The 144,179-nt window shown below is 44.0% G+C and overlaps 2 protein-coding genes across 3 annotated transcripts; one reads left to right on the forward strand and one right to left on the reverse strand.

The window, feature by feature from the left end:
* Positions 1-649: 649 nt before the first annotated feature.
* Positions 650-71,362, forward strand: PTPN21 (protein tyrosine phosphatase non-receptor type 21; the record flags this gene model as incomplete). Its single annotated transcript, XM_080684077.1, has 20 exons — positions 650-829; positions 25,111-25,280; positions 28,611-28,708; positions 29,910-29,977; positions 30,774-30,844; positions 33,057-33,144; positions 33,566-33,654; positions 34,816-34,903; positions 35,814-35,893; positions 43,811-43,871; positions 44,513-44,597; positions 49,903-51,353; positions 55,974-56,111; positions 57,204-57,425; positions 61,494-61,622; positions 61,826-62,060; positions 62,706-62,866; positions 64,397-68,442; positions 68,654-69,897; positions 70,142-71,362. The coding sequence occupies 18 exons, from the start codon at positions 650-652 to the stop codon at positions 64,523-64,525; spliced, it is 3,543 nt and encodes a 1,180-aa protein (XP_080540203.1). The 3' UTR covers positions 64,526-68,442; positions 68,654-69,897; positions 70,142-71,362.
* A 5,595-nt stretch (positions 71,363-76,957) lies between these two features.
* On the reverse strand, positions 76,958-103,609 carry SPATA7 (spermatogenesis associated 7). Of its 2 annotated transcripts, XM_080646190.1 has the most exons (12): positions 103,425-103,603; positions 98,838-98,912; positions 94,362-94,457; positions 91,505-91,552; positions 89,031-89,164; positions 84,057-84,526; positions 82,798-82,864; positions 81,642-81,757; positions 81,101-81,157; positions 79,513-79,590; positions 77,879-77,936; positions 76,958-77,654 (listed from the first exon to the last, which is right to left on the reverse strand). In XM_080646190.1, exons 1-12 carry the CDS (start codon positions 103,441-103,443, stop codon positions 77,085-77,087), a joined length of 1,788 nt encoding a protein of 595 aa, XP_080502316.1. In that variant the 5' UTR covers positions 103,444-103,603; the 3' UTR covers positions 76,958-77,084. The 2 variants fall into 2 exon arrangements, with proteins under 2 accessions (XP_080502316.1, XP_080502317.1); XM_080646191.1 differs by lacking the exon at positions 94,362-94,457 and having other exon boundaries at positions 103,425-103,609.
* Between the last annotated feature and the right edge of the window lie 40,570 nt (positions 103,610-144,179).

Raw genomic sequence — 144,179 nt, forward strand, 5'->3', positions numbered from 1 at the left:
TGGAGGTGTTTTGTAGTTAACTCACCTAAAGACTACAGACCCTCATGTGTGGAGTATTGGGGAGCCAAAAAGAGTTAACTGTGAAAAAAAAACACCCCACCTTATCTAAAATGGAAACGGAACCACTAATGCTAGCTACGCTATTTGGGTTTATAGTAGTGCCAGCCAACTATCTCATTTAATCCTGAAACAGCCGCAGGTGGTTGTCACCCTTTGTAGGAGGGAGTGAGGGGTGGAGTCTGACCCAGGCGCTAACGCAGCTCTGATGTCAACTCCCCCACTGCCTCCCCAACCCTGCTAATGCCTTCCTTTTCCAGAGGAGAGAGGAAGCTTATTCTTTGGACATAGCTTTATTGGTGGTGATTTTAAAAAGCAAAGCCCAGAGTTGCCATTGCCCGTGTAACCAGTGTGTTCCTTTCCTCAGCACTGGCGTGGATGCCCCCTTCGCCTGGCCTGTGGAGACTCAGTTGCGTTTTAATGGCGGCAGCAGCAGCTGCTGGGTGAGCAGCGGTGACTGTGCGTACCCTCCCGGCAGGAGGGCAGGAGAGGAGAGGAGAGGAGAGAGATCGCCCTCCTCCTCGGGCACCACCACTGCATTGGTGGCCGTGCTTTCCCCTCTTGACCCCTCCACCCTTGAAGAGAGAAGAAGATGCCACTGCCATTCGGATTGAAACTAAAACGCACCCGGCGCTACACGGTGTCCAGCAAGAGCTGCCTGGTTGCGCGGATCCAGCTGCTCAATAATGAGTTTGTGGAGTTCACGCTGTCTGTGGAGAGCACTGGTCAGGAGAGCCTGGAGGCTGTGGCCCAAAGGCTGGAGCTTCGGGAGGTAAGCCACAAACAAGCCTGCTGGCTTCTCTCCTTACTTCCCAGCCACTTGAATGGATGCTGGCTGTACGTTCTCAAAAGCATGTCCCTGGCCATGATACCTGAATTAGTCTGCAAGCCCACAGTCCCATCAGGACTGAATAGGTACAGAACAAGAGGTCTTTCCTTCGGTGGTAAGAGAGAAAAGAGAATGCACAGTGCCTGAGGTTTTTTTGTTTTTTTATTTTATTTTATTTTAATATATTTTATTGATTTGTTACAGAGAGGAAGGAAGAGGGATAGAGAGTTAGAAACATTGATGGGAGAGAAATATCGATCAGCTGCCTCTTGCACACTCCCCACTGGGGATGTGCCCGCAACCAAGGTACATGCCCTTGACCGGAATCGAACCTGGGACCCTTGAGTTCGCAGGCCGACGCTCTATCCACTGAGCCAAACCGGTTAGGGCTATTTTATTTTAAATATTTTTATTGATTTCAGAGAGGAAGGAAGAGAAAGAGAGAGATGGAAACATCGATGATGAGAGGGAACCCTTGATTGGCTGCCTCCTGCACGTTGGACCGAGCCCTCAACCCATGCATGTGCCCCCGACCGGAATCAAACCCGGGACCCTTTAGTCCGCAGACTGATGCTCTATCCACTGAGACAAACTGGCCAGGGCTACAGTGCCTGAGTTTTTAAAAATGTTTATATGTTCCCCCGTATGTAATTAAAAATCAAATATGAATGCATTTTGGATGATCAAGTTTCTTTTTTCTAATATAATCCCAAATGGGGGTCATCTTGATCTATAAGTGTACTGACTTCATTCATTCAACATTCATTGTTTTCCCCGGGCCAGGCCAAGATTATTGCTTGAGTTTGAATTCTGGTTGTTTAACCTTGGGCAAGCTCTGTGATCTCTCTGGGTTCCTCATCTGAACCACGGGGATAACAAGGGTTATCCTCAGAGGGGTTGTGTGATTTGCTGTGCTGGTAAAGCCAAGCTCTAAACTAGTCTGCTATAGTAACCATAGGGAGGTTTGCCCTAGAAAACCCCTCATCTAGGCAATAGGAAATTGTAGAGTCCTCAAGTATCCACCTAGTGGCTTCAATTTAAAATGCTGTGTAAGGCCTTTGATGAAAAGGGCTCTGATTAAACCTAGGATCCTTCCACTCTTTGGCCACCTGGTTCTAGGATAAGAGAAAGATGGAGAAACTCGTTATTCCAGATAAACGTCTACCTTCCTAACTGGAAATCCCACTGATGTTGTACTTCATAAATAGCCAGCAATAGATAAACTGTGCACCTGGTGATCATCCAGTCATTTGATGATTCAGTATTGAAGACTTAAATGCCAAGCACACATGTGTTAGGCGCTTACCCTAGTGTTGATACCAGTAAGAAAACAGTCCTGGTCCATGCTATGACAGGAGGGTGCTATAGGCAATAGGGTTCGGCAGTAAAGGGAGAGTTTCCCAGGGCAAGGGATGTCTGAACTGGCACCTGAAGAATGGGGCAGGGTGGTCCTATCAGGGGCTGGGAAAGACTATTCCAACAAAGGAACTGGACAGGGCCAAAGACAGGAAGCAGGAGATCTACCTGGAACCTGAAGTGGGGAGAGGAGAGTGAGGAGAGGTAGGGGCCCTATAATACAGGGATTTTTGTTAAAGGGTTTGGGCTTATCCTGAAAGTAATAGGGAAGTTAGTGAAGGGTTTTTAAACAGGGGTGTGGGATGATTGGTTTTTTTCGAAGAGTGGGCCCTCCAGGGAATCATTAGAAAGGAGTAGTTGGGGTACAGATGGTGGTCCCTTGGATTTGGATGGGATGGACACAGTGGGTGGAATCTGGAGATATTCAGGACCCGCCTCCGGAATGTTGGGGAAGGTCTAGCCAGGGGTCCAGGTTGATACTTAGGTTTCCAGTAAATGGTGGGAGCTATAACTGAGAGAAGAACCATAAAAGTAAGAGTAGGTTTGGGGGGGGAAGGAGAGGTGTGGTGAGCTCACATCTGAAAGGATTGATGTTGAGATGCCAATTGAGATGTTGAGCAGGCAGAGGCAATTGTGGGTCTGGAGCTCTGGTGAGAATCCAGGCTGGAGAGAAGAGATTTTGGAATAATCAGCCAAGATCAGTTAATTAATCAAAGCTGTGAGAAGGTGGGAGGCTGTCCGGGAGGAAACAAGATGTAGCAGACCCTCAGGGCTGAATAGAGGAGGGGAGCCTTGGAAGGAAGTGGAGATGGAGCAGTCCTAGGAGGAGAGAGTAAACCAGAAGAGTTGGCCTTAGCGGCCACTCCTGTTTACTTGCATTTATTCCATCGTTTTTGCTTCCTTCACCCATTTTTCCCTATTTTGGTTTCTTTTTTCTGTAATTCTTTTTTTTTTTAAAATATATTTTATTGATTTTTTACAGAGAGGAAGGGAGAGGGATAGAGAGTTAGAAACATCAATCAGCTGCCTCCTGCACACCCCCAACCGGGGATGTGCCCGCAACCAAGGTACATGCCCTTGACCAGAATCGAACCTGGGACCCTTCAGTCCGCAGGCCGACGCTCTATCCACTGAGCCAAACCAGCCAGGGCTTTCTGTAATTCTTCCTCATGCACCAGATCTGCCTACAACCCCTACAGAGTGAATGTCTTGAGAAACTGTGGTTAATTTATTTTTGTGCCCAGAGTACCAGGCATGGAATGTGCTCAGTAAATACAGGTTGAACCGAACCCACAGGCCTTGCCTTCATTCTGTTAGCCAAGAAGTCCAGGGAGCTTGCTATCCCTTGTTTAAGGTGATCAAACTCAGGAACAAGCAACTTCATACAGCTGTGGGAATTTAGTGATTTTTTTTTTTAACAGAAGGGTGTAGAATGCTTTGAGAGGGAACAGATGTGATCCGTAGAAAATGTCTTGCCCCTGCACAGGCTGTCCCACCATTCCCAACATTTCATGGCAGTCATGGTTAGGAACTTAGTTTGTAGAGCAAATTTTTTTCTTACCAAGTTTCAGAAGCTTTCCTCTGTAGCATGTAAACAGATGGCTCAAGCCCCAGGCCTAATCATACTGAATGACTGCTCAGAAATAACCCGATTCAGCAACACCTGTTCTGAGTTTGTGTCCATACATCATTGATAACATTCATACCAAGTGATATTGGTAGGTTGTTGTCTCGCACTATTCGCCCATCAAGCAAACTCAGAATCATCGTAGTATATAGATTTGGCTGATAAACTTCGCTACTGCCCACATTTAAATTGGGGGAGAAAAAATTCTTTCCTTGTCTTGCCTAATTGCATACCATTTCACTATTATGACACAAGGGCTCCACAATAATATCGTTATAACGCTGTATCCAGGGGCTTCAACTAAATTGATAGTATTTTATTTCTTAAGCAGGATGTGTGGGTATATGATGTTTGCTTTTTGGTGTTGTTTTTTTTTGTCTGAGGTATTTTATAATACATTAAGAACCTAATAACAAAGGTTAATATACTTATATTCAATTTAGTTGACTTAGGGTTGTTAACTGTTTTCTAAATTCACCATATTTGAACTAGGGAAAGTGACTTTTAAAAAGGAGAAAACAATTATCCTCATAGGAAAATATTGCTGTTTATTATAGCAACAGCCTCTCAGAGCTGTTGGAATTCTCTGCCTATCATTCAGAGTTTCATAACACTTTCAAGAGAAGCTGTGAAAGGCTTTATAGAATTTAAGTGAATTAGGACATCTTGCCTCCAGTATTGAAACTAAATTATAGAGGTTTGATGGAGGTGGTAAGACCGGGGGGGGGGGGGCGGGGGTGGCACGGGGGGCGGGGAGGAAGGGAGGAGTGGGGGAACGGGTCATTTGGGCCCAGCCACTCCCATGGTAATCAGCACATTCTAGAGTGAAGTGGTCAGACTTAAAAGCCGAATCTCAGGGAGGAAGACCTGTGTCACCCCAGCCCACTGAGAAGGATATATAACCAGGACGCAAGTTCAGTAATTAACGCCCTGCTGCGGAACCACCAAGGGCCCGGAGTAAGTGTGCCGTGATCTTCCTGTAGACAGGCCACTTGGGAGCCAGAGCAACTTGGTGAGCAAGCAGTGAGAGAATGGAGGTTGCCCTGAAAACCTTACCTATCTTCACAATGGGCTGCCTCCCAGACCAGGCCAGTTCCTTTGAGTCTGGGTAGTTTTTCTGGGCAGTGCTGAGGGTGAGCGCTGGCTCGGTTTGCCTCTTGAGAAGACTGCTTCCCGGGGCGATGAACACATTTGCCAGCAGAATCCAAAACACTGAGTTTGGACCCCGGTGGTGCCACTGATTAGTTGTGTGAAATTACTTAATTTCCCAAGTCCACTGTTTCTTATCTCTAAATTGAGGATAACAGTATCTACTTGATGGTCATTGTGAGGATTCAATGTCAAATGTAAGACATTTAGCAGAGGACCTGGTATTTAGGGAACTCTGAGTAAGTGTTATTCTTCATTATGTTCTTATTTGTGACTCCCATTTCCATGTGGTGGTGACTGACCCACTCTGCTTCAAATTAACTCTTTCCTTTTGTAATATCTTTGTTTCTTCCATTTACGAAGAGAACACAAGCTTGTTTATAAAATGTTCTTATGGTACAAACAAGTAGAGCAGTCGCTGGTAATCACACTTCTTACATGACTGAAGGGCTAACTTTTTAGTAGATCACTGTAATTTAGCAGTCATATTTGAGCCTCTGTTTCATGCCAGCTGAAATTAATTTGTACAATCTCACTGCCTCATTGCCCTGAACAACTAGAGCTTCGGTAGGTTTTTACTTCTCTATTAGCCTATTTCTTCCCTGTTGCCCTCACTTAACTACTAGGATTAAAAAAAAGTTTTAAGGAAATTTTGGATTAAGATTTTTTTTCCTTCTTTCTAGTGGCCTGGTGCACAAATTCATGCACAGGGTGGATTAAGATTTATATTTTTTCTTTAATGTGTGTATTTCTCAAGAATTCTTTAAAAATCTTATGTTTGATAATCACATTTTTATCACACTGACCTGGGTTTTAATTAGATTCATTGCAATCTCTTATTTACAGGAGCCTTCCTGGGTCTTTTTTTTTAATATATTTTTTATTAAGGTATTATATGTGTACATATCTTACCATTGCCCCCCCACCCACCCACCCTTCCTGGGTCTTAAAGTCCTTATTCAGCTAGGATTTACATGCCGTTGGAATTTTTAAGTTTTTAAGTTTCTGGTTTGGAAATAGGAAAGTTATAAAACCCTGAAAGCCTTTTGAAGACAACTTTTTCATAATTTTTTGCTATGATTTTTATGTGTTAGTTTTAGAACTTAAATCTTAGAGGGCATTTTCTTTCAGCTATTTCTGAGTTTTGTGTCTGTAGAGGGTAAGTTTCCTCATTGTTGTCTACTTATATGGCATATATACATAACTACAATTTTGAAGTTGAGATCAATACTCAGTCATTCCTAAAATGACCTCCAAAGTGTTTTGTTGAATAAGGGGAAAAGTCTGGCAACATTTAGAAGTTCTTACTATGGCCTCTCATTTTAAAATTATAATGATAGGCTTTGATATTTGGTTATTGTGTTGTGGTTTATCACAGGCTTCAGAAAATGTTTTCAATTGTATTTGAAGTGCATCACACATAAGTCAGGGATTTTTTTTTTTTTTTCCGTTAGAACATAAGCTTCATCAGAGTAGGACTGTTCTGTCACCACTGTCTGGAATAGTGCCTTGTGCTTACAGTACATAGTTGCTGAATAAATGCCTACTTATTTTTAAACTAAGAGTCTTTTTTTTGAATTTAGATTGATAAGCATGGACAGCAATTCAGTTTAGTCAGCCTTTATTTTACTACATGATTTTATTTCCTGGAGAAAGTTGAACATTTACTACAAAGTTTTGAATACAACTTGAAAAGCACCTTTTTCTTTAGCCTTTTATTTTTCACTTTGGGGATTTTTTTTTTTGAAACACTTAGAAAATGATCTAGTTTTAACAGCCCCCTAAGATAAGATTGCTGTATCGAGGGAGTGTCCACTTGGCTGAACTTTGAACAAATGCGTCTCACAGTGTTTCCTGGCCGATGGGCACATTTTTGGCTAAGGGATTTGTTGGAAGGGAGAGGAATCAAGCATATAATGCAAGCCATTCCTCTCAAGTGCAACTTTAGAAAGTGCTCTTGGCCTCCACAGTGTTTTATTTTAAATTAGTGTCTCAGGTATTCCAAATATCCACTGACCTTATCTTGACTGTTACCTGAGTAGACCTCAAGAATTTCAAGCGCATTTCCTTCTGTACTAGCTGTTTTCATTTGGACTCTAAAAATAGCTGAAATATGTGTAAGGTGAAAGTATAATTACTTGCAAACTTTTTGAACTTTTGGGCTGGTAGTTATTAAATCAGCTATGTATGGTATGAAATCAATAAGACTGACAAATAGGCATGGGTCAGTAAATATTTTTAGTTAGATCTATTGAACCATATGAAGCAAATATAAATCTTAAATTGACCTCTTCTCTTAGATCAGGGGTGGGAACATCCAGTCCGTGGGCCGTATAAGGCCTGAGAAATCATTTGGTCTGGCCCTGCCAAGGCAGTAAGGGTGAGTTAATTAAATGTTTGACCAAGTATAGCAGGCTAATTTTTAAGTTGGTAATTTGGTATGGCCCATGGATGATATTATAAATATCCAAGTGACCCTTGGCAGGAAGAAGGTTCCCCACCCCTGCCCTATCAGATAAAGAAAGCTTTTCAAAGTCCAAAGCTGATTATAAGTGAGCAAGGATTTTTCCTGATTTTCAGATTATCTGTTACTTTTTTCATTGGGTCTAGATAATTATGAACCAGCCATGTAAATAAGTAGAGGAATTATACATACGGATATGGAGATAGTATGCACTTTAGAATAAGTAATATATTATCACACAAGTTAATACAGAATTAATTTGGAAATGTGTTTACTTAAAGAAATGGAGTATTATTCAACCTTTACCTCATTTCTTTTTTAAAAAAATCACCTTTCTAGTAAATGTAGAGGGTAACAGTCTGAGATGTTATTCTCTTATTATTCCTTGAGTCTCTCTCATCAACCATCTGTCACAATAATGTAGTCCCATGATCACATGGAATTAAGTGTGGTTATCTCCTGTGGGGAGGTTTGTAAATTGAGTTACAAAATGGCAGATGTGGGGAACTGATGACGTTTGGGGGGCTCCAAGTTCTGTCATTGTACTTTGTGTGTATGGTTTCAGATTTTATTTCTTATAATTGTAGAAGCTTTACTAGCTTTCTGCTATCCTTCCTGGTGGATGGACATTATTATGCTGGAAGCTTAACATGCCTTATCTGGTTTAATCCTCACAATGAGTTAGGCCTTGTCTTTTCTATTTTTAAAATGAAGAAAACGAAGCCCTGCCCTAGCCGGTTTGGCTCAGTGGATAGAGTGTCAGCCTGCGGACTCAAGGGTCCCAGGTTCGATTCCAGTCAAGGGCATGTACCTTGGTTGCGGGCACATCCCCAGTAGGGGGTCTGCAGGAGGCAGCTGATTGATGTTTCTCTCTCATCTATGTTTCTAACTCTCTCTCCCTCTCCCTTCCTCTCTATAAAAAATCAATAAAATATATTTTTAAAAAAGAAAAGAAAACGAAGCCCTGAAAAACTGGGTAATTTGTTCCACTAATCTGGGTGGGCTTATAGCTAATGAACAAAAGAACCAGAATTTGAGTGTACACCTGTAAGACTTCTGCTTGAGCTTTGTTAGAGGGGTCATGGACCCCTTGGAGAATGTGATGAAAATGCAGAAGTTTGCACACAGTTTCAGGTGGTTCATGGATGCCCCTCTCTCAGTCCATCTGTGAGCTCATATTTACTGTGAAGTAAATATGGAATGACTGGGGGTCTAGAAGCCTCTTGGATGAAGCAGTTTTCCCCCTTTTTTGATTTAACAGATTCTTCCCTAATCTTTCTCCAGAGTGAAAGTGCAGATAGGATAGAATCTTTGTGAACAATTCAAGACCTTCATAATTTTAAGAAAATAACTTGCCTCGGAAGTATACTCCTCACCCCCTTCTCCCACAAATGTTCTTTTTTGTTTGTGTTGTTTTTTAAAAATATATTTTTATTGATTTCAGAGAGGTAAGGAGAGAGAGAGAGAGAGATAGAAACATCAATGATGGGCTGCCTCTTGCATGCCCCACACTGGGAATCGAGCCCGCAACCCTGGCATGTGCCCTGACTGAGAATCAAATCACGACCTCCTGGTCCGTAGGTTGATGCTCAGCCACTTAGCTATGCTGGCCAGGCTCAAATGCTCTTTTTATTTATTTATTTTTAAAAAATATATTTTATTTATTTTTTACAGAGAGGAAGGGAGAGGGATAGAGAGTTAGAAACATCAATGAGAGAGAAACATCGATCAGCTGCCTCCCTCACACCTCCCACTGGGGATGTGCCCGCAACCAAGGTACGTGCCCTTGACCGGAATCGAACCCGGGATCCTTGAGTCTGCAGGCCGACACTCTATCCACTGAGCCAAACCGGTTAGGGCTCAAATGCTCTTTTTGAATGGCCTTCATATTCAGATCGCAGGAAAGGCCATTTGGGTTATTTTTTTCCTCCCTGGGACAACTTACTATTAATGGAAAAACAAAACTCCTTTCAAGAAGGAAAGGGAGGAGGCTGTGAGTGGGATTCCTTCATTGCAGTTCTGGCGGTCTTCCCTACCAGATAGCACCTTTGTGCCCACCAAGTAGTCAAGCAGTAGGTGTGTGATAATTCTTCAGTGAATGAATGGATGACTCATGCTTCCCTTATGCATTAACCAAATCCCAGGCCAGTTGTTGAGACGTACTTCATTCTTCTCGTCAGATACACACCTACCGTAACATGACACTTTCTTTCCTATGAACAAGGCCTTTGCTCATGTCACTATCTTCATAATATGCTGGTGTCTAGTTTAGGGAGGGGTGTGCAAAATTATGCTCCAAGACTGAGTTTGTCTTTGTTAGCAATTTATTTAACAGGTTCACTGCGGGAATGTCACAGGCTATAGTAGCATGTGGGATGATGCCTCTTAATAAGTCGATAAAGAAACACTGTAGCCCGCCTGGTATGGCTCAGTGGTTTAGCATTGACCTATGAACCAGGAGGTCATGGTTTGATTCGGGTCAGGACATATGCTTGGGTTTTAACCTCGACCCCCAGTGTGGGGTGTGCAGGAGGCAGCCAATCAATGATTCTCATCATTGATGTTTCTCTCTCTCTCTCTCTCCCCCTCTCCCTTCCTCTCTGAAATCAATAAAAAATATATTTTTTTAAAAAAATACTGTAACATACTCCAAAGGAGTGATAGATTAATTACACTATTGTTCAAGCAGGGGTCCTCAAACTTTTTAAACAGGGGGCCAGTTCACTGTCCCTCAGACGGTTGGAGGGCCGGACTATAGTTTAAAAAAAAAAACTATGAACAAATTCCTATGCACACTGCGGGCCCGGGACGAGTCGGCTGCTAAGCAGGACAGGCAGCGGCACCCGGCGGGCCAGATAAATGTCCTCGGCGGGCCGCATGTGGCCCGCGGGCCGTAGTTTGAGGACCCCTGCATCTAAGCAGTTTGTTCATAAGTAAATGCCACTTAGATTTAGCATTTAATAAACTGGTGGGATATCTAGAGTCAATTTAAAAATTTAAAGGTTTAGCTTAAAATGCTAATTTCACTAGGAGAAACTATGCATGTCACAAATTTTATATATGAGTAGTAGCAGCATGTAGTGGAAATAACTTTTCTATTGAGGGTTTGTGGTACTTTCTGTAAGCTTGCTAAAAGGTGTACAGTATTTAGATTTATGAATAGGACTCAGTAATTGTGCCATTTTGAGCAAGCTTAAACTGAGCGGGGTAGGAAAATATACATGTAACTTCGTGCTTGGTGGCAGCAACTCATTTTATTTGTGAATATAAAATAACTTGTCTTTGCTCAGTCCTGTTATAATTATTTAGATGGATCAGACTTTGGCTTGACAAATTACTTTTAATGTCAAGTGAATCGTCAGCAGATTGAATTCAACTGATTGACAAAGCGGGGTTTTGTAGGCAACAAGGTAGAGTTTGGGTGCCAGATGAACTTGGATTCAAATCCCTGCACTACCTGTGTGACCAAGGAAACCATGGATTTTGTTTCTTTCGTATGTGATATGGTTACATGTGGTAGTCAGAGTGATAGCTAATTATTGGGTACTGACCATATGCCAAGCACTGGACCTGATGCTTTGCTAGATGTTTAATTTAACCCTGAGTGTGATCGACTTCCTTCCTCCTCCCTCCATCTCAGTGATGAGTGGGCCAAAGGGGCAGTGTCCACCCCAAAGGGAGGTTCTGACGCAAGACACTTGTTAACTGTCAACTCTGTTTTTCGTATTTTTTTGGTGCAAAGTTATTTTTCTTTAGCTATTTCCATTTTCTTTTACATATGTACATTTGTTCTTTAGTTAGAATAATTTACTGAGAAAAAATGGATTGAAGAAAAGTGACTTGATGGTGTTATTATTTAAAAATTTTTATTACATTTATTGGGGTAACATTGGTTAATAACATTATATAAATTTCAGGTGTACAACTTTATAATACAACATCTGTGTACCACCCGAAGTCTAGTCTCCTTCAAAGGTGTTATTATTGTTAGCCAATTAAATCAGTTACACCACTGAGAATTAAGATATTCACTGTAACATCCCCTCTCTTTGTCCCAGAGTTTGGTATGAATTATCTAGAGAATACCCCCATCCACCCATATTTTGCACTTACACATAATATTTAGACAAGCGCATATTTGATTTGTCTGTATTTTTATTACTGGCACCTAATTTGAAGTCAAATTTATGTTTGAATGGTTACTTAATGAAAACAACATTTATAGATTCTACTAGAGGCCCGGTGCATGAAAATTCATGCACTGGAGGGGGGTCCCTCAGCCCAGCCTGCCCCCTCTCACAGTCCGGGAGCCCTCAGGGGCGGGAGGCGACCCGGCGATCAGGGGAAGGTGATGCCCCATCACACCTCTGCTGCTGCCACTGCCGGCAGTGCAAGCCTCCGCCGGCCCTGGTTATCTGAGCCTTGGGTGGCCCTGGGCAGCTCGGCAGCCGACATCTGAGGCTTGCCTGTGCCTCAGGCCGACCCTGGGCGGCTGGGGGGCTGAGCGGACTGGAGGACTCTGGAGGCAGGTGCTCCAGCAGGGCTGAGGGGACTGGGCGCCGCCATCTTGTGGCTGTGGGTGCTGCCATCTTTGAGGGCGGGGCAGTCAATTAGTATATTCCCTTCTTATTGGCTGTGGATGCCGCCATCTTTGTGATGGCGTGGGGGTCAATTAGCATATCCCCTTTTTATTAGATAGGATATTACAGCATGATAACAGGAAGAAATGAAGCGTGTTTAATAATAAAGACTATATCTAAAATTATGTATTATTATACTTTTCTACTGAGAGTTTGTGAATATAAAATAACTTGTCATAGTATAACATCTGTCACCCACTGTTGGAACATAGACTTTACAGTACACCACCGCGCCCCCTCTGCCTGGCTGTGCAAGTAGTCAGTGACAGCTCCCAACTAGGATTCAGGTCCTCCAGTTCCAGGTTTGGCATTTTTCCTCAACAGCACACTGCTTTTCCTTCGAGCCATTGCCGTTTTCCTTAAAAAAACAACCACCAACAATCCAAGTGTTGGTGTTTTCTAATAATTTATTTTAAAGGAAAAGTTACCAAAGACAGAACCCTGTTCCTAAAGGAAGTATTTAGGTGTAGAATTTCCTATATGAAAGAAGATGGAATATGAAATTTTATCCTGGTTAAGGGGATTTGAAAACTGTGACAGTGAGAGCTAATATTACTCGAGTACTTACCGTGCATGAGACACTCTTCCAAGTGCTTTAAATGTTTTCACTTATTGTGATCCTCAAGATTCCTGTGAGTGAGGCACTGTTACATTCTTCTCCATTTTACAGATGGGTAGACTGAGACTCAGAGGGGTTAAGTCACTTGCTCATGGTTTACATGGCAGGAATCACAACTGGAGGAGTGGTTCTGGCTCCTTGATGGGCATCTTTCTCCCTGACATGGAGCCCTGGGCAAGTGACAGGTGTTCTGCCGTGGAGCTGGTGCCTTAAGCACAGCCTGGCACCTTGCAGCCTCCCAAAGCTGATGGGGGTTGTTTGAAGTACACTTGAGATATTTGTTATTATTTATTTTAATTAGTACAATTTATTACCTTGCTTACAGTATTCCTTTAAAGTCACAACAGGCTAAGACTAGATTCTTTCTTAAAATGAATTAAGACCCATATTCATTTATAGTTCCCAAATCCTCTTTCTAAGTCCCTTCATCTCTTTATGGCCCTCCACGGTGACCACATCAGAACCATTTCTGAGAAGGGACATGAATCATGACTAGCCAGCAAGATGAGGTTGGGAATGAATGCCTGATGTGCTGGGGGCAGAGCTGGTTGGTAGGAAGCCTTTTTTTTAAAAATTAATTAATTAATTAATTAATTAATTATTTTAATTGTTTGAAGTATTAAAAATAGTAGTACATATGTCTCTTTTTTTCCCCCATTGACCTCCCCCCGGCCTCCCCTTCCCCCCAGTACATGCCTTTACCTGCCCCCGCCCAGTGTCTTTTATCCATTGGTTATGCTTATATGCATGCGTACAAGTCCTTCAGTTGATCTCTTACAGCCCCCCACCCCAAAACCTCCTCTGCCTTCCTGCTGTAGTTTGACAGTCTGTTCAATGTTTCTTTGCTTCTGTATCTATTTTTCCCCCTTTTCTTTCCTTTAGAAAATCTTGCCACTGCAGACTAGAAATAAACATATAATAACAAAAAATGTTTGAGTCCCAATTTCAATGTCCAACAGTTCTGATTCCCCGTTTCAATGTCAAACAGTTCCTTATGTGTACATGTCAGCAATGATATCTGGATGGTGGGCACATGGTGGCAATGCAGGTCCAACCCTCTCTGGTTTGGTCCTAGGCAACCTGCTGCGTCACACAGCTGCTGACTGCTAGCGTGGCAAGGCGTCGTCAGCGTCTTCCATCTCTGGACTGTTTCTCCTCTTGTCTTCGTGGTTGGAGCAGACCTGCCAATTCCTCTCTGTTGCAGGAATCCACATGGTCTTGGAGTTGTTTTCTGAAAATATACAAACATATTCTCGACCAAAAGTTAATAAAGGAATCTTTTCTATATAATTGATTTGGGATCCTTTTTATTTTTGCCCAAACGATTTTCCTTTGTCTTATTTTGTTCCCTGGTGGAGTCGAAGCATCGGGCTGATGAAATACACCCCAGGGGAGTTCCCTTCTGAGAGATTTTCCAAAGCAGTGTCTGGTTGCCCTGCTGTTGGATGGACTTGGGGGCTTCTAGGGCTTCAACGTGCATCCAAACAAGGAAACCTGGGAGAACTAGTGAGCCCATTGTGGTTCTTGCTGCGGCTCCTGATGAGCTGGGTCACTGGGATTCAGCTGCTGTGCCCACGGGTGTATTCCCACCTGTTACAGCAGTTCACACCAAAGAGTTTCCATGCTGCCACCTGGGAATTCCTGGCATGGGGACCAGGTGACTAGAAATTGTCCCATTTTTAATTCCTCTTTTGCAGGTCATGATTCTATCGTGTAACCTTTATTGTCTGTCTCTTCTCCCCCACTCCTCCCAGTAAGACTTTTATTATTCCTTGAATATAGGGTAGTTGGCTATAGGATAATGAATAGTGGGTAATTCGTATTATCCTTAATAGCAATACATTTTTATGGTCAGTTCAACTATTCTACTTTTAAATATAATGAAAATAGCTAGTCTTATGTATTTTTTTAAATAGCACCTCTTGGGATAAAATGTAACTGGTATTATGGTACTGAAACAATTAAAAAATATTGAGTGTGTATTTCTGAGTTATGTACCATCCATGCCTTATTCCTCAGTGAGGAACATAGTTTAAAAGGAAATTCATTAAAGCTGTAAGTGTGCCCTTTGTTAAATGGAACTTTATATCGTCAATAAAAGAGGGGATAATAGCCTTTTTGTATTAAAAAAGGAAGTAATTTTACTGTTTTCTTGGAACATTTGTGTACGTAGAAGAAGTGTTTACTGTAACTGGAAAACCACTTTGTAAATATGTGGAGAGAAGAGTTACTTCATGTACGATGAAACCATGATTTGCAAGCGTTGATTAATGAAAACAGCATAGCTTTTAGTAACAGAAATCTAGGAGTTTCTTCATGTGTATCTATCTGTTTAGTATTTTAACCAGAAAAATAATTTCCTTGATTTTATAATCTTTTTTTTTTTTCTGGGGATCAGGGACAGGCAGGAAATGCTGACGTCGTCACGGGGGAGGGGCCACCTGTAGAGGCTGAAGTGCTCAGGTGCTTGTGTTTGGGGCCATGGGACATGCTGGAAGTGCTGAGGACATTAAGGGGGAGGGGCCACATCGAGAGGCTGAAGTACTCAGGTGGTTATGGCTTTGGGGCTTGGGGAACCACTGGAATTGCTGACATCACTAGTGGGGAGGGGCCACATAGAGAGGCTGAAGTGGTCAGGTGGTTATGGGATTGGGGTTCATGTACCGGCTGGAAGTGCTGACGTCATGAAGGGGGAGGGGCCACGTGGAGATTTTATAATCTTGAGGTCTTTCATGGCAACACTAATTTAAGAACAGTGAAACGACTGTATTTTTTTTTTTTTTTTTTTTTTTAGGGCAATGGAAAATATGTTGGGTAATATTCTTTCAGGCAATAGAAATTAACTTTGACTGGATTCTTTCTTAAAATGAATTAAGGCCCATATTCATTTAACATGGATTTATCCTCTTTCTAATTCCCTTTATCTCTTTGTGGTCCTTCATGGTTACCACTTTCTGAGTCACATGAAACAGCTATAATTTTAACCTGACAAAAGTGAATGTCAGAAAAATAAGCAGCTATTACTAAATATACTAATTTCAGCTCTTCTTTTCATTTTTACATTGTGTAGTTACCACTTCTAAGCATACTGCTCACACTGTTCAATCAATACCTATGATAAGCCAAGATAAAAAGAATAACTAAGACTTGAATTCAGGAAAACACGAAACAAATTTTTCCTGTGAATCAATTGAAATTTTAAAACTGGAGTATGGGCCAAATTAGACTGAGATTATCTGTCTTCTCACTCTCTTATCAATAAAAAGAGAACAGTTATGAATGATCTAAAACATTGACGTTTGTGAATTAAGCTAATAAGCAAACCTGAAAAGGCCCAAGTTTAGAGATCTGAACAAAGAGAAACCTGTCTGATTCTGTTGGAATGGAATATAAGAAATGGCCCTGTAATATAACAAACTAAACAGCTAAAATAATTAAAGCACGGGAGGCTTGGCTTACCCTCAGGTATGTGGGTCCTAGACAAATTGACCTTTTATGTGGTTGGTACAAGATGGAGCATGTCGGCCTTTGTATGGAAACTGTGCAGGAACATCTCAGCTATTTCTGTCATTTTGGGGCAGTAAAATGTATGTAATAACATTTTGCATTTAATCCTAGCTTAGTCTTGAAAAACGTGTCAATATCATTTTAACTTCATAATTGAATATATTTCTGTGTAGTACTTATTGGTATCTGACCTCCCATATATTTTGCTTGTCTTTCTTTCCCTACTGGAATGTAAGTGACATGGGTTGTGTTCTTTTCCTCAGTGTTGTGTCCCTATCAGGGTTTGACACATAGTAGGTGTTCAACCAATATTCGTTGAATGAATAGATGAATTTTTCTAAGTCCATTTTTCTTAGGAAGTACAATATATATGTTTTGAAGGATGTTCGTACTGTGTTTTGGGGTCATCGGGTTCTTCATAGCATCTTACTGTTCAGGATAGTAAATAGAGAAGATATGAGCAGTCATCCATGTAGATAATGATCCCAATTCATGCCTCGGACTTTTTTTTTTTAATAAATCCCTGAAGTTGGCTTGTCATTGGACTCTTTTTTCCTGGAAGTGAAATGTTACAACAGCAACAAAATCTGGTTATTTTAGGCCATCAGTTACTTGGGCTTCAGTTTAATAAAAGTTTCAGTGTAATTAGAAGATGAAGATACACTTTTGATTGTTATATTTCCGAGTCCTCATATGTGCTAGGGCAGTGGTCGGCAAACTCATTAGTCAACAGAGCCAAATATCAACAGTACGATTGAAATTTCTTTTGAGAGCCAAATTTTTTAAACTTAAACTTCTAATGCCACTTCTTCAAAATAGACTCGCCCAGGCCGTGGTATTTTGTGGAAGAGCCACACTCAAGGGGCCAAAGAGCCGAATGTGGCTCGCGAGCCGCCGTTTGCCGACCACTGTGCTAGGGTATTGCATATTAATCACCTTGACTGTAAGACAGATAATATACTGCCTGACCGAGGACACAAGAAAATGGATTAAAATTAAACAGAAAAGGACAACATGTTGTCTGCTTTGAGGCAGTGTGGCCACCGTACTCACCGTTGAAAGGAAGAAGTGCAGTGCTCCATTATTTATGGCAGACTCTGTGTAGAGCTAAGAGCTGGGCTTGAATTAGGTTAATACTTGTTAACCACCCTTGTTAGATGATCTCTGCCTGGGAAAGGCTTTATCGGGTGCTATCTCCTCTCGTCTCGCTCCTGATGAAACGCCTGCTGACTTCTGCCTCCTCTAAGAAAAGCATCAGGATAAAATTATAGTTGCCATTTTATGTGGGATTAACCTGTATCAAACTCAGTGCATCAGTGGCTTAAAAAACCCTCCCGCTAATTTGTGTGTCCTGCTCTGCCTTAAAAATAGTACAACTAACAAGGCTCTTAAAATAATTAGACGAGAAATGACTTGGGGCTTAGGAAAGAGTTCACATTCTGGCAGGATTTTGGACCTGCTTATAACAATGGGTGTCTCTTTAGACGACTGTGATTTGGGACACATTCTTCAACCTGAGCTCAAAAATCTGTTGTAGCTATGTTTTCTTCTGAACCAAAAGCTTAGTTACCGAATCACTTTGTTCTCTGAGTAAATGTGGGTTCATTTAAACCCTGTTGTGCCTGTAAAGAAGCCAACTTTTTTAACTGCATAACTTTTGTTTTTACTGTTTGTTTACACAGCAGGCACAATTCTCCATACAATTTTAGGGGAGTAGCTAGTAAAATTTTATACAGCTTATGGAGAAATCCTTGAGCAACTTTAGTAAGACTACTGATATGTTTGTTTAGAACAAAATAGGAAAGAAACGGCGAAGGTGAAAGTATCCCACCGGGAAGAAATTTCACAAAAACCTTTGAATGATAATGGAGTGTTCTGAGGATGCTGGAAGATTCAGTTACTTAGAGGCTTCTCTTGGAGTGAGTTTCCCACAGGCCTAGTCAGCTTGCTTTGGTCATCGGTGAGAGCAGACAGGGCTGTGGGGCAAGGGAAGCCACGTGGATTCTTACTAGGAAAGGTCCTGGGAAGGAAAGAAGCAGTGACGGGAGACACCACCTGGAAGCCAGTGATTAAAGGCTGGTTCCTGGGAACATTTTAACTACAGCTAAACCAAGCCCATAAACTCTACAGGACACGCAGAGCCCAGAAGATTCGGATTCAAGGAAGAGAAGACACATGATTCTGGGAAACTATCCTAGACCAAGTCTGGGAAGAGTCAAAAATAAAAATGTAAGGCACATAGGGGGCCTGTCTGTAAACTTTAAATAAAGGAAGACCTAAGTATAGATATTAGGAAGCAGAAAATCCAATGAACTCATGGCTGGCCTCATCTATTTCTAGCTCATTTTTTTCCTTAGACTGTTTCAAACGCACTGAATTTGACCTATTTAAAAATTGAAAAAAGTCTGTACTTGATTTTAGTTATTTATTTTTTTTTTTTAGTTTTTTTTGAGTGTTTCTGTCCTTTAAAAAAATATTTTTTGAGATGAAATTCACATAAAAAATTAACGATTTAAAAATAAACCATGTAGCCGAAACCGGTTTGGCTCAGTGGATAGAGCGTCGGGCTGCGGACTGAAGGGTCCCGGGTTCGATTCCGGTCAAGGGTATGTACCTTGGTTGCGGGCACATCCCCAGTGGGAGGTGTGCAGGAGGCAGCTGATCGATGTTTCTCTCTCATCGATGTTTCCAGCTCTCTATCCCTCTCCCTTCCTCTCTGTAAAATATCAATAAAATATATTTAAAAAAAATAAAAAAAATAAAAATAAACCATGTAGTATATTCAGAATACCTCCTCTATCTAGTTTCAAGACATTTGTTACCCTGAATGGAAACCCTATACCGGTTAATCAATTACTCTCCTTTCTTCCATCCCACCTCTCAAACCATCAGTCTACTTTCTGTTTCTGTTGCTCAGGATTTATCTATTATGAATATTTTGTTTATATGGAATCATACAGCCCTAACCGGTTTGGCTCAGTGGATAGAATGTCAGCCTGCAGACTGAAGGGTCCCAGGTTCGATTCCAGTCAAGGGCATGTACCTTGGTTGTGGGCACATCCCCAGTGTGGGGTGTGCAGGAGGCAGCTGATCAGTGTTTCTCTCTCATTGATGTTTCTAACACTATATTCCTCTCCCTCTCTGTAAAAAAATCAAAAATATATTTAAAAAAATAAATGGAATCATACAATATATGACCTTTTGTATCTGGTTTCTTTCTCTTAGTATAATGTTTTTGCAAATCATCCATACTGTAGTATGTATCAGTGGTGCTTTTTTATGGCTGAATAATGTCCCATTGTATGTATATTCCAAAATCTATTGATCTTTTCTTCTGATAGACTTTTAAGTTGTTTCCATCTTCTGGCGATTGCAAATAGCCCTTCTGTGAGCATGCTTATACATGAATTTGAGTATCCGTTTTTAGTTCTTCTGGTTATATATCTAGGAGTGGAATTGCTAGTTCATATGATGATTAATATGTTTAACTTTTGAGGAACCACCAAGCTGTTTTCCATTGTGGCTGAACCATTTTACATTCCCACTGGCAGTGTGTAAAGTTTTCAGTTTCTTCACATCCTCATTGTGGTTCTGAGTTATATTTGCCTAATGACTAATGACGGGAAGCTTGTCTCATGTGCGCTTGGCCATTTGTATATGCTCTTTGGATAAATATCTACTCAAGTGCTTTGCCCTTTTTAAAACTGAGTTGTCTTTTTGTTGTTGTGTAAGAGTTCTTTATATGTTCTAGATACTAGATATGTGATTTACAGATATCTTCTCCCATTCTATATAGTTTGCCTTTTTTACTTTCTTGATTTGGTCCTTTGATGCACATAGTTTTTAATTTTGATGAAGTGAAATGTATCTGTTTTTTCCTTCGTTGCTTAAGCTTTTTGTGTCATTATCTAAGAATCTATTTTAAAGTCATTAAGATTTACCTCTATGTTTTCTGCTAAAGAGTTTATAGTTCTTATATTTAGGTTGTTGAACAAGTTTGAGTTATTTTTAATTCATGGTGAGAAGTGTAGGGGCCTGACTTCAGTTATTCCAGACTATTTGTTGAAGAGGCTGTTCTTTCTCTACTGAATGGTCTTGGCACTCTTGTCTAAAATCAGTTGACCATAGATGTGTGGCTTCATTTCTGGACTCCATTCTGTAATAAGTCTCTTCTTATACCAATACCTTACTGTTCTGATTAAGGTAGCTTTGTAGTAAGTTTTCAAATCAGAAAGTATGAGCCCTCCAACTTGGTTCTTTTTTAATATTGTTTTGGCTATTCCATATGCATTTGAGAATTGGCTTTTCCATTTCTGTGAAAATGGCTGTTGGCATTTTGATAGGGATTGCATTTGAATCTGTAGATCACTTTGGAGAGTCTTGCCATCTTAGCAATATTAAGTGTTCAATCCATTTACATGGTATGTCTTTCAATTTAATTTCTTTTAGCATTGTTTTGTATTGTTCAGTACAGAAGCCTTTTCACCTGCATGGTTAAATTTATTTTTAGATGTTTATACTTTCTTCATTTTCTTTTTGAATTTTTCACCCCTGGTGTATAGAATCTATATTGATCTTTGCTTGGAGATCTTATACCCTGTAATTTTACTGAATTTATTAGCTTTAGTAGTTTTGTTTTGGTGAGGGCATCTTTGGGATTTTTAAAAAAATAAATCTTTATTGTTCAGATTATTACAATTGTTCCTCTTTTTTCCACCCATAGCTCCTCTCCACCCGATTCCCCCCCGCCCCCATGCCCTTACCCCCCCCCCCGCCACTGTCCTCATCCATAGGTGTAAGATTTTTGTCCAATCTCTTCCCACACCCCTCACACCCCTTCCCCCCGAGAATTGTCAGTCCACTCCCTTTCTCTGCCCCTGATTCTATTATATTCACCAGTTTATTCTGTTCATCAGATTTTTTATTGACTTGATTTTTAGATTCACTTGTTGATAGATATGTATTTGTTGTCACTTGGTTGTTCATAATTTTTATCTTTACCTTTTTCTTCTTCTTCCTCTTCTTAAAGAATACCCTTCAGCATTTCATATAATCCTGGTTTGGTGGTGATGAACTCCTTTAGCTTTTTCTTGTCTGTGAAGCTCTTTATCTGACCTTCAATTCTAAATGATAGCTTTGCTGGGTAGAGTAATCTTGGTTGTAGGTTCTTGCTGTTCATCACTTTGACTATTTCTTGCCACTCCCTTCTGGCCTGCATAGTTTCTGTTGAGAAATAAGCTGACAGTTATATGGGAATATTTTGCTCTCTCTCTTCTTCTGGCACCCCCATAATTCAGATGTTGGTACGCTTGTAGTTGTCCCAGAGGCTCCTTACACTATCTTCATATTTTTGGATTATTTTTTCTTTTTGTTTTTCTGGTTGGGTGTTTTTTGCTTCCTCGTATTTCAGATCTTTGGTTTGATTCTTGGGGTCCTTTGGTCTGCTGTTGAATTTCTGTATATTATTCTTTATTTCAGACAGTGTATGCTTAATTTCTGACTGTTTGGTCCTTTTCCATTTTTTTTTCATTCTCATTAAGATCCTTAAAGGTCTCACTAAGTTCCTCGGAGGTTTCTAGAAGAATCTTGAATAACCTTATAACTGTGGTTTTGAACTCTATATCCAGTAGTTTGCTTTCCTCCATTTCTTCCATTCGTGACATGTTTCTTTGTCTCCGCATTTTGGCTGCTTCCCTGTGTTGATGGAGTGGCTCTGTGTGGTAGGTGACCTATAGGGCCCAGTGGTTCAGCCTCCCCAATCATATGAGGTGGACACTCTTGGCGCACCCCTTTGTGGGCTGGGTACACAGTCTTGTTGTAGTTAAGCCTTGATTGCTGTTGGTACACTGGGAGGAATTGACGTCCAGGCCAATTGGCTGTGAGGACCGGCTGTGTCTATAATGGAAGAACTGCTGTGCTGGAGACACCCTTATGGGGCAGGACTTGCTTCAGTGGGGCTTTGGTGCTCACTGAGTCTGCCTCTTGAGTGTGTCACTTATGGATGTGAGGAGTTGAAATCTGGTGTCATCTCACACTGACCACTAGGGACAGTGGCTCCTGGATCTCCAAGGAGGTGCAAGTCAGCTACTGTGTGAGGCCACCCAGCAGGAGCTACAGCGAGATCTGCAGATTTCTTCTCTTTGCTTGGGATTTGGAAGTTTTGGAGCTGTCTGACCCCAGCTGCAGTTTGTTAGGTTAAGCTGCGAAAGGGCACGCCATTTATATGCAAAAGCCGCTGTGCACAGTTTGGGTGGGTTTGTAAATTGGGTGGGGCAGGGTCTCAGGGAATCACCACGGTGTAGCAAACAGCGATGGCTGCCAGTCAGCCGTCTCTGTGTCCTCGTGTCTCCGTGTCTCTGTGTATCCGCGTCCCGTGCCTCAGAGCAGTAAACAAGGATTCCTGCACGCACCTCTGCAAGAAAGCCACCCTCACTTTCCGACCTGATGCCAGACAGTCCAGTTTCTCCCAGTAGGACTTTGGGTACCCAGAGTCTCGCCGGAAACTGGAGTTCTGAGCAGTTGGGAGCTTGTATCTCCCTTCCAATTAGAAAAAATAGTGCACCCATTCGCCAGCCCGATTCTTGCGCCTCCGTACCTCTGCTTTTCCGCGTCTCTGCACGTCCTACCCGGTCTCAATGTGCTTTTTTCTTTCCTTCTAGTTGTAGAACTTCTACTCAGCCAGCTTTCCTGTGGTTCTGGGTGATAGTCGTTTTGTCTTTTAGTTGTAGTTTTGGTGAGGTTGTGAGAGGCAGCACATACAGGTGTACACCTTATGCCACCATCTTGTTTTTTTGGGGATTTTTTTTTTTAAATATGTTTTTATTGATTTTTTTTTTTTTTTTTTTTTTTTTAGAGAAAGAGAAGGCAAATGGAGAGAGGGAAACATCGATTGGCTGCCTCCTGTATTGAACCCCCAATCCAGGCACCTGCCCTAACCAGGAATCGAACTGGCTACCACCAACTGAACCACACAGGCCAGGGTGATATATATATATATATATATATATATATATATATATATATATATATATATATTTAATAATACAGGAGCATGTCTCCAGTGTATAGAGATGGTTTTACTTCTTTCCAGTTTGGATGCCTTTATTTCATTTTCTTACCTGGAGAGAATTTCCAGTACAGTGTTGAATAGCAGTGGTGAACATAAGCATACTTGTCTTGTTCCTGATCTTAGGGGAAAGGTTTCAGTTTTTCACTATTGAGTATGATGCTAGATATGGGTTTTCTTAAATGCTCTTGAAAAATAAAATTTAATAAATTAACCTTTTGCATAAAAAATTAAATAGCATTAAAAAATTCAGTTCCTCAGCTGCATTAGCCACATTCCTAATGCTCAATAGCCACATGTGACTAGTAGCTGCTGTATTGGAGAGTGCAGGTAGAGAATATTTTCATCATCGTAGAAGGTTCTGTAGAGCTTAGGACAAAGCAGTGAGTTTTGTAATGACCTTGACCATAAATTGATTGGGAAGAGGTAAATATCAGCAGTGGCCAGAGCAGGGGTGGGCAAACTTTTTGACTCGAGGGCCACAATGGGTTCTTAAACTGGACCGGAGGGCCGGAACAAAAGCATGGATGGAGTGTTTGTGTGAACTAATATAAATTCAAAGTAAAGGAGCGGAGGGGAGAGCAAGAGAACCGGATAGAACAGCCGGATCCGGCCCGCGGGCCGTAGTTTGCCCACGGCTGGACAAAGCAGTGAGTTTTGTAATGACCTTGACCGTAAATTGATTGGGAAGAGGTAAATATTAGCAGTGGCCAGAGGCTGCCCTTTCAACCTTTAAGTGCATTAATGCCCTTTTAGGTTGACCATGCCCAGGGCTAGTATTGATTTACCTGAACAGTTTCGTTACATAGCAAGTGAGATCTAAATGTCTGGGCATTTAAAAAAAACCCAAACCTGTGGGTAACTTAAATAACTTAAAATTACAAGTTATTTTACTGCTTTAGGTATAACTTTTGTGTGTGTGTGTGTGTGTGTGTGTGTGTGTGTGTGTGTGAGAGAGAGAGAGAGAGAGAGAGAGAGAGAGAGAGGTAATGTACCTCCGTGGCCTACAGTTGCTTTAAGTTTGTATCTAATAAACTTTGGGAGGCAAAGAGGAGTTGCAGTTATGCAATTGCATTAGTATTACTAGAATTTAGAATATTTACACAGACTTATTTATTTATAGAAGTCAAATTTGAGAGTAGTGAAAGGTTGGATGAACATTATCTCTTCAGAATTCTACTAGGTAACCTAGCCGGTGTGTGGCTTTGTTGGTTGAGCATCATACCATGCACTACAAGGTTGTCAGTCTGATTCCCAGTCAGGGCACAAGCCCGGGTATCGATGTTTCTCTCTCTCTCTTCCTTTCCTTTCCTCTCTCTGAACTCAATAAAGAAATATATATATATATATATATATATATATATATATATATATATAAAGAATTCTACTAGGTAGAGCCCCAGTTATGTTTATTATAAAATGTTAATTATAATAAATTTAGTATTTCAATCTTTTTTCGCATATGGTTTTTGTTAAAAACTATATGTAAAATTTCATAGCACCCACTACCTTCTGCTGTCTAGGCCATGAAAGCACTCTTTTGGTGCAGGGTTCAAGAAATAGTCTGCAAGAGTAATTGACTCCTCACCTTTTTTCCCCTGAATACGAGTACCTAGCTATAGGTAGGTCCTGATTCTTTTTTTTTTCTCCCTTTAGGTTTTGCTATTGTCCCTTTCTGAGAAATGAAACAATAGGAGATTGCTGTCACTTGGTCCCAGGTCATGGGTTAGAGCAATTAAAGTATAGAGACCCTTTTGTACATTTCTGTCTCCTTCAGTGACCTTCCCTCTTTCCAGATCACGTACTTCAGCCTCTGGTACTACAACAAGCAGAATCAGCGCCGGTGGGTGGATTTGGAAAAGCCTCTGAAGAAGCAGCTGGATAAATACGCCTTGGAGCCCACCGTCTCCTTCGGCGTGGTGTTCTATGTGCCTTCCGTGTCCCAGCTGCAGCAGGAGGTCACCAGGTGAGAGATTCCACGCTCCGTTTTCAGGAAATGATCTGGTGGGATTGGAAAAGTGAAAGGAAGGTTGCAGTCAGGAGATCAGGCTGACCTTTGCCCTCCCGCCCCGCGGTTTCAGCCGCAGTGTTACTGTTACGTGGAGGTTCTGGTATGTGGTGTGTCAGAATGCCTTACTGCGTTTGCATGGGTTATGGCTTCACTGGGCACAAAGGAGTGATTAAGGGGAAAACATTTCTACCCTGGCTGTGAACTCTTCTCGTAGTGTGTTTGTTGATTTGTTTCCGACCTTTCCAACAACAAAAGGAGGGCGGGGAAAAAATTAGTCACAGAATCTGTGTTCCTTCTTCAAGAAAGTGTACAGCAGGCTTCTCACAATTCTTTGATCCCAGTGGCAGTGTGGGGTAGAGACGTGGGAGGGGGAGAGGGAGAGGCGGGAAGTGTTGAAGGTCCGAAAATGTTGGCTACTATGTGCCCTTTCCCCTCCCCATCTCCTCCCTTTCCCTCTCCTCTCTCCCTCTTTCTAAAGCAATAAACACATGTTAAAAAAAATAGGAGTATTTTAGTCATAAAATCATGGTACAATGAGGACAGACATTTTTTCATTTTAACAGGATGGAATGATGAAATTTGTATATTTCAAAGGTCACCCACCATAGAAGGTAGGTTAGAGGTGGTAAGACTGTAGGCAGGAGACCAGTTAGTAATGAACACGCCATAATCTGGGCATTAGTGTAGAATGTGGGCCTGAACAAAGGCATTCGCTGTGGGAAGGGATGGGAGAGAACAGGCCCTGTACATTCAGCCAGTATGATTACACATTGATCGAGTGTAGCAGAACCTGATAGATACTAGTAAGTTGCAGCAGTAAGGATTAAGTATGGCTATATATAACAAAAGCCCTTAATACCTTTGCCTTCTCCCGTGAAAGAAGTCCAGAGGTCAGCCCTGCAGAGCTCCTAGGACAGCTCCACCAAGTCTGAGGGACCCATGCTCTGTCTCTTACTGTCCACCATCCTCAGCGTGTTCATGTTCTTCCCATTCACTACGTAACCTCAGAGCCAGAGGATCCTGGAGACCACCGAGCCTTTGCATTCACATTCCAGGGAGCAGAAGCGTAAACCCGGCTCTCCTCTCAGCAAGTCATGCTGATTTAAAGGGGCCGTTCCCAGTTCCTCAGCCACACTCGCCACATTTTAAGTGTGGCCAATGGCTACCCTCTGGGACAGCACAGATCTATGCCATTTTCACCACCGCAGAAAGTCCTGTTAGACAACACTGCTCTCTCCATCTAGCAGTTAGTTCACAGGAGAAGAGATGAACGTATCACATGTCCCCATGAGAGTACAATCAGGCAAACCGAGAATGTGGAAAATTCTACACGATAAATCACATCATTTTGTCTATAAGTAACATGAAAATAAAGAGGAGGCATTTTTTTTTTCTAAAATTAAGAGAAATTTAGAAATAATCAAACGTAATTTGTGGACTTCGTTGGGATCCTGATTTAAAAAAACAACTGTAAAAAGACTATTGACGCAATCATAAAAATTGTACATGGACTGGGTATTGGCTAGTGTTAAGGCATTATTAGTCATTTATTTTGTTGGTTATGTTAAAAGTGTGTGGGTGTGTGTGTGTGTGTGTGTTGAAGCTGACCTTTTAAGGATATATACTGAAGTATTTGTAGTTGCGATGATACATCTGGGATTTGCTGTAAAACACTTGGGGTCAGGGAGGGGAGAGCATAGAGGAGACATGGCAGGCATAAAGTTGGTGATTGGTGAGGCTGCGTGGGAAGGCTATGGGAGTTTTTGTACTTATTGTCTGTATATCTTTCAAAATTTCTATAATAAAACTTAAATATATAAACATAAAATGTCTGTACATTAGCCTTCTATTACTAACCTAAGAAAAACAGGTGAAGACTACCTCGCATATTATTTAAAATTTCTGTTGTGCAAAATGAGGGACCTGATCTATTATAATTATTTAATGTAATATTTTTGTGTAAGAATATTTTATATTAGAAAGTTGACAAGTTGATAAGGGCTTTAGGTAATATTTTTATTTAATCAGCATATTTGGCGTTTGGGCAAGTTTATGGAATGCTTGCTTTAGAAGTAACATGTGCATTCTTTTTCATTGTTTGGTTTAAACAGTTTTGAATTCAGGTTTGCATGCTACATTTTATCAAGGCATTATTTCTCTAGACCGTATTGGCAGAGGTTGGTGGATCTTCATTTCACAGCATGTCCCCAGCATCTAGGACAGTGCGTGATGCAGAGTAGATCTTAGTAATCACCGGTTCAAGTGGATAAATCAACGGGAGGCAGGACAAATCTGCACTGTAGAGCTTTACCAAAATGGAGAAGTGATAACATGAACTATTGGTGACTGGCTTAAAGTAGATGGATTACTGATAACAATCATAATAGTTACGGTTTCTGGAGTGCCAGCTGTGTCCTAGTACTGTGCTAAAAGCTTTAAATTATATTCCTTGAATACATTCAACCTTGTGAAGGGATGATAGCATTCCCATTTTGCCAGTGACAATTTAACCCGTAGATTATGACTTGCTCAGATTCATGCAGAATGCTAGATCAGAGAGCTGGAATGCAGCCTAGGTCTGCATGACTAAAGCTTGCGCTGGCAACCAGTGCCCTGAATATGGAAAGTGTAATAATAAGTAAACTCATTTTACAAGAATATTAAGAAACCATGTAGCATCTGTGCTTTTAGGGATTTTATCCAAAAAAATTTCAATATAAACCTGGTCTGAAATATCAGGAATTGTTTTCTTCTGAGTTTATTTTCTAAGGCTAGGGAACTTCCACCAGAGTAAGCAAAGTCTTAATGTTACCAAGGGACTAGTCAGAGTTTTTAAAGTGAAGATTGCCTATGACGTCTCTCTCCAACTAACAAGGACAATAGGTAGGGACTGTCTTATGGGGCATAAGATAGATGACCAGTTGTCTTCTACATGGTTACAGCTTTGAAATAACTGTAGTTAAGGAGAAGTAACTCAATAAATTGATTACAGTGTGTGTGTGTGTGTGTGTGTGTGTGTGTGTGTGTGTGTGTAGGTATAGGTGTAGGGCAGTGGTCGGCAAACTGAGGCTCGCGAGCCACATGCGGCTCGCGAGCCGTGGTTTGCCGCTCTGTTGACTAATGAGTTTGCTGACCACTGGTGTAGGGTATGGTCAAGGATGTTTTTGTCTTTCTTTGAAACCACCCGGGTTAAGGTTTTAGTTGACTAATAAATTATGGTAAAATGTATTGTCTCAATTGGAGCTAATGTTGGTGTTAACTTTTTAAAATTGACATTTTTTGTAGGTATCAGTATTATCTGCAGCTGAAGAAAGATATCTTGGAAGGAAACATTCCGTGTACATTAGAACAAGCAATTCAACTAGCAGGCTTGGCTGTTCAAGGTAAATGATGACAACTGATACTGTACCTGACCTATCAGATTAAAACTGTTATAACGAAAACAGCAATGAATTCTTAAAGTAACAGACTTTCTATAGTGGTGTAAGTATGTTGGTGAAATGTTACTCTGTTAACGAAGGGGCTTCCTTGTGGGAAGAATGAATTTGGGTTCTCTAATGAAAGGAGACTTCTGGAAGGATAAACATGTTCTCATATATCAACAGAGAAACAGAGGAAAAAAATACACAGAGCATTTGCATGCTATGTATTCCTCTTGATTTGCTGCTAGCTAATATTTTAGGAAGAAAGATCAGCCAAACAGTGAGGTTGATGAGGTTATGACCACTTCTACTTTAGGCATACGTCACTTGTTTGGTTTCCTAAACAGTGTTCCTGGATTACAGAGCATCGTCAGTCATAACAGATCAAGTTTGCATTTCATGGGTAGTTTTTGGGATTGTTTAATTCTGTCATTTTTCCCATGCCCAATCGATATGCATTTACATGGATATACAGTATATACCTTCTGATGGGCCATTGTTTCATATAATAACTGGCATTTAATCTTGGGAATTGAAATTTAGTCAGAAGAATTATTAATAAAATTCTTCAGATATTAGCAGACGTGGAGACCTCATTATTTCTAGACAAACAGTTGTCTGACGCGTAGAACCACATTCCTTTTCAAGGTCCTTTGAATCTTCCTACATGTCATCTTTGGCTTTAAGAGCTGGTTTTTCCATAAACTTTTTGCCAAACTGATTTATTTTTAACAGCTAAAATTTTCTAAACCAATACGTCTTGCTGTAACATATTCAGATGATCTGATTCCATTCTCGAGAGGTATAATCACTACTATGAACACTTTGGTTTCTTCCTAACATTTTTCTGTGCATGAGTAAGCCCACATGATTATAAGGCAATTTTGTTTTTTAATTATAAAGATGAGATTACATTATATACAGTTTGTAATTTATTTTTCACTTTATTAATAGGCATTTTCCAAGTCAAGACACATGAGTCCACCTAACTAATGCTTTAAGAACAATATTTTTAAAATAACACTTTATAGCTGTAATGCAGATTTGACTTCTGAATCATAATAAGCACACCATCTATATACAACGTATCGAGTATAGTTGAGCATGCGTTGCTATGCAAATTAAACATAACTGACATGTGAATATTTGTCATTTTGTATAGCTGATTTTGGTGACTTCGATCAGTATGAATCCCAGGACTTCCTTCAGAAATTTGCCTTATTTCCTGTGGTAAGACTCCTTTTGACATTGGGCCTTTGTATGAACAGTTTATTTCCATGCCCTTAATACTCCCTGAAATGAAGTCCAGGAATAGTATTGAAAAATCAGTTCCCTCTGACGAACAACTCAAGTCTAAGTATTTTTCCTGTAACACCTTTCTTGGTTGTGGTAAAGCCACGGGAACGGGAGGGTCTGCAGTCACCGGGCCATCGCCAGAAACATCTGTTTTATGTTTGGATGTTGAGTCTAAAGAGAGGGATTTGTTTCCTGCTTCTGAGGCGTCACACAGAGGTTTGCTTTTAACCGAAGGCTTGAAACCTCACAAAATTATGTTGAAATAAATTTGGCTTCTCAGCAGCAGTTTAAAAAGTAGATGATGGGAGGACACTGCCTTCTGCTCTGTTACAGTCACTTCCGGTCGCCTTGGCAGGGAAACTGCACTGGAGCAACCCCGGGAGGGATGCTCTTCTGAGCGTCTGCACAGCCAGCGGGAGTGAGTGCACAGGTGTCCCAGTGCCGGGATAGCAGCTGGCCGGTGGATGTTACCAACCTGACCTAACCCAGTGGGAACTTCCTCTGAGGTTGAATGGAAAAGGCAGGGCGAGTGTTTGGCTCCTGAGCAGAGGCCACTAAATTCCTTAGGCAGACCACGATTACGTGCTGAAGCCAAGCTCCCTCCCTCGCATTCCTACCAGTCCTGCTTTTGCCTGATGGTGACGAGAGTTGGGTAGAGTCAGCCGCAATGCATCTTCCTGAGAAATTGGGGTGACTTGTGTACATACTTACTGCAGTGTGTTTTCTTCAGGGGTGGTTACAAGATGAAAAGGTATTGGAAGAAGCAACCCAAAAGGTGGCCTTACTGCATCAGAAATACAGGTAACGCTAAGAAAGTAAGACACGGCAATAGTATCGAACCAGTGCCTGTTTGAACTTGAAATGTGCATTGACACAGTGAAATTCGGCACTTCACGCTGCTGCTGCTGCTGCTACCACTCCCCCTTCTGAGAGTCCCAGCATTTTCAGAGCACTCACTCTGTGCCCAGTGCTGGTCCAAGCACTTACCATATTACCTCATCTATTATCCATGTTGTCCCCGTGAGCAGGCTGAGAACGCTGAAAGGGTGCCCATCCTCCACCCCGAGTATGAAAGGTTTTGGTGCTAACCGAGTCCTGTGTAGGTCAGTTCAAGGTTGGAGAGACTTCCTTTCCTATGTGATGCGGCAGGCACAGGGTTTTCTCCTCCGCTGCACCTTTGGAAGCTGTATCTCTGTCCTCCAAGGAAGCTGTGCTAAGAGCTACGGTGCTTACTGCGCTGACCTACCGTCCTGGGTAGACAATGAATTCTCCGATTGTGAACCTGTATGCGTTGTTGTAAGAAAATCCCTCACTGGAGAATGCTGGGTCTCCATTCTAAACCAAACACACAGTTCCAAGTATGTGATATATCATTACCTTCTTATAACCACTCTTTTAAGTAAATGTTATTATCTCCTTACAGATTGGGGAAGCCAAATAACTTGCCCAAAGTTACATGTGGTAGAGGTGGGATTTGGACCCAGGTCTGTCTAATTACAACCTATTGTTCATCCCCCCCCATTAAAAATAACTTTTTGCCTTTAGTCTCTCCTTACTCAAATACGTACAATTGCTCACAAAGGATTAATCTTCCTAAAACATCACTTCCCTCTCTCTTATTTCCCCCCACACCCTTTGTCAGATGCTCATGAATTTGTTCTCGCTCTTCGCTAGCCTGCGTTCATTGCCCCTGGGATTAAAGGCCTCCTATGAATTGGTTCTGATCGATGTTTCTCTCTCATCGATGTTTCTGACTCTATCCTTCTCCCTTCCTCTCTGTAAAAAAAATCAATAAAATATATTTAAAAAAAAAAAAAAGGATTAATCTTCCTAAAACATCACTTTCCTCTCTCTTATTTCCCCCCACGCCCTTTGTCAGATGCTCATGAATTTGTTCTCGCTCTTCACTAGCCTGAGTTCATTGCCCCTGGGATTAAAGGCCTCCTATGAATTGGTTAAATCCTGCCTTTCCAGCTTTACCTTCTGCTGTCCCAAATGAACCATGCCCCCCTCCCACCCCACCCCAGCATAATTAATCCCTCAGGCTTACATCGCCTTGTCTTTTGTTCCTTTCATTCATTCATTTGTGCATCTGCTTAAAGATGTAGTGGCACGGAGATAAGTTGAACAGTCCCCTGCCATCAGAGACTTGCAGTCTAAGGGGTAGGCAGGACAACCCACTGAGGAGGCAGTTAGAACAGTCAGAACGGAATATGGGAGCAGTGGGAAACGTGCACAGAATGTGGTGGGTTTGCGTAGAGCTGGGATGTCTGACCTGGACTCGGTGATCACAGCAGGTGACAGAGAAGGAGTGATGGATACATAGGCCAAGCCTTGAGGGATAGGTGCACAGGTGAGTGACAGGTATTCTAGGAAGAGGGATTAGTGTGTGCAAAGGCCCGGAGGCCTGAGGGAATGTGGTGTCTTCAAAGAAAGGCAGAGTTTGGGATGGCTGAGGTGTGGGGTGCCCTGTGGGTATGGGGGAGCAGCAAAGATGAGGCTGGAGAGGCAAGTTTCCATGCAGCTGAGCACTTTCTCTGTCCACACCACCTTCCTACCACCCCATCCTTGAAATGGAGTCACCGGAGCTAAGAAGGATTTCCATCCTCCTAACTCTTACTTTCCACACTTTTATCACTTGGCATTGAGCACGTGATGCTTGGTATCACCTGATCGTTTGGATAGTAAGCAGTTACTCAGTGGTTTGGAAAGAATGCTAGCTTTTTCCAAAGATGTCCCAGGGGTTGTCTTATTGCCTGCGTCCCCCTCGCCTGTCTGAAGCGCAGGGAGAGGATCTTCCATAACTAACCTCAGTGTGCAGCACCGTGCTCTGCATGTAGTCAATTTTCAGTAAATGTTGGATTGATATAACCGATGGCAGATGCTTAGAAACTTGAAATGTTTATAATGTTTTAGGCCAAATTCCTGTGTAGTGTTTTAGAAAAGCGTTGTGGTTTTGTTTTGTTTGTTTTTAGTTTTGTGGCTAATCTCACTGACATCGTTTGGGTTGCAGAGGGCTCGCAGCTCCTGAGGCGGAAATGCTGTACATGCAGGAGGTGGAGAGGATGGAAGGCTACGGAGAAGAGAGCTACCCTGCGAAGGTAAGTGGGACACGGAGGCCGGGGCTCTCCAAAATGAGTCTGAGCGATCCCTGGAGGATCGCGGGGAAGCCCAGGGTGCCCAGCTGTGCAAAGGCCGACCTCGTGCAAAGGCCGATGTCGTGCAAAGTTCTGGACATTTCAAAGCTGAGGTCCTTGTGGCCAAAGTGACGCAGCGAACATATTCCTGATTTGCAGTTTGTTCTCTGAATGCTCTTGAGAGAGTTCCTTAAGGGGTCCATCGCTTCTTATAGTCACACGTGCTTACAAGATGACGCATTAGTAACTTTCAGACTTTTTCCCCTTCAGAATAGTTATCCTGTGAGTCTTCCAAGCATTTCACGCCTGGGACACAGGTTCAGGGGATGGGGTGCAGTTGTGGTTGCTGTGCACCTGCCACCTGAGTGTGTCTTTCTCCTTTCAGGATAGCCAAGGCAGCGACATTTCCATCGGAGCCTGCCTGGAGGGCATCTTTGTGAAACACAAGAACGGAAGGCCTCCTGTGATATTTCGGTATTTTTCTTACATCTTTCCGTGCAGTTTCTGTGGCTCCTGTTGGTGCTACTTTTTAGTTTCCATGTTAGTTATATTGCCCATAAGTATCTCCCAAGGTCTCATTAGGGAATGGAAATACGCCCTTCCTAGGAAAAAATACCATCTCACTGCCGGCTTCTTTTCCTAAGCAAGCCGCTTTCTTCAAAACCAGATGTGCAGAAAATAGTGCTTGTGATGGGGGTCGACTTAGGACATACTTAAAAATGGGCCCCTTTTCTTCCCATATGGAGGTGTTCTTTCTTTTGATGTGAATTTTTCATATGAGCTCTGATTTCTAGGGCTATTTCTTTCTCTTTTTTAAAAAAAATATATTTTATTGATTTTTTACAGAGAGGAAGGGAGAGGGATAGAGAGTTAGAAACAGCTGCCTCCTGCACACCTCCTAATCAGCTGCCTCCTGCACACCTCCTACTGGGGATGTGCCCACAACCAAGGTACATGCCCTTGACTGGACCCTTCAGTCCGCAGGCCTACGCTCTATCCACTGAGCCAAACCAGTTAGGGCTCTTTCTTTTTTGTTAATCCTCACCTGAGGATATTTTTTCCATTGTGTTTCAGAGAGAGTGAAAGGAGGGAGGGAGTGGAGGAAGGGAGGGAAAGAGAGAGAGAAAGAAACATTGATGTGAGAGAGAGACATCTACTGGTTGCTTCCCGCGTGTGGAATGGGAAGCGAACCTGCAACCCAGGTGTGTGCCTTTCTAGGGAAGCACTGAGCCTCACTGACCTTGGTGTCCCTGGGACCTAACATAGTTTCTGACCTTGTCATAATGCATACCCTTTCGCACATCTTTGTAAGATGTTTGTTGAATGAAGGAAGGGGTCATTGGCAACCAGCTAATATAGGGATCTTTGATCTAACTAGTCTGACAAAAGGGGATAAATAGATTTTACATTTTCAAACATTCTTTGGCTTTGTTTAATATACATACACTTACTTTTTGCGGCTCTGTTATCACTTCAGTTAGAAAATGCATGCTAGAGGATTAAGACAACTGTTTTATTTCCAAGATAATCAAATATTGATTTATGTCTCAAGGTCAAACATGGAAATCATACGTTCCACCTCCTGGTGTACGCATGAGCACTCACATTGCCGTTTTCTGTTTGTTGTTCTCTTAGGTGGCACGATATTGCTAACATGTCCCACAATAAGTCGTTCTTTGCCTTAGAGCTGGCAAGTAAAGAGGAGACCATCCAGTTTCAAACGGTGAGTGGGCAGTAGGAAGAGCGTGGAATGTTTTTCCTGGAAGTTAACACGTTAGCATTTCTGTGTGTGTGTTTGTGGGGGGGGGTGGCATTAAAATGATAATATTTTACAGTTTTATAAAATTCTATAACATTTTACATAATGATAGTTTTGTCATAGTAGTGCACTTGACAAAAGTAATTGCTCAGTAAATGTTGTTGAATGAATCCTTAGATAACAACTAAATGTAAGCAACTAAATAGGGGAGAAAGTAAGCACTAATATATATATTTTTTAAAATATTTTTATTAATTTCAGAGAGGAAGGGAGAGGTAGAGAGAGATAGAAATCGAAACATCAATGATGAGAGAGAATCATTGATTGGCTGCCTCCTGCACGCCCCCCACTGGGGATCAAGCCCGCAAGCCCGGCATGTGCCCTTGACCGGAATCGAACCCGGGACCCCTTAGTCCTCAGGCCAACGCTCTTATCCACTGAGCCAAACCGGCTAGGGCAGCACTAATATCTTAATTTCCATGAAGTGAATGGCTCTGTAGAAAGATTTATTTCACAGTTATTTGCTTTTGCTCCCTTGACACATGGCAGTATTGAGTCACTGAGTCAAATGTTTTGTTTAAAAACGTCTCTGAGTTACCTATTTGTCAAGATGAAAGTGGATATTTTCATAATTTTTCAATTTCTAAGTCATTTTGAAGCTGTTTAATACAAGAATCACACTGTTCGAATAGATTTTTTTGTCTTCATAATTTAAATCCTAATTATAGCATTCCTGTGAAGACACAGTATTGGAAAATGAAAGAGTCCCAGTGTGTTAAAAGTGACTTGACATAATTATGCCTTGTCCCCAGATAAACTCTGTATCACGTTGTAAATGTGCTTTCATTTATTTTATGCATATTTTACTTACTAGGAAGACATGGAAACAGCAAAATACATGTGGAGACTCTGTGTTGCGAGGCACAAATTTTACAGACTAAATCAGTGCAGCCTGTAAGTATATCCTGCTCTTGGAAATTGAAGAAAAGAATAGGTTTAGACATTTTCAACTTGAGTTGTATTGTATCATCTAGAAAGGCCAGTTTTATGAAATATGATATTTCAAATGGCATTTTTATGATAAACTCTTGGCTTTTGCATGTTAAAATGATATTTCTCAAAATTTTTAAATGTATTTTGCTTTGGACCAACTTCTAATAACTACAGATATGCCTCTCAGATTTTTTTTTTTTTTTAATATATTTTATTGATATTTCACAGAGAGGAAGGGAGAGGGATAGAGAGCTAGAAACATCGATGAGAGAGTAACATCGATCAGCTGCCTCCTGCACACCCCCCACTGGGGATGTGCCCGCAACCAAGGTACATGCCCTTGACCGGAATCGAACCTGGGACCCTTCAGTCCGCAGGCCGATGCTCTATCCACTGAGCCAAACCGGTTTCGGCTCAGATTTCTTTTAACCATTTACTAGAATCATTCTAATTTTTGAAGTTAGAAAGTGAATATGTTTTATTTTTTTAATCAGCATTTTGTGTAAATAAGGATTATTGCTTTCCAGCCATGTGAAGAATTTATGGCCCTTCTTCCTAATGTAGTTTTCTTAACCTACATGCACTGCCCCCTACTGGATCATTGCCCTCAGCATATAAACATGATGTAGTATTTCACATCTTAAAACACTTTTCCTTTGTGCCACATGCTCCCTAGCCCTGGCATCGTGTCTCTGCTCTCCTTTATAGCAAATTTCTTTCTGTTTTTTTTGTTTTTTTTTTAATATAAAGATTTCATTGATTTCAGAGAGGAAAGGAGAGGGAGAGAGAGATGGAAACTTCAATGATGAGAGAGAATCATTGATGGCTGCCTCCTGCACGTCCCCTACGGGAATCGAACCCGCAATCCAGGCATGTGCCCTTGACCGGAATCGAACCTGGGACCCTTCAGTCCACAGGCCGACGCGCTATCCACTGAGCCAAACCGGCTAGGGCTATAGCAAGTTTCTTCGAAAGAGTTGTGTGCACCTGCTTTCTCTCCTTCCTTCCAGCCTGTTTCCACGAAGCCGCCGCACCACTGACTGCCTATCCCAGGGACAGTGACCCTCATCCACTGGGCATTTCTGTTGGTTCACTTGACCCTTCAGCAGCACTTGCCCTCTGACCACCCTTCCTTCCTGCACCTGCTCTTCCCTGGCTGCCAGGACCCCACCTCTCCTGCTTCTCCTCTCTCTAGGCTATTTCTTCTCACTCACCTTTGAGGTGTAATCCTCAGACCTCATCTCCATCTGCTCGTTTCCCCGGGGATTCACCATGCCTTGGGCTTAAAAACAGCATCTTTATGCTGAAAGTGCATCTGGTTTCCCATCCAGTCCCGTCTTCTCCCCAGCACCTGATTCACACATCCTACCACCTCGTGGACATCTCCACCTGCTACCGAAGAGGCAGCTCACATTTGACATGTCTAAAGCCAAACTCTTGATTTGCTCTTCTGCTTCCTGTCCCCAGGCCTGCCCTTCCCTCTTCCCTATGTTGGCAGATGGCAGCACCATATTCACCGGCCCCACACCTACCTGATTCCTGTTTCTCTCTCATCCGCATCCAATTCATTAGCAAGCTCTGCCTACTCTGCCTTCACAATGTACCTGAAATCTGACATTGTCATCACCTCCTCCGCTAACAACCGAGGTGCCAGCTGCCAGTCTCCCACCTGGAACACGGCAGTGGCCAGAATGACCTTAAAGTGAGTCAGATCCATCACTCTTCCGAAAACCCTGCACTGGCCTTCCGTCATTCACTGAAAAGTACAGGCTTGTGTCATCGGGCCTTTGTCCGGTTCCAGCCTTGTTTCCTTTACCCTCCCTCTTGCTCCCCCTGTCCCAGACACACTGGAAAGCTTTCTGGTCTGTGAACATGTTACACCCTTGGGGATGCTCTACTTGCCCCTTCTTCTCCCATGTCCGCACGTCATCATTGATCAGAGGTGGCCCTCTTCAGCCAGGCTGTCCCCTCCCACCCGTGTCCCTTCCCCCTACAACCTGTGCCTCTCTATCCCCGTGCAATTAGCACCACTTGAATATCTGTGTTTGTTTGTTTACCTGTTTACTATCTGCATCTCCTCCCAGCAGGTCAGCTCCCAGCCGTGCTCATGGCCAACACTCTCCCTGTCTTGTTAACCCCTGTATTCTCAGCGCTGAACAAGGGCCTGGCCCATGGCAGGTCTTGATGAATTTGTTGAATGAGTCTATGGAAACAGTTGTTAGTAGCTCTGATTTGGGGTGTGTGTGGTGCTGTAGGAGCCCCTAGGAGAAGGGTATCTAACCCAGAAGCCTCCAGTTAGGAAAGGCTTCCCAGCTGAGTGACGGCTAAACTGCGACCTGCTTTCACTCCATCCCTCCTCTGGCCCAGTGCAGCTGCCTCCCTCCTGACCTCACCGGCCCTATCCCTCCTGGCCTCACCGACCCCATCCCTCCTGGCCTCACCGACCCCATCCCTCCTGGCCTCACCGGCCCCATCCCTCCTGGCCTCACTGGCCCCATCCTTCCTGGCCTCACCGGCCCCATCCCTCCTGGCCTCACCTGCCCCATCCCTCCTGGCCTCACCTGCCCCATCCCTCCTGGCCTCACCGGCCCCATCCCTCCTGGCCTCACCTGCCCCATCCCTCCTGGCCTCACCGGCCCCATCCCTCCTGGCATCACCGGCCCCATCCCGCCTGGCCTCACCGGCCCCATCCCTCCTGGCCTCACCTGCCCCATCCCTCCTGGCCTCACCGGCCCCATCCCTCCTGGCATCACCGGCCCCATCCCGCCTGGCCTCACCGGCCCCATCCCTCCTGGCATCACCGGCCCCATCCCACCTGGCCTCACCAGCCCCATCCCTCCTGGCATCACCGGCCCCATCCCACCTGGCCTCACCGGCCCCATTGCACCTGGCTCCAGCCATGGTTCTGGTTGGATGAGCAAAAGACGTAGCACTGCTCTCAGAGTTACGAGTTACAGCCCAGGACCAAATCTGAGCCTGTCCCTCTCCACTCTTCCTCAGCTATGGGATTATGTGTAGATTCCAGTGTTCCTCCTCTGGGTTCCCCTGCCCCACTCACCCTTGATCCCAGCTCTGGAGCCCTCAGTCCTTCCAATGCAGATGCTCCTCACAGCCCCAGGCCTCGCTGGCATGCCCTTCCTCCTCTTCTCTCACAGATCCAGTTATTCTTCAAGATCTGGTTTACACGCAGCCGCCTTGAGACCACTATGCATTCAGTTTGTTAGTCCTCGGTTTCACTCTCCAAGTCCCGTTTTTTCTTATCACTTTCATAACAATAATTCTGATTCAGCAAATGCTTTCTCCATACCGAGCATTATGCTGAGAGCTTTTATCTCCTTTCATCTCACAGTCCCCTGTTTGGTAGTTACTATTGCCCTTTTGTGGGCGACGGCATGGAGACTTAGAGAAGTGTTGTTCCCCTGCTAAAGGGGAGCAGCGAGGCTGAGCCTGTGCTGTCAGCCCCTGTGCAGACTGTTGGAGTGTCTGAGTCTGCGTTGTGATGCGATTTGTCTGCCGTGTCTGCTGGGGCTCCCTGAGGGCAGGCTCCTCCCATCGGTCTTCGTGCCCTGGAGCCTGACAGGGGGCCTCGTGGGTAAGGCTTAGCACCTGGTGGGAGCCTGGGTGACGCGGTGATGGATCCATGGGGAGAAGAGCCCTTTTGCTCCTTGTTGCTTTCCTTTTACTACTGATTGTCAACTGGAAAAAAAAAAAAATGGGCCAGGAAGGAAGAGGAAAGGCTGCGGGAGTGCTTGTGTTTTATAGGGACCCGGGTGTGAAGAAAACCTCCGTCAGGAGCAAACGTGCAGAACCACCTGACAATTAGCACTTAGGTCCCCGTCCCCCGCTCCCTGCACCCCTGCATGCGTGTTTTTAGCCGAGTCCTCCTGCTGGTCTGGTGATGGGGTTTCCGAAAGCACCAGCTGGCGGGGAGGAGCACCCCTGCTTCCTTGTGGATGTGGGAGCCTCTGCTTGCTGCCTGGCTGGGACTTCAGGGTGCATTTGTGGATGGAAATGTTGTCCTGCTGCTAGATTCGGGGGTGCTGCTAGTCCAGGATAGTTGCATTTGGGGCTCCTCCGGGCTGGCCCGCCTACCCAGCCACGCGTGACGTTATTTTTATGCAGAAGTGTGTTCTGAGATTCAGGGAGTAGATATGCAGCCTTCTGGACCACAGCCTTTTCACAAGGTTAAAGCCTTTCATACATTTAAGAGTATCCATATGACTGACCCATCATTACCTCAGTTTATTCTTTTTCTGGAAAATAATGAAGAATCAATGGTTTTGAATAAGCCACCGATATAATTCCTTTTCCGCAGGCATCCGTATTAGTTGGTGCCACATTTTGTTTCTAATCCCTGTACATCCAGTAGATCGTGGAAGTCCATTTGCATGAGGTAGTCCTATGTAATTATTCATGAGAGTTGATATCCACGTCGCTCTGTGGAAAACGAGTATGTTTCATTGTGAGCACTTGTTCCCCAGGTGAAGTAAATGAACGTTTAGTTTTTTGGAGGTTAATAAAATGGAAAATAACTTTAATATTATGGCCATGTCTTCTAAGGCTCTAAACCTAGACTAAAGTATTGGTAGACTTGTTCTCACGGTCCAACTGGGTCAACTCAAGCGTGGTGAGCATTTTTTTTTTTTTAAATATATTTTATTGATTTTTTACAGAGAGGAAGGAAGAGGGATAGAGAGTTAGAAACATCGATCAGCTGCCTCTTGCACACCTCCTACTGGGGATGTGACCGCAACCAAGTTACGTGCCCTTGACCGGAATCGAACCTGGGACCTTTCAGTCCGCAGGCTGACGCTCTATCCACTGAGCCAAACCGGTTTTGGCGCGTGGTGAGCATTTAATGAGACTGCAGCGGGCCTAGAATTGGCCTCTCAGGATTCCTTTTCTCCCCCAGGCTTTTCCTGAGGTCATGGTTCGATTCCCAGTCAGGGCACATGCCGGGCTTGTGGGCTCGATCCCCAGTAGGGGGCGTGTAGGAGGCAATCAGTCAATGAGTCTCTCTCATTGATGTTTCTTTACCTCTCCCTTCCTCTCTGAAATCAATAAAAATATATTTTTTAAAAATATCATTCCTCTGCATTAGTCATAAATCTATAAGAAAGAAGCCGACAAAGCAAAATTCAGACAACTCTTAGAAGTACAGCTCAGCTGCCCACGCTTAGCTGTGAGCATCACTTCCCTCCTCACTCACTGTGTCTTTGGTTCAGCAAACATCGAGGGCTTCCTGTGTGCCAGGCCCCACGGTACCGTGGCGTGTGCTCCTGCCCCCATGGGCCTTACAAAGCAGGTGGGGTTGTGTGGGGGGGGGCAGGGGAGGGAGAAGGTTCTAGGCGTATAATCAATTATCAGGAGCCTGTGCCCAGGAAGCCGACAGACCTGCCTGTTCAAATGCCGGTTCTGCTACTTAATTTTCCATGTGACCAGCAGAAACTTACTTAATCTCAGTATCAGTTTCTTCATCTGTGAAATCAGGGTAACAGCCACCCTCCCGCTCGGGGTTGGTGTGGGCTCCACGGGGAGATCACGCTCAGTCTTCAGCCCTATTTCAACAAGTCCTGCCATTTGTTTTCCTCGGGGTTGGCAGCCTTTTCTTGTTTTGTCTTCCCCAGTGCACGCATTCCGGTGATTTTTTTTTCCTGAGTTCTTCACCGGCCCCATGTCAGCAGCACCCATCAGCATTGTAAACAGCCCCCAAAGTCTGGAAAACACAACCAACAGTTCCCCCACTTTATGTCGTGTACTGAGTGTGGGGTAGCTGGTCCCACAGTAAACTGCATTGACAAGGACATCGGCAGGAAGAAAGGGGAGGTTAGAAAATTAGAACGAGGGCGAGGCTGACTCCGCCAAACAGTGTGGCAGGAGAAGAGGTACTCGCTTGTGTGTGTTCAGCGGGAGCAATGTTTGTAGCGGGCAGTGTCGCCCGCGTGCTGGGTGCTGCCAGCCGGGGTGCAGCACAGATAGCGCGTGGGGGAGCTGCCGCCTGTGTCCTAGGCTCTGCATGCTGGGGTTTTGTGTTGAACACACGGTGGTTGACTTTTGCTGCAGGCTGGGCAACTCTGGACATGTCTTTGGAGGATTCTGTCAGCAATCCTTCCTCCCAAGTCTCAGTTTCAAATGTGTAGTGCTTTAAAGTTCAGTCCACTTCAGTGAGCCTCTGGGCTAAATAGAAACTTCCGAAGACCAGTTTGCCTAAACCTGCCTTGGAGAATGAGCAAAGGCAGAGTGAATTTCAAGGCTGCAAAGTGCAATGTCTTCAAATTCTGGACTCAGATTTTAGGGAGATATTAACACGCAGTTAAGGACTATTAAAAAAAAAAAAAGAATAACGCCCAGACACAGCCTTCTTACCTGCTTCACCAAGGAGGCCTCCTCCTCTGCCGGCATGTGTGGTATTTTCGTGGTCTAACGGAAGTCGAGTCCACTGTGTTGTTGAGTAACATAAATACTGGCAGAACGGAGCGTCCTTGGGAAAGAGACATCTGTTCATCCACAAGCTTATTACATTCCAAAGATAATGAAAGAAGTTACTAAAGCCTTTCATTTAAAAAGAAAATCATCTAGTAAAAGCGATGGCAGTCGCCTGGTGTGAAGCTAATGGACAGGGTTTGAACGTGATGGTCGTTGTTAGAGCGCTGGGAATGCCGAATGGGGAGACGCGAGGCTCGGAGTCATGGGGCCCGAGTGTCCACTCTGTGCTGTGGATCTGCAGTCATTAGTCCTTGGGGCAGTGCAACCAAAGGTCACAGCATGTTTCTGGAACCGGTAATTACGTGTCACGTAAGCCCACGAGCCGGGAACAGAGGGCGGAAGGTTTTTTTTAAAGTGCTTTGACAGAATTATGTAAGTCATCAACAAAGCCAAGAATCCTCAGTGCTTAGGTTCCTAGATCTTCCTTTCGACAAAACTGACCATACAAAAAAAACCCACAAAAAATGCCTGCCTCTTTTTAAAGACTATAGAATTACAAATGGGCTTTTCTGTTTCTCGTTTCTAACATTATTCAGAGATGGGGCTTGTCGTGACTAGTTTAAACTCTCAGATTACCTGGTCAATGTTAGTTGGCCCTCCTTAATGTTCTCATTGCTTTTTAAAGACATTTAATTTTCCCCATTCACCGTTTATCCCTTCTGTGCCCTCTCCCACCTCCACCCATTCTCATTCCTTTTTAAAAAGTACCTTTAAAACCAGAGAGAAGTTTCTTGAAAGAAAGGTAAATAAATGGGTTTACCACAGGCCCACTAAAACAATTTTCCTACTTTTTTTTTTTGCTTTCCCTAACTTAATTCCTTAGAAGAAATACAGATTCTTAAGTTACCAAAGTTACAAGCTTATCTCTTCATTCTGTTTGGAGTATGTGGTTAACAGACTTCAAACTAAAGGCAGTTGCTTCTGGCTTTGGGGCTGGCAGCCGAAGGCCACCCCTCAGGTGTGTTAGTGGGGTGGTCAGTGCTGAGCCAGGCCCAGGAGCCAACTATCTTGCTGCCTCTGGGGTGAGTTTGTGGGTGGCCTGGCCTCACCTCCTCCCCCCTCTGCTTTTCCTGGATGGACCAGGGAAGGTTCCCCCTGCCGGTCCCTCTGGTAGTCCGGGCTGCGGATGCTGCGGGAGGAGGCTCAGCCCCTGGCGTGGTCCGAGGGGCCTGGGCAGCGGGACGGGGCTGAGGCCATGCCAGGGACAGGGACCCTCCTTCCTTGTCTCAGATTTGAGATTGGATTACTTTGTCTTTTGCATGGGAATCTTTATCATGTTACTGTCTTATTAGTTTATTCTGGTAGAATTAGGAAGATGGCGTGTATGTATGAGAGAGCGATCGGGAGAGAGAACGTATGTTTGCTCTTCTAAGGACGTGCCTTATTTTGCAGGCAAACGCCGACCGTCACCGTGAACCTGATTAGGAGGAGGTCTTCTTCAAGGATGTCTCTGGTAAGAAAGAAGGAAAGCCACGCTGGCTGCGTTTCTCTTAGTGATGCCATCTTCCTTAATAGAGCAGGCTTACGGCAGTGCTGATTTTTAGTGTGAACGCAAAAGCGTGTCGATATTCTATTGTTTTTTGACCAAAGAAATGATGATTTTTTTTCCCCCAATAGGGTAAGCCCAGTATTGATATAACATTTATTATATTATACATTGAAATATTAGGTCAAATCTAATGTTTAAAATTTTGACTATTAGCCAAGAGTAATCAGGAGTTTGTAGATATTTAAAGTACTGGACAGTTTTGCCTACTAAAGTGAAATATACTCCATATAAGCCTCTTACATTCACACGTTTACATGAGAATTCAGGGCATTTTTGTCTGTCCCTCCTTGCCCTTAACTTTTCGGACGCAGCACGTTTTCTTGTGCTGTGTGATGTCTGCCCTCAGTGCACGGGGTTTGGCATCTCCACTCGGGGAAGCAGTGAGAATGGCAGATAAGAGCTACGGATTTTTACGTTCGCTTTTCATGTATGTTTGTGTCCTCTTTGGGAATGTTTTAGTGGAGAGAAAGAAGCCAGCAGATAACGCCTTTGCATGTTACCTAGGCAGTGTGTTTTAACCCCGCCTCCAACTTCCCATTTTTCAGCCTAAGCCTCAGCCCTATGTGATGCCCGCCCCACCCCCACTGCATTACAATGGACATTACACAGAACCCTACACTTCTTCTCAAGGTAAGGGGCACCGGCTCTGAGGGGCCTGACAGCATGGTTACAATTTGAATACATGATGAGATTTGGAAACCTTGAAGCCAGTATAAATTTGGACTGAAGTGACATGCAAAATTAGTGTGATGATTGTAGCCATGCTAGATTCATAGGATAGGCCGCCATTATAGTCTGTTTCTTGGACATGTGTAGAAAATATGCAGTGCATTAGTCCCCCCCTTATCCGCGGGCATATGTTCCAGGACCCCCAGTGGGTGCCTGAAACTGGGGTTAGTACCAAACCTTGTATGTATTATGCTTTTTCTTTTTTGAAAAAAGTGTTAATTTTGTATATTTCAGAGACTATTGATCTATCCTTTTTATTTTTTATATGTTTTTATTGATTTCACAGAGGAAAGGAAAGGGAGAGAGAGGTAGGAAACATCAATGATGAGAGAGAATCATTGATCGGCTGCCTCCTGCATGCCCCCCACTGGGAATCGAGCCTGTAGCCCGGGCATGTGCCCTTGACTGGAATCGAACCTGGGACCCTTCAGTCTGCAGGCCAACGCTCTATCCACTGAGCCAAACCAGCTAGGGTGGTACTGTGCCTTTTTTTAAACATACATACCCAGGGATACAATTTAATTTATAAATTAGGCACTGTAAGAGATTAATAATAACTAATAAAAAAGAGGACAACAATAGTTCATTTTACAGTTAGAATATAGTAACAATATACTCTAATACAAGTTATGTGAATGTGCTCTCCCTTTCTGTTTCTAAAAATATCTGGAATTTTTTATTTAATATTTTCAGGCCATGGTTGGCCGTGGGTAAATGCAGCTGCGGAAAGCACAGATATGGGGGGACTACTGTATTAAAATTTTTAAATAGTTAAATTTATCGAGGTAACATTGTTTAATATTATGTAAGTTTCAGGTGTATAACATCATAATTTGACATCTGTACAATCAAATGCGTGCCTACCACCCAAAGTCTAGTTTCCTTACGTTGCCATGTATTTGACCCATTTTACTTACTTTGCCCTTCCCACCCCACGTCCCCTCTGGTAACCACCATTCCATTGTCTGTATCTTGTTTTTGTTTTTTTAGTTAATTTGTTACTTTTTTGTTTTATATTCCACAGATGAGTGACATCATGCAGTTTTGTCTTTTTCTGTATGTCTTACTTCACTTAACATAATACCCTCAGGATTCTTTCATATTGCCACAAAAGGCTGTGTTTCATCCTTTTTATGGCTGAGTAGTGTTCCTGTATTTATAGGCATCACATCTCTATCTGTTCATCCATCAGTGGGCACTGAGGTTGTTTCCATGCCTTGGCTATTGTAAACAGTGCTGCAGTGAGCATACGGGTGCAGGTATATCTTTATGAATTCGCGTTTTCATGTTTCTTTGGTGAATACCCAGGAGAGGAATTGCTGGATCATATGTATTACATGTGGATGCTCACACGATCCCTAATGTGTCCCACTGGCTCTTCTTCCAGTGGGTTCCGGTGTGTCCTGTTATTCCCGCCGTTGCCTTTCAGTGCTTCCCTGCTTTCTGGCACAAGACGTCCCAGGTTCATTCTGTCTTTCCCCTGCCTGAGCCCTTCCTACTGTAGAGGCTTAAGCATTTTATTTTTAAAATGTGTTTTTACTTTTCACTTGAGTAGTATAGGGAGCTGTATTTAAGAGAGTGCTTCTAGCCTGGCTGGTGTTGTTCAGTCGTTGAACATTGACCTGTGAACCAGGAAGTCACGGTTCTATTCCCGGTCAGGGCACATGCCCTGGTTGTGGGCTTGATCACCATTAGGGGGCGTGCAGGAGGCAGCCGATCAATGATTCTCTCTCATCATTGATGTTTTTCTCCCTCTCTCCTTCTCCCTTCATCTCTGAAATAAAAAAATTTTTAAATGCTTCCAAAGCTGAATCTCAGCGTTCATGTAATATCTGCTCTCTCCTTTGTTTACAAGGTCCTGCTTGAGGCCAAGGAGCTTTATGCAGAGAAGTCATTCCACACCTTAGGAAGCTTAGAATCTAATAGTTGGGGGTAAGATAAGCACACAAATAACTTAAATACAAAGAGAACATGATTGTTTCGATGAGCGAGAGAAGCAGTTCCTTCCGTTCGGTGGAAGGATGAGTCTCCTCATGTTGGGGAGATTGAGAAGGGATTTCAGGCCACAGACGATGGGTGGGTGGGTTTTAGCAGGTAGAGAGGGTGGGTGCCTGCCTGGGGTCCCGCTGCTGGTTTGGGGGGACTGAATGCTCTGGCGCAGAATGAGGAGAAGGGTGTTTGGAGAGGAGGGTGGTCCAGTGGGCTCACCCAGGGAACTGGTAGGAATGATGCCCGAAGGGACTGTGGGTGGACGTGTGGTTTGTGCCGGGCCTTATGGTAAAGATGGGAATTTCCGTGCCGCGAGGTGGGCAGCGGGGGGCAGTGCTGGGGTGTGGACTCAGATGCTTTTCACCATCACTGTCCTCTCCGCCTTGCACCCTGCCCTGGTCTGGTTTCCGACCCCAGTCCTCCTGCTCCTGGGAAAAGGCTCTCTTCCCATTGCTGGTGTTTCCCTCTGCCTCGTTTCTTTCCCTGCATCTACATACATCTTACTACCTTTTGTCTCCTCTCTCTTCCAACTGCAGGGTGGTGTTCTTCCTTTCTTTCCTCTTTCACCCCCTTCTGCTGAGCGTTACATCTGTGTGCTGCCCGTTTGGTCCCCCGTTCATTCCTCCCGCCTTTGCTCTTCTGTTCAAGCTGCCCTCTCCTGGGTCCCCGGCACCCGCACACCCTCCTTACCATCAGAGTCCAGCGTGCTCTCCGCCTTGCAAATCTCAGTGTGTGGGTTCTCCCTCCGCCTCCCGCAGCATTGCTCACGGCTCCCATGCCTGCTTCCCCCTCCCCCGTGCAGGCTCCGCCCCCATCCAGATTTCACCAAGGACGAGTGTCAGGTCTGTACTTCCCACCTCTTCCTCACTCCTATGCTCAGCCCACGCTTCCAGGTCTGCTAGGTGGTCGTGCGGTTCAGGGGGCTGCGGCGTGCACAGCCCTTGGCGCAGCGCCAGGCTGTGATGAGCACTCAGTTAATCTCACCAGCTTTTCCAACTTGCTGAGCATTGATTAAAATGTTAAATCTGATCTCTTCACTTGACCGGCCTGTCCCTTTCCCCACGTTCCTTCATCCTCATGATGAAGTCACTCTCCTGGTTCCTTGGGTTCCAAACTGCATGTAATTTTTCTCATCTTTTTCCTTTTTGCCCTCAGCAGCCAGTCAGTTACAAATCTATGGGATTATACAGCCTCTAACTTCATATAACATCTCCCTTCTCCCTTTCCCTCTGTGACTGACCAGGTCAATTTCTCCTTTTTAAACCTCTCACAAGCTGCTGTGTCACAGGAGCTGACCCCTTCAGTGTCCACCTCCCAGGCTCATCGCGGCTCCCTGGTGACCATCCCCTGCCTGGGCTCAGCACTCTGCGCTACTCCCTCACTGCTTTTCCAGTCTCATTTCTGCTGTCCTTTTACTCCTCGCTGGCGGCCCGATGCTCAGCCACGCTGAGCATGGCCTCCAGGGTGGGGTGTCTCTGCTGCTCTGTCACCCAGAATGCCCTTGTCCCACGCACCGGGCACGCACCCTCTTGCCCGCAGGCCTCTGTCCAGTCAGGTAGGCTGTGCTGTGCTGTGGGAAAACACGGTTCTAAACCCTCTGTGGCTGACTCAGGAGAAGCTACTTCTTGTTCAGTTACCTGACCTTCGTGCATGGGCAGGAGGCCCCCGCTTCCCTCTGCAATGTTGCCGGTCAGAATGGCAGGGAAGGGAGCGTGGAAACGGGCTGTCGGCCTCTGCTCACGTTCCCATGACCATTACCAGTCCCACGGTGGTGCCCGACCTCCAGAGGGGGAGGCGTGATCCCGCGTGCACTTGGCGGTAGGCCGGCTGCTAATGAAAGCTGGGCATGCCTGCCCCATCCTCCTGTCCCTCAAGGCCCCTCCAATGCCATAGCTTCTGTGAGGTGGTTCTTGATCTTCCCTTCTCCATCCCCTTTTGATTTGACAGGGTTCCAGTCATTTCCCCCCGTAAGTTCTTAGCACAGTTTCTTACGCCTGTGGGCTCACAAATGGGTGGTCTGTGGGGTGCACAGAGGAGCCTGGAGGCTGGGAGAGCAGACAGCTGGTGCTTGAACCAGCTCCGCATGGGCAGCGGTTGTGCTAGTCCAGACAGGCTGCAGTGAGGGCCTGGGCTGTCCTGCAGTGAGCAAAGGTGGGGGGGGGGTTCCTGACTCAGAGCTCGTGTGTGTCCAGGTACGAGAAGAGCACTGTGCCTCAGCAGTGAGCACGCGGGGATGCATTTGAGTCCTGTCCCTTCATGGCTGTGTGCCCCCAGATCCAAGTCCAAACACCAGCCTGTGGTGTGTTCACTTTATGATCAAATGTTACTTAAATGGTGGTGGGGCTTTAGGATCACAGAGGCACAGCTTTTCACAGGCTGCTCCCCGAGGGCCTGGACGGCTGCTTTTCCTGAGGGGTGGAGATCATCTCGCGGTGTTTCAGGTGAACCCAGATGGGCTGCAGGAAGCAGGCCTCTTCCCAGCCCCGGCAGGTTCATGCACTCGTGGGCACCGGCAATGAGAGGGAGCCCCGATTCTGAGTGTGGCTCCCGGCTGCGGAAGCGTGGGGGCTGGCACCGGCACAGGTGTGGCTCGCTCAGCATGGCTGTTCTCGGCTCCGGCCCCCTGGTGAGGCTTGGCTACTACTGCTGACACTGTTGGACCTGGAGAAGCTCAGATCCTGCCCAGGTGTTGCCCTTTTTTGTTCATCTGGAAGCACCTACACAAACAAGCTGCAGCTCCACGTAAGGGTGCACTTGCGGGCAGCTGGTGCCTGAACCAGCTCCGATCAGCAGGGCCTCCCCACCAGGGGGAGGCAGAGTCAGGGCCCTGCGCCCCCGGGTGCCCAGCCTGCAGCTCCCGGGGCTCCAGAAGGGCTGTTTCATCGCTCCAGTCAAACGTGTTTTTGACTTTCAGAAAAAGACAATGTGTGCAATTGTACTCTTAATATTGGACTTAGATTTGCCTTATCTTTATTGCGTGCCACGTCCTGAACTCCATCCTCGGAGTCGGCAGAACCATCCCATCCTATAGACGAGGAAATGACCCGCCCAGGGTCACTCGGCGTGTGTGGGGGAAGCCAGGTCATTTCAGTACCATTTCCATAAACTGCATCATCAACATTCAAGACCTCGCTCAGTATTTGTCTATTAATTAGTCCAGTGTAGTACATTTTTAAAAAAACCTAATTTTAAACTATATTTTAATGTTTCCCCCCAGATAACCTCTTTGTGACCAACCAGAATGGATACTACTGTCACTCTCAGACCAGTCTGGATCGAGCCCAGATCGACTTCAACGGTCGCATCCGTAATGGCAGTGTCTACAGCGCACACAGCACCAACTCCTTAAACAACCCCCAGCCCTACCCGCAGCCCTCGCCCATGTCCTCCAACCCCAGCATTACCGGGAGTGACGTCATGAGGCCCGACTACGTCCCGTCTCACCGGCACAGTGCGCTGATTCCCCCGTCCTACCGCCCGACCCCCGACTACGAGACGGTGATGAAGCAGCTCAACCGAGGGATGGCTCACGCGGAGCGGCAGAGCCACTCGCTGAGAAACCTCAACATCGGCCACTCGTTCGCCTACAGCAGGCCGGATGCGCTGGTCTACAGCCAGCCCGAGATCCGGGAGCACGCCCACTTCCCCTCTCCCCAGTCGGCCCACTACCCGTTCAGTCTGAATTACAGCTTCCACAGCCAGTCCCCTTACCCCTACGCCGCCGAGCGGCGGCCCGTGGTGGGCGCTGTCAGCGTGCCCGAGCTGACCAACGTGCAGCTCCAGGCCCAGGACTACCCGGCTCCGAACATCATGAGGACTCAGGTGTACCGCCCGCCCCCACCGTACCCGTACCCGCACCCACGGCCCGCCAACAGCACCCCCGACCTGTCCCGCCACCTCTACATCAGCAGCAGCAACCCCGACCTCATCACCCGGCGTGTCCACCACTCGGTGCAGACCTTCCAGGAGGACAGCCTGCCCGTGGCCCACTCCCTGCAGGAGGTCAGCGAGCCCCTCACCTCCGCGCGGCATGCTCACTTGCAGAAGAGGAACAGCATCGAGCTCGCGGGGCTGACGCACGGCTTCGAAGGCATGAGGCTCAAGGACAGGACCATGTCGGCCTCGGCCGCAGACGTGGCCCCGCGGGCCAGCTCCGCTGGGGGCTCCCAGCCAAGTGTCTTCCCTGACAGGACGAGACGGGGAGAGATGGCCGAGCAGGAAGGCCCGAGATACGGTCATAACAAGTCCCTTTCCGAGGCCACCATGCTGATACACAGCAGTGAGGAGGAGGAGGAGCTCGAGGAGGACAGCAAGGCACGGGCTGTGCCCTCCCCACGCGCACGTGAGCCCCGGGGCAGTTACTCCCAAGAGCTGCCGGCGGGCTGCTCCTGTGCCGCGGCCTCCCCGGGCGTGGGCCCTCTGCACATCCACGAGCCCAAGGCCCATGTCACCGAGGCCGAGAGGAGGGGGAGGGAGGGCAGCCCCGAGCACGTGCCGGCGGAGGCCCAGCGGCCCCGGAGGGACGGGCTGCTGACGCCCTCCATGTCTGAGTCTGACCTCACCACGTCGGGGAAGTACCGGGCCAGGAGGGATTCTCTGAAGAAGAGGCCGGTGTCCGACCTCCTGTCGGGAAAGAAGAACATTGTAGAAGGGCTTCCGCCGTTAGGGGTAAGTGTTGGGTGTGCAGGTGAGCGGCAGCCACCCGCTCAGCGCCCCTCAGCCTGAGGTTTCTCAGCACCTTCTGCGCTCCGCAAGTCTCTTCTCTGGCTCCGTGCTTTTGATGTTTCCAGCTTTTTTTCTTGTAACATTTTTTATCCCTCTTCTGCCCTTTACTGTGTCTTTGACTTATTTGGAACACATTTGAGTTCGATTATCTATGGAAGTGATAGAGGTTGATGAAATTTTAGTGGTTTTTCTAGAGATAGATTAAATGTCAATGTTGGGAGCTCTGTGGAATGGAGCAGAAAGAATGAATGAAACATTTCAGCAGTGCAGTGTGAACGGAAAGGGAGCTAAGGCTTTGTGACCTGAGCCCAGATTGCTTGGTCCGCCGCCTGTTAGCAGCCCCCGAGCCGGTGCAGCAGCCAGCGCCGCGTTTGTTCCGTTCGCTGGTTTCTCCTGGGATGTCTGAGAGCGGCGTCCGCACTGCGGAGTGTTCCCGACGCATCCGTGTGCTGGACGTGTGGATGCAGCTTTGGATGTTGGCCATGATCCCTGAGGGCTGCAGCTTGAGCCTGGGGTTGGGAAGGTGGCCCTTGGTCAGGAAAGCTCCAGGTCTCTTTGAAAGAAATGAACTGAGAACTCAAGGAAGGTCCTTTGTAGAAAATGCAGGGTTACTAGTGAAATAGTCAGGATAATAAGTTACCATGACCTGGTTAAGCACGCCTTACCGATTGGAAGGAAAATATAAAAGAGCGTAACATCATCTCTAGCTGCCTTTTCCATAGCATCTACCGTGCGCTTTACCGTGTCCAGTCCACAACAGGCCTATTGTTCCTGCGGATGAGGAAGCGGACGCAGATATTAAGTAGCTTTCCAAGGTCGCAGAGCGAGTGAGGGACTAACTGGAATTTTAAACTGGTATTTATCTCTGCAATGTGTTCTCTTATCTGCTACCCTGTTCTCCGGCGAGTTACACTGTATATAATGTTTTGTTAAGTAATAATTGCTTATCTAAGCCTCTGTTCTCTGCCTTTCCACCAAAACCTTCTAACTTTGAGTCCCCGAGCTTTGGCCAAGCCTGTGTGGCCTTGGCCTGCCAGGGTGTCCACTCGGAGACGTCTCGCTGCATCGCTCAGGCTTCCGCTCCTCATTGCCTGGGCCTCCCCGCCCCAGCCAGAAGCCATGCGCTGACCTGTCCATTCTGTCTTACGTTGCTCCCGTATCCTGGCAGCTAGGGTTCCTCAGCTCTGCCAGATGGCAAACTCACACATGGGGGCCCATCGCAAGTGTGCTTCCAGCCTTGTATTTCATAAACAGGAAAAAATTCCCCCAGTGTTACTGTGCTTATGGAATAGAGAAGTACCCATAAATTAAACCTACTTATAATAGTGCTGTGGGTTTAACTGTGTTTTCTTTCAATGAATTTTGGGTTTGAATAATTTAAGTTTACTTTTAATTTGGGGGGAAAGCACTTTCTTACTCACCTACCTGTGCAGTCAGGCCCCTGCCTCAGGTGGGCTGAAGGTGTGGGCTCATAGTCGGTGGCTCAGGGTGGGGCAGGGGTGTATGTGATTCCACAGCGACCCTGCTGGAACCCCTGAGCCAGCTGCACAGTCCCTTTCCTAGTGAATACCCTCCCCTAAGTACATCAAGACCTGTCCATCATTTTCATGTGACCCAAGTCTTTTCCCCAGGCGATACTTGTTTTGAGTGTGGTCCAATAGTCAGGCCTCTGGTCACTGCGTTTTTAGTGGGCCTAGCAAGTCCTGTTAAATCTGAGTATTTTGACCAAGTTGGTTCCGTAAAAACACAGATTTTCTCTCTCACTGACTTTTGAGACCTACAGGATTAATTTAATAAGACTGTGTGATTGGCTTATGCTTTTGCTCCCCTTCTTTTCCCATAAGGGATTCTCTTGAAAAATGTGCATGGGAGCTGGGGCCGGGTGTAGAACCAGATAGTGGGGAAACTGGTCTGAGTCTGGACCCTGCCTTTTTTTTTTTTTAAGTATATTTTTATTGATTTCAGAGAGGGAGAGAGAGATAGAAACATCAGTGATGAGAGAGAATCATTGATCGGCTGCCTCTTGCACGCCCCACACTGGGCATCTAACCTGCAACCTGGGCATGTGCCCTGACTGGGAATCGAGCCGTGACTTCCTGGTTCATAGGTCAGCATTCAACCATTGAGCCACGCTGGCCCTGGGTAGAGCCTGCCTTTTTTTTCTTTTTCTTTTTTTTTATTCTCTGCTCAGTGGGTCAGACCCTCATGTACCAGAGCCTCAGCTTCCCTGTCTGTCACACAGGGGCAGTCATCTCTGCTCTGCCTGCTGTGGCAGGAAGTTCTCCGTAAGGATAGGCATGAATATTGCTTCTGAATTCTATATGCAGCATAACTGATTTTACTGAAAGGTACTATTTATTGTTTTGACACGGATTACCATTTCTCTATATGAAGAGGGTGTGACCTTGGGCAAGCTTTTTAATCTCTCTGACTCAGTTTTCTCTTTCGTCAAGGAAGATGAGCCCAGAGAGTTGTTGGGGGGATACAGTGAGCTCCCGACACACAGGCAGTGCTCAGCTTTACCATATTACTGTGATGTGGCACCATACATTTAACTTAACAGCTTCCCAAGGATTGAATAGCTCAGCCCTGTTGCCATTGTATCGTTTAACTGTGACAGCCAAGAAACTCAGCTCACGGACCAATGTGAATTGAGGTTAGGTTTAGGATTAAAAACAGGGACGTCAATTGCAGACAAGCAGGCTCACTTTAGAACTCTCCACCCATCTCCACCTCAGGGACTTGATCGCTATCTGAAAAGGTGGAGTGCTCATGCAGCTGCATAAAGATTTTCTTTTCGTTGTACAGTCTTAGTATTGTGTGGTGGTTCTCTCGTAAGAAATCACTTGCAGGTGTTTAAAGCCACGTGCTTGTACTCTCAGGGCTAAGTAAGGGGTATTTGAGGCTGCTTTTGACTATATGCCCCTTTCTTCAAACACTGGCCTTAGAACTGGCCTGACAGCCAATCAGCTTCCTCCAGCTGATCCCAGCCGGGGCATCTTGACCCACCCCATCCTGGCGGGGGAGAACTGACCGTTAAATCTTCAGGACTCTTGTGATTCAGTTGGTGTTACATTGACAGTTTGAAATAGGCCATGGTGGGAGTGTCTGCGCCATGGAAATTGGCAAACTTGACAGATCAGAACTTTCCCCCACCGGAGAGCCAGTTGTTGAACATGTATTAGCCTACCACTGTGTTTTGCACACATTAGAATCATGAAATGTCCACCTGTACAGCAACCTTTCAGTCTCCCTCTGTTCCCGTCTCCCTCCTCCTCTCTCCCTCCCAGGCTGGTAGAGCTGGTTTCATTTATGAGACAGAACTGAGAAAACCATTTTTTAAAAATTGGGGTTACTGCCCTAACCGGTTTGGCTCAGTGGATAGAGCATCGGCCTGCGGACTGAAGGGTCCCGGGTTCGATTCCGGTCAAGGGCATGTACCTGGGTTGCGGGCACATCCCCAGTAGGGGGCGTGCAGGAGGCAGCTGATCAATGTCTCTCTCTCATCGATGTTTCTAACTCTCTATCCCTCTCTCTTCCTCTCTGTAAAAAAAAATCAATAAAATATATTTAAAAAAAAAATTGGGGTTACTGCCGTTAGGGTAATTAGGACTTCCAAGGAGGTGTAGAACAGCTAAGGAAACTTAGCATTCTTAGGCTTATTTGCCTTAGAGACAATCATTCACTTTAACAATAAGTTTAGGAACACCTGATCTCAGGAGAGAGCTTCTGTTGATGTACTCTCTCTCTCTCTGTTTTAAAATAAATACGTTTTTATTGATTTTGGAGAGAGGAAGGAAGAGGGAGAGATAGAAACATCAATGAGAGAGAAACATCAACATCGATGGGCTACCTCCTGCACGCCCCCTACTGGGGATCGAGCCCGCAACCCTGGGCACGTGCCCTGACCGGGAGGTGACCTCTCCGTGTGTGGGTTGATGCTCAACCACTGAGCCACATCAGCGGGATATGATGATGTGCTCTCATATCTGATCTTTCTAGTGTCGTGATGGAGATTTTAGCCCTGTTTGATTTTCCTGGTTTAAAAACGTGGCGGTTCTGAGAGGTGTGGTGATCCAACTCAGGTCACACAAGTCTGAAACATTACGCCAAACAGAACGGCAAGCTACCACAGAAAACATTCCATTTTCCCCCAGAATGATTTAAAGAACTAATTTATATATATTTTTTAAAAAAACATCAAAGCTTATTGCAATCAGGTGGTTGTATTTAAAGCCTTTTTCATGGACAGCAGCTGATGTTTTGGTGCGCCGCGTTGAAATTGGGGAGTTCTCTGCAGGAATGCTGTCTGCTGAGAGCCTCACCTTTCATTACAACAGAACCCCGAAACCGGCTGCATTTCAAAACCTCCTATCTGGACGACTTATCAGGGCTTTGGCCTTGAAGGAATGTCACCCTCCTAATATCTGTTAAACCAGTGTGCGCGCGCGCGCGTGTGAGGGAGCGCAGGTTCTCCTGTTTGTTGCCAGTCTTCAGTCCAGTTGCTCTTCAACGGGGCTGTACTTGTGTATATTTCATATATACATATAAATATTCTTACAGGGAATGAAAAAGAGCCGGGTAGATGCAAAAAAAATGGGACCTCTCAAACTGGCTGCCCTGAATGGACTCTCGCTGTCTCGCCTGCCTCTGCCTGACGAGGGGAAGGACATGTCAGCCCGAGCCACCAATGACGAGAGGGTACGTACAGGCGGGCTGGTCCCCTCCCCGGGATAGCTGGTAAAGTGCTGCATGTCTGCTTCCTGAGATTCCAGAGCATTTTTTAACCCATTCAGTGATCATAAATGAGTGTTAAGGAATTTTGTGATCTGGACCTTAAAATTGGGGCAAATTTATAGCTAATGTCTCAAGTTCAGGCTAGAATGTTTTTGTTTGTTTTTTTCTTTTTCTTTTCTGCATGTTGTTCTTTACCTTCTTCCAGCCATCTGTGGCAGTCTTGGTTTTTGATGGCTTTTAAGTTAGAGAGGAGATCTGCAAATGCCTATGAGAACACACAGGAAAGAAGGCAGATGTTGCTTTTATTGCACTGAAAATTACCTCCATAGTAAAGGGTTACTGAAGCTTTCAAAACTTCCTTGGCGACCACGACCGACGTGAAGCACCCTAAGCAAAAATGAATGTGCTTACCACTGGGTCCTGGAGGTGGTTTCCAGCATTCACCACTGTTTTCAGTTTTTTTTTTTTTTTTTTTTTTATATATTTTATTGATATTTTACAGAGAGGAAGGGAGAGGGATAGAGAGCTAGAAACATCGATGAGAGAGAAACATCGATCAGCTGCCTCCTGCACACCTCCCACTGGAGATGTGCCCGCAACCAAGGTACATGCCCTTGACCGGAATCGAACCCGGAACCCTTCAGTCTGCAGGCCGACGCTCTTTCCACTGAGCCAAACCGGTTTCGGCTGTTTTCAGTTTTTATATGATTATACATTATGAGATTGAAGCATGCGTTCATTGATATTGGACTCAATGATCCTACTCCAGGATTTACTGACTTCCACGGGGACTTTTCCGTTTCACAGGGATCACAAAACTGACCATAAATTAGAGAAAGTGAATCCAACAAATGGCTTCAGGCCAGTTTTTCACCTTTAAGCGGAACGTTTTTGCCTCTATTTCTCACCAATAAGATTATTTCATTTGCTATTGTTATGGCTTGGTCAAAATTTAGCTCTGGTTTCACCTAGAATTTTCACTTGAAGCCGCTGTACAGCCGACGTATAGCTGTGCCTGTGACTTTATTCTTGTCGTCCCCCGCATTCTGTTGACAGTGTAAAATTCTGGAACAGCGGTTGGAACAGGGAATGGTGTTCACAGAATATGAAAGAATCCTTAAAAAACGGCTAGTCGATGGGGAGTGCTCAACGGCCCGACTCCCTGAAAATGCAGAAAGAAACCGATTCCAGGACGTGCTTCCCTATGACGATGCCAGAGTGGAGTTGGTCCCAACCAAAGAGAACAACACCGGCTACATCAACGCATCCCATATTAAGGTGAGAGGAGCATTTACAATGATGAACAGGACGTGAGGTTCTGAGTTCAAGTACACGACTTAGAATGACATTCAGGCTTGTATTCTGAAAACACCCTGGTTTTGATCCACTGTGTTATGTGGTAAACTGGGAAATCCAGGCGCCCAGGCTGGGAAGAAAATGTTTATCAACAGAGTCACCTAAGCTCTGGCCACGGGCTAAAACCCTCTGCCCCCAGCCGTGTAATCAGGACTCAAAGCGCCGACTTGCCCAACTTCAGAACTTCATTTTCCTAAATCTGATGACTTTGTCAGCTGCTCCTGAGAGAATCTATAACAGGGGTGGGCAAACTTTTTGACTCGAGGGCCATAATGGGTTCTTAAACTGGACCGGAGGGCCAGAACAAAAGCATGGATGGAGTGTTTGTGTGAACTAATATAAATTCAAAGTAAACATCATTACATAAAAGGGTACGGTCTTTTTATTTTATTTTATTTCAATAGCTTTATTCATTTCAAACATTTTAACAAGAAGAATGTAAACACTAATTATTATAATTTGAAACTTCAAAAAATGGAGGAATCATAACACAATAACATACCTTATATTGAAGATGGCAAAGGCAAAATAAAATTACCTAACAAAGGAAAGGTACAAAAGCCTTTCAAATTAAACTTAAATATAATAAAATAATTTAAAACTAAAACAAATAGAAAAGAACAAAATGTGTAAACAGTAAATTAAACATTTTCTTTAGTGCAACTTCCAAATTATGCCCGGGACGTAGATGTAGATGGCAATGTAGACTGGGTTGAAAGGTTTTTGGTCTTTAAAACATCAACTTCAGTGGGAACAGTGTTGTTGGTCTCCTTTTTAGCTAATGCATCAAAGTCTGGAGTTAGTTTTGTTGTGGCTATTCTCAGGATAGATCTGAGGTGTTCGCCAGTTAAGCTGGATTGTGAGGGGCTTTGTTGATGTTCATGACGCTAAATGTCTGCTCACAAACATAGGTTGACCCAAACAGCACCAGTATCTTCTGTGCCATCCTCCGGATGTTTGGAAAAGTGGCTTCATTAAGTGAAGCATAAAAGTCTCTTAGTTCAAGAGAGCTGAATTTCTCCTTTAGGACAAAGTCAGACTGAAGATCGATGAGTTCCAGTTGCACCTCTTCTGGTGCTGTTTCAGGGTTTTGTGACAAAGGACAGGCCACCAGTTGAAGTGACTAAAAGCTGAAAGTCTTTGTTGTTTTATTAACAAGTCATTGTGATGTACAGAATGTGGGAACAGGAAAAAATTGTGTTTGAGTAGAGCTCTTAATCTTACCTCAGAAAGGCTCTGATACTGTGCTCTCCAGGGGCGTGTCTCCCTACATCACCACGATAACGTGTCTACGCATTCCCAGGGTGATGTCGGGGGACACGTCCGCGGGCATTACAAGGAGCCTCTGGAAGATTGAGAGGTTGTTCCTTCTACTGAATGGGTGGATATAAATCCGCCCACTCAGAAGAAGGAGCTACGGCCGTGTTTCCCGACGTTGCCATGTTAACACTGCTGGTGAAGGAGCGGAGGGGAGAGCAAGAGAACCCTCCGCTCTTTTGGCTCTGCAGGCCGGATAGAACAGCCGAACGGGCCGGATCCGGCCCGTGGGCCGTAGTTTGCCCACGGCTGGTCTATAAGCTAGACCTGGTCTTTCCTCATGACCAACCTACGTGCATTTCTATGTAACGGAAGTGTCCGGGTTTTTTTTTTTTTTGAAGTATTTTATTGATATTTTACAGAGAGGAAGGGAAAGGGATAAAGAGTTAGAAACATCGATGAGAGAGAAACATCGATCAGCTGCCTCCTGCACACCCTCTACTGGGGATGTGCCCGCAACCAAGGTACATGCCCTTGAGCAGAATCGAACCTGGGACCTTTCAGTCCGCAGGCCGACGCTCTATCCACTGAGCCAAACCGGTTTAGGCGGTGTCCGGGTTTTTCAGTGTTTTCACCAAAGCTTTTCCCCGTAATCACTCTTAAACAGTGTTTTGTTCTTTGAAGAGGCAGTGCCACCTTTCCCCTGGAAATAGTAAAAGGTCATTTAACTGGGGTAGCACGTCGCACCCATTAAAATGCAAACAGTGGTGGTTCACAGTAGGGAGAGAGGAGAGCCAGCTGCTCTGTCTTCTGTCGCTCGCACCCTCGTTCCTGCCGGTGAGGGTCAGTCTCCTTTGCGGGAGGGAGGAACTTCCCCTCAGTGCGTGAATGAGTCAGGATCTGTGGTCAGGAGCTGTTTCCTTCCTCCCATGTTCTGTTTAGTTTGCCAGTGACGTTTGGGGAGACCAGTTCCACACGTGCAGCTTTCCAGCGACCTGGCGGTCTGCCCGTGAGCGGCACACCCTTGGTTGGGTATCTGCGCATGTGCTTCTTAGTGTGTGGGCACAGTCTGCATAAGAAGCGAGCCTTGCCCGAACCGGTGTGGCTCAGTGGGTAGAGCGTCGGCCTGCAGACGGAAGGGTCCCGGGTTCGATTCCAGTCAAGGGCATGTACCTTGGTTGCAGGCACATCCCCAGTAGGGGGTGTGCAGGAGGCAGCTGGTCGATGTTTCTCTCTCAGCGATGTTTCTTACTTTCTATCCCTCTCCCTTCCTCTCTGTAAAAATCAATAAAATACGTTAAAAAAAAGAAGCGAGCCTTTCTTTGGAATAACTCACCCAGCCTCTCCTGTCTGGGTGGATAAGAGCGGAATGATGTCGTAGTTCTATAGTGACATTTCAGACTCTCCAAAGGCAACCTGAGGAAGAGGGGGAAAAGGCTGACCTCGGAATTACTGGGCAGACGCTCCCGTGTGGGACCTCGTGGTACTTATCTGGATAAAGAAATGCTGGCACCTTCCCCTGAGGTTCCCCATCAGACTCTTCCTCATTAGCTCTTGTTCACTGTGTAACTGTTGCCCCCCGTCCCCCGGCCCCAAACCCCTTTGCCCACAGTGCCTGCCCGAGTGGGTGCTCAATGAGTGGGGACGGGTGGCCTTAGCGAGAGCGTGGGCGGGTCAGTGCTTGGCACAGGCTTTTACGCTGAGTGGTCACTAAGAATCAGTGCCGCTGAGATTTAACCCAGGTCTCCTGACTGCAAATCCCAACCACAGTGGTTATTACTTAGACCTTTCTCCAGGAGGGCATAGCTTAGTGTCATGATGGAGGGTGATTTGGCTCAGAAGGTCAGAGGTGAGACTTCTTTAAGCAGGAAGAGTATTTTCCCCTAGAAATCGGACATTTAACTTGGGTTTTGGCTTAGTTGCGAATGCTTTTCTCAATGTGTTTAGTTCTTCATGAGGGGAAATTGCGTTTGAAAGCTGGGGTACTGGGATGTTGATAATTACTTTTACGAGAAGAGCCATAGCAGCAGCGGCAATAACAACTACTCATTGAGCACCGGTTACGGTCAAGGCACCATGTGTGCATGGACTCAGTGCTTTTTTTTTTTTATAGTAAAGGTGGAAATTTATTGAACAAGTACAGACTCCCACGTGGGAGGGGGAAAGAGTCCCCTTCACTCAGTTCTGACGACAATCCTACGAGGGCAGGCAATACATATATACATATGCATGTACATATACATATATATTTTTTAATACATTTTTATTGATGTCAGAGAGGAAGGGAGAGGGAGAGAGAGGTAGAAACATCAATGATGAAGAGAATCATTGATCAGCTGCCTCCTGCACGCCCCCTAACAGGGTATCGGGCCTGCAACCCAGGGATGTGCCCTGACCGGGAACTGAATCATGACCTCCTGGTGTATAGGTCGATGCTCAACCACTGAGCCACACCGGCCGGGTGGCAGGCAATATTTTTAACTTGAGAACTAAGATTCAGAGAGGTTAAGCAAATTGCCCTGGGTCGCATAGATATTACGTGAACTCATAGTAAGTTTATGAAGATGTCAGTAGTGGAAATTGTACTAACAAGGAAAAAGAATAAGATGAAAGCCTTTCTTTATTCTGAATAATTTAGTTCACTTTTTAGTATTACCACAAACAAGTGTATGTACATGCCTGTGTACATACATGACATACACACACTCATTTTTTAACCCTTCCTCGTCTCAGGTCTCTGTCAGTGGAATTGAATGGGACTATATTGCCACGCAGGGCCCGCTGCAGAACACCTGTCAGGACTTTTGGCAGATGGTGTGGGAACAGGGAATTGCCATTATAGCGATGGTGACAGCGGAAGAGGTAAGGGCTCATTTCTCTCCATCGGTTTTCTGCGTCTGAGATGAGAAGTTATTGCCGGTCCTGTGGGGATCCCGACACTCAGAGAGAGGGGCAGGTTGGGAGAGCGATGCTGCGTCTCGGCGTGCTGTCTGTGTGTAAAAGGGCTTGGACTGCTGGGCTTGCGCTGTGTTTTGACAGTCCGTCCGTGCGTGCGTCTTTAACAGGAGGGCGGAAGGGAGAAGAGCTTTAGGTACTGGCCACGCCTTGGCTCCCGGCACAACACCGTCACCTACGGAAGGTTCAAGATCACCACCCGGTTCCGCACAGACTCGGGCTGCTACGCCACCACCGGCCTGAAGATGAAGCACCTGCTCACGGGGCAGGAGAGGACCGTCTGGCACCTGCAGTACACGGACTGGCCGGAGCACGGCTGCCCCGAGGACCTCAAGGGGTTTCTGTGTAAGTGTCCCTGCTCCCAGCACAGCCCCTGCTGGGGCTCTTACATCAGCCACGGAGAGGAAGGCTTATGTTCCTGAAATATTTCCTTTATGTTGTCTCGTATTAACTCTGGGCTTGTTTTAAAATAAAGGTTTTAAGTGTTTAGGGGAGGCTTGGCAGAAGTTTTTATTATTTACTTACTTTGTTTACTTTTAGTGATTTCAGAGAGGAAGGGAGAGGGGGAGAGAGATAGAAATATCAGTGGTGAGAGAGAATCATTGATTGGCTGCCTCCTGCATGTCCCACACTGGGGCTCGAGCCCGCATGCTGGGCATATGCCCTGACTGGGAATTGAACCATGACCTCAACCATCGAGCCACGCCATCGGCTAACAGAAGTTTTTTAAGTACAACGTGGTAGTGAGTAAAATGCAGTGAATGCGTCTTGGGGAGTGTGTCCTCCCTTTGGTTTTGTAGGTGAGAAAACGGGAGGCCAGGCAGAGTCCGAGCTCACCAAGACCGCACTGTCAGTCAGTGGTTGGGCCCGCTAACTGGTGCCCTGAGCTGGTTGTCCGGAGTCCTCCCCGTCAGTGGAGACGATCTGCAGACTGTTGCTGTGATGTGCCTTCAACCCTGAGTGTTTTTCTATCTCATTGATACTTCACAGCCTACCTTGAGGAGATCCAGTCTGTCCGACGCCACACAAACAGTACGAGTGAACCAAAAGGCCCCAACCCCCCGCTGCTGGTCCACTGCAGTGCGGGGGTGGGGAGGACCGGCGTCGTCATTTTGTCCGAGATCATGATCGCCTGCCTGGAGCACAACGAGGTGCTTATTTCCTTCCTTTTTGGCGTGGGGAGCGGTGGGCCAGGCGCAAGTCCGGGAAGAGAGGGACCTTGTTATCTAACAGCTCTTTCTGAACAAGGTTTCTTGGTGTGTGTTTTCCCCACAAGTAGGAATTTTTTTTATTTGTCACAGATAAAAGTCTGAATTTTATTTTTATTGATTGATTTATTTAAAAACATTTTTATTGATTTCAGAGAGAAAGGGAGAGGGAGAGAGAGATAGAAACCTCAATGATGAGAGAGCCCTAGCTGGTTTGGCTCAGTGGATAGAACAGTGGCCTGCGGACTGAAGGGTCCCGGGTTTGATTCCGGTCAAGGGCACATGCCTGGGTTGCAGGCTTGATTCCCAGTAGGGGGCATGCAGGAGACAGCCGATTGATGATTCTCTCTCATCGTTCTCTCTCTCCCTTTCCCTTCCTCTCAAATAAAATAAAAAAAAAGATGAGAAAGAATCATCCATCGCTGCCTCCTGGGAATCAAACTGTGACCTCCTGGTTCATAGGTCGATGCTCAACCACTGAGTCACGCTGGGCTGGGCCCAAGTGGGATCCTTGGTCTGGGGGCGCGTATGCATCAGCTCGTTCTCCTTGAGCACCTGTCTGAGCTCCAGTTGCTCTTCCAGAGCTGCGACCTTCCCCGCGCAGCTCCATGAGTTCTCCCAGATCGAGCGGGGGCTTCTTGCCTGTTGACTTTTCTAACACAGACATCGGGGAGCAGATTAGTAGATTGGCCAGCTTTTCTGTGCCTTTTCCAATGGAATCAGTTTATGGACCACTTCTTTCCTGTCATTTGCCTGCACCTCTCGGGTCATGATTTCCATCATCTTACGGATTTGGCGGACCTGTTGCTGCTGAGAGTAAGAGGTCATCTGAATCTGATTGTTGCATTTTTTAGTAAAACCAACACAGAATGGACCAAGCAAATAATGGTTGGTAGCCTTGACAAAATACGAGCTTCAGCCGTGGTCTGCCACTGTTTGACCAGGCAGCACATTTTGTCTCCATGTAAGATCCACACCAGGGAAATTAGACAGGGTTTGCCCTGCACATCCTCAGTAATTAGCTTGAATGTTCTAAGTGCAGCTTCATGATTCTGCAGGTCCGCTGGGCTCACTTCAACAACACGACCCTTGAGGCCGTCAGATGTGATTTTGGTTCCTTGAGTTCTTGTGACTAGTTTTCACCAGTATTTCCTGTGTTGAACAAGGCAGGTGCTTTCATATCACACCCATCTTCCGTAGAAAATGGATCAACCACTTTCTCCTTGGCCCCCCTTGTTGCCGCCTTTCATAGGGTATTTATTCTTGCCGACCGCCATGGTGTGCTTCTTAGAGAGCCGAATGGTCCTTGGGTTCTCTTGTTCATTTGTGTGTTATTTTGGTAGAAGATGCCCAGGTAGACGAGTTAGGAGGTTGACCATTTCCTAACCAGATTTGTGCCAGGACCCCAACTCTCCCGCCCCCTTCTTTCTCCAGGGGAGTGCATTCCCCTCACCGCTGCATCTCTCAATCTAGGTGCTCGACATCCCACGGGTGCTGGACAAGCTGAGGCAGCAGAGAATGATGCTGGTGCAGACCCTGATCCAGTACACGTTCGTGTACAGAGTTCTCATCCAGTTCCTGAAAAGCTCCAGGCTCATATAAGCTCCCACAGCTGCTGAAGGGGACCCGCCCAGGTGAAGCGTTTACAGTCAGAACAGGGCCGGCCTGACTCACATTTACTCCTCAACACTCGTCCACGCAGAAGGCTCACTGGGAAGTAAGGGCGGTGTGGATGCCAGCACTGAGGGAGCGCGAAGGCTGCGGGGGACTTCACCTGGGACGATGCCGGAGATGGAGGATTTGGTGTCCAGGGAGTGGCCCTGCCCCGGTCTGTCTGATTTGCAGCACTTGCACACGTTTTTGGAGACTGTGTTTTCTAGACAATTCTCTATTTTACTGAAGCTATGCTGGGCAACTCTGGCAATCATTAATAGGCATAGATTTCTATCTTAAACAAGTTTTTGCTAATGGAATTTTATTTCATTACTAAAATATTTTGGGGTTTTCTTGTTGAGAAACTGAACTTTTCCATGGAGATAATCCACAAATATGAGTGGTTCCTTTGTAACTTTGTATTTAAAACCATGTTATTATCTTTTGATATTTTTTAAAAAAAACCTTGGGTACTTAACCGTTTAGTTACCAAATCCAAACTACAAGAAGAATCTAAAAGTGTTATTTTGAAATATGTAGAAAGCATTATTATATTCAGAAACATTTTTTATCCTAAAAATTCATATATTTTTTACCTTCTATATTTTCCAAATCAGAGTTTGACTCATTAAGGTACGGAAACGAATCAGTTAAGGGAAAGCTGTGAATGAAGGCACATCATTTTAAAATGGAAGAGAATAATCAGATTCACTGTTGTTTTTCAGTATTATTCATAAACCTAAATGAGTTTGCTTTTGTTGGTTGAAAATGAAGTGAAATTGTGCAGGTTGTGTTTAAGCTCTTTTTCCTGGTTTAAAACAATAAACCTGGGTTAGAATACGTGTGCTGCTTTACCGATGAAACACTAACGCGAGCAGGGGACGTTCCGAAGGAGTTTGGGAGAGGTCAGGAGTAAGAGTGTGTAGGGTGCCTGGGACACCAGTACGTGTAGTGTCAGTGCAGGATGGCAAATGCAGGATGCCTTTGTTTTTCCAAAAACGCAGTATTATCTATCCTCAGACAGAGGTGCTGGGATGGAGAGGGGGAGCCCGGGAGTGTGGGGCTGACCCCCAGAGATGGGTATCCCCAGGAAACTCCAGGCCTGTCAGTGTCAGAGATCACTTGGGTTCCTTTGGAGTTCTTCCACCGCAACCTCTGTTCTCTTTTAACAAATACAATCCAGTTAATATTATCATGGAAAGGAGCCTTAAAGAAGCTTCCTTTTCTTTTGGTTGAAAGAAGAGTTAGTAATAGTTTTACCTCGTCTCCCAAGACCACAGCCCAAACTTCTGGGGCTAGCAGAGGTCACTTGGTGTTCAAGGGGTACTTGAGATTTAGCTTCCCTATCCCCTGACTTCACCCCTGAGGTCAATTTTAGCCTCTTAGTTACCCCTCCCCCACCGCAGTGGGCAGAACAAGGCTGAATGGGGGGGAGTGTCACCTTTGGCCCAGGCTAGGGTGGCCCGGTCACAGTGGGAGTTCAGGTTAGGACTCATTGGTACGTTGAGCCGAGAAGCCATCCCTTTCTTCCTTCTGAGGCTGCTTCTCCAAAATACAGTTCCCAGATTTTTCAATCTAGGGCTCTTTCCCCAAATTTCAATATCCTAGGGGTGTTTCCAGTCCCTGTGTTAACTCCTAAAGCAGTGTAACTTACTGTTGTGACCACTGAGTGTGTATTACCAGCTGTGGGACAGGTTTCCTTCATACAGCACGGACCTGCCTAACTCCCGAGTTACCCAGAAAGCAACCATGTAAGAGGAAAATCCCGAAGATGTTCGTGAAAAGGAATAGTGGAAGTGAGCACGTTTGTCACGTAGGAACAAAATGTTAATTTTAAGCCTGACATTGTTTTTGAGAGCCCTGTTTAAAGAGCAGTAGACCTGAGTGTCAATATTCAGAAAGAGCTATGCAGAAGAATGGATGAAACTTTTTAAGGTGATAGTTCCCATCTCCACACCATGTAAGACAGAAGCATTTCTGATGATGTTTTTTCTTCCATGGTAGGTTTTTAAAAAATTCTGTTCTGTCAGGTTGAAACATTTTAATGTGTCCCACTGACAAGAACATAACGTAAGACAAAATCTGAAGAGTAATATATGGTATGTTTGTGTTCCTGTTGTCATCATATGAGTATAAGAAAGAGGGAGGGCCGAATTGCAGTTTGAATGAAACGCTTACGATGTTGCATGTTTGACATATCTTCTAAGACCATGTAACCTTTTGTCCCTTTTGAATTTTTCAATTTTTCATTATAGTTAGTGAATATGAAAGTATTTCTGAATAAAAATAAATCTAAATTATAGACTCTGATACACTGTGATTTTCAAGAGCGAACTCTCAAACATTGAGGTTTCATAGCTTACCCCGTCTGAACTGAGGATGTTATTGTCTGCCAAAATTAGGCAGTGCTTCAGTATCTTCATGGCTTTTAGTTCCCTGATATTGTTAATTTCGAATCCAAATGACCAAAGTGTACATTTCTACAAAAGTAGGTTACAAATGAGTGCTTCTCGGGGGTCCCTTTTGGCATCTCTGGCATCACTTTTCCTGGTTAGTTAGAATAGCACTTGGAATGTTCATTGCAGTCATTATCATTACTTTTTTTCTGGAACATCTACTGCGAAGCATTCAGAAAGCCCTAGGATTTAGCCTTTCAAACCTTTTGGCAGGATTAAAACAGACGCTGTACCTATGCTTCCGTAGAATCTTCCAGAAGGAGCAAGGTGTGGGCAGAAACACGGAGGACGGTGTCGGGTTGTAGGACAGAGTGACGATGGCATGGCCAAGCTTTCATCATTGGGAGAAAAGTCATTTCAAACGGGTTCATGTGTTAATGTTCATAATTTTAAGAAAATTTAAATATATATGTTATATATAAAGCTTGATATGTATTAAAATCTAAAGCTGGAGGTCAGCTGCAATGTAAGCGCAGATTTAATGGAGATTTGCATGAACAGATGGAAATAAGAGCATTTTCTGTAAATCGTTTTAAAAATCAGACTAGAAGGTGTTTTTCAAAAGGAACTCTTTAGGCTATAAATTTAGGGGATTTGCTTCCATCAGGATTTCATGTAGAACAAGCTAAAATGATCTCTTCCCAGTTTCAAGTTTATTTTTAAAAAATGCAAATTGGAGGGGGCTCTTTTTTGAGCTGAGGAGTACATTTCAAAAATAGAGGAAATGGTACATTAGGAATTTGCCTGGGAAAATGTTCCTCAAAAGAACACGAGTTTTTCAAATTCCTAGAGATAAGGGTTCTATTTACTCTCGTGTCTACAATGGGAGAAAAATGAGGAAAGATCAGAAGTCCGGTTGTTTAAAGTTGGTGTGTTTGGGGAGGGTGGACAGACAGAGAATTTTAGGGAACTTGCGAAGAGGTCCTTATTGTTAAAGTGGCGTCATTTTCTGTACATCACTACAGGCAGTTCCCAAATAAAGATTATGCTCTCGAAGCTCAGATGTATGTTGAATTATTGAGATGTAATAATATTTCCCCTTATGAACAATACTCGAAGTGAGTGTTAACTTTCTTGGTTTGTCCGCCCTAAGCGAATTTTAACTACAGGGGCTCTGAATGGGAAGCAGTGGTACAGAATCCCGTGACCACAATCGGTACTCCAAGGAAAATATACAGCAGTTTTCCCCTGTTGCTCCCTGGTGGTGAAAACAGAGAAAGGGTTCTCTGTGTCTGCTTGGTAGTGGGACTGAGCCTCAGCAAGCAATCGAAGGCAGACTGATCAGTGTCTCATGAGGGACCTAAGATACTCATAAGTGAATATCCCATTGTTTGTTCAGAACCTTGAGTGGCGCATGAAGGGTAAGGAACAGAACGGAACATAAGATGAGGCGAGCAGGGATGCCACCAGGTGACTGGCTGTGAGGAGGGGCAGGGGTGAAGTGGATGAATTGGCAATATAAGCCCTCAGCAAGCAATCGAAGGCAGACTGATCAGTGTCTCATGAGGGACCTAAGATACTCATAAGTGAATATCCCATTGTTTGTTCAGAACCTTGAGTGGCGCATGAAGGGTAAGGAACAGAACGGAACATAAGATGAGGCGAGCAGGGATGCCACCAGGTGACTGGCTGTGAGGAGGGGCAGGGGTGAAGTGGATGAATTGGCAATATAAGCCCTACCTTTCCTGTTTCCACGCACATATTCTTTGGATTGTCACTAACGTGAAATTGGAAGTAGAGATGGACCAAGGAGGAAGCTTACGGTACAGCACCCAGCTGAGGAAGCAGCAGTTCCAAGGCAGTATTCCCATGTAAAGGGCAAATCCAGGTCATGTGTATGTAAATTAGGGTCTGGCTGCACATCTTATTTCCGAAGATGTTTTAGTCACCTCAATATATTTGAGAAATTAAAATACTTTGTTTTAAAAAACTAGAGTAAATCTAAATTGTCTCCAATATGTTGATAGGTTAGGAAAGAATAACCGTATACATACTGATTTTAAATTATGTTTTCAGATTATAAATAAGTACAAATAAATGATAAAAAAGGAGTAATTGTGTTTGAACTGACAGTAGAACAGTATGGGTGACATACGGTTCCAAGTTTTTGACAATTACTTATTAGGTAAATTTTCTGATCATTATCCTTTAATTTCTGTTAAATAACTTTGTGGTGTGCCAGATAAAAGAACCGTTTGAAATCTCTAGGACCCATTGGCTCTGAATCTGATGTAGTTGTACCCACCCTGGCTATAGCCATACATGAAATCTGCAATAAATATGCAATTTTAACTGGACTGATAGGTGGTTTTAAACTGTGTAGAAAGACCAGAACTTTATTTCAGGGGTCACTATTGACATTTTAAGCGTCTATGTGTATTTTAAATTCACACTTTAAAAGCTTGGAGGAAAAAACAACAACACTACAGTACTCACCTTTATGAACAGGTCTATACTATCAGAGAAATTCAGAGGGTTGGATTACCTGGGTTAGTCCTAACATGAGTCTGTTCGTGTTCAATTTTTGTGGTAGGTTGTTGATGAAACTAATACAGAGTTAATGATAACTGGCTTTCCATTTTTATTTGCTCATGTATCAGCTGAGAAAAAGTGAACAAATAAGTGGGGAATGTAAGCTCGGTCACTCATTTTTCCTAAGAGTGCAAACATTGCAGGTCAAACTGCTGTCATAAATGCTAAGAAACTGTCCAGACTTTTTATCCTAGAAGTTTATTAGAAATCACTTAAATGATTGGACCATTGAATGAGACAGATCTTGGGTTACTTATTTTACAGTGATAGTTATTGAAATGTAGTAATATAATCATAGAGGTAAGTCTCCTGAAAGGATCTAATGGTTTTGTAGTTTTTTTTTTTTTTTAAATATATTTTATTAATTTTTTACAGAGAGGAAGAGAGAGGAGAGGGATAGAGAGCTAGAAACATCGATGAGAGAGAAACATCGATCAGCTGCCTCCTGCACACCCCCTACTGGGGATGTGCCCTCAACCAAGGTATGTGCCCTTGACCGGAATCGAACCTGGGACCTTTCAGTCCGCAGGCCGATGCTCTATCCACTGAGCCAAACCGGTTTCGGCTGGTTTTGTAGTTTTACTGGAGTAATACCAGTTCAATAATGGTTCAGTCCAACAAATAGCTTGAAAGAAAAGTGAATGTTCTCCAGAGGAGCAAACATACTTCCAGACCAGATTTAATAAATGCAAGATGAAAAATAATACAAAACTCTTAAATCCACATGAGTTAAACAAAAAGGTGAAAGGAAAAAAAATATGATAATTTGTAACAACTTTTAGATTGGTAGACTTCTAATGGGTGTGTTTGCATAGTTTGGTTTTATAGCACAATAGAGAAATTGAAGTAGTTATTGTATAGGTATGTTTCTTAATGTTTTTGAAAAATTTCTGTTAATGTCAGACCCTCTCCATATTAGATTTTTTTAGTTCTATATTGAAAGCAAGCAACTTAATTTCTTGTAGAATTGAGCTATTATACAATTATCAGTATACTCAAATTCTAACACACTGAAAATGAGGGAAAATATTTGTTAATGTATTAAGACTTTTAAGAAACTTGGATACACGGTCAAACTTTACTCAAAAGATTGATTGTTATTGAGCCACTGAAATAGATTTTTCCTTTTTACTGTATTCTCAAGTAATTTTTATATCAAAATATAAAACATTTAGATTTTTATCATGCAATAGAGGGAGATATTCTGAATATAATTGATGCTGTTTAGTTCAGATGAAGAATTATTCTGTAACAAACCAGAAATTTGTTTTATGTTTCTGAGTTGTTAGTAGCTGAAGCAATCCAACCCCAACCCACAGTAAATTTAGCAAAGCATAATTTAAAAATAAACATTTAGATAATGGCAAGTCTATTTAAATAAAAATTCAAACAGAGGTTAATATGACTTAATGGGCCTTTAAGAAACAAACCCAAAATTTGGAGAAAATTTATGAGTACATTTTCTTAGAAAGTCACCCTGTAATTCAAGCAATGCACTGAAAATTCCACCTTTTTGAAATGGTACTATAAATTGTTGTATTATTTTATAGTTCAAAAAGCAATTTTATGTGGTGTACTATCTGGTGATCAATAATGTAAAAATGTATAATCTGAGCTTAATTCTTCTAAACTGTCATTGGTTTGTAAAAGTGTGTACATTTAATGGGCAAATGAGTTTAAACAACTGAATATATGTGAAAAATATATATATAATAGTCTATTTTGCCATAAAATAAATATTGAAGCAAGATATGATTTGTGTGAATATAATAGTGCAATTAAAGCTAATTTGCCTCTTATTTTTTTTTCATTCTAGATCTTATTGCAAAGAGGCATATAATTACTATTTCCCCATTGTTTTTTTTTTAAATAATGTGCTAATAATAGATGTTTCTTTAAGTAGCTGCCAATCTGTCATCACACATCTCCACAGAAATTAATCACTTAAGAGTAGAATGCATTTTACCAAAATAGCCAGCTTCACTAAGGACTTTGTGGAACAATGAATATATTTGAAGAATAAATTATGCACTTCCATGCATCAACTTCCCAACAGGTCGCCTGAGCTCCTCACTACCATCCCTTAGCTCAGGCGGACTTACTACTATTTGTAAAGTCCACTTTGTGTTTTGGTGGGGTTGTTTCTCACCCAGCAACAGCAGCTGGAAACTTGTTAGAAATGCAGATTTTTGAGGCCCATCCCTGATCTGGGAATTCTGAATCAGAAACTATGGGATGGGCCCCGCAATCTACCTGAACAAGTTTTCCAGGTGATTCTGGTACATGAAAGTGTGAGAACCACTCCTTTAGTAATAACAGGTGTTCAATATAGATCTTAAATTGGGGTTCATTACATAGCCAAGCTATAATTTGGGGGCACTAAAGTTTAGGGAATTTTTATTAGGTTAATGATATTTACCGTTGCGGTAGGCTAGATAATGGGCCTCCAAAGATGCCCATGTCCCTGAGGTTGGGAATGTTACCTTACAAGGCAAAAGGGACTTTGCAGGTGTGATTAAGGTTCTTGAGGTGGAGAGATTGTCCTGGATTATCCAGGTGGGCCCACTGTCATCACAACTATCTCTGTAAGGACCAGTGAGATGAGATGTGATGATGGAAGCAGAGGTGAGAGAGAGCTGAAGATGCTACACAGCTGGCCTTGAAAATAGAGGGAGGGCCCACAAGTGAGGGATGCAGGCAGCCCCTAGGAGCTGGACAAGGCACGGAACAGATCCTCCCCCAGAGCCTCCAAGCAGCCCTGGCAACATCTTGATTTTGGGATTTCTGACTTCTAGAACGATAAGGTAACAAACTTCTTTTTTCCCAAGCCACTATGTTTGTGATAATGTTACAGCAGCAATAAAACAGTATATACTTCCTCTCAGGAAAATCTGGACGGCAAACTCTGCTGTTTTTAAGATCTTGGAAGAAGTAGGTGAATATGAAGTGTGAATCAATGTAGCAGATTGCTTTCCAGGACAATACTAGCACATGAGGGGAAAGGTGGAGAGGTGTTTCTACTTCTAGATGCAAATTATTTCAATTTTAATTTTAAAAGACCCTAAGAATTAACTCAATCTTTGCATCACCTAGTCCACACTCTTAAACCGAGGCCCAGGCAACCATACTTGGCAGGTTGTCATCTTGCCCCATCAAAGTTGGATCTTTTTCTAATTGGCTTCACTGGGGAAAAAAGAACTTAAAAATAAGGCTTCTCAGGAAGATGCTGATTTATATTTTACATCATTTAAATGTTAGTGAATGACGGGGTGTTGAAGGACTGGGTAAAAGAGGTGAAGAGATTGAGAAATACAGATTGATAGTTACAATATAGTCACATGGGTGTAAAGTACAGCATAAGAAATAGAGTCAATAATGTTGCAATCCTTTCTAATAAAAGAGTAATATGCAAATTGACGTACCTCCGCTACATCACAAGCCACGCCTACCAGCCAATCAGGAGCGAGTATGCAAATTAACCCAACCAAGATGGCTGCAGCCACAGAGAGGGCAGGAGGCTTGGGTTTCCCCGGCAATGGAGGAAGCCAAGCTTTCTGCCTGCCCTGGCCTGCCTTGGCCTCCGCTACAAAGTTTCAATTATAGAAGATAAATAAATCCCAACGAAAATGGCTGGGGCCACTGAGCAAGCAGGAGGCTTGGCTCCGCTGAAGGCTACAAAGTTTTAATTATAGAAGATAAATAAATCCTAGATACCAGGGCCTCCGCTTGGGTCACTGGGGGGTGTGGCCGGCCTGCAAACCACCACAGGCACCTAGCCCAGGCCGCCCCATGCCCCAAGGGAACCCCCACCCTGATCTGGGACACCCTTCAGGGCAAACCAGCCAGCCCCCACCCGTGTACCAGGCCTCTATCTTATCTAATAAAAGAATAATATGCAAATTGACCATCACTCCAACACACAAGATGGCTGCCCCCATGTGGTCAAAGATGACTGCCCCCAAGTAGACACAAGATGGCCACCACAAGATGGCCAGCAGGGGAGGACAGTTGGGAGGGACCAGACCTGCAAGGGAGGGCAGTTGGGGGCAATCAAGCCTACAGGGGAGGGCAGTTAGGGGTGACCAGGCTGGCAGAGGAGGGAAGTTGCGGGTAACCAGGCCTGCAGGTGATAGCAGTTGGGGGGACCCAGGCCTGCAGGGGAGGGCAGTTAGGGGCAAACAGGCTGGCAGGGAAGCAGCTAGGCATCAATCAGGCTGACAGGGGAGTGGTTAGGGGATGATCAGGCTGGCAGGCAGAAGCGGTTAGGGGTAATCAGGAAGGCAGGCAGGCGAGCAGTTGGGAGCCTGCAGTCTTGGATTGTGAGAGGGATGTCCCGCTGCCCATTTAGGCCCAATCCTACCAGGATCATTGTGAGAGAGATGTCCTACAGCAGGGGTCCTCAAACTTTTTAAACAGGGGGCCAGTTCACTGTCCCTCAGACCATTGGAAGGCCGGACTATAGTTTAAAAAAAAAAACTATGAACAAATTCCTATGTGTACTGGGGGCCCAGGACGAGTCGACTGCTAGGCAGAACAGCCTAGCACCCAGTGGGCCAGATAAATGTCCTCAGCGGGCCACGTGTGGCCTGTGGGCCATAGTTTGAGGACCCCTGTCCTACAGAGTGCAGGACCAAGCCAAGCCTGATCGCCCACAACTGCCATCCCTCGAGGAGTCCCAGATTGGAGAGGGTGCAGGCTGGGCTGAGAGACACCCCCCTCCTCCCGTGCATGAATTTCGTGCACCGGGCCTCTAGTAACTATATATGGGGCCAGGTGGGTACTGGAAATATCAGGGGAAACACTTCGTAAAGTATATGATTGTCTAACCATTATGCTGCACACCTGAAACTAATACACAGTATTGAATGCAAAGTGTAATTGAAAAATGAAACACCTATTTAAAAAAAGAGCAGCAGAGGGGAAATGGTATTCTGAGCAGACAGGAGATACAAAGGCATGGGGAGGCCCTCTGCATGTTTAGGGGTCAAACAATTAGATGTGATAGACACTCAGGATGCCTGGGAGAGGGTGGCAAGAGGTACGCTGGGTAGGAAAACATGTCGTAAAAAAAGCAAAGGCCCTGTACTTTCTCTTTTTAGCGAGAGGAAACTCTAAAGGGCTTATTTTTAAAGACGGGTTTGGCATGGTCTGCTTTATAATAATAGGAGCAGCCTGTACTTAATTCTCATACAACTGATTTTTAATTGTTGCACCCTTGTGATGAAAGCTCTGTAATTACCCCCTTTCAACCAACTGGGAAGCACAGAGGCTCAGTAACCCAGCTTATTAAGGTCACAGCTCAGAAGAGTCAATCAAACCCAGGTGAACTGGCTTGCAATGCTCACTCATCATGCCTCTAGAAATCAGAGTTGAGATGGGCTGTGGGTGAAGTAGAGGGAGAGATATAAATTAAGATACTGCTTGAAGCCCTGCTGGCGTGACTCAGTGGTTGAGTGTCGACCTCCAAACCACGGTTCGATTCCCAGTCAGGGCACATGCCCAAGTTGCGGGCTGGATCCCCCAGTATGGGGTGTGCAGGAGGCAGATCAATGGTTCTCTCACATCCTTAATGTTTCTATCTCTTTCTTCCTCACCCTTCCTTTCTGAAATCCAATAAAAATATATTTTTAAAAAGATGCTGCTTGAAGAGTTTAAGCCAGTGTTTCTCAAACTTACCAATCACTTTCTACCTTTACACAGCTTTGCTATATCCAAGAACCACTTTAGGTATTTCTTTCAACCAACTCATCTTTTCTAAACTTAATTTTTTAAGAGGAAACTTGAGAACAACAACAACAAAAAATACCCTAACAGCTACAAAAGTCAGGAAGGGCCATGGTCCACAGACAAAAAGCTGTGCCCAGAGTTCGAGGCCCTCACCTTCAATGACATGTCAAAGCAGGGCAGCAGAGTAGGTCTGGGGCTGGGCCCAAACAAAGATGGGGAAGCAGGAAGATGGTTTCTGGGAATATCTTACACAAGATGGCAGCTCCAGCCACGGGAGGAACTGTGAGCCAGGGCAGTGAGTGGGAGTTAGTTCCATGGCTAATGAGGTGAGGGGTTTTCAAAGAGTGAGGCTGGGACTGTAGAAAGGAGCCTGTGGGCCGAGAGAAGGATGAAGTCCAAGAAGTGAATAGAGGGGTGAAGAATTATTGACAGGGAGACTCAGGCTGGGAGCCAAGAGGAGGGTTAGGATATTTTAGGAGGTTTAAGAGGATTGCAAGATGGGGTGAGGGTTCCATAGAGGGCTAAGAGGAAGAACTCCAGACGTAAGACCTGGGGGGTTGGTGGGGACCGAGGAAGGGCTGTAACGGTGACTGGGGCACAGACGTTGGAGTAGAGGGTTGGGTGCACAGCCCCATCATATTGTAAGTTGCAGTTTGTCCCTGAGCCTGAGTCCTGAACATAGTGGAGATGGTCAGCTTCCCGAGACGGACCTGTCATCCATGTATCACCAGAAATTGGCTCTAATATGTCCAGTGGTATGCACCACCTTTTGGGAAATGCTGGTGTGGGCAAAGGGTCATAAAAAGCCTGAGTTAAAGAATGGGATACTTGGAGGCCATTGCTAAGTTTCTAGAACATTTGGGTCATTATTCTGTTTCATCTTTTTATCTGCCGGTGCCTAGGCACTCAGTCAATTACATTATTGTAAGTGGTTGAAAGACATAACTAGAGATGAGTCTCCTGAGACACAGTATTGAGGACCCTGTTCATGAGCTACAATGATAAGGGGAGGGTGTCTGACAGCATACCTGCCCTCACAAGAAGGGATGGTTTTCCAGGCAGTGACAGACTGCTCTAGCTCACTGGCAACTAGAAAGGCTTTGAGGTTTTGGATATTACAGTTGAGAAAAAAGAAAAAAAGGAAGATATTGTAGGCCAGGCTTAATGTTTCAGGATCCGTGCCAGATCATAAACCATTTCCCATCGCCTACAAAACCTCTTATGTCTGGATAAATTACGTTCTGAAAAACAACTTTAGAAATTGTGGCTGACAGATCCTAAGGTGACCCCAGTGATTCCTATCTCTGCATCTACATCCTACTATAGTAAGAGGAGGTGGGGCCTGTGGCTTGCTTCTTATGTCGGAGATGCTGGAAAGCCACACTGTGAACTGCCTGTGGAGAGGGCCGAGCAGCAGGGAACGGTGGGCAGCTTCTAAGAGCTGAGGGCAGCCGATGGCCAACAGCCAGCAAGAAATCAAAGTGTTTCAGATCTGTTGCTACAAGGAAAGGAATTAGGCCAACAATCTGAAAAAAGTTTGGAATCAGGTTCTTCCCGGGCTCACTGCTGGGGTGCAGCCTTGTGACACCCAGAGTGCAGGACCCAGCCAAGCCGGGTTCAGATTCTTGACCCACAGAAACTCGGGAAAGAATACATGTGTTCGTTTTAAGCTGCTAAATTTATGGTAATTTATTATACATCATAGAAAATACAAAAAACCTTAATATATAAAAGGAAAAAAAGAGGAAAAGGAATACTGATTACTGGCCATTTGGGACGTTTATTAACGAAGATCAAACCTCCGCAGGGCTGTCCTCAATGCTCAGTGCCATGATTTGCAGAGTTGGCTCCTCCAGGTCCTGATCGCTGCCACCCGTGACCTTGCAGAGTGGGATGGACGGGGACAGGGCTGAGCGGGGACGGTACAGCTCACTTGGAGTCTCAGCCTTTTCAGTGTCACTGTCACCTTCAATGATAGTCACAGAGGTCTCTTGATCTCCTGAGCTGTCAGAAATATTTGGATTTTTTTCATCCCGACTTGAAGGTCTAAGATTTGTTTCCTCGTTCACCTGTTCAATTATAACCCCTTCTGAATTCTTGAATTTATAGACTGGTAGGAAAAAATCATTTGGTGAGAATATCTCATTCTCATCCTTGGGCTCAGAGAGCAACATATCCAAAGCTTGTCGGTATTCCTGACGCTCCTGTTGAATTGTGACCTCTTGTTCATTTTGTGTTGAATTCTCAGCCTTTTCAAAATCAAGTAAATTCAACAAATCAAAGTCATCTTGCTTCACCGAGCTTTCCTTGGATATACAGCCCAAATTCACCTTTAGGATATGCAGCAGGTGGCGCATTTTCCTCTAGGATTAAGAAAAAGGCAAGAATAAGGACACTAATTAAGCTAGTTAAACTGAATTACTTTTGTCTGCAGTGCTGCTAATTTCTGCAGGACTAATACTTCTCTTTCCACCCACCCCAAATGTATACAAAGTACAAGGGAAAAAAGCACTTGCTTTTAAGGCATTCTCTGAGGGTATAGAAAACTTTAAAATTCTTTCTATAATGCAGTTCTAAGGAAACAAACCTCCTCCAAATGGTGTTTATTTTGTCTTATATGTCGCTCAAACAGTCGTTCTAAAGACCTACAAAGGAGAAATAAGAATGTTAATATCTCAATCAGGAAGTCAACTGACTGTAAAGCAGCAATGCAATAACTAAACTACTAACGACTGGACACGTTTTTCAGATGGCTTTTTCTTTCCACAGTTAAAGACCAATCCTTCCCTGTTCGGTCAAGTTCTCCACCATGAAAGCTAGTACAGTTCCCTCTATGCATTTAAGTCAAGGTAATGGATGCCAATGTTTCGGAAAGACTGCATGCTACTTACGTTTCTGTGAATAAAATATTTTAAATGAGGTCCAAAAACTCTTCCTCTCTCTCTCTTTCACCTCCCGCCCCACCACTAAAAAGCTGTTTTTCTCTCACACACATATGCAAACACCATAAGCCTCCCTTCTCTTTCTCACATACACACTACCCCCATAAACCAAACTCTAAAGAAAATTCTTTTGTGAGGTATTTTAAAATGCTTTCTACAGTATACTTGAAAAAAATTCCACTGATGGTGAATCCATATAATAACCTAAAAGTTTATCATTTACTAAGCATCACTAAGTGCTAGGAACATAATAATTATACAACTCATTTCCTTTGTTACCATTTGTTATTACAATGAAGGTATGAGCCAACTTTATAGTCCGTAGTTATGAAATAATTTGGTATTTTTTTTAAAAACTCAAGAAATCCATACTCTACATTTTACAATGGCTGTTTATGTTTTGGAATATTATTTCCTCCTAGGCAATTTGCTGTGCATGTGGTGTACATAATGGGGTCTTATGCTACATAACGAAGTTTGTCTCAATGTCCAATGAATTTTTTTAATTTATTTTTTATTTTTTATTTTTTATTTTTTTCTACAATGTCCAATGAATTTTACACAAGTTAACTACTGTTTAAGCTGATTCAGGACCACACAGTTTCATTCAACATGCAAGAACTAATCTGGTTGCAAATTTGCCATATCATTTACAGTATGCAAACCTAGGCTTTTAATTATTCCTCACTTTATTAGTAGCAGATGTAACCAAAATACTTGCTTTTGATTCTCACCATAATTTCAAGTAGCAAAACTGGATTATGAATCTTTGCTAATAAGTAGCAAAAATTTTATTTTACTAGTCTATTATTGCCAAGAAACATAATGGTATTTAAATGAATAAAATCTCTTTTTTCTATAACTCCCCCAAACTGAGTCCACCTAGAGCAGTGGTCGGCAAACTGCGGCTCACGAGCCACATGTGGCTCTTTGGCCCCTGAGTGTGGCTCTTCCACAAAATACCACGGCCTGGGCGAGTCCATTTTGAAGAAGTGGCGTTAGAAGAAGTTTAAGTTTAAAAAAATTTGGCTCTCAAAAGAAATTTCAATCGTTGTTGATATGTGGCTGTTGACTAATGAGGTTTGCCGACCATCGACCTAGAGCATGAATTAAACATTCTTTACAATTTGCTATCAGTTATAAGAATATGGTCCCCTAAGAAAGCAATATAATTTTGCATTTCCTAATATGTGGAAATAACTTAAAAAACTAATACCAAAATGAAGAGTATTTAAAGTACTCTTCAACCACCATGTATTATTTAAAAAAAAAATCTAACCTGTTTGAAAATAAACCAAGCTTCAAAATTTCATCTGTTACATCTTCAATGAAACTCAGATACAACAGTTCTTCTTCACTGTGAAGGCAAAGCAATATAAAGCATAAAAATTATTCATTACTCACTCTGAAAACTATAGGAAATACAAATACTTAATTAAAAATCTCTCTACTACTTATTAGAAATGTACTTCTGCTCCTATTATTAAAGAGTATTATAAAGCAAACATATCAACTTTCTGAAATTATGCAAGGATAAATATTGGAGAAAATATTCCCTAATAGAGTAAAATTTCACAGATGTTTGAGACATACATTCAGCAATAAACAACAAGTAGGGAGCCCTAGCCGATTTGACTCAGTGGTTAAGAGTGTTGGCCCCAGGACTGAAGAGTTGTGGGTTCGATTACAGTCAAGGGCATGGTACCTCAGCTGCAGGTTGGGGGCGTGTGGGAGGCAACCAATCGATGTCTCTCTCTCACATCTCACATCGATCTTTCTGTCTGTCTCTCCCCTCTCCCTTCCACTCTAAAAATCAATGGAAAAATATCCTCAAGGTGAGGATTAACAAAAAAAACAAAAAAAAAAAACAAAAAAAAAAAGAGAGAGAGAGAGAGAAAGCAGGGATTAAACAGAACAAGACAGAAGCCAACCAAGGGTGAGGGCAACCAAATGTGACCCTTGGGGGCACGTGTTCCTGATGGGGTTTTCCATGTCCTCGGGCTCCAGACCCTGTCCAGCAGCAGAGGCTGAGCTCTGCAGGCACTGGCAGGAAGAGAAAGAGCACAGTCATCCCGAGATGCAGGGACTTCATCTCCTGCTCCTTGGAGAGCATCGTGTCTTAGGGTTGGGAAACTTTAAATTATTGAATAAGTAAATATAAGGGAGGAATTAATAAGAAAATCAGATAATAAAGATTAAAATGTACAAAAAGTTACACTTTCAAACTGCTTAACTGTCTAATATTTAAACATCAAGTTTAAGAATAAATTAAACTATAAAAATATAGGTGTGGGCAAAGGTAGGTTTACAGTTGTTTGTATGGAAAATAATGCAATAATTAATAAACAATAATACAAGAATAAACTTTTGTATAACTCACAACTTTTGCCGACTCCTATAGATTATTTCCCCCCTAAAAATGCAGCTTAACAAAACAGCATTAAGATCTAGAAGTAAAAAAAAAATTAACAAACCTAGAAGTATAACATCTGCAAAGAACTGGTGAGGCTGGAAACCTCCAGGAAGGTTGTCCTGAGCTTCTAAAGTCTGAATTTTTCAAAAACTATTATTTTTACTTACAAAAGTATACAAGAATTATGGTTACTAATTATAAAAAATAGGTACTACTAACTTAGGGACAAATTTCCACTGGAAATAAAGATGAAGTGATTGGTAATTATTTCAGAAAATTTTGGTAATTATTTCAGAAAATTTTGGTCATTTTCTTAAGGAGATGTAGACAGTTGAACCCCAAAGCTTTCTGTGAGACAAATTAGTGTTCAATCCTAACTTACTGAATAATAGTTTGTATTATTCTTAATTCTTGATTTCCACTAAGCAAAATGAAAAGATGAGAAACAGCTTACTCAGAGTAGATTTTTCTCCTTGAAGGAGGAGGCTGCACGGAATACTGACATAATGCCCTGAAAAGAGAAAATTAAAATATTTGAACAATGGTTGGCGCCTTGGCCAGGTGGTTCACTTGGTCAGAGCGTCATCCTGTACACCAAAAGGTTTCGGATTTGATTCTCGGTCAGGGCACATACCTAGGTTGTGGGTTGGGTCCCTGGTCAGGGCTCATATAGGAGGCAACCAACCAATGTTTTGTTTTTTTTCTCTCTCTCTAAAAATCAATAAAAACATGTCCTTGGGTGAGGATTAAAAAAACACTGGTGGGCATATAGTAAGTGTTCAATAATACCATATATTAGTAATAATAGTTGCATGCCCATGATCTAATCCAATCTTCAGAAAAACCCTGTCAGGTATATTTGGTAGGTATTATTTTTCTCACTAGTGAGTTCACTATGGGGCAGAAAGGCCAAGTAAACAGCCAAGACAGATTTTTAACCCATTCTTCTAATTTCAGGGGAGACAGTTGGACCGATTTCCCCTGGGAGCTGTTACCTGGCTGGGGAGCACTGCAGAGCGCCATCCTTAGCCTCATCCCACGGTAAGCCCTTCTCTTGGGAAGGTGAAGGAGTTATGTTTTCTTCGGTTTCATAGGTCATACAACCAGATGCCTGGGGATGCAATGACAAGAATATATCCTCATTTCGCTTGAAAAATACAATGTAAAAGCAGAAATAAAGCAAACAGCACATTTCAAAAACAGTTGAGGTAAGAGAGTAGAGATATCCAGTAGAAGAGCGACAGAGATATTACGACAAAGGATGTTTTAGAATACATTTTCCATTCAATCAGGACATTTTTCTTAAATTTATTTCAAGTAAGATAAAACAGCCGGCTGGTGTGGCTCAGTGTTTGAGCATCGACCTATGAACCAGGATGTGACAGTTTGATTCTTGGTTAGGTCACATGCCCGGGTTGAGGGCTCAATCCCCAGTGTGGGGTGTGTAGGAGGTAGGCGATCGATGATTCTCTCTCATCATTGATGTTTCTATCTCTCTCCCTCTCCCTTCCTCTCTGAAATCAGTAAGAAACATATATATATAATAAAGTAAGATAAAACAACTTATTTCTTATATTTTAATGAGGGACATTTTAAATGATGTTAAGAAATCACCACAAATAAACATATGGAGAAAATGATGCAAATATGAAGTTTTGGGTAAACTTGAGAAAAAATACCTTACTTAGAAATTCAAGCAACCAATGCCAACTTATCAAACACATAGAAGAAGTAGTGGCTGTATGAGCAATAATATTAACAAACTACTGGCAGCTCACTTTTATAGAATCCTTGCTTTGGGCCACGTACTCTGCCAGCCATTTACTTGCATTTTAAAATTTCATCTTTACAATGCAAATTTATGTACAGTACTTTCCATCTTTGAAAACCACATTTAAGGCATTTTATTCATCCACTCTTCTATCCAGCCAGCCAGCCATCCAGAAGAGATGCTAATAACACATAATTTCCCAAATTTTCCATCTGGTCATTCCCAGAGAGTAAATAGGCAAACCTTCTGTACACTGGCTAGATCGTGTGCAAGAAGTACCACCAAGAGATCACTCTTCACAGTCCAAATAGCTACACACGGTCTGTTAGGTTAGACAGCTGTAATTCCAATGTGAAGCACAGGGGTCTCATTTCTGTTACCTGCTTTATGGTCACTTCTGACTCTGTGAAGTCCTTAGTCTCAACTGTCTCAAAATCAGACTTAAAGCTGTAATATTTAAAAAATACACGGTTAAGCTTTCAAAATACAAAGACTGTGTGATAATGAGCTTTATAGTCTAGAAAAAATAAACTCAAACATAGGAGATGAAATCCATCTGTTCTTATAAAATGTATTATTTCTAGTTATTTAATCAGGAAATAGATGTGGTTTGGATTACCTATACTTCTTTTCCTTTTTTTGAATAGCAGCTACATTTCAGTTGGCCAGAGTGGGACTAGGGAAATGAGAACTTTTATGTTCAAAAGCTGTCATAAATATAATCAGACTTTCATTTCTTCCTCACTTGATAAATTCTGTCATATTCAATTCCTTAATTCTTGGATGAAATGTATGCAGATACATCTGATATTACTGTACTTCTTGTATTTACCCAGAGGAAAGAATATTAGTCATAAATTGCTTTTTACTTTCTTAAATAACTAAAACCTAGTACCTCATAAATATTTGTTTATAAAACCTAGGACAGTGGTCGGCAAACTCATCAGTCAACAGAGCGGCAAACTGCAGCTCGTGAGCCGTATGTGGCTCGCGAGCCGCAGTTTGCCGACCACTGACCTAGGATAAACAATAAAAAATTAGCGTACACTTAATACGTTACAAGATCTGTTTGTTTCTCCAAGCACTTGGCAAACTTTCACTGAATATTCATTATGTGCCAGGCACTATTGTATATGAAGACATTATTGAGGCAAATTATACTCAACTTCCAGAAATGATCCCAGTTGTCTAACTTATACCTGGGGCGTGGTTGCTCTACAAGACTGAGGCTGAATATTGCAGGAAAGGAGCACAGGGATAGGTGTTTCTCCCCCTTCTTTACCCACTGTTTTGTCATTTTTATCATAAATAGACGTATTTGCACAAATGCTGTTTGATGACACATTTTAAGAACTCTCTGAAAGTATAATATTTTAAAACACAAAAGTTCTAGTATCATGTCAAAAACAAAAAGAATTGAAATATGTAACATTCGTGTACATAAAGAGTTTGACAAATGTAACAGCTACTGGTTTTTCAACAATTACTCTGATAGTTCTAAGTGATACATGTAAAAGGGAAAGTCACAGTAATGACATTCCATTCAGAAGGCACATAAACTACATGATATAAAATAGGAATATTATTTAGTTTCCACAACATCCCGAAGTTTTGACTATTGGCTGCTGATGTGCCGTACCTGCTCAATTCAGTCTGGGTTTCAGCTTCTACCCGCTGATCTGTAAAATCCCTTTTTCTCTTGGCAGGTGTATAATACCGATACTGTGACAGGAAAGATTTTGCTTCTGTTTTCAAAGTTCGTGGAGTGAATGGCAAATGTCCATTAGAGAAGAGTTTAGAATGTTTATCCAAAAGGTCCCCACTGGATGTTTTTTTAACGACTAACTGAGACCTGTGGGAATTTGTGCTCTTGGGCCTTCGGCTGTAGGAGGTTGCAGAGTGTGTTTTCCTGGGCCTGGAGGGGGTGCAATCTATGCTGGACAGGAAGGAACCGAAGTTCTTCTCAGTACCATCCGTGAGGCTCTCACTGGATTTAGGTAGACTGAGGTGCAGTCTCTCTGAAGAAGTCCCTGGTGACCTTGCAAAGGACGAATATTCATTCACTTCTTCAGCTAGCATGTTGTCTTCATTTCGTGGTTCTTCTGCAGGCTAAGAACATGGGGTTTGGTAGTTATTAATTACACCAGAGGCCAGCTGCACAAAATTCATGCAAGGGGCTTGGCCCTGCAGCTGCGGCAGCATGCCTTGGCGCTCACAGCCCCGGTTTCGTCTGGAAGGTCGTTTAGCTGTCCGGTCTAATTAGCATATTATGCTTTTATTATTATAGATTTGCAAATTCATAAACATCATAAATGACTGCCTCAGGAGCTTATAAAATTAACTTATATGCCCCTAAAGATGTTAGCATTGTATATAAAGTTCTATTTTTTTTAATGATTAACATATGAAAATATAATTCTACATATAATAGCAATCATTTTTCTTTCTGAAGCTAAAAAATGATTAATAACATATGCCTATATTTTCGATCTTGACTTCGTGTACTGAGATCTCAGTTTTATCTGTAAGTCCCCAAATCAATTGTGAGCCCCAACCCCTTGTCAATCAGTTGTTGGCACCCTTTCCTTCCCTCCAGTCACTAAGGCAATTTCCAGTGCCAGCAGTTGCTTTGCAACTTTAAGGCTTTGAAGAAAGAAAAACGTTTCCTCACAATGTATGGAGCCCTGATTTAAGTGACTGATATTTTAAATATCATTAAGAACTACTTATTCCGTCTGGCTGGTGTGGCTCAGTGGTTGAATGTCAACCTATGAACTAGGAGGTCACGGTTCAATTCCCGGTTAGGGCATATGCCTGGGTTGCAAGCTCCATCCCCAGTGTGGGGCATGCAGGAGGCAACTGATCAATTATTCTCTCTCATTATTGATGTTTCTATCTCTCTCTCCTTCTCCCTTCCTCTCTGAAATCAATAAAAATATATTTTAAAAAAGAAATACTTATTCCATAAAAAGTTCACGTTTTCGCAACTTCTCCTCATGAGTGGGGAAAGCTTTGAAACGGAAGGTATTTTTGACTGCTCCATTTTTTTTTTTTTTGTTTATCCTTGGAAGAACCATTTCTATGGGATATCTATAAAGTCTAAAAACACATAATATTTATTCTTTTACAGACTAGAAGCCGCTAAAGCTCTGTCTATGATTTTAGACGTTATGGACACCTTTGTATCCTTTACAGAACCTGAGTTAGGGAGGGGCTGAGGTGAAAATGGTTAGGATTTAGCCAGCTATGTGTGTCCTATAAGCTCCTGGGGTGAAAAAGAAGAGTACAGGAAGAGCCAGTGCCTCCTTTGTGCAAAGTACTGTTCTCACCAGGGAGTAGAATAAGAGAGGAATAATAAGAGCTTCTATCACTGCTGCTAATAAGTATAGAGTGTTTACTATGTGCAAGTACTGTTCTAACTGATTTACAGGTACAACTCAATCGTCAAAACAACTTCTGAGTTGTGATACAGTTATTAGCTCTATTTTATAGGTGAAGAAACTCAGGCAAGGGTCTCATAGATCTGAACCCAGGCTAGGCCTACGTGCTTCACCATATCATATTATCTATTTTAAAGACTCATTTACCCAGCTGGTGTGGCTGCTGGTTGAGCATTGGCCCATGCACTGAGGTCTGTGGTTTGATTCCCAGTTGGGACACGTGCCCGGGTTGCAGGCTCAGTCCCTAGGAGGGGTGTGCAGGAGGCAGCCAATTGATATTCTGCTCTCATATCGATGCTTCTCTCTCTCTCTCTCTCTAAAAATCACTAAAAATATTTAAAAAAATACCCATATGAAAGCATAAATGAAATATTTTATGGAGGCAAATGTACAGAGTTACAGTGGCTAATAGAAAAATGAACAGAAAATATCTTACATTTAAAGATTAAATTATATATTTTATTTTCAACAAAACCCATTATCTCAAAATACAATTAAAAAAAAATCCTCACCCGAGAATTCTCCCTCCCACCCCCATTGATTTTTAGAGAGAGTAGAAAGGAGGGAAGAGGAGAAAGAGAGAGAGAAACATAGATGTGAGCAGACACATCAATTGGTTGCCCCTTACACGTGTCCCAAATTGGGCCAGAGATCAAGCCTGCAACCGAGGTACATGCTATTGACTGTAACTGAACCCATGACCCTTCAGTCTGTGGGCTGATGCCCTAACCACTGAGAAAAACTGACCAGGGCTCAAAATACAATTATTAATTTACTAGAGGCCGGTGCACGAAATTCGTGCACGGGAGGGGGGACCCTCAGCCTGGCCTGCACCCTCTCCAATCTGGGAGCCCTCAGGGGATGTGTGACTGCTGGACATCCCCCAGCAGTTGGACATCCATCTCTCAATCTGGGACTGCTGGCTCCTAACCACTCGCCTGTCTGCCTGCCTGATTGCCCCTAACCCCTCGGCCTGCCTGCCTGATCGCCCCTAACTGCCTCTGCCTGATGGTCTGATTTAACCCTACCTTGCCCCCCTGCCAGCCTGATTGTCCCTAATGTCTCTGCCTCGGTCCCAAGCCTAAGCTGCAGTCTGGCCTCCCTCTGCGGGAGGTGACCTGGCAGATCAGGGGAAGGCGCCGCCCCCATTACCCCGCTGCTGCTGCCACTGCCAGCCATGCTTCGGCCCTTACAGCCACTGCGGCTTTGTCCAGAAGGATGTTGGAAGGTCATCTGGAAGACGTCTGCCCTAATTAGCATATTACCCTCTTATTAGTGTAGACAGTCAAAATGCTGGATAATGGAAAAATATTTTAAATCGTCAGTTAAAAGTCCAATTACTAAAAATGAAAATGCACACGTGAATCAAATATTGATGAACAGATTCCCTGATGGCAAATTATAGCACAGCGTCTGGCAGATTTATTCTAAAGGAAGCAACTCTATTCCTGGTCCTTTTATCTATGCAACAGCCCTGGGGGCTCTTAAGCATTATAGCTTCCCTCATGACTCCCAAATTTATTTTCAGTCTGAGAGAAATGCTTATATCAACTCTCTACTGACAATATGAGATATTCCAAAGGCACCTCAAGTGAAGCATGTCCAAACCAACAAACTCAAACCCTACGTTATCCCCTTCTCCAAAGAAAACATTGCACTTTGTCCTGTTATCATTCCTTCACCATCTTCCCAGCTGCCCACACCAGAAGCCTGGGAATCTCCTTAATTTTGGCCTCTTGCTCTTCACATCATCGAATCAGGCACCAAGTCCTGGGGAATTCTCCTTTGTAAGTATTTCCTAAATATTTCCCTTGTGCTCCCTTCTGCTATCTTAGATCAGGTCTTAAATCATTTCTTCCCCAAATTATTGCAACTGTCTCATAACTAGTCTGTCTTTCCCTCCTGCCAGTGTAGTTTTTGTAAAGTATGATGACATAACATCCCAACTAAAAACTGGTCTATGTACCCATTAAAGAAAAGCAACCTGGATTCATTATTGTGGCACAAATGTCCTTAGTTGTTCCTGTTTACTGATATATACAATGGAAAGCGTTGGAGTCAGGTATGACGTGTGATACCTAGTAAGCAGAGCAGTGAAACTGGCTTTTATTAACAGGAAATAGTTTTTATCACATCAAGGGTATTGGGGGACAAAACACAAAGCTCAGGAACTGATCTGGAAGATCTAGGAGACCATGCTCATGACTTTGGGATCCTCTAGATGGCCACACCTCAACTAGGTGACTTGCAAAGAAATTTGCCCATCTTCAACACTGGAACCGAGTGAAAAGGGAACACTAGCCTTCGAGAATCTGTAATCATATGCTGCCCCCATACAAACTTGCAGCCTAAATGTGTATTGCCCAGATGGTCCACAAAAACCTTAAGTCAAGACAAATAACTCGTTTTTTTTCTAATACATAAACTGTAGGGGAATCTATATATAAAAGCCTAAGCAACTGTCTGACCAGTAGCTATGATGCACACTGACCACCAGGGGGCAGACGCTCAATGCAGGAGCTGCCGAGCTGCAGTGACTTGGCAGCTGCGGTTCTCGGGTGATGCACCCAGAACCAGAGAGGAGGGAGCCTGATTCCGGGATGCATCACCTGAGAACTGCCCTCTTGCAATCTGGGACCCCTTGGAAGATGTCGGAGAGCCGGTTTCAGCCCGATCCCCGCAGACCAGGCCGAGGGAACCCATCAGTACACGAATCCATGCACCAGGCCTCTAGTATATATATCTATATATCTGTATCTATATCTAGGTGTATATATATATATGAAGTTGTCTGTGTCATCTAAATTTTCAAATTTTGGGCATAGACTTATTCATAATATTATCTTACTCTCTTTTGAATATGTGTTACTTCCCTATTTTATTTCTTCCTTCAATCTTAAGTATTTTCATCAGAGATTTGTCAGTTTTAGTAATCTTTTTACTTAGTTAATCATTTCTATTGTATTTTAGTAGGACTTTGTTAAAGTCCACAAATAGTTGTGACAGAGACTGCGTGGCCTGAAAAGCCTAAAATATTTACTATTTGGTTCTTTACAGGAAAAGTTTGTTTCTGACCTATAGGAAACATGTTACCAAAAAGTCAGGTTGTACCACTGATGAAATAAATAGCTTAGAAATATCTACTTGTAAAAGGTGAAAAAATGCCATCTTACCTTTTGTAGAGTGTTAAGTAATGACTTGGAATTATTTTTAGAATTGGCTTGCACTGTAGTTTTAGTTACTTTCAACTCCCTTTCACATTGTGCTAATTCCTTTTTGAGTTTCTCTCTTCGTTGTTGATCTGCATCTGATGGGGGAAAACAAATCTTTGACATACAGAAAATAGAGAACTTAATTTTTTGGTCTTGAAAGACTAATAAAGCGTACATTTTTTTCCTTGCTAAAATGTTTACACTGATCTGGAAAGAAAAATATCTATATTTTTCCATATAAAGAAAAGTTAAGATAGCAAATATTGAATTTAGAGAAACTTTAAATGGATTATTTAAAGATCATAAACAGCTTGGCCGGCATAGCTCAGTGGTTGAGCATCAACCTATGAACCAGAAAGTCATGGTTTGATTCCCGGTCAGGCCACATGTACAGGTTGTGGGCTCGATACCCAGTAGGGGGTGTGCAGGAAGCAGCCAATCAATGATTCTTTCTCATCATTGATGTTTCTATCTCTCTCTCCCTCTACTTTCCTCCCTGAAATCAATAAAAAAATATAAAAAGAAAAAAGTTAAAGAGCACAAACAAGTTGGCCAAACCTAAGGGGTTAAGAAAGCAATTCCTGGCAGATATTCATAGAGATTTGAAGGTCAGAAATGCTCGACTGTGTTGTTCGTGACTCTGTAATCATCAACTGCAGAGTCTGAATTAGTCCATTAGACTCTCCTCCAAATAAAATATTGTCAATACCATAAATACTATGCTAAAACTTTTTAAGTTTTATATGACTTTAAAATGACATTAAATTTTAAAACATTTTCATCAGGATATCTGAATTCTATTTCTCTTAACTACCATTCATTTGAAAAAAACAAAAAAAGTGGTTTCACACTTTAGTGTGCCATAAGTCAGGTACTAAGTTGTTATTAAAGACTTGTCATTGTACAGACTGAAAATGGCAAAATCAAAGCTAGCCAAATTTCAGAGTTGAATAGAAGTAGAATGACTTGTATTTTTATATAACATTAAAAATTTAACATACTTCATAGGAATCTATCTCACTTTAATGGACAAGAAAATTTCAAGTTTTAAATCACCCCAATTTGAATTAGAATTAAAAGTTTTACATGCTAAAAAAACAAACTAAGGTAATTTATATGTATGTTTCAATTATAATTAAGAAAAACGAGTAAATGCTAACGTAAATGTATTTGTCCTGGTCAGGTGGGCCAGTTGGTTGGAACGTCATTCTGTGCACCAGAAGGTTTTGGGTTTGATTCCCAGTCAGGCTACATGTCCAGTTTGCGGGTCTCGGTCCCCAGTGGGGGGCCTGCAACAGGCAGCAGATTGATGTTTTGCTCTCACATCCACGTTTCTCTCTCCCTTCCTTTCTCTCTAAAAAGTCAATTTTAAAAATCTTAAAAAACAAAACAAACCCAAGAATTTTCATAGTTAAAAAAAGAGAGATGGCTCAAAATGTCTATAAAACCTGCTGCTAGGTTATACTGACTATAATGAACATCAACTCTATAACACAAGAAGCAATAATGACTATTAGTTATACTTTAGTTTGGTGATTGCAATCTTCACACTTCTACTCACCACAATTTTCTTTACTTATATGGCAACATAGAAAAACGCCTGCCTCAACTGAGGGCAGAAAATGCTGGGGGATAAATAAGCACTAGCTAAGTCTGAATTCTAAAAACAAAAAAGAGGAGCAATTTTTAAAATACAACCTCTATACTGTCAACTCCCGAAGCCTTACCTCCATCCTGAACCCCAGAAAAAGAACAAGTGTTGGGAAGGATGTGGAGAAACTGCAACCCTTGCACACTGTTGGTGGGAATGTAAAATGACAGCGCTGCTACAGACAACGGTATGGTGGTTTCTCAAAAACTTACAAAGAGAATTACAATGTGACCCAGCAATTCCACTTCTGGGTATGCACCCAATAGAAATGAAAGCAAGGCCCCAAAGAGACAGTTGTACATTCACATCCATAAAAGATTATTTATGACAGGCAAAAGGTGGGAACAATCCAAGTGTCTTGAATGTGTAAAGAAAATATGGTATTATGCATACAATGGAATATTATTCAACCTTAAAAATGAAGGAAATTCTGACATATGTAACAACATGGATGAACCTTGAGGGCATTTTGCTCAGTGAAATAAGCCAGTCACAAAAGGAAAAACACTGGATGATTCCACCTACACGAGATACTAAGAGTAGGCAAATTCATAAGACAGAAAACAGAGTGGTGGTTGTGGGGAGAGTTATTGTTTAATGGGTATGGAGCTTCAGTTTTGCAGATAAAAGGAGTAAGGAAAATTGACAGCGGCGATGCTTGTACCACAATATGACTGTACTTAATGCCATTAAACTATAGACTTAAAAACGGTAAAGATAGTAAATTATGTTATGTGTAGTTTACCATACATTTTTTAAAGGCAATATATCAAAAATTACTTACATTTGATGCAGGCACCTATGCTGAGTGGAGCTGAGCAGTCTACCACAGCTGAAAGAAGAAAATCAGTTATTTAATAATATTCTTAATATTTAGAAATGATAACAAAATATCATGTGTGGAAATCACAAAAGTTCCAGAACTTGTAGTTTTTTGACTTTCATAAATGAACAAATATAATATCCTTGATAAAAAAGTACACTGGCTGGGATTAACAGCTCACTAGACACTACAAAAGAAAACATGAGAACTTAAAAGCACAGCAATATATACTAGTACTCTTCAAAACAAAGCAAAGCGAAGAAAGGCTGGAAACAAACACACAGAGAGCATCACTGACCTAACCCCCCCGTAGCAGGCACTTACTGGTAACATACTTGTAACTGGAATCCCATAACAAGTTTGGAAAGAACAAAGAGCAAAACTGCAGGACCTACACTATCTGACTCCAAGACTTACTGTAATGCTATAGAAATGTGGCAGTGCGGTATTGCAATAAAGACACACATACAGAACAACAGAACTGAAGAGTAAGTTCAGTTCTGTATGGTCAACTCTTTCAAATAATGCTAAGGTAATTCAACAGAGAAAGAATGATCTCTTCAACGAACAGTCCTAGTTATATTTGGATACTCATAGGTAAAAAAAATTGATCCTTATATCATACCTAAGAAAACTGTCACAAACTTAAATGTAGGAGCTAAAACTTATACTTCTAGAAGAAAACCATAAGAAAATCTTAGTGACTTAAGATTAGGCAAAGATTTCTTAAACAGGATATAAAAAACATAAGCGCCCAGTCAGTGTGGCTCAGTGGTTGAGTGTCCACCCATACATACACCAAGAGGTCTCCAGTTTGATTCTGAGTCAGGGCACATGCCCAGGGTTGCAGGCTCGATCCTTAGTAATGGGGATGCAGGAGGCAGCCAATTGTTGTTTCTCTCTCTCCCTCTCCTTTCTTCTCTCTGAAAAGCTGATCTTGACTTCATGTCACAAAATATTCTTCTTTAGATTTTCAATCATTTAAAATATAAATGTCATAAGATATGAACTAAACTTTAAAAAATACATTTAGTGAAAAACTGGTGAAATTCAAATAAGGTCTGTAGTTAATAGTATTATATCAATATTAATTTCCTGGTTTTAATAATGGTAATGTGATTATATGATTTTAACATGGGGAAAGCTGAATGAAGAGTTTCTGTGACTGTACTATTTTTGCAATTTTTCTGTAAGTCTAAAATTATTTCAAATAAAGATTTTAAAAACAAAATGAAAAGACAAGTTATAGACTAAGATAAAATATTTGCAAAACATGTATCTGATATAGGACCTGTGTTTAAGATATAAAGAACTCGCACAACTTAATACTAAGAAGACAAATAACCTATTTTTAAAAATGGGCAAAAGATTTGAACAGATATTTCATCAAAGAAGATATACAGATGGAAAATAAGCACAAGAAAAGTTGTTCAACATCAGTAGGAAAAATACAAACTAAAGCCCTACCTCATACCCACTAGGATAGTCAATAATGGGCTGCCAATTGGAAATGCTGGTGAGGATATGGGAGTGATCGAAATGCAAAATGGTAGTCTCTCTGGAAAAACAGTTTGGTAATTTCTTATAAAGTTAAAATGTATTTACCTTATTACCCCACAGTTCCACTCCTAGTAAATAATAAATTTATCCAGTGAAACAGAAGCATATGTTCAAAGATTACATGTGAATGTTTATAGCAGCTTTATTCCTAATAGACAAAAGGAGTAAAAATAATCCAAATGTCCACCAACTGGTAAATCAATAAACTGTGGTACATTTCATTATATGGACTACTACCTTAGCAATAAAAAGGAATGCTGTTACACATAAGAACATGGATTAGTCTCACAAGTGTTAGCTAAGTGAAAAGTCAGACTTGTAACAATGCACACGGTATGATTCCACTTATATAACATTCTGGAGAAGACAAAACTGTAGTTAGAAAGCAGATGAGTGGTTGCCAGGGATGGCAGGGAGGAGACTGCTTGCAAAAGACTAGGGGGAACTTTTTGGGGTGATGGGATGCTCTGTATCAGGGATCAGCAAACTTTTTCTGTAAAGGGTCAGATAGAAAATGTTTAGGCTTTGCGGGGAGAGATGGTCTGTACCACAACTAGTCAATGTTGCCTGTCAGTGAGTGTAAAAGCCACAATAGACAAAACGTGAAAGAATGGATGTGATTGATTTATTTATGGACAATGAGATTTGAATTTCATATAACTTTCATGTTATAAAATATTATTTTTATTTTTTCCAACCATTTAAAAATACAAGTGCCATTCTTAGTTCACAAGCTGCACAAAAAAACAGGTGGCAGGAGGATTTAGCCTGTGAGCTGCAGTTAGCCAATTTCTGTTTTAAAAGCATAACTGTGACGGTAGCTATACAATGTATGTCTTGTTCAACATATTTAACTGTACACTTAAAATCAGTGTATTTTCTGGATGTACGTTATGTCTCAAAAAGCTGTCTAAGAAAGAAAAAGAGATTAGTTAGCATCTTCTTTGTGAAACTTCTTTAGTATATTTGAAAACAAAAAAGTAGATTATAAACTTTTATTATATTAAAAACAGTATCTAACCATAAAATAATATTAGGAATAACATGTAAGAGGAAATTAAACAGGCACTATATAGATTTCAAATTCAGTTAACAAAAATGGACAGTAGCTGATATCTCTATACCAAACACAAATTCTGATATATATATAGGTATATATATATGAAATGTATTCATTTTTGCTATGAATTTACTCTAATTAGAAGTGAAGTCAAGGATTTAAATTGGGTACAGAAAGTTCACATTTGCACATTTTTACCTTTGGCTGAAAGGATTTTATTATAGTGCACAGCCATGTGATTCTTGACCATGTGGAGAGTACTTAGTCTGAGAGAGGAGGAGTCAGTGCAAAAAGCTAAAAATTAAAACATATTTAATTATATATTTAAAGTTAATATATAAAATCATCACAAGATAAACAAATTACTGATTATTAAGCTCATTTTTATAAAATACTCAGAAATTCAACCACGAAGATACTGACATAACTTTGTGATGCTGAATGTGTACAAGCCTTAACCTTTCACTGATAACTGATGAGCTATCAAACTTTCTAAGAATAAGTTTTACAAGCCGGAGAGTTTTGAGAAGAGATTGTAGCATATAACTAAAAATGTATAGCCACTTGCCTGATTATAAAATAATGAGGAAAATGGAGTATTACTAGGTCATAAAAAAGAATGAAATCTCACCATTTGCGACAACATGGATGGATCTAAAGGTATTATGTTAAGTGAAATAAGTAAGCCAGAGAAAGACAAATGCCATTTAACTTCACTTACTAGTATATGTGAAATGTAAGAACAAAATAAATGAACAAACAAAACAGAAACAGATTCACAGATACAGAGAACAAATTGAGGATTGCCAGATGGGAGGGAGTGGGTGAAAAGGTGAAGGGATTAAGAAGTACAAATTGGTAGTCGCAAAAATAGCACAGGAATGTAAAATACAGCCTAGGGAACATCGTCAATAATATCGTAATAACTATGTAGTGCCAAGTGGGTACTAGAATATTCTGGGGGCTCACTTCCTAATTATCTAACCACTACCCTGTACACATGAAACTAATCCTCTCTAATAAAAGAGTAATAAGCAAATTAACCATCACTCCGCTATACCCACAAGCCACGCCCACAAGCCAATCAGGAGCGAATATGCAAATAAACCCAACCAAGATGGCTATGGCCACAGAGAGCAGGAGGGAGGCTTGGGTTTCCCCGGCAATGGAGGAAGCCAAGCTTTCCGCCTGCCCTTGCCAGCCTAGGCCTCCACTCAAAGCTACAAAGTTTCAATGACAGAAGATACATAAATCCAAACAGAAATAGTGGCAGCCATGGAACTGGAAAGAGGAGGAGGGTAGGGTTGCCCCAGGCAATGGAGGAAGCCAAGCTTTCCACACACCCTGGCTGGCCCAGGCTACAAAGTTTCAATTATAGAAGATACATGAATCCCAATAGAAATGGCTGCTGCCACGGAGCAAGCAGAAGGCTTGGCTCCGCTCCAGGCTACAAAGTTTCAATTGTAGAAGATAAATAAACCCCAGATACCAGGGCCTCTGCTTGGGTCGCCAGGGGGCGTGGCCGGCCTGCAAACCACCACAGGCCCCTGGCCCAGGCCGCCCCACGCCCCAAGGGAACCCCCACCCTGATCCGGGACACCCTTCAGGGCAAACCAGCTGGCCCCCACCCGTGCACCAGGCCTCTATCCTATCTAATAAAAGAGTAATATGCAGATTGACCATCACTCCAACACACAAGATGGCTGCCCCCATGTGGCCAAAGATCCTGCCCCCATGTGGACACAAGATGGCTGCCACAAGATGGCCAGCAAGGGAGGGCAGTTGGGAGGGACCAGGCCTGCAAGGGAGTGCAGTTGTGGGCGATCAGGCCAGCAGGGGAGGACTGTTGGGAGGGACCAGGCCTGCAAGGGAGGGCAGTTGGGGGTGATCAAGCCGGCAGAGGAGGGAAGTTGGGGGCAACCAGGCCTGCAGGGAAAGGCAGTTGGGAGGGACCCAGGCCTGCAGGGGAGAGCAGTTGGGGGTGACCAGGCCGGCAGGGGAGGGCAGTTAGGGGTGACCAGGCCGGCAGGGGAGGGCAGTTAGGGGCAAACAGGCTGGCAGGGGAGCAGTTAGGCATCAATCAGGCTGGCAGGGGAGTGGTTAGGGGGTGATCAGGCTGGCAGGCAGAAGCGGTTAGGGGCAATCAGGAAGGCAGGCAGGCGAGCAGTTGGGAGCCAGCAGTCCTGGATTGTAAGAGGGATGTCCGACTGCCCGTTTAGACCCGATCCCACCGGATCGGGCCTAAACGGGCAGTCGGACATCCCTCTAGGGGTCCCAGATTGGAGAGGGTGCAGGCTTGGCTGAGGGACACACACCTCCGTGCATGAATTTCGTGCACCGGGCCTCTAGTATAAAATAATATTGAATATCAACTGTAATTAACAATAAACTTTTTTTGTACTTGATTACATGGAGTCTGGGAAATCAAGCAATGCCCAAACTCCAAAAGTCTATGCAAAGATTCTATTCTAAGAGGCAAACTTCTAACTTTAATAAGATCTACAAATCAGCTTATGCATTTTTTTGAAGTATCAGAACTAAGACAAGTACATCACATAGAAATTCTGATATTAAACTTCTTGATGTCATCTAAACTGTTTTTGAAAATCTTAAAAATAATTAGCATTTATATATCAATATCAAATGTATATGTAGGCATAACTTTCTTAAACATTAGAAACAGTTTTTGTGGTTAAAAAACTGTACGTGGTTAAACGTGTATGTGGTTAAAAAAACATAATCAACAGCTAAAACGGTAGCAGAGATTGAAAAGTAAGTGACTTTCCTGACCTCTGCTTCCCATCCTAGAAGAAAACTCTTACATTTTTTATGCATCCTTGCAAGAAAATTCTACACATGGAATAAGAACATACGAGCCCGGCTAGTGTGGCTCAGTTGGCTGAGTGTCATCCCATGCACTGAGAGGTCACGGGTTTGATTCCTGATCAGGAAATAATGCCTGGGTCGTGAGCTGGATCCCCAGTAGGGGGGCATGCAGAAGGCAGCCAATCAATGTTTCTCTCTCCCTCTTTCCTTTTCCCTTCCTCTCTAACATTCAATAAAAACATACTTTAAAAAAAGAATATACAATAATGATGAGCTTCGTACTACCACTACTATAAACATTTACTGAATAGGTACCATGTATGCATTTTTCTTTACATGTACAAACTCATTTAATTATTATTATCATCACTATTTAATAGATATGGCAACTGAGGCACAGAGGTATAAGGTCTTTAAGATCATACAGCTTGATAAAGGATGCAGTTTAGATGTTAACTAAGGCAGCCTCATATTTACAGCTACTATATAACTGCACATATAGTCCTTAAAAAAACTTAGCAGCCTGGCTGGTGTGGCTCAGGGGTTGAGCATTGACCCATGAACCAAGAGATCACTGGTTCGATTCCCCGTCAGAACACATGCCTAGGTCTCAGGCTTGATCTCCAGTAGGGGGCATGCAGGAGGCAGCTGATCAATGTTCTCTCATTCATGTTTTTATCTCTTTATCCCTCTCCCTTCTTCTTTCTCTAAAAAATCAATTAAAAAAAAAAGTTAGCAAACTATATATTACTAGAGGCCCAGTGCACAAAATTTGTGAACTTGTGTGTGTGTGGGGGTCCCTCAGCCCAGATTGCAAGAGGGTGTAGGCCAGGCCGAGGGACCCCACTGCCACTGGTGCACAATTAGGGCTGGAGAGGGACGCGGGAGGTTGGCCAGCCAGGGTGGGACTGCGGGAGGGCTCTAGGGTGTGTCTGGTCCGTGTCGCTCAGTCTCGATAGGCCGGACCCCAGCAGCAAGCTAACCTACCAGTCAGAGCGTCTGCCCCCTGGTGGTCAGTGCATGTCATAGCGAGCAGTTGAGCAGTCTTAGCATATCATTAGCATATTACGTTTTGATTTTTGAAAGGATGACCAGACGACCGGACACTTAGCATATTAGGCTTTTATTATATAGGTTTCTTCATCCTGGTCTTCTATGTAAGTATATTTTAAATCTAGTTTTAAATTTTTAGTTAAAAATTATTTTTCAAAGTTTTATTCTGGCCCTATGTGTATATATAGTTTGTTACAAAGAAATAAATAAGTGAAAATGTGATCTTCCCTTCACATTTGGAGGAACGAGTATCAAAGATTTTTCATGTAAATAAAGAATAAAAAAAACCTTTAAATTATTTTGCATAATAATACAGACTTAAAACTTGTAAACTGTAATTAAAATGTAGTTTAAGTTTACATTAAAAATTTAAAGGCTTTAAAATACAGTCCTTTCACAGGACCTAGAAATCCACTTGAACGAAGAAGCCCATGCTTGTTCCTGATGAGAAGTGCATCTTCTCTGCACAGCTTTTCCTTTTCTATAGACTCTATGACAACCTGCAAATCACCTTTTCACCAAGGAAGGCATAACTCAGAGCAGGGAGTCTGCCAGCAAGGAGCAGAGCTGGGCTGGAGCTGCAGCAGGGAGAAGGGGGAAGCCAAGTCCACATCCAGCGCTCAATACTAGTTTGAAATGAGGGACTCCTAAGTTAACCTCAAGAGTTCCTAAAATATATAATTAATAATATAAAGTTCAAATATTGATTAAACATTTTTTCATCGTGTCATAATTTACAAATAAACAGTCAATCTTTACTTAACAACCTTTCACCATTTTAAGTACCTCACTTACCGTTACTTTTGGTGCTCAAGTGTCCTTTAAATAGGCACGGTGGAACAGATCTGGGGAGGACAGAGCTTGCTCTGACTTTTAACCAAAAAAACATGAATTAGGATAAACAAAACACAACTTGCACAAAGAAAACAATATTGAACACTTAAGAAATAATAAACTTATTGGTAATACTAGAGTTGTTTAAAATTGTATTCTATCATGTTACTAACCAGAAATGATATATCAAACAAAAATTCTGCAGCCATTGATGAAAAGTTTTCTCTTTTAAGAAAATAAATTATTTTCAAAACAGCTGTATCTTGAGACTTTAGTTTCACTGAGTAAAATGATAAATACATCAATTATTATGTTATTTGATATATACTGATTTCATCCTATACACTACTGACCTATTGGAGCTTTAAATGACTTTGAGGTATAATAAAACTGTTTCAGTTAATCATAGTCTGTTCTACAATTAATTTAAAGGAAATAATCCTCTTACAAAGTAATTGAGTACATTAGAAATTATATCACATGTTACTTTGTGTAAAATAAATACATATGTAAAAAAGAATCAGAACTTAATGTTTAAAAGATGTCTTAAAGTTCATCTAGTCTAACTCACCCTCCTCCTCTTGCTTGGATCCTATCTAAACAGTCTTTATTTGGAAGTCCCCCTTCCAAATCTGTCCTTCCTTGAGCTTTCTCCCTTGGCTCTTGGATACCATATAGAGATTCCTTATGTCTTATAGTTACTCTTTTATGATAGTTTAACAATTCTTTTTAATTTTTAAAAATTGAGAGCATGGAAGGAGAGGGAGAGAGAGAGAAGCAGTGATTGGTTGCCTTCCATATGAGCCCCAACCCGGGGATCCAACCCACATACCCAGGAATTGAATCTGGCAACCCTTCAGTACACAGGATGACAACACTCAACCAACCGAGCCACACGGGCTCGGGCTAGTTTAACAATGCTTTAAACTTCCCTTGTTTAAATCATTTTATGGTTCCCATCTTCTGATTGGACCCAGATTGATACAAAGGGGCATGAAAAAGTAGTCTCAAACCAAATGCCAGGGAAAAAATATCATCATCTAAGTAGATTAGGACTAAAATCCTGTCCATGAGATCAAAGGTCTTGCTAGAGTAATGAAATTCATCAGTATGTACAAGCAGCCCAGTTCCCCCACAATGTGTCGCCACTAAGACAGCCAGAAGGAACTCTAGTGAAGAAAGGTGAAGGTGTTTCTTGTGACAGAATTTCCCAGTAATGCCAGGAGCTTGGGGATCTGATGCCCCTGATAAGTGTCTCTTTTGGACCAACAGATTAAAAAATAATTTTTATTGCCCTAACCGGTTTGGCTCAGTGGATAGAGCATCGGCCTGCGGACTGAAAGGTCCCAGGTTCGATTCCGGTCAAGGGCATGTACCTTGGTTGTGGGCACATCCCCAGTAGGAGGTGTGCAGGAGGCAGCTGATCGATGTTTCTCTCTCATCGATGTTTCTAACTCTCTATCCCTCCCTCTTCCTCTCTGTAAAAAATAAATAAAATATATAAAAAAATAATTTTTATTTATCAAGCTGCTTTCAGTTCTCTATCCTAATAGGTTGTTTTTTCTTCGCTCCTTCCTAAGTCATTGATAACAGAGTGAATGGCCGTTTGTAACGCTCATCATTTCTCCCCAACCCCCCTTGGAGAAGCTGGAAAGAAGACCTGATAGAGGATCTAGTCCTCCATTTTACAAATAACTAAGGCCCAGGGAGTGAAAGTGATTTGCTGAAGGTTACCTAGTAAATAGCACACAACCATTACAAACAAGATACACTGTTTTGTAGGTGTACTCTTTCTACTACATCACCACACAGGAAGTTTGCCCTACAAAAGAACGTCAAAAAAATGTGATACCAAAAAGAAAATGACAAAAGAAAACAACAATGATTTTTTTACTTTAGGGGGTGTCTTAATATTTTGCATTCTGAAATCACCAGAGGTAATCTTAATGAAACCTAAGAAATTTAGGAAGTGCAATCTTTTCAAGTAAAATTAAGTATTTTGGCTTTGGCTAAAATTATTTATGGTTTCTTATCAGTAATCATAATTATGATCTAAGAGAAGTGACTACCCCAGATATTTGTTGAATATATTTGTTTTAAAAATTCAAAATCAGTAACAATGTTTGCTATATATATTATATAATATCCTAAAAGTGAAGCTAATAAAATTGGGTAAGTTATAAAAATATAAACTTTTTACATTTTGACAGGAACACATTTTTATTTTTTTTATTTTTATTTTATTTTTTTTTTAAAATATATTTTATTGATTTTTTACAGAGAGGAAGGGAGAGGGATAGAGAGCTAGAAACATCGATGAGAGAGAAACATCGATCAGCTGCCTCCTGCACACCTCCCACTGGGGATGTGCCCGCAACCAAGGTACGTGCCCCTGACCGGAATCGAACCCGGGACCCTTCAGTCCGCAGGCCGACGCTCTATCCACTGAGCCAAACCGGTTTCAGCGACAGGAACACATTTTTAAAAATAATTCAATAAATACTGAGAACTTACTAAGCCTATTATATTCTAAATTTTACATATATCCTTTCCCATGCCCCCATCTCTAGTGATGAAGAAAATAAGACATTGGGAGGAAGGTGCTAGCAGCCTGACTCTGTATCCCTGATGCACATTCCTGTTAGCCTATAGTCTACCAGGCGTCCTCAAACTACGGCCCGCGGGCCACATGCGGCCCGCCGAGGACAGGGTGCCGCTGCCTGTCCTGCTTAACAGCCGACTCGTCCCGGGCCCGCAGTGCGCATAGGAATTTGTTCATAGTTTTTTTTTAAACTATAGTCTGGCCCTCCCTCCAACGGTCTGAGGGACAGTGAACTGGCCCCCTGTTTAAAAAGTTTGAGGACCCCTGGTACTGCCCCTTCCTTAATTATCTGGTCTTGCAAGACCTGTTTACCTAAATACTCCCATTTTACAGAAGCCATAAACCATGAACAATACACAACCCCCAGAGGGGGTTATCAGTGCTGGCACCAGGCCAGGCCTTTAGGTGTGGTCTCATGGCCCCCATCCCAACACACGGGGCTTTTTGCAAAGCCTGTGAAAGGTCCGGAAGTCTGAGCCTCATTTGGGGGACACATATTTTTCGGTCGCCTGGTAAATTCTGTAACACTAGCATGAGATGGTTAGTAAGAACACTGGCTCTAGGGTTTCAATTCCCCACCTGGATTCCAAGCCTGGTCTGACACTTACTGTGTCCTTTATGAACTCTTAGTTTATTAGTCTCTAGTGTTTATTCACTGTGAACTGAGGATAATACCTAACAGTATGTTTCTGTGGATCAAATAATGAGATAACTTGGAAACAGAGCTTAATGTTAGAAAATTTCTGAAAACCACAAAAACAGTGTGGCGACTGCAGGGGTGACGGGGGTGGGGTGGGGGGTGGTGGAAAATGGCATAAGGGGGATAAATGGTGATGGGAAAAATAAAATAAAATTGAAGAAAAATAAAAGAGGGGGGAAAAAAGCATGTTGGTTTGTGATTTCTGGAACTTAGGCTAATGGATCGTTATCCCCTACATTCAGAACAGCACTTATTTCGAGTTATGATTATGTAATAAAGGCACAATCATATACAAAGCAAGACACTACATGAACCATCTAGCAGCCTGATTTAAAGGTACTTTCTTAAATAGATAAGAACACTGAATCGGGAGGCAAGGGTCAGAGATTGCCTTACTGGGCTTGAAAAAAGAATGCTACTTTGTTAGAGAGACAGTGAAGATGCAAATTATTTCGATTGGGCCAACGATTTGTGGAGATTTTGTTATAGGGCCCCAACTGGTCCACGGTGAGGTCCGCTTGACCCTGAGCGAGTTCAGTCAAGGACAGATGTATAGTAATTATGGATTAGCTCTTTGCCACTATAACTGTAGCCAGTAACACAGCATCATTTGAAAACTTACTAGAAAAGCAAAATATCAGCCCCCCACCCCCACCTCAACAGACGTGTTGTATCATAATCTGCATTTTAACCCAATTCCTATCCACTTTAAAGTTAGAGAATCCCGGGTTACTCAACTCCTGGGAGCTAGTTACAGAATGGAAGCGTTCGTATTTGCTGTGACTTACAGTGTGCCAGGAGCTTTATATGTATTATCTGCATGTAATCCTCAAGGACTCTATGACATGGGTGCTTCTTGTACCTCTGGTACAAGAGACGAGGAAACCGAGGGTCACCTCTGTGGAGCGCAGCGGGGGGCCAGGGAGGTCTGATCCCCAAAGACAGGGGCCATCGAGGTACTACAGGCGGCGGCCCGAGTTCAGGGGAGCGGGCCTCCTGGACTGAGGGCGACAAGTTCCGAGCCAGAAGCGGCCCTGTGAGCCCCAAGGGCAGGGTCTACTCCAGTGTCCCGGGCAACGCTCAGGTCCACAAGCAAGACAAGCAGGGAACGGACGGAGAGCGCCGGGGGCGCGGCCTCTACTCTAGCGCAGCCCCGACCCGGGCCCCGGACCCCCGGACCCCGGACCCCGGACCGCGGACCGCGGACCCCGAACCCGAGGCCCGGAGCGCGAGACGCGCCCTTTACCTCTTCGGCTGCCATTCATGCTGAGATCCTCCTCAGCCGCCGTGGAGACGCGCGGGGTCCCCTTGGGTCCGTCCCCGGCTGAGCCAACCCCGGCGGCAGAGGACTGTCGCCGAGGAGCCGGCGGAGGGCGGCGGAGGCGGGAGACCGTCGCCTGGCCCGTTGCTAAGAGCCGGTTCCTCGGCGTCGGGATTATGACGTCACGGCGCAGGACGCGCGCTCCCGCAGCCCCACCCCCGGGGGTACCCGGGGAGAAGGAGGAGAGCAGTGGAGCGTGGAGCGGCGGCCGGCCTGTTTTGGGGGGACCCTGGCAGTCACCCGCAGAGCGGCCTCCTGGTCGGAGCCGAGCCCCAGCACCCGGCAGGCCTCGTCCCTGCGTAAGAGCCGGGAGAGAAGGTCTCATCCAGCATCCAAGACCCCCTGGGTCCCGGAAAAAGTTAAATGCAAATGTTGGTTTAGGTTAGGGTTCCATTTCACCAGTTCCAAGTAACTACATTTCGAAGCAGCCCGTGAACGTTTGGATTAGCGAAAATCCTGCGGATGAAAAACATCTGCATGTGTACATCTTAATTCGTAACCTCAATAAACCGGCTGCATTTCCTTTCTGCTCACCGTGCTTTCCCCCCCACCACTCCCCCTCCCAACTTCGCCCTTTTTATCTTGAGGCTCCAATCTGTGTTCCTTTAGGATGGAAGAGAGTTGCTACATCAACCAGGAGTTGATCTATCCGTGGCTTTTTACAATTTAATTTAGAAGCAGTTACCCTTGAGTCCTCCTTGGAAATAAGGTCCAGAACAGGGCAGGGAGCATTCTGTAACGGAGCGCCACACCACAGCTGCTCTATTGACATTTGGGGCTGGATGCATAATTTTTTTGTTGGGGGCAGGGTGGGGGGGTGGTGTCCTGTGCACTGTAGAACGTTCAACAGCAGCCCTGGATTCTCCAGTAGCAACCCAGCCACTTCACCCTGGTTGTGACAAAAATGTCTCCAGCCAGTGCAGGTGCAAAATGCCCGGTGGGTAGGAGGGGGTCAGAAATTGCACACATCCACCTCGGTTGAGAACCACTGCTGTGATGGAAAATGTGCTGTCTTTGGAGCCAGGTATGTCGAGTTTGTGAGTTTTCTGCCACTTGCCAACTACATCTTGAATTAGTTTCTAAACCAGGCGTCCTCAAACTACGGCCCGCGGGCCACATGTGGCCCGCTGAGGACATTTATCCGGCCCGCCGGGTGCCGCTGCCTATCCTGCTTAGCAGCCGACTCGTCCCGGGCCCGCAGTGCACATAGGAATTTGTTCATAGTTTTTTTTTTAAACTATAGTCCGGCCCTCCAACGGTCTGAGGGACAGTGAACTGGCCCCCTGTTTAAAAAGTTTGAGGACCCCTGTAACCCTTCTGAGCCTCAGGTGCCTCTTTTCTAAAATGTAAAAGATACAACTTTGTAGTTGCAAGCATTAATATATGCAGTGCCTGGCAAATAAAGCAAGCTACTCAACAAATAATGGTTTTCTCTCTTCTAAGACTTCTGTCTCAGAAGAACTGGAGTATCAGGGGATTCAGGCATAAGCTAGTAAGTCAGGACCCTATGACAAGGGAATAAGCCAGAAAACCTGTTATAGTAACACCTGAAGTTCTGGTTCTCAAAGACTCTAGGGAAAGGTGAAAAGTAGGTTCAAAACCAAGGAGGGTGGAAGTGTGTGTGCGGCCCAAACAACAAGGGCCTATCAGGGGTGGGCAAACTTTTTGACTCGAGGGCCACAATGGGTTCTTAAACTGGACCGGAGGGCCAGAACAAAAGCATGGATGGAATGTTTGTGTGAACTAATATAAATTCAAAGTAAAGGAGCGGAGGGGAGAGCAAGAGAACCTTCCGCTCTTTCGGCTCCGCAAGCCGGATAGAACAGCCGAATGGGCCGTAGTTTGCCCACGGCTGGAAATGATACCGGGGCAGAAAAGTATTTCTTAGAGAACAAAAACTCTCACAGCCCTGGCTGTGTAGCTCAGTTAAGAGAGTCATCCTGACACGCCAAGGTTTCGGGTTCCATCCTGGTCAGGACACATACAAGAATCAGCCAATGAGTGCATGGATAGGGGGAACAACAAATTGATCTCTTTCTCTCATCAATTAAACAAACTCTTTTGCCTACCTACTCACTAATGCTTGATATCCCTCCTTAAGAATATAAAGCCTTGCCTCGCCAGTATGGCTCAGTGGTTGAGCCTGGGCCCATGAACCAGGAGGTCAGGGCACATGCCCAGGTTTTAGGCTCAATCCCCAGTAAGGGGAGGGAGTGTGCAGGAGGCAACCAATCAATGATTCTCATCATTGATGTCTCTCTTTCTGAAATCAATTTAAAACAACATAAAGCTTAAAGGGCAAACACCCCTGGGAGAGGCAACACAGTGACTTGATTCACACAAAGGTGATGCCAGCTCCTCTTATGGACAGTAGATTTTGGGATGAAAAGTAGGTTTTCCTTTGAAATAGGAAATGATTGGGAGAGAACAGCAAAATGGGAAAGGATTCTGAAGACAATATTGCTTGGTATCCGACTTCAACTGAAGTCATCACTTCATTATTTGTATTTTGTTTCAATGATTTCAAGAAGTGCACACTGGGATTTTCTCTCTCTCCAATGTTAGCCATGAACAGGTTCTAAGTGCAATTTAATTTGTCCTTGGCCTCCACTCTGTGTGTATAAACAAGACAGAGAACTTCCTTTCGGGTTGGCATTCCCAAGGGGTAATCCACAGGCAGATGCATGCCGCTAGATGTGCTTTCTGTAGGTAGCTCTCAGGAACACCCTTCCACTGGGAGAATCGCCACCAGCGCAGTGGTCTTGGAGAGGAAGACCTTTTGTTGAATATTTAAATATGAACTTCTCATCATTTAGAAATTATCCCAATGGTATATTTTTGTTACTGATGTCTAGAAATTTGGATATCTGTATTTTAGAAGGAAAACCTCTTACTCTCCTTATAAGTTGGAATGAGTCCTTTTATTATTGGGTTTCTCTTTTTGTTTTAGCGACAGGAAGGTCAAAACTAATATTTGTGCTCAGTTGCAATAACTATTCATAGCCGATTTTTTTATTTATCTCTTTAATGCTCTATACTAGGCAAGTGGCTTTATTCTTTTACCTTTATTTTTTTTAAATAAATCTTTATTCAGATTATTACAATTATTTCTCCTTTTTTCCCCCATAGCTCCCCTCCACCCAGTTCCCACCCCACCTTCTGCCCTTACCTCCCCCCCACTGTCATCCATAGGTATATGATTTTTGTCCAGTCTCTTCATGAACCTCCCATACCCCTTTCCCCCTGAGAATTATCAGTCCACTCCCTTTCTATGTCCCTGATTCTATTATATTCACCAGATTATTCTGTTCCTCAGGTTTTTAATTCACTTGATTTTTAGGTTCACTTGTTGAGAGATATGTATTTGTTGTTCATAATTTTTCTCTTTACTTTTTTCTTCTTCCTCTTCTTTAAGAATACCTTTCAGCATTTCATATAATACTGGTTTGGTGGTGATGAACTCCTTCAGCTTTTTCTTATCTGTGAAGCTCTTTATCTGCCCTTCAATTCTGAATGATAGCTTTGCTGGGTAGAGTAATCTTGGTTGTAGGTTCTTGCTATTCATCACATTGAAAATTTCTTGCCACTCCCGTCTGGCCTGCATAGTTTCTGTTGAGAAGTCAGCTGACAGTCGTATGGGTGCTCCCTTGTAGGTAATTAACTGTTTTTCTCTTGCTGCTTTTAATATTCTCTCTTTGTCTTTTGCTCTTGGCATTTTAATTATGATGTGTCTTGGTGTGGTCCTCTTTGGATTCCTTTTGTTTGGGGTTCTGTGGGCTTCCTGGACTTGTAAGTCTATTTCTTTCACCAGGTGGGGGAAGTTTTCGGTCATTATTTCTTCAAATAGGTTTTCAGTATCTTGCTCTCTGTCTTCTTCTGGCACCCCCATAATTCTGATGTTGGTACGCTTGAAGTTGTCCCAGAGTCTTCTTACAGCATCTTCAACTTTTTGGATTTTTTTTTTTGCTTTTTGCTTTTTCGGTTGAGTGTTTTTTGCTCCTTTGTATTTCAATTCTTTGACTTGATTTTTGTGTTCCTCTTGTCTGTTTTTGGGTCTCTGTATAATATTTTTTATTTCAGTCAGTGTATGTTTAATTTCTAGTTGGTCCTTTTTCATATCTTCGAGGGTCTCGTTATATTTATCGGCCTTTTCTAGGATATTCTTAAAAAGCCTTATAACCGTAGTTTTGAATTCTATATCCAGTCGTTTGTTTTCCTCCATTTCTTTCGTTTATGATCTGATTCTTTGACGCCGCATTTTCACTGCTTCCCTGAGTTGGTAGGGTAGATTTGTGTGCTAGGTTTCCTATATGGCCCAGTGGGTCGGCCTCCCCAGTTAACCTGAGGTGGACACTCTTGGTGCACCCCTTTGTGGACTGTGTATACAGCCTTGTTGTAGTTAAGTCTTGATTGTTGTTGGTATCACTGGGAGGAATTGACCTCCAGGCCAGTTGGCTGTAAGGATCAGCTGTGTCTATGCTGGGAGAAGTTCGGTGCTGGAGACAGCCTTATTGGATTAGACTTGCCAAATTGCAATAGCCTCTGTGCTCAGCTTGGATGGGGTGGAGTCTCAGTCTTGGCTTCCCGTCAGCCTTGCCCTTGCGCGCACATGCGCGCCTTCAGACTTCTGCCTTCCCGGCTCCCAAGTCTCCGCCCGAGAGTCCAGACTCCCCCCACAAGAGCGTGGGTCCCCAGGGGCTCTCCTGGAACTGGGGTTCATTGCAGTCAGAACTGGGGCTCAGTGCAGTCAGGAGCCTCTGACTCCCATCCACTAGGGAAAGCCTGTGGCAACCTCCGCAGCCTTTGTGCGCACTGGCACGCGCGCGCTTTCAGTCCTCCGCCTTCCCCGGCTCCCGAGTCTCCACCCGAGAGTCCAGACTCCCCCCACAAGAGCGTGGGTCCCCAGGGGCTCGCCCGGAACTGGGGTTCAGTGCAGTCAGAACTGGGGTTCAGTGCGGTCGGGGGCTTCCTTCTCCCTTCCGCCAGAGAAAGTCAGCCAGGCTCTCAGTCGCCCTTCCTCTCTGCGCGCACAAAGACCCTTTGCCATACCTCCAATTCTCTGTGAGCTTTTCTCTTTCCTTCTAGTTGTAGAATTTTCACTCAGCCAGCTTTCCTGTGGTTCTGGATGGTGTCCGTTCTGTCTTTTAGTTGTAGTTTTGAAATTGTTGCGCGAGGCAGCAGTTTAGGTGTTTACCTATGCCGCCATCTTGGTTTCTCCCCTACCTTTATTTTAATGGCTCAAATGCACCTATACTTTATAGGCCCTTTGGAAATGGAGATATAAAATAAATTATATATTATACATACCATAATATGTGATACAGTTTATTTTAATGCATATTATTTAAAAATGTATTGTAGTATTATATATACATTTAATCTATACTATTATAGATGACCCTTAGTTTCATAACCCAGAGAATTCCTGAAATTTATATTTACTTGGACATACTTAGCACCATCAATGAAAATTATCCAATAAATGCAGTAAAAACAATGAGAGATAAAGGCCAAGATAATCTTTTTTCATTCAGTGGGTTATTAGGAGCATACTTTAATCTTTAAAATCCCCAAAGGACAAAAACGAAGAACATTCAAGAAATATTTTTTATTATATTTTATTGATTTTTTACAGAGAGGAAGGGAGAGGGATAGAGAGTTAGAAACATCGATGAGAGAGAAACATCGATTGGCTGCCTCCTGCACACCCCCTACTGGGGATGTGCCCGCAACCAAGGTACGTGCCCTTGACCAGAATCGAAGCTGGGATCCTTCAGTCCGCAGGCCGACGCTCTATCCACTGAGCCAAACCAGTTAGGGCCAGGAAATATTTGTTTAAGGACTACATACTAGGGCAGAATAAGAGAAACAAATAGTGTGTGTGCACTTTGTAGTGACTCAGTGTCAAAACAAAATCCCTCAGGTTTTATGACTGCCCGAGGAATGCTTGAGAAGTGAAGCTATTGACTATCTTATTCTCCAATCAAAAAGACTATAGCTATTGATTCATCTAATCACTAACTGAGGACATGGAACGTTAGAGCTTGGAGGTATTAGTATGCTATGAAGTAATGGATTAATTTGCTGTTTGTCACTAGAGGGGGCTTTAGGAAAGTTTTAAGCTGTATCCCTGTGAGGGAGACTGCCAAGCCACGGCAATATAAACCTACAAATCTTACTCCAGGGGTGTAAAGAACAAGAAACACCTTGAAAAGTTACGCCAAGGTAAAGCTTCTCCAGTTATAGTTGGTGACATACACGTTTTTTTTGTAGCACAGGAAGAAATTACTGTATTATCTAAAGGCCCTTCATGGATTAAAAAAAATCATTGTCAACCTATAAGTTGATTTTTCTTAATTTTGTTGTTAAAGCAGGAGAGAACAGGAATGTCCATAATTCCCTATAAAGCAGTATGTCCCTAACGGATAGACAAAAAGTACAGACAGACAAAAGAGAGTGATAATGGGATACACTGACCCCAAATGACCATTTTGAGTTCTCTTAAGGAATAGAACTCTGATATCTGAACACAAATACAATCCATGGAAAATGATCATTCTCCGAACTCTAACACCACACTGAGTTTGCACTACACTTTTTAACATGCTCCATTCCACATTTTAGTTTCATTTTCCCTACCGTTGAAAAGAGCACAAAATTGTGATGCTGTAGGTAGCTTAGCTGGCTTTTTTTTTAAAAAAAATATGTTTTTATTGATTTTTTTTACAGAGAGGAAGGGAGACAGAGAGTTAGAAACATCGATGGGAGAGAAACATCGATCAGCTGCCTCCTGCACACCTCCTACTGGGGATGTGCCCGCAACCAAGGTACATGCCCTTGACCGGAATCGAACCCGGGACCCCTCAGTCCGCAGGCTGACGCTCCATCCACTCAGCCAAACCGGTTAGGGCTTAGCTGGCTTCTTGTTACAAAAGATTCACTCATGTTGTGACCCCTTAGTGAAGGCTGCCGGCATCGCAGATAGTAGGCCCAGTAAGAACTGTCAGAGTCCTCCATCACTCCGGATTCTTCCCAGCTGTGTCCTTTCAATCTTTTTGTCCAATTAAGAAAACAAGTCCCTGCGAACAGAATTTAATCATTCAGTGGTTACTAGGTAACCTGTCCCTGTAGCTGAAGAAAGGCATTTTCTTGGTCTTTCACTGCCAGTCAGCCGCCACAGAACATCAGGGATGATGCTCAGCCTAAAGGTTTGATAATCTCCACATAACGTGTCCATTTACAAGTGGCTTCACTATTAAAAATACAGCAAAACAACAAGCATATAACTAAGCTGTTAGTCTGTTCTGGTAATGTTCTTCTCACTTAAAAAGTAGAGTTGGGAATTTTAACAATTAATGGATTTCTGGGAAGTTGTAATGAAGCTCTTGTGAGTGCGTCCATGATTCATAAACTGCCACATTCAAATCTATTTTTAAAAAACCCAACAGCTTTTCTTAAGCCACCAATGTAGACCATCCTTTATTGATGCCCTACCAAGCTTTTCTAAGGGATTCGATTTCTCCTCCAGTCACACTTTATTCTTTGTCCTTTAAGGATGCCTGCCTGCAAACGTGTCAATTAGGCTGAATGACACAAAATTGCTATTTTAAAGATCAGAGTGGTCAAATACCACCGACAATATCATTTGGTTTGACCTAATAATATAGTGTGTTGGAGAGCACCGTTGGAAACTTAGCTTTAAATTTAGGCTGCATTAGTTGTTTCTTATTCTTCTTTTAAAAAAACATTGATGTGAGAGACGGGGAGGAGGAGACACACAACTGGAGCCCAGGGAAGATAACAAGCCCACACACGTCAGTTTTCGGACTCTGGTGCAGTGCACATTCCTCTAAATCGGGACGTCTGCGGCGAAACAAGGATCCCAGTGACGTCTCATGATGCATGTTTGCTCTTTTATGCAGGTGCTACCTAAAATGATGGAACCACCCTTTTCATGTGCACTCGTGAACATACACAGCGGCAAGGGTAAATGGGACTGCTCAAGTCCTTTGCCTTCAGAAAACCCGACTCTACGCTGTCCGAGATAAAGGCAAGTAGGTGTATTTTAAAGTCATATGGTTTTTCTAAAAGACCAACATATATTATTCTTCCAAAATGAAATAGAGCCCAGCTGAGCTCAATTTTTCTCCTACCCTGGGGATGGTTACTGTACCATATTCCAGGGAGTCTGTCATTCCCATCGAGTTTAGGAACATTAAATTAAATTAAATTAATTAATTTATTTTAATATATTGATTTTTTTTACAGAGAGGAAGGGAGAGGGATAGAGAGTTAGAAACATTAATGAGAGAGAAAATCGATCACATGCCTCCTGCACCCCCCACCTCCCCAACTGGGGATGTGCCCACAACCAAGGTACATGCCCTTGACTGGAATCGAATCTGGGACCCTTTGTCCACAGGCCGACACTCTATCCACTGAGCCAACCGGTCAGGGCGAGTTTAAGAACATTTTACACTGGAGAGCTATCCCTCGGGTGGGGCAGCCTCTCTTTTTCAAGGATGAAAAGAACAACATTCATAACTTCCTGTTAACTAAACACTGTCATCTTATTTCCCCCAGTATTAGTAAGCAATGACTATGTGTAAGGCCTGTGACTATTCAGCTCACGTTTCCCCCTCCGGTTCTGCAGGACACCACCATACCTCCTCTGGTTTTCCTACAAACCCTTCGATGATTCTCTAGCTTTTACCTGCTTAAAACAGAATCACTGGCAGACAGACCTCTACAGGGATATGATAAAGTGTCACATAGAAGTCAATAGTGTTGGCATCCATTTACTTTTGAATCTTGACGCTACAGTTTCCTAGCTATGTGACCTTGACCAAGGATAGCATTTCTTCGTCTGTAAAATAGCATATTAGTGTCTACTTCACGTGATTGTTGTGAGAATGGTAGGAGGTTAAGACAAATAAATGGCTTACCACAGTGCCTGGCTGCCATCATTGGGATTCCCCCAGAAGCAGACCCTGGGACAAGGATTCAAATACAAGTAGCTTAGCCCTAACTGGTTTGGCTCAGTGGATAGAGTGTGGGCCTGCAGACTGAAGGGTCCCAGGTTCGATTCCGGTCAAGGGAATGTACCTTGGTTGCGGGCACATCCCCAGTAGGGGGTGTGCAGGAGGCAGCTGATCAATGTTTCTCTCTCTCATTGATGTTTCTAACTCTCACTCCCTCTCCCTTCCTCTCTGTAAAAAATCAATAAAATATATTTAAAAAAATACAAGTAGTTTAGGAAGAGCATTAAGGTATTACCTAGTTGTTGTGAACGATGCATTCCATTCTTAATGCCGCATTAAGGCCAACGGACCCGGTGCAGTTTATTCCACCTCGTATCAAGAGCATATAAAAGTCCTTGATGGGAAAAGACTTGAGACAAGCAAGGGTCAGCCAAATCATAGAGCGCTATTGTTATGCCCAGATTTCGTGATCCCCAAAGACCACCAGGGAGCCCAATCTGATGCAAAAGCAAAGAGCCTTTATTCGAGCTAGCTTGAACTCAGTCCCCCCCACACACACTGGCGCAGCGGCGAGGTGGAGAGAGAGAGAGAGCCCGAGCTTCAACAGGACAAAGGTTTTATAGGGATCTGGGGTAGGAAAAGGGTCCCCTGAGTTGGCTGACCGCGATTGGTCAGTTCCAGGTCAGGGTTTTATTCCAGGGCTTTACAGCAGGTTCTTACGGCACAAAGGGCAGGAAATGATGAACACCTTTCTGGGTCTGAGCTATGCCCTGCTACCTCCTGAGGGGTGAAGGAGCATGCTACGGTACAGCCCAATTTGGGCCTAGCTGCTTTCTTATAGTTTTTCTTGGAAGGGAGGTTATTCTGGGGACAGGATGAAGGGCCTAGCACAAAAATGGAGTCTCTGGCCGAAACCGGTTTGGCTCAGTGGATAGAGCGTCGGCCTGCGGACTGAAGGGTCCTGGGTTCGATTCCGGTCAGGGGCATGTACCTTGGTTGTGGGCACGTCCCCAGTGGGAGGTGTGCAGGAGGCAGCTGATCGATGTCTCTCTCTCGTCGATGTTTCTAGCTCTCTATCCCTCTCCCTTCCTCTCTGTAAAATATCAATAAAATATATTTAAAAAAAAAATGGAGTCTCTGCCCTTTCACTATGAGGCCGGTATCAGTGTCGATGATGCCTGTGAACATCTCTTCGCAACATTAATATGTTATTATCACTATCTTGGTGATTTGGGTTTGATGATTAGGAGCCCTTTTGGCCAATACCTAGTTGCAGACGGGTATGAATTTTCTAGCATGTCGCAGGAACCACATGAGCAACCCTTACACCGGGTTATGCGTGCCATTGGATGCATGGAGGGCTTTGTACGAGTGATGGAGGATTTACCCCCCGCAAAGCCGCTAGGAAAACATGCTGCTTTCTTCATGGCCCATTTAAATTTTTTCCTCCCCAAATTGGTCATCGGGGAAGGAGCCTGTGTCCAAAAAGTAGAGAAGGCCTTTCCACAGTTGGAAACACAAGGGATTAACATTGTATCTTGCAACAGGATGTCTCCAATGGTAATGCTAATTGCTCATCGGACACTTCAGCATTACTTCATTATCCGCTTTAGTCTAATTTATCATCTACTCCATCGAAGAGCGGGGACTGATGCGGTAGACACAATCATGGCCCGTGCTGTCGAGCAATCCCATTTCTCAGGCCTTTTAGTGGTCAGAAATGTGTTAACATACACCATGACAAATGAAGGAGGGGTCATCAAGATAAACCCTCCAGCACGGGACAGACGGACAAAGGAGGAAATGGCTCGATTTGAATACTGTGTTCGGAACATCCCCAAACACGGGATTTATGCGCCATTTGCAAGAGTCTGCAGACTCCCCGGAGTGGCTCAAATGGAGCTTGGACAATTTCCACATCTATCTGCAATTGCCCTTGGGGTCTCTACAGTGTACCAAAGCACTCGAGCAGGTGTTAACATTGATACCCGGTATCAGGCACTCAAAAGAGGCAGCACACCAGGCGGAGTTAGAATGACAAGGAATCCACAAAAGGTGAGAAATCATTCAGGACAAGGATCTCTCTGCAGAGGAACGTGTGGTAATAATTACTTTTAAGAAGAGGAGCGAGAGGATCAACCAAACTCAGAGACAACAGGAGGATAAAGCACGCTCACAACTACTCAAGAACATCATGGATAGCCGAAACCGGTTTGGCTCAGTGGATAGAGCGTCGGCCTGCGGACTGAAAGGTCCCAGGTTCGATTCCGGTCAAGGGCATGTACCTTGGTTGCGGGCACATCCCCAGTGGGAGGTGTGCAGGAGGCAGCTGATCGATGTTTCTCTCTCATCGATGTTTCTAACTCTCTATCCTTCTCCCTTCCTCTCTGTAAAATATCAATAAAATATATTTAAAAAAAAAAAAAAAGAACATCATGGATAGGGCGGCCAAATGAAGTCCACAAATCCAACAATCCAACAGCAGGAGCAAGAAGAGAGGTTACCCCACAGGGTGAGTCCTCACTCACCCACTCCTCCTGCACAACGCCCTTCTCGTTATCAAGGACCCCCACGCACCAACAGGGAGGCCTCCACCTAGTAGGTCTATGGGTGAGTCTCCTCCTCGCATTCTTCACTCAGCTGCTCTTCTACTGCCATCCTCAAGGGGTCTTGAGCCTGAATCTAAGGAGCCCTAGCCGCCACCTATGGACGTATTTGATTTCCTTGATGATCACCAGGCTCCTGTAGGATCCAGAGAACCGGAGGAGCTGGACAGCATACCGGAAGAATGGAGTGACATCCTCAGCCAGGAACCTCACTCCATTCCCAAAGGTTTTGAAGGTGAGGAGATTCTCCGCCAGCCACCGATGAAGAACCTAAATCCCCAACTCATAGCACAGCGGTTTAACTGAGTCTTGCCCTAATAGTACTCTCAGGGACTTTATGAACTATTAGGACAAGATATCTCAGGGACACAAGAGTAGACACACTCCCAATTGCACACTGGCTAAAACTAAACTGCCTGGTCTCTGCGCCCATTAGACAACCAGCGTTTGTGGTGGCTGCCCGTCTTTCTGGACTAATGAATGATGTCTCTATTTTCAGGATTCGTCTGATGCTTGGACTATGCAGAAACCCTGCAGACTCTGTAAGCCACGGATCTACCTACCTCTACCAAATTTCTACTCCAGTATTGGGTACTCAGGGATAATCTTCCCAGTCGTGTCATGCATCTCACTGTACATGATTCGACACATAATTACACTTTTTCATGATCGGTTCAAATGAGATGCGAGTAGATCATTATCAGTAGTTTAGTATTTTAATATTTTTATTTTTATTTTCCTTTTTATTTTTATTTGTATTCACAAATTTATTTTTAATAAAGATGCTTTTAATGCTGTGATTTATATTGTCATCTTTACAAACATGTGAATAACATTAAGAAAAATAAAAAACCAAATACAAGTAGTTTATTTAGGAGATCAACCCAGTGTACACCAGTAGGGGGGTCCATAAGTGAGAAAGAGAAGGAAAGAAAGCCATCCAGGGGTGCTCTCATGCAAGTGGACAACAGGATCTCAATCCCTCCAGGGAACTCTGGGAAACAGTGCAGGATACCCCATGGTGATCCTACCCAAGGTTGGGGAGCAGGGGGATTTATCCACCATCTACCATCAGTCCTTGGGCAGGTAAAGGGGGCTTCTGTGTTCAGAGGAAGCTCTAGGCAATAAGGAGCAGATATTGACGTTGAAGTTGGGATTGGCATGCAAGGTGGTGGCAAGGGCTAAGCACTGATGGGGTCTGCTTCCCTGGATATAATAGCTGTCCAACACACATTTGTTCTTTGTACTTTTAAATGTTATTATTAAGTGACCTTTTAGGTTATTTTCAAATTGAAGATGCCTGGCACAGAGAGGGCGTCTGCTGTGAACCCTTGTTTTGTTGGCCCAGCATCCTTTCCCTTCTCTTCCTGTGGGGCAGGCACTGCATCCTTTGTCCTTTGGGTGGTATTGTCTCAACCTTCCCTCCTTCCCACTCCCCAGCCCTCTCGCTTCTCCTGCCCCTTCATTTATCACAGGAGTGGGGACTGTGACTCAGGCCAGAACATGTCCAGTCAGCTGGCTATAGGGATTGACTCAAAGGTGGGTGCAGGGGACCATTGTCAGCATCACTTCCTATCAGCGTCTTAGCTGCTAGGGTCTGCTAAGCTGGGAGATAGGAATTCTGGGCTGCTGACAGCTACCTTGCTTTCTGTGGAAGCACATGCACAAAGAAAGAGGGGGGGGGGAGAGAGGGGGGGAGAGAGAGAGAGAGAGAGAGAGAGAGAGAGAGAGAGAGAGAAAGAGAGAGAGAGGAGGCATCTGGAAGATGTTATTTGAGTCTCCAAATACAGCTCTGGTTTTTGAACTGGATCTTCCAGTTATATGAGCCAATAAATAATTTGCTTTTACTTGTAAGAGCCCTGATACATTTGTAGCACGAAAGACTTATTTTTGAACACTTCACCTTCCAATATAAATTCCCAGTAGTTGTAAAATCTGCTAGTCCGATGTTGGAGGCAAGTATGTACTGGCAATATCTGTATATTCCAGAATGTCCTTCCTCTCGTTTGAAGTTTTGGCATTTCATGTTATTCCTCAGTCACAGCATTAAATAGCTTCGAATTACCCCATGAGAAAGTTTTCCCTTTTGCAATTCTTTCAGTTCCAATCACATCAGAAAGTAAGCCTCCAGTTTGATACTGGTTTGGCTTTAGTGCCTCTCCCTTTTGCTAATATCCTTTCTAACAAATACTGAAGCCCAGGCCATAGTATCTGAGGGCATTATTTTGTCTTTGTTGTGCTTATTTAAGGCAATTACTACCATTTTTTTTCCAATTGTAATGGAAAATGCTTAATTTTAAATGTGACTAAATTGAAAGGAAAATCATAATAATAGTGTGAGTGGTGTAGCAATATGGCAAATGTCATCGAGGTGGCACTGAAAAGACTAAAGTTTGGGAATCATTTGCTTATGATAATGGTTTTCCTGCTTCCATAGGGAAAAAAGAGGGAGTAGGCAGACACGATCCACTCAGATCTGGCTTATGATAGAATGGAAACATTACAGAATGAAGACTTATTAAATGGGATCCTTGGGCCGCATGGCCTTGAATAAGACACCTGAGCCTCAGTGTCTAACCCATTTTTAAAAATGTTAAAATGCAATAAATGTTGCTTTCAGTCCTTATTCTGTGAAAACTGGGTATTTTTAAAGGTTTTATCCTTAGTGTTCTGACAAAGGCCAAGTTTCTAATAACTTTGAAGTTATTTTAGGACCCAAGGTGTGTATGGAAGATGACAGATTTAGTGTGATTTCACTGATGTTTTGTTCTTAAAAAATTACTCATGGTCTTAAATCACATTCAAACACCTGGATTATGGATATTACCATTTGTAAAAACTGAGTGTCAGAGTGAGGAAGTCCATTGTTCTACCTGGTACCTCCTTGACCAGGTGGAGTAAAATGGGCCTTACAATACTCTTGGCCTTGGAAAGCATTCTGCTCTGTTCCCCTCAGGTGAATGCTTGTCTACCCTTCCATATCCAGAGTAGAAATAGACATTTTGTGTCTGAAACTGATGCTGTTATAATAATCTGGTTATTATTTAACTGGAAAGGAGTAAAGAGAAGACCAGATAATCTAGATATGCCATTTATTCAGCTTGCTAATTTAACGCTCTTCAAGTCTGTTCCCTGCTAATAGGGACTTGACAAAGGCAATTAGGACTGAGTGACATGGGAAAGTGCTTTCCTGTCTGTCCATCACACCTGGGAACAGGTAATTGGCCAGAATAGGCATGACCACTGCAAGGGTCCAAATAGCTACACTTCCAAAAAAAGGAAGTTGGAGCTCTCTTGGCTCCTGGCCCTCTTGGGGCACCTGTTGGGACACCCAGGGCCATGTGGACGCCACGCAATGGACTAATAGACTTTAATTAACCAGATGCTGGACTGGACCCGGCTGCAACATGGAACAGAAGCTCTGGACACTGGCTTGCTTTGGCTTTACTGGAATCCCAGCTGCACCTTTTCCAGGACTTAAGGTTTACGGGGCATGGGACTTGACAACCTGAGGAATGTAACTCCACGCAAATAAAGTCTTCTACCACATCTCATGCTCCCTTTGGGGCTTCTGAAAGTGCTCATTTCAGGGGTGCCCCAAGAACCCCACTAGCAGCGAGGACTCCCACTTGTGTTCTCTGATGGTGATACTACCACTGTCTTCGTAGGTCTTCAGAATGAAGCCAATGCTAAGAAAAGTAAGCAAGCCGAGTCGGTATTTTGGAATGCAGATTTTTATCAGATTTGTACAGAGGTTAACTGGGTTTGATATAATCAGGAAGTGGTTTTGTTTTCTCCTACCAATGCCTGGGGAAGAAAGACTCCATCACTTTCAAGTCAATGTCAGCCATTAAAAACAGTCCCCTCTTCAAGAATTTCAAAATCCAGTGCAGACCATTCTAAAACCAAAACGTTAACCTTGCATGCAATTAAAACTTCTTTGTACACCTGGCTCAGGCTCGATGTTAGGTTTGGGAATCAGCATAGTGACAGGTGTCATTCTCTGTCCTCTTCTTGCAATACCTCCTACCCCACTTCACTCCCCCAGCCCCAGTGCCCACTTCTGGGTTCTCCAGATGCAAGGGGGATGAGGTGGGGAAATAGCAAAGGAATTTTCACTTACTTGGTGCTGTGTGCTGTGCTCTCTTGGATCTTAAAGTACCTCTACAGCTGTGGGCAAACTACGGCCCGTGGGCCGAATCCGGCCCGTTTGGCTGTTCTATCCGGCCTGCGGAGCCGAAAGAGTGGAGGGTTCTCTTGCTCTCCCCTCCGCTCCTTCACCAGCAGCAGTGTTAACATGGCAACATCCGCCCATTCAGTAGAAGGAACAACCTCTCAGTCTTCCAGAGGCTCCTTGTAATGCCCGCGGACGCGTCCCCCGACATCACCCTGGGAATGCGGAGACACGTTAGTTATCGTGGTGATGTAGGGAGACACGCCCCTGGAGAGCACAGTATCAGAGCATTAGCTAAAAAGGAGACCAACAACACTGTTCCCACTGAAGTTGATGTTTTAAAGACCAAAAACCTTTCAACCCAGTCTACATTGCCATCTACATCTACGTCCCGGGCATAATTTGGAAGTTGCACTAAAGAAAATGTTTAATTTCCTGTTTACACATTTTGTTCTTTTCTATTTGTTTTAGTTTTAAATTATTTTGTTTAAGTTTAATTTGAAAGGCTTTTGTACCTTTCCTTTGTTAGGCCATTTTATTTTGCCTTTGCCATCTTCAATATAAGGTATGTTATTGTGCTATGATCCCTCCATTTTTTGAAGTTTCAAATTATAATAATTAGTGTTTACATTCTTCTTGTTAAAATGTTTGAAATGAATAAAACTATTGAAACAAAAAAAAAAGACCGTACCCTTTTATGTAATGATGTTTACTTTGAATTTATATTAGTTCACACAAACACTCCCTCCATGCTTTTGTTCCGGCCCTCCGGTCCAGTTTAAGAACCCATTGTGGCCCTCGAGTCACAAAGTTTGCCCACCCCTGCTCTATCATATAAATACTGGCTTCATTTGGTGGGCGGCAGTTATGGGTGTGTTGAAGACCACCTAGGGGACCTCCTTGTAGTACTGAGAAGGAAAACCCCTATTTTGTAAAAACTGCTGTTTAGAATTCTCTGCTGTTTTTCTTAGACGGCCTCTTATTCTAAAAAAATAACTTTGCTTTCTAGCCTGCTTTAGCCTGCTTGAATAATGAAAAAGATAAACTTAGCTGTCTGACCTTGTAGGCCAGAGACTAGATATGCCCATACTCTCAATGCCATGCCAGGTGCATTTTTTAATTGGATAGAACTGTGTTGTTTTCAAGGCCAACAGCGAGATAACCACTAAGCGCAAATAGGGCTGGCTCTTTAATAAGAAGGGAAGTTCTGCTTGTAGCCTTTCTTAGAATTTGAATTCATTTCCTCTAGGCCCACCGCGGTGAATAAAGTGTGACTCCAAACTCTCCTGCATTGTTTGATTATTCCTGTTTTCTGCAACATAATCATCTCCGAACCCAAACAATTCTCTGCCTGAGCTCCTATGACCCAGGCTCCACCAGCTCCTTCCTGTCCTAGCAACATGTCTCTGGAGTGCCCTTACTTTTAGTAGATAACATTCTTGGACAGAATCCTTCCAAAAAAACCTCAAGCCCAGATTCTTTGACATGTTTGCCTGTTGCCTTGAGGGTACATACTTGCTCCTCAAAGCAGGTCAAGGGCAGCCTGCTCAGCCAACTTGCTCTTGTCCTCTTACTATGAGCTGCCCCAGCCAACCTCCCACCTTTAGATTTCTCCAGGGGACATCAATCAACCTCTCCAGAAAGCTCTGTGTTCACAGGCAAGCTAATGTGTTTCTGAATCCCAGATGGCATTTAGAAAGAAATGTGCTATGGTCGCCCCTTCTGGCAGACAACACCAAAGTCTGTGAGAAGTTCTTGTTTTAATCTTTATTGTTGAGAGTATTACAGATGTCTCCCCGCTTCTCACACATGGGTCCCCTCCACCTGGTTCCTGCCCTGCTCCTGGCCTTCACCACCCTATTGTCTGTGTCCATGGGCAATGCGTATATGCATATAAGTCCTTTGGTTAATCTTTTCCCACCCCCGCTGCCCCCTTCCTTCTGAGATTCATCAGTCTCTTCCATGTTTCCATGCTTCTGGTTCTATTTCATTCCTCAGCTTATTTTCCCCCCCTTAGATTTCACATATAAATGAGATCATGTGATATTTGTCTTACTCTGACTGGCTTATTTCGCTTAGCATAATAATCTCCAGGTCTTACTCCATGCTGTCTCAAAAGGTAAGAGATCCTTCTTTTTTACAGCTGCATAGTATTCCATGGTGTAAATGTATCACAGCATTTTTAATCCACTCCTCTACTGATAGGCACTTGGACTGTTACCAGATCTTAGCTATTGTGAATAATGCTGCTATGAACATAGGGGTGCATATATTTTTTCTGGTTGGTGTTTCAGGATTCTTAGGATATATTCCTAGAAGTGGGATCACTGGGTCACATGGCAGTTCCATTTTAATTTTTGAGGAGACTCCACATTGTTTTCCCTAGCGGCTGCACAGGAAAAGAACCCAGCATCAAATTGAAAAGGGAACCCACTGTATGGGAGAACTGTATGCCAATGTTACATCTAATAAAGGTTAATTTCCAAAGTGTATTGCGGGAAACTGATCATTGTCTCACTAATAAGAAAGATATGGACAGGGAACCGGAAAGGCTGGTCAACAACCTTCATTGCTCTGAAAGGTCAGAGCTAGATCGCTCACTGTTTAGTTGAAACATTGTTAGCTGAAGCAGTCTCCACCTCTGTTTCTCCTATGTAAATTTCTGTTATTGGAGTTGCCTGCCTAAGGGCTATGGGCCAGCTGTGGGCAAACTACGGCCCGCGGGCCGGATCCGGCCCGTTCGGCTGTTCTATCCGGCCCGTGGAGCCGAAAGAGCGGAGGGTTCTCTTGCTCTCCCCTCCACTCCTTTACTTTGAATTTATATTAGTTCACACAAACACTCCATCCATGCTTTTGTTCCGGCCCTCCGGTCCAGTTTAAGAACCAATTGTGGCCCTCGAGTCAAAAAGTTTGCCCACCCCTGGATAGTCTCAATAAAAGGGATAGCAAGGCCAGAGCAGTGTGTAGTCCTCCCACTAGAGGTGGGCTCCTGCCTGGCCCCCAATATTCCCAAGTTAATACTTTTCTAGTCTTTTTTCATTTGTGTGCGGCCTTCTCCAGAACCCAAACCCTGAACCGGAACCCTGAACCACGCGGGATGTGAAAGGGGTTCCCACAGTGTATAAAGTACTCATACAACTCAACAAAAGGAAAACAACCCAATAAAAAAATGGCCAGGGGACCTGACTAGACACTTCTCCAAAGAAGACATGCAAATGGCCAAGAGACATATGAAAAAAAAATGCTCAACACCACTAATCATCAGAGAGATGCAAATTAAAACCACAATGAGGTATCATCTCACACCTGCCAGAATGGCTACCTTCAATAAATCGACAAGTGTCGATAAGGATGTGGAGGAAAAAAAAACCCTACCTAAACTGCTGGTGGGAGAAATTCTTTATTTTATTGGGTCTTCTTAGTTTAGCTAATGAATGGGAGCAAAAATCACAGCACCACCTCTTCTCTGTTATTTTCCCCCAGAAGGAGACCCATAGCTACCTTGACTCACACAAATTCCCTTAAAAATAATTCACCCAATAAACCCCAATCTTCCAATATATAAGGCAAAACTTAGATGATGAGTACAGGTGTTTCAAGGACATACCCGGTTCTTCCTTGGCAAGTTCTGAATGAATGGGGAGTTATTTGAGTCCATTCTTTTCAAATGCAAGGCTTTAACTCAAAGTCCAGTGTAGAGAAAAAAATTCTTTTCTCATAGGCCATCACACAGATTCTACCTCTTTGGGCACGAGGCCTACCTCTACCAGGATAAAAAAGTCATGAGAGGAGGTGACTGAGTGAATAAAATCCGCTTCAGTTTTATCTCCCCATCTCTATTGGACTTCCCTATACTAACACCAAGAAATCCTCAACACTGACCCTCCCTCCGCTCACAGTCACGTGTCTGGCCCCAGCCTTATGTGCTTTGGCCCCAGCTTTATGTGCTTTGATCCTTCCACGTGTGGATAGGTATCCTTCCCCCAAAGGAACACCGGTCAATCAATTTTCAAGAGTGTTTAAGATACTTGGAGGAGTCTTCAATCAAGACTTTACTTCTGTAAGACACTGAAACATCACATACATACATATGAGAAATAGAAAATCCTCAACCAGTAACATTTGTTAGCTCATTAGAATGAAATGTTTCTTCTAGCCTCAAAGAACATCATCAGAAGTAATGAATTGAAGGCAACCATACAGACAAGAAAGCCATGGAACTTTATGAATAATGTCCACGCTCAGGTACCCTCTTGCGATTGAGAGGAAAGTGTTCATCTTCTCCAGGCTTAGGTTGTGCCTGCCTCACCTGCCCCTTGTGTTGGTATGACATCAAGGAATAAAATCTAGCTTAATATCACTCCCCAAAAGACAAGTAGACAGCTACCCGTGTTTCCCCGAAAATAAAACATCCTCCGAAAATAAGACCTACTTACAGGTTTCCTTCTGAGTGAAATATAAGGCATCCCCCGAAAATAAGGCCCCAGGCTCTGTCTCAGAATGAAAATTAATTTACCGTAAACTGGTCGCTAGGGCCACCCCGACTGGCGTCTAGCAACCAGTGACTTTACGCGGAGTCCTGACGTCACTGCTGTGTGGAGGCAGAGTGGAGGTCAGAGTGAGCGGTGAGTGCGGGGCGGGAGAAAGGAGGAGACTTTCGCAGATGCGTGTAGAACAGGAGGATTAGAGCGGACGGGACGCGGCGAAGGTGGTGAGTGCTGGTCTGTCTCTGGTGACACTACCTGATGCTCGCGGCCACCTTCATAATGACTGAAAGTTCTCAGTCAGTGGCAGACCCTGCTCCAGCCCAGATCCAGGCTCCAGCAAGCACAGTGACAGTCTCTAGACAGGCCCCAGGGGGTAAATGTCTGATAAAGGGGTAGGGGGGATGTCTGGTGAAGGTGTTCAGTGGCACAGGGGTGGGGGGAGGGGGATCACTTAAAATGACACAGGAGGATCAGAGGGGGCAATCAAAATGACACAGGAGGATCAGAGGGGACAATCAAAATGACACAGGAGGATCAAAAGGGGTTACTAAAATGGTAATCCCCCCTCTGATTCTCCTGTGCCATTTTGATTCCCCCCTGTGTCATTTTGAGTGATCCTCCTCCCCCTCACCTTGATACCCCAATTCCTTTTTTTTTTTTTACCCCTAGAAATGAGCGTAAAAATAAAAAGCTACTCCGTGGAGTACAAGAAAGGAATCATGGAAGACTCTTGGGGCCAAAATCTTACTGCTTTCTGCAAAGAGAAGATGTTGAGTATCCAATTGGTCCGAAAATGGCAAGCAGAGTATGGTAACCTCATTGAACAAGTGGACAAGGGAAATGCTAAAAAGCGCAAGTGTGGATCAGGTCGGCAACCATTATTTTCCGAGCTGGAAGACCTGATCTGTGAATGGGTTGTTGACAGGAGAGCAAAGGCTTTGGTTGTGAATAGGGCTCAGATTCAAGAATTTGCCCTTGCAATGGCACCACAGTTTGACATAGCCCCCGAAGACTTCAAAGCATCACAACACTGGCTGGATAATTTCCTTCAGCGAAGTGAACTGTCTTTAAGAAGATCTACAACATTGTTTAGGTTGGAAGATACTCAAGTTATTAAGCGAGCACTTGCATTCAAGTCCTTTATTGATGATGCTGACTTCTCTAAATACAATCTTTCCAACATGATTGCTATGGATGAAACTGCAGTGTTTATGGGCCAATCATCTCAAACAACAATTGAACAGCGGGGTGCCTCCTTAGCGTACATTCCCTCCACTGCTTACAAAAGTGCACGTGTTTCCTGTATTTTGGCAATTCGTCTGGATGACACTAAAATCCCACCTTTAATCATTTCTAAGGGCAAGAAGGAAAAGATTGAACGTGTTTTGGGCGTTTATATTCTTGAAACTGAAAAAGCCTGGGCCACACAAGCAGTTATAAGGAAGTGGGTCAATTTAATGCTGCCACTTGTTATGCGAGGGAGCCAAAGAGGTCTGCTAGTCTGGGATGCAGCCAGCACTCACCACGCTAAAGACATGAAGACATTTCTTCACGAAAGGAAAATAGATCAGATAATGATTCCCGCAGGAATGACGGCCTATCTCCAGACTCTTGATATTGCAATAAACAAGCCATTCAAAGACAATTTGCGCATGGAAATTAATGACTACATTGAAAATGGAATGGAGAGAAATCAGCGTGGAAACTTTGTGAAACCTAAACTGCAAGAAGTTGTGACTTGGGTGAAGAATTCATGGGAGAAAATCACTGACAGTTGCATTGCAAATGCACTGCGAGCAGGCTACCTTGACAAGAAGTACTCATTTAAAGACGGTGCTATTGCTAAACATGAGAGATTTGGTCCACTGATTCTGAAAGAAATGGAGTCACAAGAAATTCACCAGGAAATTCAGGAATTGGATTATGATGATGATGTTCCAGAAGATGATGACATGATTGTCATTGAATAAATGAGTAAATTCTTGATACTGTAGGATTCACAGTTTGTCTGGTTTGTGTTGACAACTACCGTACTACCGTACCGTATACAGGTAATAAATTTCCTTTATTTTCATTTAACAATAAATGTGTACCGTATTCTTCTTCATGGAAAAATAAGACATCCCCTGAAAATAAGACCTAGCGTGTCTTTGGGGGCAAAAATTAATATAAGACACTGTCTTATTTTCGGGGAAACAGGGTAATATGCTCAAGAAAAAAAGCCACATTCTTCTTAAGCCAAATACAGATTGTTTCCTGAAACAATGAAATTGTTATATTCAATTGTCTATGGGTATAATAGTGAATCTGGTAGGAAAAACAAAGCATTGCACATGCTTGAATTTTCTTACACATCAAAGCTTTTAGCAGCTAGAATGATGGTGATATACCATAACCACAGTATAAGGCAACTCTGGCCTTTTCTCAACTGGGGTCCATTCTGAACACTCAGCAAAGTAATGGAGACCACGAGAAGAACGTGGTTGAGTAGGAGGAGGGGGAAGACCGGAGCCTCACTCAGGGCACCCCCCCGCCCCGCAGGACACTTTCCAGTCTGGGTCAGCTCCCTGCTATTAATGCAAGAAAAGAGGAAGCTAAACAGCTGTGCTTGCCCACCATCACGCAGCACCCTGAGGGTGGCCAGCTCCACATGCCAGCTGACTAGAGATCAAGAGAGGGTAACCATCTGTGGGGGCCCTGACCAGAGTACCCTGGATATTAAAGGCCCATTTGCCACACACATGTGCCAGGGCAATAACACCGTAGTGTTACTATGTTTAAAGGCCCATTTGCCCCATACACGCGTGAGGGCAATGACTCAGCAGTAGCACTATACATACTGCGCAGGCACAACCTTATATAACTTACGTTAATGTAGCACCGATGTCACTCATTGGCATGAGGTCTCTTTTGTTTGAGCGAGCATATAAGGTGCCACTGACCAGCAGTTGTGGGCTGCTTTGTTTGCAATAAAGCATGACCCACCCCTCCCCACTGCCCTCATGTGGTCTTCCAATTCCAGGCATCCAAAGGGGTCACGTCCCTGGCAGAGGAACTTGGATCCAACACCATTCATATTCCAACCCTGTTCATCTTGCTCACTCCGACACCCCCCTGACCTCACTGTTCCCATGAGCTTTGGAACCCTAGCCTTGTCTCCCCCTGCCAGCCCACTCTTGTTTTCTGGGTTTCACGTGTCAATATGTTTCCAGACCTTTTAAGAAGGGCTTTTAAAGGCTCAAATTTTGAGAGGATTCCACCTCCCCCCCACCCAAAGTTTGGGTGGTCTGGTCAATTCCTCCCTCACCATCCTATCCTCCTCCCATTGAGTGCTGTCAGAACTGGGATTGTTCCCGTCTGAGCGTGTCACCCCTCACGGATCCACATCCATTAAAATGCTATTCCTTTCCCAACTCTCTTCTAAGCTAGGTGCAGCTGATGTTCAAAATATTTAACAACAGGTATACGATACGGGCACCAACCAATCAGAATGGATACCAACAGTAAACAGTCTTCACTGAAAGGCTAGCGCACACCCACTGAACATGGGCCCCAAAGTAAGGATGAGGAAACACAGGTCTGTGTTGACCAGTGGCTTTTCTTCCATCGTTAACCTAGTGTTCTTCAAAAGCCCCAAGCTGTCTACGGTAAGGGCTCGCTTGACTGAATGCATCCTCGAAAGAGAGGACAGCCTTCTCTATGTGGGAGCCAGACATGTCCTGCTTATATTTTTTATTTTATTTTTTTGGGGGGGTGGTTTTGGGGTTGTTGATTATTTTTGACATTTAGGTAATATCTTTCCATAAATAAACATCTCCACACCTAGAAATGTCATCAATTGTTTGTTTTCTGAAACAACTTTCCTTCCAAAGGACAAACCTTTCCATGTTGCCATCACACCACGAACTACTCAGAAGTTCCACGGAGACCCGTCCCTCTGAACTGCGGCTTCTCCTGCATTCAGGGATCAGGGAGAACTACACTGGTCCTCACAGATTGTCCTTCTACCGCCCCAATGGGATTGTGCCAATGGGTTTACCCCTCTCCAAATAAGCTAGATAGATTGGCATCAGAGAGAGAAACAATGTCAAAGGTTCCCAAATATAAATTATATTTTAGCAGGCAAAATAAGAAGTCATATTAAAACACCAGCCATTTCCTGGAAACAAAACCCATCCCCAGAAGTGTTTGGGAGCCCAAAGTATCGCCAACACCAGCTAGTAATTAATCTCAGGGAAAGCTCTTCTTCAGGTGTGTCTCTATTGCAGGCTAAATATACCCTACGTATACTTTAAACGCAGATGTGCTATCTATTCCTCACGTTCCTTAGGGCTGCCAGTGTAAGACCAGAATCCGTTCAGCGGCACCAGTCATTGAGAAAACGTGCTGTCCTAGCGCATCAGCATCCCACATCTGCCAAATTGGTCTGGACCTTGCATATTTAAGAAAACACAAATTTCTCTTGGCTCAAAAAAAAAAAAATCCATAGATTTCTTGAATATTTTTTACTATTGAATTGGTATAGCAAAATATGTTTAAATCAGGGCCATGAGATTTGTTGCAAAACTGCAGTTGTTGACCTTCCTGTTTTTATCATAATGTTTTACCACTTTTGAAGCTTTGGACTGAAATACATACATATGTATATTTAGTCGAAGTCATCAAATAACCCAAAAGATCACGGGGTCTGCTAGTGGAGAGAAATAGATCACGAGGACTCCAGTGTGAAATAGCCTTATTAGAGACTGAGGGCCTTTCTTGTTTAAGTGAGCATTTTGTGGGCATCTTTGGAATAAAATGAGGCCAATCTGGTTGGATCAGTTAAAGAAGGGTCCAAGCCTAACTGGGCAACCCTGACAAGTCTTCCTTCTGCTCCTGCTTAACTTTGTTATCAATCGCCACAATAACATTAAGCATTCATTTGTACGTGGCTATTTTCAAACAGCCAAACTCTCAGCCAGAAAAGCTCCCAGCCTCACAAAATATTAGTGTAAATAATCTCTAGGTGCATCCAGAATCTCAGCCCAGCTCTCCATTTTCCCTGCTGCAGCTGGGCCTATCTCAGGCCAGCACCTCACCTAGTGTAGATCCACACCAAGCCTGACTGAGCAAGTAAATGGTTGAGCGGCTTCAGTTCTCCCCTCTTGCTCCTTCCAACCTCATGGGCCATCGGATAGGGCTTAGCTTTAGGTGTGCTGCCTGTAGACTGACAGGGGAGTGTGGTGCCCACCCATGGTGGCTAGGACACCGTCCTGTGTCTGCAACCACCCTGGCTGCCATCCCTATCTGTGAGCCCCAGGGCTGATCCCTGAGCTCCCACACATTCCTCGAGGCAAGTTCACTACCTCTTGTGTATCCATTCTAGTAATAGGGCAATCAGAGGTCCTGCGCCCTTGTGTACCCAAGTCCAGACAATCGTTATGTAACCCAAAATCATAGAACTGGGTTTCTGCTTTGTACCCTGTTTCCAACGTCTGTTCTGATTCTTCAATCTGATTCTCCAGATCAGCTGCTCTGATTTTCTAAGCCCCCAGAAGTCCCGGCCCTAACCAACCACAACCATGTCAGGGCTGTTCAACCCAGCAGTGGCAGCCCTCTGCTGGAAAGTTGATCTCCACTCCTCTTTCCTCCCAGCACTCCCTTGGGCCAGATCCAGATCTAGAGCAGACACCTCCTCCTTTGGATGCCTTTTCTGACTTTCCTTATCACAGCAAGGTGAGAAGACCTCATCCTTAGGATGCAGAGCCCCCATATCGTTCAAATTCTCTTGTAATTCTGCTTCAACTTGACTGCCATGTCTAGCAGGCCGTGGCCTCCTTGAAGGCTGGGGCAAAGTTTTGACCATTTCTATACAACCTTAGTGTAATACAGTGCCTCGCACAGAGAAAGAACAAAATGCATGTCAACTGAGAGAATTTTGGATGGATGAATAAGAATACGAATGAGCTTTCTTAATAATAGCCAGCCCACCTGGACTTTTTAGCATTTCCTGAATTTCCAAGACTTAGATCCAGCTTCATGATGAGAGCTTCCCAAGAAAGCTGAGCAGCTCTGGCCACCTAGCTGAATCTCAGTTGTGGGGATCTATTGTCAGTCTTTTAGTGCCCTGGAGTCTACCCCACCTTAGTGGTGGTGTTGGCGGTAGGATGTCTAGAGCCATCCCACCCCTCCTGACCACTCACTTCTTTGACCACGTCTCACAGAAAACTAACCGTCTGGTCACACCAACAAATTCTAGCATGTAATACAGAACCCCTTTTTAAGTGATGGCATAAATTGGTACCATTTTTAGAATGGCATTAACATGAGTCTCCTTAAATAATATTCCAATAGCAACTGACTCATGTTTCAGAAACGACAAAGTTCACAGGCTATGGAAGAGAGGAAGAGCAAGGAGGGGGGGATTTTATAATGTATCCCAATAACAAAGGCCAAACCCTTTAAAAATTTTTAACCACCGAACACCAACAACTTATAGAGAACGTGCATCTAACCATGACTGTAGACAGGTTTTGCAGTATTCTGCATAGGTTGTCTCAGCGCCTCACGAGAGTGCACAGAAAAATAATCAGGGGACTTAGTTCAGGAGAGCCCATTCTATGGGGTGGGGGGAGATTTGGAGGAGTATCAGGGCCAGGGTATGAGACTCCATCAGTCTGGACTTTTCAGAACAATCCTGATTTCCAATATTCAGTTCTCAAAAGAATATTTCAGCACTTTCTCATCCAAATGGCATCTCCTGGATTATCTCTCACACACAAGAGTTCATGTGTCTTTTTTGAAGGTTGGTAAAGAGTGGTACCCATTGGTACATCCCAGAAGAGATGTCCTCTAACTTGAGCCTTTTATAGCTAGCGCTGCACACTCTGGGCAGAGCCCCTCGCCAAATAAATCAGAAGGGAGCTTCTCAAGCTCAGGGTCTGTAGACAACACACTCTCTCTGGCAGGAATGGGGCCAATACTAAAGCAGAAGGCTCTAAAGACCACCTACATCAGCAGAAGATGGGTAGAGGACATATGGCCTGGGACAAGTCTTATCAGACAGGGTGAGAAGCTCGAAGAGACTTTGGGCATTGGAAAACTGCTGCCACTGACAACTCAAGTGGGGCTGCCTGCTGGGGTCACTGAAAGCCTCTTCAGGATCAATTAGGAACACATCGTTTCTAGTGAAAAGTACTAAACTACCCAATGAGATGTGTCCACAGAGTTTCTAAATTGGGTCCCCCAGGCACCCAGGACTCTGAGAACCGTGGAGGAGGATGAGACCCTTCTGGCTCTTCCTTTATTGACTGCTCATAATCCTTGCTCTTTGGCATTATCTGTGTTAACGCAGTCCATCTTTTGTAGTCATGAAGTTGACACATTTATCCTTCTGCGTCTGTGTTGTGACCTTTATTTTCTGAGGTGCCCTTTCAGCTTTTCAGTCTCCCCTTATTTATGCTGCTGCCTCGGGGCCAGATGAGAGGCGTTTACCCTGCTGGTAGGGTTGCATCAGCCACTACCACCTAGAAACTAAACTCTTCAATCCCCATTCACCACATAGCTAGCACATCCTGATTTTAGCATCCAGTAGTTGTCATTGTCCTCTGGCCACAGTCCAGTGGACAGATGGGGATTCTTGGGAAAATATAGAATCTTGCTACATGTCCCCCAAATAGCAAACCCAATCTTCCAATGAATGGGAAACTCACACAGCTCACTGCATCCCTTTGCCCCGACCATCCCTTCTGACGTAAGCTCAGTCGCATCCCAATGTTCCCATCATCTCTTTGGTACCTGGCCAATATCTTACAGAATTCCTAAACACCTTCTTGTGTCAAAATCAGGATCCATGGGTTGGTATCAAGGGGCCCACAAAAACACGGAAATTGAAAACCACTAGCAGGAGCTTTTGGAGGTAATCAAAGCCATAACTCCATAGCCTTTCAGTTCTGTCAACCTCCATTCACAGGCCTGTACCTCATCAAAATGTACTTCCCATACATGTTGGTGACTCAGCTTGGAGTCTCTGAGTTCATCACTGGGGAAGTTTCTGTCCCCATGGACACCATGGCCAGCTTTGGTACCTACTTCTTCCAGGAAGAGCAAGACCAGAAGGGCAGTTTCTGGGTGTCCCCCATTCCCAACTCTAGCACATCTTTCCAGTGGGGATCCAGAAATCATCTGTTGTGATGTGCCAGTAAGAGGCCACCCAAAGATTGGGAAGAGGCTGTCCACATTGTCCCTGAACATTTAAATGCAACTATGCATTTCTCTGCAGTGTGTGTGTATAAGACCATTGCAAGCAAGAGCACCATGAGTGGTTCACCCAGATCCACTCTTCTCCTTGTCCCACCAATATCTGGCTCTGTAGTTCCCTCCCTTCCTCTGGCTCTTGATTTCAGCAGGGGCCCAGAGGAACCATCTTCTCCGGTTCAATGAATTATTCAGCTCTTGCTTTACATGCGACGTTACCCAGTTCTGGCCCTTGTAAAGAATACTCTAACACTTTGGCCATAGAGAGCTTCCTCTGCACGGTCCAGCTGGACTCCCTCACCTCCCACCTCCCATCTCCTCAGATCTGCCTAGGTTGCAGGAAGAGTTATCATATAAGTTTTTCAGATGCTTGGACTATTCTGGGGGAAAGAAGGGCATTTCAAATCATCACTCCAGGATGTGAACTCACCCACATTTCGTTATTTAAAATTTCTGAAAGCAAAGAAACTTGATATTGTATCAAAGCATTATTTTCTTTCCTTTTCCCTGATAGGAAGTGGAGCCCTGGCCTCATGGGGCACATGTTTGGATGCTTCCTGGCTATCCTGAATGAAGCAATAACCAGGGAAGGTCTTCCTCTTCCCTGCAGGCTGGACTTCATTCTGACAGTTACTTCTTTCCCACGTGGCCTTGGTGGCTCAGGGTGGCTGGCAGGGCACTCACTGTGAGTCATTTTCTGGCCCTGTCTCTCCCCCGAGACCCCCACTGCCCACTTCCTCCCATAGAGCAAACGGTATGCTGTCCCTGGTCCTAATCTGCACATCCCTTCAGGCACCTTACCGTCTAAGTCTTTTCTTTCTTGGGAGACATCCAAGACCAGATCCACCGAAATGTGAGTTCCCAGATTAACAATTAATTAGACAGGAAAATGACCCACCCATGGAGTGATGAGGTTGGGCCCCCATTACCCTGTTTCCCCAGAAAGACAGATATCTGAAGGGGAGGACACCCCATTCAGAGATCTGCCTTTCAGCACCCCAACTCTGTCGCTCATCTTTCAGAGCGCACCCTGTCACCCGCCTTCCCCTCCCCTCTTTCTAACTCCTTTGGCTCAACTCTTTTTTTTTCTTTCCCTTCTCCTCCTCTTCAGCCAAATCCAAAAGTAGATCCAGAAAGTTCTGGATCATGGGCAGGAAAATGGGGTGATACTGAGTAAAGGAAAGGGGAATATAAGAGATTACACATTCTCTTTATTCTGCTGCTGGAAACAGCAGGGATCTGGGGTTTTATTCCGATCTCGACTTTAGACCATGGTTTGCTCCCCTTCCACTTGCCAGGAGAGTTCTGTGCACTCTGCTTTGTCGTTTTGTCAGGCAAGCACCAAACGAGAGAGAAATGAAGGTCTAGAGTCACAGGATGTGAGGTTGTGGTCTGGCCGTGCAAATCTGAGTCCCTGAACTGTGCACAAGGACCACCACCACAGCATTACCACCCCCCCCTCCTCTTCCCGGACCTCCCACAACCCTAGTGGGCTCCCAAGGTGTTGGGACATGAATCCTAAAAAATTCATCTGATTCCAAATGTATACAAACTGAACTGATGCAGCCGTTCCCAAAGATCTGGCCTGGGCCTCGGTGCTTCAGCATCGGATGGGGCGGGGGGGTGGGGGTGGTGGTGGTTGGGGGGGTTGGAGGGGTAAAGCTTGGCACCCAAAAGCCAAGAGTCCCCTCAAAGACAGAGCCCTTCATCAGCCAGACGCCATTCAAAATCTGAGCAGCCCTCTGCCAGGCTCTGCTCCTGGTTGATTTCTTTGCTCTTCATAAATCTAAGTGGCTGTGTTTGTTTCTGCAAAACTCAGCAGACAATTACCAAACGCATCCTGAATAAGAACACTGTGGGGTAGTCTGTGCAGGGTGGCTGCAAAGGGGGCATTTAACAGAAACTGGGACTTTCCAAGGACCCCGGGAAAGAATAAAGAAGCAGTATGCCAGCATCCTTAAAACAGTCTGATTTGTGAGCAGCCAGCAGCTCAATCCATCTACTTGTTTCTCAGGAAAGGGAATAGGTGTAGCATTCAATGAACTGATATTGAAAACAAATGGCCTATGTGATATTTGCTACAAAGACAGAGGGAGGGGGAGCCCCCACTTAGCTCTGGATTTGATTTTTAGCTATTTGTTCTGCAGATGGAATGGAGTCGACAGAAATTCTGTCCTCACTCAGAGGCTCTGTTCATTAACTCTGTGGCGGAAAAGGACAACTGTGGCCCCTTCTTGACTTTGAGTGGTAAGTTATGAACTAGTCGGGAAAGCAAGGCCACTCGAGAGGCAGGCTGCCTGCAGACGCAGAGGCAGAAGAGGCAGCAAAGAAAAGCTAAGGCAAAACCCCGAGGAGGCCCTTCCTTCCCTCCACTCCTCAATTAAGAGTTATTGACATGGAGGTCCTGCCCAGACAGAGCACACACTCTATGTGAGAAGACATTTCAACCCCTAGCAACGGCGTGTGGGTGTGACCCCAGAGGCGAAGGAGGCAGCATCTGAGTTAATCAATTGGCAGCCCGAAAAATGGAAAAAGAGTCCTAACTCTAAAGGGAAGGTGGCTCTATTTGAAAGTCGTTTTTTATTTTTCTTCTATTTGTCAAGGACTTACCCAAGGTCATGTTGAACTGAAGTCTTAAATCATCAATCCATGAAATTTCCCAAGCTGCACACCCACCACCAAGCCTCTGGTCTCTCCCAGGGCAAAGGTAGTAAATCCAGGAGCCAACCCGACAGGAGGAATTCCCAGGCTCCTCTGGGATTGGCAGGGCTGGGAGCTGGGTGCACAGTCCCCCAGCCCCCATGTACTTTTCACTCTCTCATGCCCACTGTCAACATTGGAAGAAGGAAAACACTTGTATTTAAAACTATAAGGGACTGCAATTGCTTTTGCCTTCTGGGGACGCGGTGTGATCCGTCTGTCTCCATGGTTTTCCTGCTGAGGTACCAGTTTGAGGAGGCTCTTGAGATGAGACTGGTGAGGGCCACTGAGCTAGCGCTACTCTTTGGCTTAATCTGCATCCAGATTGTTTTAGTTAAGAAAGCAACCAGAATTTTGGTGCTGTCTGCAGATGCCACCAGTAAGGAGGGAGTGTTCTTGGAAGAAATGGGGAGGTAGTGAAGTTAGGAGCAATGGGGGGCCTGGAGAGAGATGTGGCCTGAGAAGAAACCCCGAGCCTGGGAGGGCCAGTGGGTTTTGTTTCCTAGTCTATATGGTGCCAAAATCTCTTCTACTAACGCCAAACCTTCAGATCCACAAAGAGAAGTAGCTAAGTTTCATTCTGAAGTAACAAGGGAAAAAAAAAGAAGAAGAAGAAGAGTGAGACGCAGTCCAGGAGGGAATTCGGTAGGATCTGAAATAGGTTGTGGAAAGGGAAGAACTAGAGAAATTCAAGGCTCATGGAAAATCCTCGGATATATTTGAGGGCGCTAGAGCTCTTGGGGTTCTGGAGTGGGGACTCCAGCTGGTGATCTGGTTACAGACAAAGAGAGCCCCTGACCTGGAAAGACAGCAAGACAACAGGGCTTGAGTTACAACAGAAGGGAAGTTGACTTAATCAACTTCCGCCCAGTTCATCTCATCTCACACCTGGGATCCTTCTCAGTCATCTTCCTGTCACCTCGTGTGCCTCCACGGAGTCAGTTACTCTCCAGCTCAGCCCGAGGCCTGCTCTGTGTACTCCCTTATTCCAACACTGACTTAGTCTCTCTTGCTGTCATTAGCAATTGTCTTGGTACCTTTTTATTTTTTGTGCAGACATTCTCATTCTCACCTCTCTCGAGCACCCCCATCAAGATCCTGCTCATGACTCTCTGGTTTGCGTGGCGAGAATGCCTTCTCTTTCCCTTTGTTCTCTTATACCACGTTCAGTGGCCAATCAGAACCAGAGCAGGAACATTCCTGTGCCCTCTGCACAGCTTTCCTGTCATCTGATTGTGAAGATGTTCATTGACATGAACGTTACATCTTCCCCCAAACTCAGTAAGTGGTGAAAACACGGAAGGAGAGATCCTTCTGTAATCAAATGTCTAATGCCAACTTCCTTTCATAGTGAGTAGGGGGACGTTGCTGAGACCCTCACCCAGCTTAGTCATTCTAAAGCTCTGTCCCCCATCTATTGGATAATCAGGAGGCCGCCTCATGACCGCGCAGACCGTCGAGGCTAAAAGTCATCAATTCGAAGCAGCTTGTATTACGCCTTCACAGGAAACACAGGCTGCTTTCTGTTCTGATATCTGGATACAGTTTGTTTTTTTTTGTTTTTTTTTAACCAGGGAACTCATTCAGAATAAGTTCCCTAAGGCTGTCGCTTCGAAATAGTCTGTTCCATCTAAGCAGGAGAGACCTCACAGGGTTCAGGGCAGAAAGTACCTAAAAGAGAAGTGTCAGGAAAAACTGAAGGGCCCACATTGTTCCACATAAAATCCGATCCCCCGGCCCCATAACTTGGCATGCCATTTCTGCTTCCCTAGTCAAAACACCGAAGCAGTGCACGAGGTTTCAAAGTAAACACACTTTCTGGTGTCAGGTCCACTTGGACTGCTTCACTTACTAGCCTTGTTTACTCAGGGCAAGTTCCTCTCTTTTCTCCGAGCGTCAGTTTCTGCATCTGTAAAATGGGAATAATTGTTCTACCTGGAAAAGTTCTTATAAGAATTGACTTACATAATATATGTCAAGGACCGAAAGGAGTGACAAGCAAAGAGTGGACCCTTAGAGAGGGTGACTGCCTTCCCCTCCACCCCCCCCCCCCACTCCCTCCTTTCAGCCAACCACACTGCTTCCCTTTACCCTCTGACATGAAAATTGTTTCCTAGTGTCAGGGAGAACGTGGTTGTGAACCAGCTTGGACCTTTTCTTTCCATCTCCAAAATGTCACATTCAACTCCATCCTTGGACACCAATGTATGGAGATGATTTTAGGCCACCAAATGCCTGACAATCAATGAGCTTATCTTCTAGCAAGTGGAAGGCGTGTCAACCCTTCATTAGCTACTTGCTGTAGCCCTGGGGTTTTCAATGAGCTCGAATGTCACCTGAGCTCCCTGGCTTCATACCACCATGACGTTTTGTCCGTCTCGGCAGAGCTGGGTATTGTTACCTCCTCCAGGAAGGAGAGTTAAGTCAACCAAAACAGCAAACACTTTTATCATCGGACCGGAGGCCGCTGGTATAAAATTTTAGACCCTTGTGAAGCCCTGGGACATAGAAGAGGTCATGACACTTGGGAGAGTGGAATTATCATAGACTCAACCCATCAGATCATGAAGAAGACTGGACTGGGTTTTTGTTAGGCAAACCTTTCACAGGATAGCATCAACTCAGTTGAATGCAGATGCTCTGTACCAAAAACGCATGCATGAGCCAGTTCAACACACATATTTATTGAACACCTGCTTTTCCTGGGCCCCAGCGGATATAAAAATGAATCCAACAAGCCCCTCTCCCCACCCCCAACCCCATCCTCATGAAGTCCCTAGGCTCTTAGGGGAAACAAACACGTAAGCAGATAATGTGAATTAAAAAATGGAGTTAGGAAGGGTCTCCCAGAAGAAGAAACTTCTGAGTTCACCCATAAAAAGAGAAAAGGAGTTTTCTAGGTACAGAAAGTTGGGCAGGTCATCTTAGGCAAAAGGAACGTAAGTACAAAAGCCCGACAGGAGAAACAGCAATCAAAACACATTTGCAAGGCACGAGAACTTTCTTTTCCAGAGCTGAAACCCGGCAGCCAAGGGGAGGCTGGGAAACCAGGAGGGTCAAGGCCCCAAGGCAGGCCCACGACTGTGCCCAGGAGCAATGCCTGAATTCTGTAGGAGATGGGGAACCACAGAGGAAAAGAGGCAGTTAGAGCTGCCTCTTGCCTCTTCAGCAGTAGTGTGAAGAGTGAGCTAAGAGTGGGCCTCACACTTTGCTAGCTGTGAGGTTCGGGGTATAGAAAGGAGGAGCTTGAGAACAATGCCCGGAGCTGTCCTGCTCTGTAACACAGTCCTATGATCTTCAGAAAGTAAAGCAGCGGGGTGGTGGTGGGGGGGGAGGGGCGGGGGGGGAGGCGCATGTCTATTTTGCTGGACAAGTTGCTAGAGGAGGTGGGATGGTGGGTATATGATGTGTCCTCAAGCTAAAGCTTTGACTGGGCATGACTCCAAATAATTTGGTTAAACTAACATCTGAAAAATTCAGATGATGCCCGTATGGTCAAGGTCAGCATTAGAGTTCAGTCCAATGTGAGTCCAAAGAAATCCACTGAGACAGCCCTTGTCTCAAAACGTTCACAGGAAGGCTGTAGGGAGAGATGCCTGGCCTCGCCTCCCGGGTTGTGCCTAATAAAGTCACCTGGAGAATGGACCAGAGAAATAGGAAGCTCTCTGTTTCCACAGACTGCTATCCGACAGCATTTGTATGAGGGAAAAGTACAGCCAGAGAGTGATTTCAAATTCACAGAGTTCTTTCTTACTGGGAAGTGCTATCGGCTAAGAAATGGGGTGTAGGGGGAAGCTGGAAAGACAGAGGAATCCAAGTGCTCTGCCCCCCCGGCCGAGAGTCACACATCAGCTGTGCTCCTGGAAGGCTATCTTAACAGCCAAATGGTCCCAATCGGTGTAAACCACCTACAGATTGCGACCCTAAGTAAATGAAGACAGCAGAGGAAAACGCATTATTTTTTTTACAAACTGAGATCATTCTGTTTCCTCTGGCTAGTGTCTCTCCCTGATACTCCCTATGAACTTCTCTAAGACAGCCTTTGCAACTGAGTCTGCGTGGTGCTTCCAGAGGCAGAAGTCTGAGAATCTCGGGAACCAGGAAAGGTCTGGAGCCCCAAATCATTTTCAAAAAGGACCCATGGAGTCCAGGGTATGCAACTTTACACGTGCCGTCATGAGATACAAAAACAAGAAACCAACTTGCCATTTCGTCGTATGATTTCCCAATGGAAGTGAAATTTACTTAGTGAGCGCATGAATGGGGCTTTTTTGTTCTTGTTCCCTATTTTAATTAGACCCATTAACTATAGTTACCCTCATTTCTTAGAGGAAATAAGCTCCATAGGGTGCAGCCAATAAACATGGTGTAGGAAAGGTTATTTATTACTATGAGAAAATGTAATGCATTGTGAAATGCAAGAGCAAGCACAAGGTCAACATGGGAACATTTTTGTATGCATTTATATATATTAACAGGTAGATTTGAGAAGGGGAGAAGCTAAATATAAATCAAAATACCAAGTTAACGTTTGCACAGAAGTCACTGCAGGTGATTTTTTTTGTTGCTTTTCTTCCTCTGAATATTACTGAAGTCTACTATTGAGCATGTATTTTTAAACTATGAACGAACTTATTTTTTAAACTGCATAGGAACTTGGGAAAAGACCCAAGGACTATCATTTTTATTAGAAGAGATCCTTGAATCCTTTGCCTTTCTCTTTCTAAGCAATTTGGCCTTATAAATGGTAAAAAACAAAAAAACCCCCCCAAAAACAACATAACATTCAAAATTCCCTATTGAACTTAAACATGCTATGTCTTCCATTACTATCAATGAGGGCATTTTTTAAGGGTGCCTGAGAGATTTCTGCAAGTGATTAAACTCATCTAGCTAGAGCGAGAGGGGAAGAAATGGACCCCATGAAATGGACATGGATACTTTAAAAATGAAGAAAAAATGAGAGATCAAAATATCTAAGCCAAGGTTTTTGTATATTCTCACATGCTCCCCCCTCCCCCACCCAAAACTTAGTGACCTACAAAGACCTTCTAAGTTTGTGGCTGCCAAAGTGATGTGGGTTCCATCACCTGCTTCCTCACTTTCCAGGTCAAAAGCAGTTACGCTGAATGCGTCTCACCACACTGCTAGGCTAGCCTCGCACAGGAGAGAAGGGTTTCGTGGTGACAGGTCCTCAAGCACCTAGGCCCTCAGTCGGGGGCCACAGGCAATGTCCTGCCTGCAGCCAGCATGCCACACACACACTAATATCATTTCTTCCTCATGGCTTTCAGACACTGCTGTCCAAACAGATCTGCTAATCTGAAATAGCGTGACCAGGGAAATTAGGGGGTCCAATTTCCCCGACACCAGTGGCAATGGAGTGGTTCTTGCTTTATTTTCAGGAAAATAATTTTCTAAGACTTGTCAGGGAGAATGAGATGGGGCAAAAGGCTAATTTATGTGCATGGAGTTACATTCCTCCGGTTCCAAAGTCCCGTGCCCCTTAACCCAGTTCTGAAAAAAAAAAAAAAAAAAAAAAAAAGGTGTAGCTGGGGTTCCAGTAAAGCCAAAAGGAGGGCCAGTGTCCAGAGTGTCCGTTCCCTGTTGCAGCCGGGTCTGGCAGAGCATCAGGTCAATTAAAGTCCATTAGTCCATCGTGTGGGTCCCACATGGCTGTAAGCCACGGGGGCGCAGGGGAGCGTGTGCCCTGCAGCAGGAGAGCCAGGAGCCTGGCACGTAAGACACAGCCAAGAGAGCTAGGGGGCACAAACCAAGAGCCACGAGAGCAAACTTCCTTTGCCCAGAAGTTTAAATATCTAGGTTTCCTGTGCCCTTGCAGTGGCCACCCCTCTTCTGGCCAATGGCCTGTTCCCAGGTGTGACTGACAGACAGGCATCTTCCCCCGTCACTCAAGACCTTACTGGGCATGCTTCCAAACTGCCTTTGCCCAGTCCCTTCCCCCAGCGACCAGCAGGGAACAGACATGGGGAGTGTTAACCTGTAGCTTTTAGGCAAAGCTTTATACATGGCATGCCTATATGAACTAGTCTTCCCTGTACCCATTTCCTGTTAAATCATACCTTGGCGATAACCTGGCTATTATTAGGGATTATCAAAACAGGTTTCTGTTTCTCCCTCATTACTTATCCTGGCAACCCATTGCTAATTACCATTATGGGCTGCATGTTGCATCCGTAAGTCTTAGGATGCAAATTAGAGCTATCATACACGTCTTCTATCTACATGTTACTCTCTTCTTCGAAAGGAGTACTGGCTAAGTTCCCAAAACATTGCCACAGGAAGGCAGATGGCCACCAGGCCCACAGGGCAAATTCCCACGCTGCCAGTCCCTCCCACAGGGTTTCCCTTTGTTCCTCTTCAACAGGATCTCAATGGCCTCAATTCCTCCGGTCTGGATTTAAACACAGAACCGCTTCTGGGGTTGCCCACCCCTGGCAGCTGGAGATCAGACAGGGCAAAGGATAAAAACAGCATTGGAGCCAGTGGGCTTCTCTTAGCATGCCAACTTGACCGGTGCTTTTCAAACTTTAATGTGTGCACGAATCACCTGGGAATCTTGGTAAAACGCAGATCCTTAGGGCCTGGGCTGGGACCTGGGGTTCTGTATTTCTAACAAGCTCCCACCTGATGCTCATGCCACGGCTGGTCCCCAGTCTACACATTGGTGCTCCAGGACCTCGACCTTCCCAGCCATGGCATCTTCTGGATCCCATTGGTTGAGATGATTCATGATAACCAGCTTTGCCTGGTGGCGATCCGAGGTAAGCAAAAGGTAATCAGGTGGTAAAGGCTATGACCTTAGTGCCCAAACACTTGACAGAATGTGGGAGGAACAGTGACAAGAAAAGCAAGAGAGACAGCAATTGACATAGAGCAGGAGGACTTATCTAAGGTGGCTCCAGAAGCTAAAGGGGCTTAAAAATGGAGAGGGCAGCGGAGGACATTCTTATTGAAGACTTCCTCTACAGCCCCGCCCCTCCAAAAAACACACACCCCAAAACCAGGCACAAAAACAATTTCAGAAACAGAACAAAACGGAAATCGAGCTTTCATTTTCTTTACTACTTTCTCTTGGAATCCAAAATGCTGGGGGGAAAGTACAGTTGGGAGGCGAGAATGAGATCACACTGCCCGTGTCTCTGGGTGTGAATGATGCCTGCGGGAGGCATTGAGGAATCTGCAGCGAAGACACCAGAAAGGCAACTGCGCATACAAGCAAATGAACGCGCTACGGGGGCAGATTAATGCGGCAGGCTACGGCAATGAGACGCCCTCATTCCGAATGTCCAACGTTTTATGATCACAGGGCCTCCATGAATTAAGGACGCCCGGGGAGGATACGTTAGCTCCTTCCTAATGAAGCACTCGCCCCTGGCTTTTCTGGAGTCTACCAAAGGTTCCCATCCATCTACGGTTGCCATTCGCACAAAAGGGATAAGTGGGGACAGGTGTCCTCAGGTATCCCCACACCACGGCACGTGAGGCTTAGGAGGGATCCTATACCCAGGCTCCCAGGTCCTCAGAGGACTCTGAGGCCCACAATGACTTGTCCAGTTTGACTCCCAGTGGAGGGAATGCTCTACCGTGCCGGGAACGGGGTGTCGTCTGTGGAAGAATCACAGCAGCTCCATACCGTTTGGATGTATGGATTCCGCCTGGCCCAAATCCAGCACTAATTTACAATTTGTGTTCTTCAGAGAAAAAGTAAAAAAACTACAGGGGGAACTTTTAGCCAAACGTATACCTCCTCCGCTGCTTATAGAAAACTGAAGCTCCCTAAGAGGGGTGCAGAACCTGAGAATCCAGCTACGAATCACAGTCCTGGGGACCAGGATGTTGGGGAGGGGGGCAAGCCAGGGACCAAACAGCAGGTCTCCGTGGCTGGGAGGGGCTGACCTCTGGCGCCTATGTGAAAGAGAGAGCCATCCCTGGAAGGACATTCTTGTAATCGTACCTGGTTATCAGAGGTAGAAGCAAACACTTGGGCCTTCCCAGCTGGGCAAGAATCTAAGAATTAAGGGAGATGAATGGATGATCATATATGCAAGGTCTGTACCATCCCATAATTGTCAGGGTGACCTTTTTGTTTTTTGTTTTAAGTTCCTCAATGTCATAAAAGGAAGAGAATGAAAGAAAGACTAAGGGACTCAGATCCCTAAATGCCAGGGAAAGTCAGAGTGTTTTGGATGCCCTAACCTCAACCAACACCAACAGAGATTTCTTGGGGAAGCTATTTCTCCATCACAATGCAGAGAAATGTGGTTAGGAATGTAGTACCAGCTTGAGCAAAAACCAAGATCAGTAAGATCTGCGGGAAAAGTCGGAACACTATCCAACAACCGGACCCTCTGTGTGGACTTGGCCAACCCCTGAAGCAGCACCATCTTCTATTGTGTGTGCTAGTCCTCACCTGAGGATATTTTTTTCATTGCTTTTTCAGAGAGAGCAAGGGAGAGAGGGAGGAGGGGGAGAGAGAGAAACATCGATGTGTGAGAGAGACACATTGACTGGTTGCCTCCTGCTTGTGCCCCGAAAGGGTGTGGGGAGCAAACTCACAGAACCCACAACCCAGGTAACATGCCCTTGACCTGGGAATCAAATCCACGATCCTTCGGTGCTAGGGCTGACGTCCCAACTGTTGAGCCACACTGGCCAGGGCAGTGCCATCTTTGAAATGTTAATTCCAAGTCCTGGTCACCATTGTCCATTATCCTTCCAATGCTTCTCTGGCCTTATACCACCTCCGAGGGCTCACTGACTCTGTACTCCTCCCCAGCCAATCCCCTTTTCATGACTTGCCTTCCTGTTCTGGAAGGACTCACCGTGAGACTCACAGGGAATCCCTTTGCGACCCCTCTTGACATTGTCCATGTCCTAGCCCCTTCTCTTTCAGCTCCACCAACACCCATTGCCAGCCTTGGATGGGTCCAAACATGCTCTCCCAACTGTGTTCTACCCGTGCTGAGGTGTACTGCTTGAGAAAGACACCTCACATGGTCTTCAGACTCTCCTGGAATCTCAGTGCCCTATAATATAACAACCCTCTCCCATCCATATCCTCCCCACAGCTCTTCCGAGCCTTCACCACTCTTACCAGACCCCATCCCATTCCCAACTTCCTGTCCTTCGCAGACAGTTTTGCCTCCTACTTCAACGAGGAAGATAAAGCCCTCAAAAGCGTCAGGCAAAGGTCCCCTCTGCCAATCAATGTATTCAAATTTGCATCCACCTTCACTCCAGCTCCTTCAGAGAACAGGATCTATTATCAAGTTCAAGGCAATCTCATCATTACCAGTGCTCTGCATGTATCCCGTCTCCTCTCTTTCTGGCCCAGGACCCTGCCCCTCCTCGATGCTTTCTCTCTCCCCTGAATTCTCAGCCTCGCTCATCAGGCTCCCCCTGCACAGCTGTAAAGTGCACCCCAGTGTGTGCCACACTTGTGGAGAAAGTAAAGGTCTCCACTGCTCCTCCTT

Source organism: Plecotus auritus (assembly GCF_963455305.1).
Source record: "Plecotus auritus genome assembly, chromosome: 1".
NCBI classification, from domain to species: Eukaryota; Metazoa; Chordata; class Mammalia; order Chiroptera; family Vespertilionidae; genus Plecotus; species Plecotus auritus.

Coding starts and splice junctions, on each gene's coding strand:
- SPATA7 (XM_080646190.1), bottom strand. Junction 82,865..84,056: donor ACCCAGACTGAATTGAGCAG/GTACGGCACATC, acceptor TAAATATTACAG/CTTTAAGTCTGATTTTGAGA. Junction 81,158..81,641: donor CTGCAGTGCTCCCCAGCCAG/GTAACAGCTCCC, acceptor TTCTCTTTTCAG/GGCATTATGTCAGTATTCCG.